This window comes from Cenococcum geophilum, assembly GCF_001692895.1.
Source record: "Cenococcum geophilum 1.58 unplaced genomic scaffold K441scaffold_53, whole genome shotgun sequence".
NCBI lineage: Eukaryota > Fungi > Ascomycota > Dothideomycetes > Gloniales > Gloniaceae > Cenococcum > Cenococcum geophilum.
The window spans coordinates 365,372-508,732 of NW_027137611.1; the positions used below are offsets into that span (position 1 = coordinate 365,372).

General features: G+C 40.1%; 15 protein-coding genes across 15 annotated transcripts; 8 read left to right on the forward strand and 7 right to left on the reverse strand.

Annotated features, from left to right (window-relative positions):
* Positions 1-14,278: 14,278 nt before the first annotated feature.
* On the reverse strand, positions 14,279-15,975 carry K441DRAFT_618905 (uncharacterized protein). The gene is made up of 2 exons (XM_067645851.1): positions 15,419-15,975; positions 14,279-15,362 (listed from the first exon to the last, which is right to left on the reverse strand). Exons 1-2 carry the CDS (start codon positions 15,883-15,885, stop codon positions 14,522-14,524), a joined length of 1,308 nt encoding a protein of 435 aa, XP_067499272.1. The 5' UTR covers positions 15,886-15,975; the 3' UTR covers positions 14,279-14,521.
* A 3,557-nt stretch (positions 15,976-19,532) lies between these two features.
* On the forward strand, positions 19,533-21,498 carry K441DRAFT_689810 (uncharacterized protein; the record flags this gene model as incomplete). Its single annotated transcript, XM_067652335.1, has 8 exons — positions 19,533-19,571; positions 19,604-19,882; positions 19,953-20,078; positions 20,361-20,561; positions 20,638-20,955; positions 20,990-21,244; positions 21,292-21,390; positions 21,448-21,498. The coding sequence occupies 8 exons, from the start codon at positions 19,533-19,535 to the stop codon at positions 21,496-21,498; spliced, it is 1,368 nt and encodes a 455-aa protein (XP_067499273.1).
* A 187-nt stretch (positions 21,499-21,685) lies between these two features.
* K441DRAFT_269155 (uncharacterized protein) lies at positions 21,686-22,753 on the reverse strand. Its single transcript, XM_067640867.1, has one exon. It carries the CDS (start codon positions 22,574-22,576, stop codon positions 21,929-21,931), a length of 648 nt encoding a protein of 215 aa, XP_067499274.1. The 5' UTR covers positions 22,577-22,753; the 3' UTR covers positions 21,686-21,928.
* Positions 22,754-24,530: 1,777 nt separating this feature from the next.
* On the forward strand, positions 24,531-25,071 carry K441DRAFT_734452 (uncharacterized protein; the record flags this gene model as incomplete). The annotated part of the gene is made up of 1 exon (XM_067654281.1): positions 24,531-25,071. Exon 1 carries the CDS (start codon positions 24,721-24,723, stop codon positions 25,069-25,071), a length of 351 nt encoding a protein of 116 aa, XP_067499275.1. The 5' UTR covers positions 24,531-24,720.
* A 3,966-nt stretch (positions 25,072-29,037) lies between these two features.
* K441DRAFT_667114 (uncharacterized protein) lies at positions 29,038-29,816 on the forward strand. The gene has a single exon (XM_067649767.1). It carries the CDS (start codon positions 29,392-29,394, stop codon positions 29,593-29,595), a length of 204 nt encoding a protein of 67 aa, XP_067499276.1. The 5' UTR covers positions 29,038-29,391; the 3' UTR covers positions 29,596-29,816.
* Positions 29,817-35,462: 5,646 nt separating this feature from the next.
* Positions 35,463-35,907, forward strand: K441DRAFT_680826 (uncharacterized protein; the record flags this gene model as incomplete). The annotated part of the gene is made up of 2 exons (XM_067651405.1): positions 35,463-35,515; positions 35,601-35,907. 2 exons carry the CDS (start codon positions 35,463-35,465, stop codon positions 35,905-35,907), a joined length of 360 nt encoding a protein of 119 aa, XP_067499277.1.
* Positions 35,908-36,003: 96 nt separating this feature from the next.
* On the reverse strand, positions 36,004-38,693 carry K441DRAFT_269232 (uncharacterized protein). Its single transcript, XM_067640868.1, has 3 exons — positions 38,419-38,693; positions 38,136-38,267; positions 36,004-37,998 (listed from the first exon to the last, which is right to left on the reverse strand). Exons 1-3 carry the CDS (start codon positions 38,532-38,534, stop codon positions 36,255-36,257), a joined length of 1,992 nt encoding a protein of 663 aa, XP_067499278.1. The 5' UTR covers positions 38,535-38,693; the 3' UTR covers positions 36,004-36,254.
* Positions 38,694-40,259: 1,566 nt separating this feature from the next.
* On the reverse strand, positions 40,260-41,612 carry K441DRAFT_582379 (alpha/beta-hydrolase; the record flags this gene model as incomplete). Its single annotated transcript, XM_067644457.1, has 4 exons — positions 40,260-40,978; positions 41,035-41,107; positions 41,167-41,426; positions 41,486-41,612. 4 exons carry the CDS (start codon positions 41,610-41,612, stop codon positions 40,260-40,262), a joined length of 1,179 nt encoding a protein of 392 aa, XP_067499279.1.
* A 5,085-nt stretch (positions 41,613-46,697) lies between these two features.
* On the forward strand, positions 46,698-51,237 carry K441DRAFT_667118 (uncharacterized protein). Its single transcript, XM_067649768.1, has 6 exons — positions 46,698-46,770; positions 46,827-46,936; positions 46,999-47,375; positions 47,424-47,778; positions 47,839-49,135; positions 49,189-51,237. Exons 1-6 carry the CDS (start codon positions 46,727-46,729, stop codon positions 50,828-50,830), a joined length of 3,825 nt encoding a protein of 1,274 aa, XP_067499280.1. The 5' UTR covers positions 46,698-46,726; the 3' UTR covers positions 50,831-51,237.
* Positions 51,238-51,383: 146 nt separating this feature from the next.
* K441DRAFT_618917 (pyrroline-5-carboxylate reductase) lies at positions 51,384-52,750 on the reverse strand. The gene is made up of 2 exons (XM_067645852.1): positions 52,622-52,750; positions 51,384-52,574 (listed from the first exon to the last, which is right to left on the reverse strand). The coding sequence occupies exons 1-2, from the start codon at positions 52,671-52,673 to the stop codon at positions 51,661-51,663; spliced, it is 966 nt and encodes a 321-aa protein (XP_067499281.1). The 5' UTR covers positions 52,674-52,750; the 3' UTR covers positions 51,384-51,660.
* A 95-nt stretch (positions 52,751-52,845) lies between these two features.
* On the forward strand, positions 52,846-54,185 carry K441DRAFT_667121 (uncharacterized protein). Its single transcript, XM_067649769.1, has 3 exons — positions 52,846-53,015; positions 53,070-53,246; positions 53,303-54,185. Exons 1-3 carry the CDS (start codon positions 52,860-52,862, stop codon positions 53,684-53,686), a joined length of 717 nt encoding a protein of 238 aa, XP_067499282.1. The 5' UTR covers positions 52,846-52,859; the 3' UTR covers positions 53,687-54,185.
* On the reverse strand, positions 53,942-54,548 carry K441DRAFT_689815 (ClpS-like protein; the record flags this gene model as incomplete). Its single annotated transcript, XM_067652336.1, has 2 exons — positions 53,942-54,268; positions 54,324-54,548. 2 exons carry the CDS (start codon positions 54,546-54,548, stop codon positions 53,942-53,944), a joined length of 552 nt encoding a protein of 183 aa, XP_067499283.1.
* A 169-nt stretch (positions 54,549-54,717) lies between these two features.
* Positions 54,718-62,529, forward strand: K441DRAFT_269332 (P-loop containing nucleoside triphosphate hydrolase protein). Its single transcript, XM_067640870.1, has 2 exons — positions 54,718-62,060; positions 62,118-62,529. Exons 1-2 carry the CDS (start codon positions 54,801-54,803, stop codon positions 62,394-62,396), a joined length of 7,539 nt encoding a protein of 2,512 aa, XP_067499284.1. The 5' UTR covers positions 54,718-54,800; the 3' UTR covers positions 62,397-62,529.
* An 8,293-nt stretch (positions 62,530-70,822) lies between these two features.
* Positions 70,823-73,531, forward strand: K441DRAFT_667122 (uncharacterized protein). Its single transcript, XM_067649770.1, has 4 exons — positions 70,823-71,506; positions 71,687-71,780; positions 71,827-72,761; positions 72,812-73,531. Exons 1-4 carry the CDS (start codon positions 71,223-71,225, stop codon positions 73,248-73,250), a joined length of 1,752 nt encoding a protein of 583 aa, XP_067499285.1. The 5' UTR covers positions 70,823-71,222; the 3' UTR covers positions 73,251-73,531.
* A 34,748-nt stretch (positions 73,532-108,279) lies between these two features.
* On the reverse strand, positions 108,280-109,163 carry K441DRAFT_667123 (uncharacterized protein; the record flags this gene model as incomplete). Its single annotated transcript, XM_067649771.1, has 4 exons — positions 109,095-109,163; positions 108,660-109,049; positions 108,609-108,613; positions 108,280-108,564 (listed from the first exon to the last, which is right to left on the reverse strand). Coding segments are annotated over exons 2-4 (194 nt in total), but the record flags the coding sequence as incomplete, so codon positions are not given.
* Positions 109,164-143,361: the final 34,198 nt, after the last annotated feature.

Consider the following 143,361-nt stretch of genomic DNA (forward strand, 5'->3'; position numbering starts at 1 on the left):
AGCGTTTAACTAAGTCTATTATTTTAGGCCAGAAGTAGTATCGGCTAAAAAGCTTATAGGTTCCTCCTCTACCTAGGTAGCCGCTTAATCAGAGGTCGTGGGCCATTTAGATTAGTTGCCGTTGTAGATTTTCTAAGTTAGGGATAAATAAATAGCCTCTATAATAGAGCCTATTCTCTTTTACTTCTAAGGCTGCTATATTAATCTAGCCTAAGCTTTAGAGTTTAGTCAGCAGCGTACAGGCGCTAGCGGTCTTTGCGGTAATAAGTTAATACAGTAATAGGTTAATAGAGGTGTTATATGCCGTGGTAATAAGCTTATTAATTTTAGGAGGTAATTTTAGTTCTATAGTATGGAGCTAAGGTATAGTTAGCTCTATTATAGGTAGTATACCTAGGGCCAAATTCTATGCTTTTAGGATTGTTTGTTGTTGGAACTAGTTATAGGGGTCATCTTTAGACTAAGGAAGGTCTTATAAGCGGCGTGTTAGGCTATTAGGCTTAGTACCTTATACTTTTGGCCTATATACAATTTTAAAGTTAAAACTAAAGAGGAACTCGTTCTAGCGTACTTAGCGTTAGTTTAGCTGTTTTATAGTTATAAAGTACTTAAGGTTATAATAATCCGTAAGAACTTTAGTTAGCTAGTTAGGTTCTACTAAGGAAAGTTCCGATTAGAATTCCTTAAACGCTTATATAATCGCAAGAAGTTCCTTATTATAGATCTTATAGTTATATTCTTATAGTATAAGCTTAGACGAATAGAATGTAACTAGGTAGAGAAGACCGTCATCACCTATCTAAAAAAGGATGTCTGCGTTGACGTAGTCTAAGGAGTCAGTCTTAAGATAGAGTTATCGTCCTAGTATAAAGTAAGCTAGGATAGGTGCTTTAGTAAAAGTATCTTTAAGGTCTTAGAACGCCTTCTCGCATTTAGGCGTCTAGATAAAACGTAGATATATTTTTCTTCCTTTTGCGAAAAGGCCCTTCATTCGCATTATTGCTGTAAGTAGTGCTATAACACCTAAGAAGTTATATATGAATTTTTAATAGAAGTTGGCGAAACTAAGAAAAGCTTATACGTCTTTAATGCAATTAGGGGTTTACTATTCAGTAATTATACGTACCTTCTCAGAGTCTATACGGACACCCTTAGTAGTGACAATTAGTCTAAGGTATTTTACTTCTATAACTAAGAATTCGCACTTCTTTAAATCAATATAAAGTCCTGCGTCCCTAAGGCGCTGTAGGACCTTTTAAACGTGCTCGGTATGCTTAAAAGGGTTATCGCTATAAATAAGTATATTGTCCAGGTACGCAGAGCAGAAGTCGTTAAGGTAGTCCTATAAGGCGTTATTAATATAGCTTTAAAAGCTGCTTGGGCCGTTATATACGCTAAAGGGCATAATAGTATATTTAAATTGGCTAAAGCGCGATATAAATGCGGTTTTCTATTCGTCACCTTTTTATATTTAAAGGCGGTTAAAGGCGGCAATAATATTGAGCTTGGTATAGATTTTAGCTTAACTAAGCCGCTTAAGAGTCTTACGTATAAGCGGTACAGGGTATCAATTCTTGATTATAATAGCGTTAAGTCCTCTATAGTTAACGCAGAATCAAATACCTCCTTTTAGCTTCTTAGTAAGGAGGATAGGGGCAGCTACTAGGGACATGCTAGGGCGAATAAACCCTTTATTAAGGTGTTTGTTGATATACTTTTTAATAACTAAAAGTTTATCTTTTAATATTAGGTAAGGTCTCTTATAGGGTGGCGTTTTTCCTTATTTAATATTAATGGTATAGTTATTAGGTTAATATAGGGGGAGTATATCTACGCTCTTTTATAAGCACACGTTAATAAAGTTATAGTACCTCTCAGGGAGGAGCTTACGGAGTTCCTCGTTGGTAAGTCCTTTTTTAAACTTTATAAACTTTTTAAAGTCTAAAGGTAAAAGTCCATAGAGTTTTACGGGGGCATTGTTTTCTAGGAGGTTAACTATATCTATTCTATTACTATAGAGGACGTAGTCCTATTCTTTATTAAGCTTATATAGTCGTAATTAGGAGGCTACAGTAACGGTTTAGCCTTTCCTACGTGCTATACGGTAGAAGGCCGCGGCACTTACGTAGTAGCAGTTAGTTATAGGTAGGGTAATAAGGGGTTCCTTAAGTTGGTATCCTGGGGAGTAGATAGAGGNAGCTAGGCCATATCCTANGCANGTCTCTCTANAGTATTTAGAGTTAAAGGTTACTTCTCTCTTTTTCCAGTTAATGGCGGGGTTGTATTATTTAAGCTAGTTTATTCTAAGGATAATAAGGTAGTTAGCAAGTAGTATAATATAGGCCCAAAGTTCTTCCTAGTGCCTATTTATATCTAGGTAGAGTTATGCCATATAGGTAATCTTCTGTGCGGTATAACTACTATTGGTAAGTTATAGGGCGCGGGCTTTAATAAGGGGTAAGGTAGGTAGGTTATAAGTATACACAAATTAGGTATCTATAAATTTATTAGTAGCTCCGCAATTAATTATAGAACGGCTTTTATATTATTTTTTGGCAGTAGTTCCTATTACGGGTAAAACTATCTATTTCCGTCTATTTATCTTTACTAAGTTATCTATTAAGCAGGCCGATATATAGATCCTCTTATTATTAAAGCGTCCCAACCTGCGACTTAGGGCTGGGACTTGGCGTTTTCCGTTTCCGTATCCAACTCTACCACTATTGCTGCGTCTTTGTCTTGTACGGTAGTGGTATATAGCGACATATTTAGTGTTTGAGGTACTAGGTTAGGTATTAGGCGGCGGCTACTAAACCTAGCCATTAGGCAGTTTGGGCTATAGCTATAACAGCCTTCTTAACAACATCTATAGCAACGCTTTAGCTTTTAGAGTAGCTCGCGTTCTCTATCTAGTAGCTTTTACGGGAAGGTTAGTATAGAAAGGTTAATATTAGGACTAGTAGTGTTACTTAGGGTAGTAGGCGTCAGTGGTTTAGTAGGTCCGAAGGGCTTCTATAAGGAGGTCTTTAGGTAAAGGTTTACAGTAGCAATCTAATTTAGTCGTCGTTTAATCTTCTATATGGCTGCTACTATATTATAAACATTATTGTAGTTATAGCTAGCGGCTGCGTAACTAAGGCAATAAGTGACTTTTTTAAGGAGATCTTTCTGGTCTTTAGTATCGTCTTAGGTAAGGGCTCCGGTATATTCTTGGAATTTAATATAAAACTCGTTAAATAATTCAGTAGGGCTTATCTTTAAAGCACATAGTTTAGCTCGGTTGGTGGCCAGTAGGTTATAGTCGCGGTATATTAGATTAAGATCGTTAAGGACTTCTTAGTGGGACTGCTACTTCTAGGGGCTATTGGTCTCCTATTAGGCAAAGAGTCTGTTAAACAGTATACCCTTTATTCACCCGATGATGTAGCTAATCTTAGTGTCTTCCGTAGGAAAAAGGCAGGCGCTCTAAGTTAGTTTCTTGCGGATTTACATCTTCCAGTGGCTATATTCTTTACGGTCTCCCTAGAAAACTAGGGGATTAGGGTAACGTGTATTAAACCCTACGGTAGCAGCTTAGGTTCGGTCGTTATAGCTTTTATTATCGCTTTAGTAGGGGTTTCTATTAGGTGAAGCTGCTTAGCGCTAACCCTCTATCGAGCGTTAAGTAGGTGAAGTTGCTGGGGGTATAGAGACTTAAGTGGCGTTATATGCAGTAGAGAGGTATCTAGCGTTATTATAAATGTACTCGTTAAGCTAAGATTATAGGTATTTAATTATACCTTCTCTTTTAGTGACTATAGCAATAAGTGCAATCTCAGCCTTCTTTAACTATTAGATGTCGCGTTTAGACACGCGGAGGTCGTCTTTAGTTTCTTAACGCATATTATCAGCGAGCGCCTCACGAGCTTATAGGTCTTAGATGATATCGCGATCTTAGGCAGCACGCATCTCAGCTCGTATAAGCTTTAGGTAGTAGTTCTGTAGAAGGCAATAGTATTTATTGGGTTCTCGTGCTACCATTTTTATAAACATCTCGGCGTCTTATATTTCGATTTTAATAGGTAGTAGCCCTTCCGCTTACTTGTCTGTAGTTATATAGTCAATAAAAGATAAGATATTATTAGTGTCCCTCTCCTTAGGGGTTAAGGCTAGGGCTAATAAATCGAATTCTCCTAGGATTAATTAGCGTCGTAGGTTAAGTATAGGTATTAGATTGTTCTTTAGGTTTAATATAGTAGCTAGTAAGGAATATCGTCTTACTGTTATAGGTTCCTTGGAAGTATAAAGTGAGGTAACTTGTAGGCACGCTACTTCTGGCAGCGCCTGTAGTATTACAAAGACGTAGAATTGGTTATAGGCTGGGTGTCGGTGGTAAAAAGGCGCAACGTAATGTCACGGGACGGGGCAGTGGCTACAAGACGTATATATTCGAGGAGTCTACAAGACATTACGCGATCGATCGTAAGGGTCGAGGGCGTAAGGAGGTAATATACCTACGCGTAGCTGACATAAGCTGTACGCGAGGTATACGCGAGAGCACGGGGCTCTCCTATGGAGGCCCCTGCGGTGGGGTTCCGTGACAGCTATCTAGTCTATTATTATAGCTAACTTGGCCCCTTCTTACATAACTTTAAAATGCATTTACGTTAGAAATCCTTTAAGCTTTAATCTCTCTCCTAAAAATCGTTTAATTAATAATAACTTAACCTTTACTACTCCGATTCTATTAAGTCTATTCTTAAATACTATATTGTTTTCTATTAATCAATCCACTATTTCTTATAATTGTCCTACCGTCATAAGTTATTGCGAGTTAGTATCCGCCATACTAGTGTCACCCCCTGACCTTAAAGTAGTTGCCGCCGTTAATAGCGTCGTAGTAGCTGCTTTTGGTAGCATATTATTTAACTTTCTATATTTAATACTATAACTAGGTAGTAATTGTGTAACGGAACCTTATAGTAGGAACTACGATGGGTTCTATTAATGGGCTAGGTGTATAGAAAATATAAAGACAGTAGTTAACAACGTAATAATAACTAGTGGAGTGGTTGCCTAATAGATTAANNCTAATTATATTCTAAGAATTACTACAAAGAAGGAACTATCTAGGTAGGGACTAAGGGTCCTTAAATACACAACCGTACTCCTATAAAATCCTTCTTATACGTAATATACGTCTTATATATAAGGTACGTAAGTTCTTCTCGTTCCTCTCGTTTAATACATAGCATATTATATAACCTCGGTTACTATTCCTTATTATATAGTTCTACTGGTTCCATCCTAAACCGTGCTTATATTAACCAACTAGCTTCTTTTAACTCTTCTCTAAGTAGTCGTAATATCGTACTTAAAGCGTCCATAATAATACGACTGGTACTATACTGCGAGATATAACTAGTAAGTTCTTTAAGTTATTAAAATATACTTATAGGTAGTCTATATCTACTAAATAAAGCAAAAATAGGGTATTAACCTTAATAATATAAAACTCGATTATACTAATAAGGGTAGCCACTTTAGCTAATCCGATTAATAAGGTTAATCTAATACCGAATTATACGTTAACTATACCTTATATAGTTATATTAAGTTATATATTAGTATTAAGTCTTTAAAATACTAAGAACTAACTATATCCTACCATAAAGCGTTTAGAGGCTTTTGTATTAATTATAATACCTAAAAAGCGGTCTATAGTATAGCGGGACATAGTTATATTATAAGTAAATAGGTCTTTATTAGTTACGAAAGGTATTTATATAAAAGGAGTTATGCTATTTATAGTTATGACTAAATAACTAAATGCCTTATTTGCTAGGTTAGTAGCTATAAGAGTTACTTCCTATTGCTTAACTTAACTAAAGAATATATAGAAGTAATTAATGTATAACTAATTGTTCTAGTTAACTGTCTTAGTACTTATATTAATAGTTAGTGTATAAAAGACTTTTTTAAGCTCTTCTTTTAAGTTAATACTATTATTGTCCTTATAGTCGGCGATGTATTAATTAAGGCGTTAAGTAAAGCGATTATTAAACTTATTAAACTTATCCTTATTAATACTTCTAAACTAAGCCTTCGCCTCTTCTTATTCTTCCTTACTATACTTCTATAAGTAATAGTCTTCCTTATTATATATAAAGTAATATAGTTTGTGTTAAGAAGGGAATTAAGGTCAATTATAATTGCGATTTCGGTTATAGTTGTCTCTCCTTTTAAGGTATTGGCGGTCTGTATAATAGGCTTAAACTTATTCTAAGTTCTGCTTTTTATAAGCCGTAATTAAGGATTATAGTTTATTAATAAAGGGGCCTAGTTTATCTAGTAGATCTAATATAGTAATTTAATATATAGGAATCCCTTAATAAGATATAACAAGCTTATTATAGAGGAATGGGACTCCTTATAGTTCTAAATTCAGTCCATGCTATAGTTAAGAGAGTTTAGTAACTAGTATCTGAAGATATTAACTAGTTAATTTATCCGCATTCTTTTATATAACTGTCTATAGTAATATTAAATTCTATTTATTAAGGCTTTTGCATTTAGAATTAGGTCCTTTAAAGAAGCTATAAAGTGACTTATAAGCGTCCTTTATTACGGCACTAGCAGAACCTAGCAGAACTTGGCAGAACTTCGCGGTCACGTGACTAGAAGACCGCATAAAAAGAACCCTACTTCGACTAGCGCTGCTTTTCTTCTCCTTTCCTTTCTCTAGCTTTAGATCCTCGTTTATAGACTACTAATTATACAGGCTTACGCGTCCCTCTTGCCGTGCTTGTGCCTTAATTAACTAAGTTGCTAATATTATCTAAAGCTTAACTACCCTTTTTTCTTAAGAAGGAACTTAAATATATTTACGGACCACAAACTAGAATAGAATATAGAATTAGACCTAAAGAATATTACCAGAACTAGAAGAATAGAAAAGAATAATAAGACCTATAGAATATATACAGACCAGAACCCCTATAGAATCCTACTAAAGGTTACCCTAATAACTGTACTATGATGCTAAAAAATATAATAGCCGGTAAAGCAGCCGTAGGACCCTTAAATACCTCTAATAGTGAAATAGTAACTAACTCGAACTCCTAAGTAGAGCTCATAGCAGCTAATGCCAAAATTAAACAACTTTAAGAGCTGCTTAAAGCTAGAGAACCCCCTATACTTAGTAAGGAATTATTAGACACCTAAAGACTTACTATAGTCCTTAAGGCTCTAGCCTAACGTACAGTATTAGCATTATTACGGTCCATAAAGGTTGCGGATCCCCTATTGCTTATAGACGGAACCAACCCTACATTTAACAATTGGAAGCTTTAATTACAGGATAAGCTTAAAGTTAATGCGGACCACTTCCCTACTACTTAGGCTAAAATGGCCTATGTCTTTGGCCGTACCGGCGGGGATGTATAGACGCACCTACGTCTATAGTACGCATAGGACTTGGCAGAGCCCTTCCTCTCTAAAGAAGAGATAATTATTTACCTATCTTTTATTTATAAGGACCTCTTTAAAGTATAAAACGCCTGACTTAATTATAAAAGCCTAAATATAAAAACGACAGAGACCTTCTTAGCCTTTTAGACCCGCTTTCTGCACCTAGCCGGCTAGGCTTAAATTCCCTAGGAAGATCTAATACCAGACCTATTTGATAAGCTTACCCTAGACCTGCAGCGAGCCGTACTGCTAGTTTTTACTACTATATAGACGCTAAAGGAACTTACGGACTAGTGCTTGGCTATTAACTAAGGCCTCTACTAAATTAAGGTACGCGCCGAACGGTATAAAGCTAGAAACCCTTTAAATCAGACCACAAGCAATATAAGAACGGCCCGTAATGCCCCGGCACGATTAGTAACCCCCGTAGCACTACCCGTACAGCCTACCGCCAATTTAGTAGCTAGCCGTGCGGCCAGCCCTACTATGGGTTTAGTAAATGCTCGGCCTATATATAGCAACCCCCGTATATAGGCCCTTAGTAATTAAGGAGCTTACTTCTCTTATGGATAGAAAGGTTACCGTATAAGGGATTACCTAATAAACGCGAAAGTGGATAAGGTTTTATTAATCCAGGAGGATAGCGCGGAGTTAGAAAAAGAGGAACTTTAGAGGAAGACTCCTCTCTAGGGTTAAAAGGGATTAATATATTAGATGTTAATCTAGGTTAGCTAGTTAGTAGAAAAAGCTACACTATCCCTTGTACTTTATTCTATAATAAATACCAAGTTTTAACCTCTGCTTTAGCTAACTTTAGAGTAAATACCTTCGCCTTAATAGATACCTAGTATGCCGTAAAGCTAGCTAACTTTCTAAATGTACCTATTAAAGAACTGCCTAAACTAATTCCTATTCGCGGGTATAATAGGCGGATAGGACCACCTATTACGACTATCTTGCAGATTTACCTCTATATTAACAGATAAAGGTAATATAACGCCCCCTTCCTTATTATAGACCTAGGTAGCTATAATATAATCTTAGGGCGAAAATAGCTAGCCTATTTAGGCTTATAGCTTAATATATAGAGTAGACGGCTTACCTAGCCCAAAACCCTACCCCTAACCCCTTCCTTTATAAAAGAAATTAGCATTATAATAGAAAACCTTATACAGCCCTAAATTAATACTATTTACTAGGCTAATTCTATGCGTAGGGACTAGGCCTTTAAGAAAGATATATAGCTTAATTTGTAATAAATCTATATACTATGTTGCCCCCAGACTACCTATATCACGCCACCCGCATTAAAGACCTAAGAAGTTAATAGTAACCTAGAAAAGCCCCCTATAGAGAGCTTAGGCCCTATACAGCTATAAAGAACAGCAAGGGATATTAAACGTTATACTAAACTAATAGATTGGAGGGATAACCTATGGAAGATGGAATAGGAGCTAAGAAAGATTATAAACCCTAGACCGCAAAATACGGTCCGGAAAACGGCTATAAGGAAACTAGCGGACCTCCTACCAGTTAATGTCTGCTATATTAATGCCGTAGGATTCTACCAGAACTTGGTTTAGCCTAATACTATCGCCTTTATAACGAGCTTATACAAAATTAATTAAATAATTAAGGAAAAGGGAAATAAGCTTAGCGGACAAGAAAGCGAGCTTATAGATAAGGAACTAGTAGAATAAAAGCTGCCCTATTAACACCAGAAATTTAAGGATATATTCTCTAAAGCAGCGTCTAATATACTTCTACCTTACCGACTATATAACTATAAGATTGAGATTAAGCAGGGTAAAGAAAATACCCTTAGCTTTAGCCCCCTTTACAAGCAGTCTATTACCGAATTGCAGGCTATAAAGTAGTATTTTATTAATAACCTAAATAAGGGCTTTATTAAGCCTAGCTAAGCCCCTTTTACCTTACCTATTCTCTTTATTAAAAAGCTAAATAGAGGACTCCGCTTCTATATTAACTACTATAAGCTAAACAATATAACCCATAAGGATCACTATCCGCTGCCCCTACTTAATAAAACTCTGGCCCGAATGAGTAGAGCTAAGGTCTTTATAAAGCTTAATATCCGCTAGGCCTTTTATTAAATTAGGATAAACCCTAGGTTTAAAAATCTTACTATATTTTAGACCTGTTACGGAACGTATAAATATAAAGTGCTCCCTTTTAAACTAACTAACGGACTAGCTACGTACCAGCGGTATATAAATAATGTACTCTTTAACTACCTTAACAATTTCTATACGGCCTATTTGGATGATATTATAATCTACTTTAAGAACGAGCTAGAATACGAGAAGTATGTTTATAAAGTCCTACAACGGCTCTATAAGACTGGCCTCTAGGTCAATATTAAGAAGTTAGAGTTTAGTGTTAAGCGTATAAAGTACCTAGGTTTTATTATTAGTATAGACGGAATTAAAACCGACCTAAAGAAAACGGCCGTAATTAACTAGTGGGCACCCCTACGGACCGTAAAGGGGGTATAATCCTTTTTAGGGTTTTGTAACTTCTATTAACGCTTTATTAAGAACTATAGCAGGATTATCTAGCCTCTTAACCGTCTTACTAGAAAAGACCAGCCCTTTTACTTTAACGCTATATATAGGCAGGCCTTTAATAAGCTTAAGAAACAGCTGGTATTGGCTCCCCTACTTGCCTATTTTAACCCAGAACGGCCCTTAATACTAAAAACTAATACCTTAAACGGCGTAATAGCTAGTGTTTTTTCCTAAAAGTAACCGGATAGAGAGTGGCACCCTATTATATACTATTTAAAGACTATAATAGATGCTAAGCTGAATTACTATATCCATAATAAAGAAATGCTAGCTATTATCTTTAGCTTTTAGCACTGGCGTATATAGCTAGAGGGGACCCCTAAGCCAATTAAGGTAGTTTTAGATTATAAGGCCCTAGAATACTTTATAACAACTAAGGCCCTTATAGCCTAGCAGGCACGCTAGGCGGATACCCTATCTTAGTTTAACTTTTTAATTATATATAGACTAGGCGCTATAAACCGTGCGGATGCTTTTATAAGGTATAAGTAAGACCTAAATAACTAGACGGCTATAAAGATCTTACTACGGACCTAAACACTACTATAACTAGAATACCTTAACCCCCGGATACGGGCAGAACTAAGTACAGACTCCTTAAGCGCCAAGATATATCCTATTAACTCCTTTAAACTTAACCTTATTAATAAACTACTACAGGCCAACTAAACGACCCCCTCTCTATAGGAATACCGTAAAAAGGTAAAGAATATTGCCAGCCTATAGTCCCTTAAAAACGGACTACTTAAGTACTAGGAACGGCTAGTAGTAGCTAAGGAATAGAACTTATGGACCTAGCTTATTGCCGAAGCTTATACCTAGGTCTTTACGGCCTACCCTAGAAAAAATAAGACCCGTAAGATTATTAGTAACCGCTACTACTGGCCCGGAATAATTATAGATATTAACCGTTATGTACGGAACTGCGACAGCTACTATAGATCTATAATTCCACGAGATAAGATCCTAGGACTATTAAAACCTCTCCCGATACCCAACCGCCCCTAGTAGCATATCTCTATAGACTTCTATAAGCTACTAATAGACCGCGACGGATATAATATAGTTATAATTCTAGTTAACCGCTTTAGCAAGCGCCCGTTCTTAATTCCCTATTATAAGAATATTAATGCCAAGGAGGCGGCCTAACTATATATCCACTATATCTACCGTATTTACGGACCACTAGATACTATTATATCCGATTACGGCCTATAATTTATATTAGCCTTCTAGAACGAGTTTACCTAGATCCTAGGTATTAGGCTAAAGCTCTCTATAGCATACTACCCCTAAACAGACAGCTAGACGGAGATTGTGAATTAATATTTAGATTAGAGACTCCGGCCTTTTATTAACTACTTCTAGGATAACTAGGGCGAACTACTACCCCTAATAGACTACGCCTAGGCGACCCTACCCTATAACTCTACGGGATTTGCACCTATTTAACTAGAAATGGGGTATTTACCCTAAATAAGCTTTAACTAGAATAGACCAGAAGGACTATAGACTGTACGCGAGAAACTGTTTTATAAGGAAGCCTAGCAGTACGCTAAGCGCTTAGAGGAAGCCTAGACGGTAGCCCATATAAATCTAAAAAAGGCCCAGAAATTAATGGAATAGTAGGTAAATAAGTATAGGCGCGAACCCGACTTTACCGTAGGCGATATGGTCTAGGTTATAATAAAGAACTAGAAGACGAAACGGCCTAGCCGTAAGCTAGACTATTAGATAGCGGGACCGTATAAGGTCCTTAAGAAGATAGGTAACTCGTATAAAGTAAAGCTCCCGGATTTAATTAAGGTTTACCCCGTTTTCTTGCCGGATAAGCTATAGAAAGCTATAAATAACCTATTACCTAAATAAAAGAACGAACCTCCCCTACCGATTTAAGTTAATAGCGACAACAAATGGGAAATTAAAAAAGTACTAGCCTATAAACTAGTAAGGAAAACGCTAAAGTACCACGTTAGTTAGAAAGGCTATAACCCAGATCCTACCTAATACCCTATATAGAACTTTATTAGCAGTCCCTATAAGCTTTAAGAATTCTATAACTGCTACCCTAATAAACTAAGACCCCTAAAGTACCTAAACAAGTGGATGGAGTATTAGTATAGTAAAGACGATAAGCTACCGAAAGAATATAAAGATAAGAACGCCCTATAAGCATAATACGGACTATAAAGCCTAAGGGCAGGCTTTTATAGAGGGGGGGGTAATGTTACGGCACTAGTAGAACCTAGCAGAACTTGGTAGAACTTTGCGGTCACGTGACTAGAAGACCGTATAAAAAGAACCCTACTTTAACCAGCGCTGCTCTTCTTCTCCTTTCCTTTCTCTAGCTTTAGATCCTCGTTTATAGACTACTAATTATATAGGCTTGCGCGTCCCTCTTGCCGTACTCATGCCTCGATTAACTAAGTCGCTAACATCCTTAAACGTAAATATAGTAAGTCTAGTATTATAGTAGTAATCTAGAGCTAGGCCTTATAGTATAAGTAAAAGAGCCTTAAGGTAGGTATTGGGTAGAACGTCTGCTCTATTATAGATATTATAGAAGATTATTAACTTAAAGTTAAAGTTTCCGCTAGTACTACTGTATTTCTAGTCGTCCGTATATAACTTAGCTATATTCACTAGTTCCTTTCTATACCCTAGTATAAAAGTAGGTACTATAGTAACGGGTATAATAGTAGTAGGTATTGTAGCCTATAGAGGTAGAAGTAGTGGACTTAAAGGCGGAGTTATTTAAAATATTAGTAGAGTCGTTATAGGTATACTTTTAGGTATTAATTAAGGTATAAGGGTTTATACAGTTTTGTATTTTAAGCTACGTATAAATACATTAGTAAGTATATTAGACTTAAAGGTGCTATTAGATTGCTCCTTATAGGCTTTATTAAATTCTTCTTAGCTCTATTTATATTAAGTTTCTTTAAGTAGTATATTAGCCAAAACTTATATAAGCTTAGTACGTTTATCGTTCTTATATACGTATACTCCTCCTTTATAAAGAAGGAAGAAAAGATTCTTAAGGGTTTTAGTACTAGCTTAAGAGAATATATCTATAATAAACTCTTTAAAGTCTTCTTAAAAGTAGTCCTATAAAGCGCTGTTAACAGAGTTATCGTTATTGTATTCCTATGTCTTAAACTAAATATAGTTTATAATATCATTATTAGTCGCAGTTTATATATTAATTCTATTCTTTTATTGCTCTACCTCTGCCTTCTAGTTTATAGGTATAGCCATCTTATCTAGTTATAAAGAGGTTATTAATAGAGGGTGTCGGTGTTTATAGAGAGAGAGTATTTATAGTATTCGTAAGGAGGGAGAAAGGGTAGTTAATATAAGTTATTAAAAACTTAACTTTTAATAAGGTAGGAAGCAATATCCTTCCAAATCTAGAGTATATTGTTTAATTCTTAGCAGTAATAAGGGTCTATAGGTAATAGTAAGCTATTAAGCTTCTAGATTATTCTTAGTACTCTCTTTAACTAAAATAAGGCCGTTATAAGGTAGAGCATTAGACGTTTTCTAAACTAATATATATTTCCTAATTTATGCGCGCTTACTAATTAGTGTTAATATACTTTAATAACGTATAGAATATATATATTACAATAATATATACTATGCGGTATTATTAGTAGATTATTATTTTTTTATTTATAACGCGCGTCATATATATATATATTAGGCGCGTCCTACCATATTCTGCCATATTCTGCCACCTCGCCATTAGCTCGCTTACCACTAGCGTATTGGCCGTGTCCTGCCATATTCTGCCATATTCTGCCATTACACTATTGGTTCGCTTACCACTAGCGCGTTGGCCGTCCTCGCGATATGTCCAACGCTTCTAGCTACAATTATATATTTAAAGTTTTATTATTATAGCTTTAATATTAAATTTATTATAAACTATTTAGTAAATTTTTTTAATATTTTTAAAATATCTTAAATTTAAAGCTATATAATTAGCTAAAAATAGTTAATTTATATAATATAAAGCTAAAAATATATTTATATAGTTATAAATATTCTAATTATAAAATTTTATAATAATAGCTTTAATAGTGGTTATATTATAAGGGTATAAAGTTAGGGATTTTGTATGGAAAATGCCGTGCATTGAGTGGGAACGTGCACGGAGTGGGGAGGTACTCTAAAGGGGGGGGTGAAGCTGGCCGTACACAACCCTGTATCATAGACCTCGGTCGGCAACAATTTGACTGTGAACGACAAGTTTGCATCATCTGCTATTCTCTATGAACTCCCCGTGCTAGTGGTGAATAAATAGCAATCGAAAGAATGGATCCGTATTTGCTATTAGTGCTCGCGCTTCGCAGAGCCACATTGCCACTTCCGGAACACCTCCTTCAAACATTAATCGCGTGGATATAATACATGATCGCATAACCATTCTGTTCGTCCAAAAATGGAAAATTTCGCCAAATCCGGATCGATGTGCAATATCAGATGTAGGAAACCTTAACGCCCATGCCAACAGTACGGCGAATCTTATCCCATGCGTTCCTTAGGATCCGCTGGACTCGTTCGCGGAGATCTCGCCGCCCAAACGCCAATGCAAATGCAAGAATAAAAAGGAGGGTACGAAGCAAAGCCATAGGGTTGTTGGTCATCGATTGAGCAGTGTTGAGTATCAGAGTCTGCATCGCTGCGAATAGAGACGATGCACGATTGTATAGGCCTGGAGGTGGACTCACGGCCTTCTTTGCTGGTTGTGAGGCCCGAGAGGAGGTGGAAGTCGGTTGTTGGTGGTTTGATGGTAGAGCTTTCCTGAGTGACTCGTCTGCGCTTCGAGGTTGACGTCTGTTCTCCTCTTCTCGTTTCCGCCTCTCATCTTCTGCTCTCGATTGCTCCATACGTCGAGCCTCTGTCTCCTTCCGCCGTTGCTCTTGCTGCTCTTGCTGCTGCTGCCGCAGCTGCGCCTCACGCACCTCTGTCTCTTCTTTCTCCTCCTTTAAGCTATGTAATGCAAGAAGAAAAGCTTCTTTCCTCTCATCATCGAGCACTTCGCTCATGCTGATAAACTCGTGAGCGTAATCCCATTCTTCGTTCCGTGGCAGGACATGAAGTGTGTATAACTCGAGTAACTTTAACCTGGTGTTCAGGTCTCGCGGAGTGCTAGTGCCATTGTTATGCTGACTGGGCCGCCGCTGATTCTGTTGATATATGGAAGATTCCACGTGTGATGAGATGTCGAAGGTAGGATGAGCAGAAGCGGAGAGGTAAGTTTCAAGACGTTGTTGAGTGAGTTTCTGGGAGGGAGAGTGTGTGAGAAGGAGTGTTGCTCTAGGAATATCTAGTTAGCTCATGATATTGCTGAGATGCACAGCGCGTATCCTCACAAGTTGATAACCACGTCTGCATCGACATTACCCTCGACTCCGCCATATCCATCGCGAACAACCTCTTCCCAAATACTGCCGTCACGGCATTTTGCAACTAATGCCTTCCACCTAGTACTCCCAAAAGCATGTTTGCCTTCCTCTGCACCCAGCTCTATCACCGAATTAAGGAAGGTCAGATAGAAACTCCATACTTTGACTCTCGTTCCCCGCGACACGGCTGCTACCGGAGCTAGGGCATGATAGTCTCCATTCTGTGAGCCATTGGTATGCTCCGTCTCTGGAGGAGTAATGACAGGTTCAATCGTGGAGAGCGCTTCAGGTAGACGTCGCGTTAGGAAAAGCTGTGCGGCTTGTCGATATGCTTTTGCAATCTGAGATGACTGTTGCCGGCTGGACGAGAGTGATGTGACGGATGGCGAGAGCATGTGCGAGGCCGATAGCGAGCCCTCGTAGGAGACAGCCATGTTGTAAGTTCTTATTCAGCGTGCGAGGGGAGTGTCGTGAGGAGCCTCATGGTTCGAGAGCAGGATGTTGACGGTTGTCGTGGCTGGAATGCACAACCTTTCGTACCTCGGCATTGGACAGCGAATTTCACGAGTATCAACACTACGCGGAGAACGCCTGTTTCCGCTTTGACGTTTTCGGCGTCTTAGCCGTTAGACGTTTTGACTACAACTGCAAGCGATTCAAGCGAGTCAGGCTATTAGTCTTTGATATTAAGGAGAAAGTCGTCCCATCTTCTACATAAAACCACTCCTGCCGGCGCTGGTATCTGCAGTGACTCAGAGCCCGTTTGTAGCTGCCAAACGTTTGTCTAGGCTACTCGTCTCATGCAAAATCGAGACAAACGATCTCCGCTGTCAAAAGCAGCCTTCCTTCTCCAACACTAACAACTTTCATCTCTCACAGAATTCACCAGTCTTTCGGTTTTGCATGTTCCTGCAGCAACGCACTCCAAACTGTGTAGGAAAAACGGCTGATCCACGTGCCGAGTGCAGCGCAACAAGACTTTTATACCTTTCCTCACCCCCTCTATATCTTCCTGCAGATTCATGAATGACTGTCAATCATGGAAGTTGACCGCAACTCTTTCCAGTCCCGTCTTTTGGGCATTCTTACAGCTCTCTCGGATGCCCATTTTGTTTCATTAGACCTTGAACTATCTGGAGTGCCAAGCAAAAATCCAAACTCAAGCAGACACAAACAAACCCTAGAGGAGCGCTACAAAGAAGTGAAAGAAGCTGCAGAACGATACCAAGTTCTCCAGGTTGGCCTCACTTGTGTCGAGCAGGACCTCGAAAAAGATGTCTATACCGTTCGACCGTACAATTTCAACCTCAATCCTCTGGTTGGAGAGAGGCTCGATATTGAGAGAATATTTGCATACCAAAGTGGTGCTGTAGAATTTCTCTTGAACCATGGTTTCCGAATGGAGCTCCCATTCACAATGGGTGTCCCGTATCTATCTCGTGATGAGGCGAAACTGGCCGAAAAGTTGGCCTATGATCGTTTGGATAAGACAAATATTGAGGACTTATATTTGAAGGATGATGATATTCAGTCCTTGGAGTTCGTTAAGAGGGTTCGAGAAAAAATCATTGCATGGAAAACACTTGGAAAAGTATGAAGCCTATCCATTCATTCATGTACTGGCAGAGAACACACTGTGGAACTCCTCTCGTCTATCTCCCTTTGTATGCTCCGATATGGTGATATAAAGGAAACCTTGAGACTAATGGCTTCTAGGACGAATATTTGAATATTACATCAAGTATCGCCGTTGGCGTGCAGCAAACTCTCCCCGAGCTTTCCAGATTCGAAAAGCGCCTTGTTCACCAGTTCGTTAGAGCCGAGTTCCCTGAATTAGTAACAATCAGCCAGCCAACGTTCATAAAAATCATCCCCCTTGATGAGGTTCGGGAAGCAAATATCAAGCATGGCAGGAAACTAAAAGTGAAGGAGCAGATTATGAAGCAAACAGGCTTTCGTTGGGTTGTGGAGGCTATGGCGGGTGGCGATTTCAACAAACTGGATGTGAAGTCTCTTGCTCGGAGCCATTCCGGAGATGCTCAATTCGTTGATCTCGACGACCTTAGGGCTCGATTTGGTCGGGCTCGGGAGAACCTGAAAGCGCGACGGCCGGTACTTGTTGGGCACAATATGTTCACTGATCTTGTGTACTTCTACCAGTGCTTCATTGGTGAGCTACCACGGACAGTGCATGGATTCCAGAGAGCCATACATGAGCTGTTTCCCGTGGTCGTTGACACCAAATACATGGCAACTCATAATTGCGGAGACATTAACCCAGCTTCCTCTCTTGAACAAATAGAAGAAAGGCTACGCCGACAGAAATCACCAGTTATAGGTTCGTTAACTTCCCATTTACTAATTAGGGTTCTTTTGCTGATGATTCATAGAGACACACCGAGATCACCTTAAATACCGTGGCACTGAGGCATTCCATGAAGCAGGCTATGATAGCCTCTTGACAGCCAATATTATGATTCGTTTATCCGCAAAACTCAAAGCTGAAGGGACTTATATCAAAGATATCTCAACTTCTGACGACGACAGACCCTACACTACAGCCCCCGAGGATGCTGGAGGTATCTCTCTACTCCCAGAGGATCAACTGCCTCGTATCGATGGCTTCCCTGCGAACGATGGCCTCCTCACCACAGCTCCTGAGCAAACGACAACCCTTACCGCGCCCTCAATGTCCGCATCATCCGGCATATTCGTAGATCCTGCAATACCGTCCAATCCTCCACAAGCATTTGCGGAAGTCAAAGTTGGCAAGAAGAAGAGGAAGAAGAAATCTGGGGCCACAAAGGCCGCAAAAGGCGGACGCTACGCCCATATGACGATGTTTGATCAGCTGCGCAACATGGAGCTTAGTGCGGACGAGGATCCAATACCCGAAGGACCACCTAAGGTGCTTGGGATAGACCGGATAAAAGCTGCACACACTGGATTGGCTACAGCCAGCTTCAGCGCACCTCAAGTGGAAAAGAAAGCTTCGATGACCCTGATGCCACCCTTTGACTCAGGCTTTTGGCGTGTTTATGGGAACAAGTTAAGGATTTTCGGAACCGCAGAGGCGATTCTGGAGCTAACTGGTTAAACATCCCTCTCAACCCCAAGCTATTGTGGGATCTTGCAAAGACTGGGAAACTGCCATTCTTCATATTAATGCGCGGGGGAGCTTCCTCTGCTTTTTGGTGCATGCTATAGAATGCCAACGCGGGATGTGATTTTGACTTGGGATGTTAAGGGGGTGGTGACGGTATGTCAGGTAATCATCGTCGCTATATCTACGTATGGTTCGTGTATTATTTGTATTATTACAGGAATCTGACAGGAATCCGTCTAGCTCGTGCAGGATGGCATGGAGGCGCGCTCGAATAATATTCACATTTAGGTAGATAGTTCACATAGATAACAATTCTACTTGGTATACTTAATCGAGCGAAGCGAGGATGGGGTTTCTATGGCCGGATACCGTTAATTTGAATGACGCTTTATTCTACCAGGCGCGTGCGTGGGGGGACCGGGCCGTGCAGATGGCGTTCGTGAACTTAAGTTTAACTCGGAGCATGACTGCAGGAGCCTCTTGCAATTCGATCCACCCTCGCCGCAATAAGGATGCGATGAGCAGTGCATTTCTATCCAGCTGCAAGGTTACAAGTACACCGTCTCTTAGTATCTCATTGTAAGTGTGTGTTAGCCGTGCTGGTCAAACGGTGCGGGTTGATACCCTTTCATTGTGGGACTGTACCATATACCTAATTGACAGTGCTTGTTACTCGAATAGGTGTGAATTTACATCGTAAGATCAACAAGATCAACAAGTACTTACAACGAGACGTAAAGATACAGCGTGCAGAACACCCTGCGAAAGCAGAAACAAAAGACTGATCACAGAGTGAGTACTAACTTAATGCAGCCTCCGGGGACTAATGTAACTCTCGGGCTTAGCGGTCTCAAAATCCACCTAAATCCACCTAAATCCGATTCCTTCATACAACAGCAAGCTTCGCTATTGCAGTTGTTTGAGCTTATCGCAGCTGTCTTCATCAAACACTCGCTGCGGCCATTGTAATTCAACATGCAGGACCATGTCCGCGGCACTGTCTTCGGGCACTTTGTGCGCTTAATATCTAGAAACAGACTCTGAAGTTTCCGGATGAGGTGGATCCCTCGCTGTGGAAACGGCGCGTTCAGAAAGACTCAATTGCGACTTCGTCAGCGTCTGGAGAGCAGAATAGCAATGCTGGGTCTGATGAGCAGCCAACCACCGACGCGAATAGTGGGGCAGAAAAGGCGCAAAACCCAAGCTCTTCTAGTAATGCAGCTGTGGATGGTTCAGAAAAGCAGAATCTGAACCAAGTGAATCCCTGCGGTAAGAAGGGGAAAGATGTCTATGTAGTGGACTGGTATGGACCAGATGATTCAGAGGTGCGATCCTTGATCTATTCAAGATGGAGACTTTTGATGCCAAGGTGCGCTTCGGAATCCCCGGAACTAGTTGAGCAATCGCAAGCTGTTGGTCACCACTCAAATATGCATATTCAATTTTGCAGTCTACGTGGGTAGCGCCATCTACACACCCGGCGAGGAAAGTATCGTGGAAGAATTCGGCGCCAGCGAGATCGTAGCAACTCTAGGTCTCTAGATCTTTGTCCTGTAAGCAAATCCCCCAACCCACCTTCTAAAATACCAACCACACAACTCGCAAATTTCTAAAAGAAAAAAGAACCGATACCATTCTCGTCCAATCATCACCATCACCATCACCATCACAAAGCATCCCTCGCTAAAACATTACTCGCTAACACCATCCGGCGCTCCTCACAGCGGCTACGGCCTCGGCCCCATGCTCTTCTTCCCCATGTCCGAAATGCCGCAAGTCGGGCGCAGCGGGATCTACCTCTAGACGCTCTTCGCCTTCGTGGTGCTGCAACTCCCGACCGGCTACGCCGTGAACATGGCCATGCTCCTAGTCTTCCGGTTCTTCACTAGATTCTTCGGCAGGCCCGTTCTCGCAACCGGCGGCGCCACCATTGCAGACATGTACCCGCTGTCGAAGATCGCGTACGGGATCTGCATCTGGGCGCGTTCGCGGCCCAGGCAAAAGGTTAGCGGTGGACCATTTGGGAGTTCACGTGGCTGTGTGCGTTTGTGCTCGTAATGCTATTTTCTTGATGCCGGAGACCAATCCAGCAAATATCTTGTACTGGAGGACGAGGAGGTTAAGGAAGGCGACGGGGGAGAGGAGGCTGAAGAATCAGTCGGAGATCGATGCGGCGGAGCATACGGCGAGGGATCACTTGATTGTGCTGGGGAGGGCGTTTACGCTGACGCTCTTCGAGTCCATTGTTTTCCTGCTGGATCTGTGCATCGCGCTCTTGTACGGGTTGCTGTATATGTGGTTCGAGTCGTTCCCGCTGGTATTTGGCGGAATTTATGGATTCAATATTGGCCAGCAGGGGTCGGTTTTTTTGGGTATCTTTGTCGCTAGCCTCACCACGGTGCCGTGCTACTTGCTCAGGTTCCGCGGTTCAGCAAGCCGAGGAGATAGTTCTTCCGTCGACATTTTTCGGAGCGTTTGCCCTTCCGATTTGGTATGGTTGGGCGTCCCGTCCAAATATTCACTGGATTGTTCCTATTGCGGGTTCCAGTTTCTTTACCGTTGGTGTGATCACCCTGTTCAACGCGGTGCTTATTTATCTGGGCATGGCATATCCAGCGCACGCGGCGTCAGTATGTGCAGGCAACGGTCTCTTTCGTTCTTTGTTTGGTATGGTATTTCCACTATTTGTAAGTCTATTTCGTCTTTACCTATATCTGGACGGAGATTTCAATAGGCACGAGCTTTGTTCCGCAGACTCGACATTGGTCCTGGCAATTCCCTTCTTGGAGGACTGTCGATACTCTTCATAACTATCCCCTTCACCCTGTACTACGTCAGTTTATGCCAACCTCCCACTCACGGCCTAAGCACTCTGCTAAGCCTCTAATAGTATGGTGAGCGCATTCGTCATGCGAGCAAGAACGCGCGACATGACATGTAAAGAGCTTTACAACTTATGGTCTGGGATAAAATGTGCTATATAATAAAAAAAAGCTCAAGCGGATCTTTTGAGATTGAGGGTTTTTGCATGCGGCATAGGCATCGGATAAACTCATAATTCGAAGCAAATGGCATAACGTAGCGGGATGACTGCTCAAATAGCACCGAACCACTGGACATAACAAAATTCTTTCAAATCCGATAATCTATCATTCACTACGAAAAACCCCTATATCTTCCCCTAATGCCCCTTCCCCTTCCTCCTACTTATTAAAATTACCCAACGGCGCCACCCCCCCAATCCCCTCCCAAAGCTCATCCACCAACTACACACCCTCTCCCCCAACCCCCCCTCGTCCACCCACTCCTTCGTCCTCTTCAGCTGCTCAGGCCTACTTGCCCCGACCGTAACCCTATCCCCTCTCTCCCACTCAACCCCGCATGTTAGCAAACCCAGCGATACGCCAGCTCGACGGGACAACTGCAGCCCGCCTCACGCGCAATCTCCGCCCAACGCCACAGCGCCGCGACCAGGGCCGGCCGCTCGCTGTACATCTGGCGGTACAAGCCGAGGCCGCCCTTCCTGCCCTCTGGGTCGGCCAGATTGACAGCGGAGCGACCGCCAGTTTCAGGGGCCGCGAGCTCGGCAGCAGACGCGCGCGCCAGAAAGCCGCCCGCGAGGAGGCGAGTAGGCGGAGGAGGACATGCCGAGCCTGCGGAGAGTCGGGAAGAGGGTCTTCTGCGAGTGGCGCGCGAAGGCGGAGAGGTTGCCCTGGTAGGTTGTCGGGGGCACCCGGCCGCTTTGCACGCGCAAGGTGTGGATGGCTTCGACGTCTGCGGGGCTGAAGTTCGACAGGCCAAGGGAGGCTAAGGGGCCTTCCTTGTGCAGCGAGTCGATGGTGGGCAGCCAGGTCTCTGGGGGACAAGGCGGGGTCGGGGCCGTGGATGTAGAAGGTCGAGGGCTTGCTGATGCTCAGCGTGCGCAGCGTGGTGTAGGCGCCTTCATGCAACTTCGTGGGCTCCAAGGAGCCCGGCACCCAGTCGCCGGGGGATTTGCTGTCAATGGCGAAGCCCCGCATGGAGACTTAGCCGCAGCCGAGGAGCGTCTCGCAGTCACTGTAGAGTTAGGCGGCGTTGATGGTGGTGATTCCAGTTTCTTCCAGCGCGTCGAAAAGGGTGTTGATGGAGGTGGGGGTAGAGTAGGCGTCGCCCGTCATAACAGAGGCGGTGCTGAAGACGAGGGGAAGTGGTTGGGACATAGTTCTTGGGGGTCAGCAGGAGGGTGGTTGGAGGTGAAGTGGAAGTCAAAGTAGAGTAATCGGTTGATGTCTGGCAAATTGGAGAGTAAAAGCGTGGTTAGGGATGAAAGATTGAAGATTGAAAGTGGCTATGAGTCGATAGTCCTGCGTCATTTTACACCAATTCGCCGCGTTTTAGGCACATGAATCCACAAGAGCCAACTCATGCATGTCAAGCATGCATATCAAGGGGCACAGTTGACGAGGAGGGCAAAGAATTGCGTGCGACCGCAGGTCCGTAGTGCAGTAGTGCACTCTTGCGTCAATGTGATTATGATTGTGACGGCGCAAGAGACATACTGCAAGAGACATACTGAACCCAATTGCGGAAGTTGCTAGCGGACCCTCACGACTGTTAAAATAATAATCAAACCCGACTCGCTTAAGCCAGACACAGTAACTTTCTATCAAAACACAACCTGCACGCATCGCAACATTCACGCATCTCAACATTCGAGCATAGCGAAGCGTGAGGGTTGAGGGTATCACCCCCAAAAAGGGCCTGCGGATAACCCTCAGTTAGGAAGAGGTTCGGGGACCTCCCCGTTTACAGATTCTGTATCAAGCTATCTACATCTATCAGTGAAAGCCATGCTTCACGTGGCTTGAGTCACCGCCACCTTCCTGTCTTGTTTAGATGAGTATCCGGTCCTAGTGCATTCAATCCTCACATAGCGGCGCTCGGCTTACAGACCACCGGGTAAGTCTAGCATTCACGAACCTTAGCCAAAACCAATGCCTTGATTCAGCTTGGGAAAGAGATGTATTCCCTTCCACAAGCTATCTAGCTATGGCCTTAGAGGCTGCTACTGATGGTCATAGAGCAAGCGACATTGAGTGCTACGAGGTCCGAGATATCAGTCTTTCAAAGGCGTTGATCGTGCCTGAGGATGACTATGGCATTGAGACGCTCTTCACTCTGCGGCCAGCTTCTTTGAATAGCATCTCTTGCCGCTAGTGGTCTTCTAATTTCTCCTGACCTCCTTATCAACCGAAAAAGGGCAAGATATTTTTACAGAGCATTGTCGTGGTCTGATAGAAGAGCAACATGACCGAAGCGCAGGTTGGTCTAGAGTTCACTGCAAAGGCCATGAAAGGAGAGTCGAAATATATCTTGCATCCTGCACACTTTATGCCAGCATGCAACTGTCGATTCTTGCAGCGCACAAGAGCACGGCCACGAAGTCCAAGCGAGCTTTCATGCCACAGCATTCGAAAATATCAAGATATAGCCAAATGTTGCCAAACAGAGCCGCGAATCTACCCAAACTTATGCAAGCACCACTTCAAAGGTTGTTAGAGGATTACCGTCAAATATCGTTCTTCTAGGTTCGGAAGGCCAACGGATGTTGGAGGCCATGAACATATTCCTCACTGCTACGGATCAGTCCGCACCCAAGCTCAGTGACAACCTGAGTCCATATACTCAAATGGTCTGAAAGCTGAATTACGACTTTCTCGCAAAAGACATCATAGAGCGGATGTATCTGCTTTTAGTCATGAGTGGTGATGCTGTCATTCCTTCGTTGAATTATATAACCTCGCATCAGCTAATTCACTCCAAAGCCACGCTTGTAGAATAACTCCTAAAAGGGCTCAGAATTCCCATATCTTCAAAGCTCCTTGACTGGACGACGAAGAGGCTCGATCTCATGAAGACAGACCTCAATTCACCCGCAAGCAAAATCATGCAATATAGCAAAGAATTCCGTGCCCACGAAATTGAGAGACCATCTGCGATCCTAAATCCTCAGTCTTCTGAGTCGCGGCCCATGCGTCACCTGTACAAAATCTTCCTGCAATTTACAAGGGAGAGAAGACAGGCATTCAGGTTGCTCTACAGGATAATCTCCTGTTCAACAACTATGAGACAGGTCGGGTCTGCCGTGAAGACAACAGGCGCCTAGCTTCAACCGTGGCCCTCTATGCCCATCGAGATCAGGGGCTCAAGATTTTGGAGGTTGGAACTGGCACTGCTAGCGCTAAAGGATGACAGTCCTTGGAGACAATACTTGGAATACCGCTTCACCGATACCACTACCTCCTTCCTGGCAGGCGAAGAAGAAAGGCTTTCGAAGCTCGAGGGCATGACATTCGGTAGGTTTGAAATGGAAAGGAGTGGTGAAAGCCAGGGCTATGAGCTGGATTGGGACCTCGTTGTGGCAATAACTGATTACATCAAACAGTCTACGCGTCTGGCAATAGACATCATTCCATTGAGGAACGTTGACAGTGCCCGCTACCACAGATACATCTTCCTCTTAGAAACTAAGTAGTCTTTCTTCATCGGCACAACACCTCATGAATGGAAGTGTTTTCAATGCCCTGGGCAGAGCTGCCTCTTTCCTGTAGCTGACCAAAGGAGACCTGATAGTTGGCGGTGAGCCGTTGCACGCAATGATCTCAGGATTGGCCAGAGGCATGAAGACAGCTCGCCTCGCTTCAGTATTCTCGATCCTGACAGGGTTCCAGAACACCCAAATAAAATTGTACTAGCTTGTGACGCAACTTAAGCGCAGAGTCTCGTACATTAGCAAAGTCATCGATGATTCGGAGTTCAGATACAAAGATGACATTGTGTACATCAATCCCCTGGCTACAAACGATTCACTGAATGAGCAATCGAAAACCAAAGTAGACAAACAATTCACAGCAGAACAAGTTGTCGACCTGAATCAGGCTGTGTTGTCACCGACTCAGCTACCTACCCATTGACTCAGTCATTGACTCAGTCACTTACCCCGTCTTGACTCGCTCACCTACCCCTTGTTTCCATTGCCACCCCCCTCCCCCCTTCTCATTCTTATTTCCTACACCTTCCTCATGTATATATAGAGGCTCTTAGAGCCACAATCAATAGACAGAGTCATCATTATTTTCTTACAATCGGTGCACGGACTACCAATCGACAAATCCACTCCATCCACCAAAAAGACAGTTTGACTCCAGGAGCGCAATGGAGCTCCAGTGTAGATATATACTATTTACAGTAAGCCTTAGCACGACCTTAGTGTCGTATTTAGGGGTAGGAGGCGTTTAGGCTTACTAAAAAAGATTATTAGATTTACTTATTAGTTTCCTCACTACCTTCCACTATAATCTTATCCTCCTTAATAACTACTACCCTATTATATAGGCTCTTCCTTGGAGCCAATCTCTTCTTCTTTAATTATATTAAACTCCTCCTTAAAGCAAAAGCCCTAAACGTCCTCGGTGACGTTCGTTGCTTAGTATACTTTAGCCGCTTTATAAGAGATTTATACCGAATATACTATTTACCGTAGAGCTGAAACTTGCTAATTTCCTTAGAGTTATCGACCTTTAGATTAATTAATCTTAGTGTAAGGATAACGTTGTTAGTAGGCGCGGCTGCGCGTATAGGAAAGAATCACTCTATAGCAATTAAGGGAGGTAAAATTAAGCCACCAAGTAATTAACTAGGAAGAAAAGGAAATAAGCAGGCTTTATAGATCGTATAGGGGACGCTTATATTCTGGAAAACCGAGTTGTTATACGGCTCTACCGATCGGCTTAACACTACGCGCTAATACCTTATTGATCCTTCCTCTATAGCCACCTTCTTCTAATTGGATATACGACTGGCGCTCTAAGAGCTCCAAAGCCTCAAAATCCACTCCACGCCACCAATCAAATCACCGGATCCACAGCCAATGCAAATCGGCTCCAGCCAAACGCGCCAAATCGGCTCCAGTCCAAATAGATCACTGAACTTACCACGAGTCCTACTCTTTTCCGCGAAGCCCCTTGTTGAAATGGATGTGTGTCGGCTTCTTTGAACCCTGCCCGTTGTGAGGACCTTCGCAAAAGCAATAGGGCTAGGCGCGATGTCGCACAGATCTCCACGACCATTCGGGAGTTACCCCGTGCGGTCCGGGTTCAATGCCAAGAGCAAACCCAAGTTTATTTTAACCACCACCGCAATATCACCATTTTCAGCCTTATTGCCCCAACAACAGATAGATTCCAGGATTGAAAATAGTATGAAAGAGGGAATTGCCGTGGAGCCAGTTTTTCATCAAAATAGCTTTATTTGTGCTGTGTGTACAAGCTAAGTGATTTCCGCTTACGCCACTTATCGGAAGCGATGCGAGCCGAAGTAATTAGGATATCCAGACTAATAAGGTAAGAATCTGGGTAAGAGGGTCTAGCTGTGAATGGATGTTAACATATTAAAAGCAGTCCCTGCGGACCACCACGAGCTCAACGCGAGAAGTCGGCTGCCAGGTGTTGTCTCTGGGTCAGTGATCTTTTTGGACTAGAGTGGAGTGGATGGAGTGTGGAGCTCCAATATGGGGTCAGTTTACATTTATCAGTTTCAAGCTTAGTGCTTTCCTAAAACTGATAAACATAAACCGGCGTTCCACTGGAGCTCCACTCCAGTCCAAAAGACCACTGCCCTGGGTCGTCGAGGTAAACGGTGGGTGGGGGTTGGGCACAAGGCCTAACAATTCTGGGACGGTGAGGTGCCTCCGATACTCTTTCCCGTTGTGGCATTGGCTGTCTTGTGTTTATACTCTGACGGCTCTGTTGAGACCAAAGAGCCGGATCCAATAGGGCGTGCGGATTCCTTCCCCCACGGAGTGGCTTCGCACTTGGAAATTGAGCTTTGCCTTTGAGATTAGCGCTTGTGGCATGCAAATACATGTAAGAAAAAGCTGGACCTTTGGGCATCGCAGCCGTGGCCGCGCTTCAAAAAATTGCCTCACCCCACGCAATGCAAGGACCCAAAATGATCGACAGTAACCGTGCTGCTTCAAGCTGCAGGGTGGCCAAGCATCATAGTCATCGGGGCGCTTGCATGAATGAGCCGAGGCGACGACCGGCCCTGGCATGCGGTCCGCACGATTGCGAACCGCTGAAGGCAAATGCGATTTTTCGATCCTGCCATTTTAGGTGTTTACCGCAAAAGTCATGCCACCATCACTGTATCTCCACATTTCTGTCCGTGCTGGCCGCTCGGTGGGTTAGGATAAACTTTAGAGAAGAATTTGGCTTGGACTAGTACGATTAAAATCCCAGCGTAGTATATCAGTGGATCCACGAATGTTAAGAAGAGCTTGGGGTGGAAGTCCTGCGGCACGAGATCTAGATTCTCCACTCGGCCATAGATCTCTACGCCGGTGATGATCATGATGACGCTATTAGGTGTCTATGTTGCCAAAGGACACCTGAGTGAATGGCAACCAAATAGTCAAGAATGATGGCCGGGATCCATATTCTCACTCCTGTCGCTTTTACGCTACCTACTCTACAGAATGGACCTCCGAGCGAAGCGACAGAGTAATGCCGTGACGGCGCTACAGCGTTGACGAGTTGGAGCCAGGGTCTGGAGTGAAGAAGGTTGAGAACGGGTAAGCAATGCAGCAGATCGATCAAGCAGCCGTGGTGTATTGATCCTTAGCGTCGCGGAGTTGGGAACTCGCCAAAAACGCCGTTACCAACTAGAATGCCTGGGTGGTGCACTAAAGTAAGGTTCGCGGACTATGACCAGGGGCGCTGCACTCCGGTAACAGCAAGGACCAGCCAACAAGCAAGCTACCAATTGTTTGTAAGTGAGTGATATTTTTGTCTCCCACAGCAAGCACGCGGAAGCCCCGCGACAGGGCGTACACGTCAGACAGCGGTCGAGAATTATAAGCTATCAGATCTCCTCCATTGGATTGGTCGGTTTTGTGCAGAGAAACGCTAGTTAATCCACAGCTGGCGAAATATTTGAGAAGATGCCAGTTGACTGGCACTTTTCAAGGCAGTACGAGCGTGGGCCGCGTGGGTAGAGTGCAAATCCGGGAGATGCTTGGTGAGTCGAACTAGAAACTTCACTAGGCGAATGTCTTCCACTTCGGATCCTTTCTGCGCATCCGACAACACGATGGCAGCGTCCATGTCTGAGCTTTGGACTGGTCTAAATAGTGGCCGAACATGAAGGGGCGCGAGGCGCGATCGTATCTCTCATGCAAGATGCTGATATAGTTGTCTCGCACGCTTGCGCTTGGTGTTTAAACTTCAAAATATAAGAAAGCTCCAATGCAGCTCCTTGCAAGCCGCTCCAGACACAGTTTCGCTCAGTGCATCGAGTCTTGTATTCAGTATTTGTCCCTTCGGTTCTGTCATCCCTTCCGATAGATTTTCCGACCATTGCATGAGACTCACCTGCCGAGTTACTGACCTAAATCCCTGTCCAATTAAACAATGGTTCTAGAAGGCACATCAACGCGTAAAGGAGATGATTCAGCAACGTCAGCCTTTCCTCTCCTTGTCTCCTTTGATCGGCTTATGACTGCACTATGCAGCCTTTCTACATCATTGTCTAACCCTAGCTTCTAACGCTTTATACATCTCATCATACTCATTCAGACGCCCTCTACCACGCTTCCTATATTACTACGTCTTCCCTAAACCGCCTCGCTTATGATGAAGTTTCTCTTAGTCTAATCATACATGTTTATAGCGATCAAGCAACCTACGCAAGCTCCTTACCCCCTACGGACCATCACCATCGCAATTTCAAACCTCCCAATGACCACGCAGTCAGCCTGCCTTACTACTCCTGTCTTGAAGGATCTGTATGCGATCCTATGACTAGCAAGAACCTTGCCACTCACAACGCCGCTATGGCATCTGCAGAAACTACAGTTGGAGGTCTAGAAAATGCGGCTGAGAGTGAGAGGGCCAAAAGGCTTGGTGTCGCCGCTCAGAGCTTGGGTTTTGAGCTATCGGATTGTTGTTTACCAGCGCGGCATAGGGGACACACCCCCTTGGAGATGTGGCTATACTCTTAAGGAGGAGTTAACTAGAGCAAAGAGATATGATATGCTCTCTATCCATTGGTGATTTCGTTGCATGCGAGGAGGCATTTTCAGCGACGGCATAAGGTTGACCTTATGTAGTATATTGGTGGAAAAGAGGAAATATTTGTGCGGCGCACTGCTCATTGACTCAATGGTGGGTTAAAAACTACGGCGTAGTGGAATACAAAAGCAATGATAAACCACCATGATGATAAACTTTACAAAATCTAAACATATTTCTAAATTACAATGATAGCAAGTGAGCTATGTTGAGGAATTCGAACAGTTTCCCCTCAACACATCATGTTCCTCTTCGTTCCCCCCTATGTTATGAAATGTTGTCCGCTTTTATTATCACGTACATCTATGTTTGTTAATTGACCAGTTCAGCTCATGTTTGCTTAAACTTTGCCATGTGGAAGGTGTGTTATAGTAAAAAGTAAGGAGTTATATAAGAGTAGGGTCTGATTTTATCAAGCCTACACGTTCTTTTCGCGCGGTTGAAGCTCTGCATTGCTCTCTGCGTAGGAGACTGTACGCGCAATGCGGCCAAGGGTGAGTCAATAGCAGAGCTTCCGGTACCATGGCGACTACTCATTAGCAGCTGGCTGTCACCTAGCTACCAAAAGAGCTGCTTGCTGGTCGCATTGTCCACGAGAAGCTCTGCGTGAAAATTTACTGAAGTCTATGTAAATTCCTCCATGAACCGAATTATCACGGTGATTAGGGTTTCATCTATGTGTAGTGCACGACATTATCCGCCTGCATTCTGCAACATTTGGATCAACTTGAAACAGCCAATATGCACAGCATACTCTTAATTCTATTAAATCAAGCTCTTATTTTATGGAGTGGAGCAAATTTTGTTTGGAGAGGAACGAACATGAAGTTTTCACTCTTTGATTCTCACCCAAACAAACAATCAGCGGGAAAACAGTGAAAAATGAAACCCCGATCGCTAGAGTGCAGGTGGTATCCGTACGCTGTCAGTCTAAGAATGTCCATGTCATAACACTCCACTTAGCACCGAAAAGCAACGCACAAGAACTAGGCTTAGAAATAAGATACGCGTACGGCGGATTGAAGCTGAAACGGCAGCGTGACATTGGTTGGTAAAGCAGTCACACGCCACTGGCCTGTTTTTGAGGCCTGCAAAACTAATTGGTGGATGCGATTGTATGAAACGACCTGACAGAACGCCTTGCGGAATGTCTTCTCCTGCTGAAGTACCTCCTTCCTGGACTGTTTTATTTACGAATGGGTCGCGGTCGTTGAATTTACGCATCCTATTCTTAACGCCACAGACCTGGCATATATCGAGGGAATCTATTCACGGATAGGCGCCCAGGGCAGTAACACGAAGTGGTGTTGGAAGAGGTGTAGCTGGCGGCAAACAAAGCTAATTAGTGGACTAATCGCACCCTAGGTCTGAGCAGCTAAGACACTTCTATCCAGGTCAATTGCAGCGTGCTCCGAGACATGAAGCTTCCGGCTCGAGTGATCCGCAGTATTGTGACGTCTTGAAAGGCCACGAGGTAAGATCGTATAGCCCATCCCCAACGGCTGGATCAGCCGCCTGCCAACCTCCTGCCCAGGAACCAACCCCAGTTGCAGCTCCCTAGTGTGCAGCATCGGCGCTTTTGTTGGGAAGCCTCGAGTTGCCCAGAGCGGTTCTCACCATATTGCAAAGGTACGATTGATCTCTCAAAGTTTGCACGGGAAGTGACTCACCTGACCATGCAAGCTGCATCTAGGAGGCAGTGTAAGAAATAATTGCGCGGTATTCGGTTGTCCCTTTCTCCTTCTTTCCCCTCGTTTGCGTTGCTAGCCAGAAATGGGCACAGCTCCTAATCTGCAGCAAGAATAGACAATTATGAAAACATATTGATTTCAAAAAAGCCTATCTGCTTTTCTCAGGTCATATGCCCCTGCAGACATGACAACAGCATCCAAACCATAAAATAATAGCCGCAGCTCGACTCCTATTCGCACTATGTTATCGACATTTTCAGCTTAGATAGCTTGTGATGAACGTTATATTATTAACAATATGAGGGGTTTTAGACTCGGCACGGCATGAATTTGAAAAAATAACAATTAGATTTGCGGTTTGTTCAAAAGAGTAACTACATTTTGAGGAGTGTGTAGCATTATAGTATTACTAACATTCGTGATGATCACGCGCCTATCATGCAGATATTGAAGTGTTTGGGTTTGTGCACTGCGAACAAAGGCCAAGATGCGCCTGACAGTTGCGCTGTACTTTATGCATGTTGGTGAAACATGATCTTGCATCTTGGACAAGCCATTGTAAGTTGTCGAGTGAAAAATACTCGAACTTGTCAGGGATGCCATGTCATCCAGCGCCACTATCCAGATGATCGGAATTAGTAGATGAGTCATGCTCGGAAGTGTGCGACCTGGAAACGGTGGGGAACCTCTCAAGCAAGACTGAAGTATTCGGAGCAAGTGAATCACCCTCTTGCAGCTGCTTCTAGATTTACCAGTTAATCCTCTAAACAAACATTCTAGGCTAAAGTCCAAATACGGGCGCTAACTAAATCAGCAATATGTTCACGAGGTTAATTTTCCTTTTTAATGCCTTGCTTATGGATTGGCTGGCCATACATGAAATTAGCCAACCATTTCCGGCTCGGCCGGTTGAGCAGCTCGATCGTCGTAAAGTAAAATTCCAACATGTATGTTACCTTAGCAGAGAAGACACCTCAGAGGATTAGGGCTATCCTACATTAAGTGCAGATTTTTTCCTTTCTCCGTTGTATGGCTTATTCGGTGTGTGCTGATGTTGGCATGCCACCTCATGCCTGCAGGATAAAAGCGGTAAATCATTATAAAAAAGCTTGAAATGAACTTGAGAACTTGCTTTCGTTTAACTGAAGCTCCGAATTTCGTCTTTGCGCATGGATAACGCTCTCTGACAGAGTAATATTGGGTACTTTTTCCCAAGGACCTGAGCGCCTCTACCAACGTACGTTCCTACCTAGCAGTTAATAGTATGGTTTCTCTACAAGCAGAGGTGCCTGAAATTGGAGGTAGAGCAACAGTTGTTGTTCTCTTACTTCCGTTCATCAATTTTTACCTAGTTATGGTTTGCTTTCTTGGAGTTTACTCCTCTACTGCTATATGGAAGGAAACTCACGTAGCAAGATCTAACCTGCTTCTCCACCAGAGACCCGACAATTTGCATAATTTCTATGTATTCCGCGCGCCCGAGACGCCATAGTGGTGGTCCTCTCCAGGTTCCGTGTATTCCTCGACAGAATTCTTCGGAAAAGAGATCCTACCTTCCCTTGACCAACACCAACCTTGCGGCCCAAAATGCGGCCCTGGCATATGCAAGGTCGATATCTGCCACCGTTAAAGACCATAGAGAGAGAGTTAGAGATGTAGCCTAGAGCTTAGGATTTGAGCTTTCGGAATAGTTCCTACCTGGTCAGCATGAAGGGAAGGGGCCGATGGAGAGGTGGTTAGACTCCTAAGATAGGATGGCTATGATTCGGTCGGAGCACATTCCTATAAAAAATGGTGCCTAGCTTGAAGAATTGGTCCTGATAAATTTGTCCCGGCGTGCAGCCCTTAAGTTCCGGGGACACTCGAGAAGTCATGTTAAGAACGGGCCGGTGAGGATAACCATCGTAGGTAGATAGGCGAGAGGATGCAGATATAGGAGCAAGATAGCAGAGGACCGAAGGATATATATATGCCTTTTTGATTCCTCAGAAGGAAATTCCTGAAATACAAATTATGCCTATTTTCCCCTCAGTTACACCATTGAGAATACTATATTTACGTACCGTATAATCGATGACCCTTTGCAACCGGATGCAAGACAATTTTTCAGCCTCTAAGTACATATTTGGGTGCCTATGTGCCTCACATATCGGACACTCTTTCATAGTAAACATTGAACCGGACACTCGTCCGGAACACGCTGGCCGTGCCTGAGTCTAGGTAGCTACGACAAGAAGCATCTAGGGTTTCAGTACAGCTAGTGCGGGGAAATATCGGGGCGCCAGATTTAAGCTTCTTTCAACCATCGGCCAAAGTTGCCGCTTCTCTATCACCATTTTCAGCCTCGTGTTTCTCAGTGTGAAAGAGAATGCCACTCATTATAATAGGAGCATATTGAGAACGTTTGAGTCGTTATTTAATCGAGCAGATTTTGAACACGAGCTCATTGGATAGACTAAGTCTTGAATGGATTGCCCACCAAGAGTAACCGGCTGTGCAGCCACCGCATGCACTTGGGTTGCCCGGGCCATGTGGCAGGCGCCGTACCCAAGAAACCTCGCTCCCTTGCCCCCTCAACTGCCCTGCACTGACCCTAAGGAACCGTAACTTAGCTCCCGGGCAGAGTGGGGCACGTGACATCCGGAGAGATTCACAAGGAGATGTCCAAAGTTGGCTCTGACCACTGATAATACCTTTATCATGGATTCTGCCGCCTCATATCGTCGTTCGATTTCCATGTGATCGGAATGTGGATGGGTATGTATTCTCTCTTCCGCATAGGAAGTCTCGCCGTTGTGAGTGGCTTCGTTCTCGTAAGCCCTGCAGTTGGAAATTTCGGTCGCTTGACACCTCCCGAAAATAGTGTTTAAGTGTTGAATGCAGCGGGTTTGTGGTGGCAAAAGGGCTGCCTGTCGCTTGGTCGACCCGTGCGTGAACACCAAAATATTAACAAATGACAAATGTATCCACTATAGAATCTATATAGCTTCCTATCTTAATTGTATACCACAATGGGTCGTAAACATACTTCCAGCAGTAAACACCAAAATATATCATTTTTGAATCTTTTTATCACGATTTAAGATGGCAATTGTGACTCTAAATCCTCAGCTTCATACTGCCAAGACTCTAGGCCTTCTAATTGAGTGATAGACGGGAATCACCCGTATCATTTTAAGACGACACGTGGGATTCGACGTTTCCAGATGCGGCGCTAGAAGAAAAGCCTCCCCATGGATACCTTCTCAGCCGGACTCCTATTCGCCAACTAAAGAGCTTTGTTTGGGGGCTGAAATACTACGATCGATGGTTTTGGCTGTCAGCTAGCTAAATGGGTGGGACCCCTGGCTAGTATATTTTTATAATATGCGAGTCACCTACAAAATACACGGGCTGTGTTATTTTGCAAGCGTACTAGCAGGATTAGAATGTGGAGACGCGGCTCACACGCGGACCTGACTGCTGGTGAGGGCTTGCCGTTTCCGTGGGGCGAAAGCATAGGACGGATGCCTTGTCGCTCGTTCGCAATCGTGCGAAACGTCAGTTGTGCCTCTCCTGCAACAAACTTCCCTAGTTAACTCCATCATTTCGTGAATTTTATAATCCTTGTTACTTCAAATGGTAATATTACTGATTGAGTAAGCTAATACAGTAACTGAGAAACTGTTGTATGGTTATTGGCATATTCTTCACACCGAGATCTGATGACTGAGATCTGTTTCCGAAAGTAAAGCACTAGGAGTGTACAAGACACTTCCATTGACTTTGATACATTCAAGATGAGTGCTTTAATCGTGAAGTCTATAGGATGATTTTAGGTGATAGTAGAGGTATGGTATAGTTTGAAATATACACACGTAAGAAAGTGTAATTGCTACCATATATTATTACAGAGTATCATCCAGACCTTGCTTGAGCAATAGTTGATCCTGCATCGGGCCCACTTAGCTAATGTACGCCGCATCGCAAGTAGAGTATAAAGGTCCCAGTCTCAGCGCGCACTATGCTTTACAAAGTGTGGACTTTTCTTCATTTACCAGTTATTGTCCATATAGTACACTGCACCAGCACCAGACCAACCATCAAACTATTTCTCCCATCATACCATGTCTCCTCAAGAGCAACAACATTCTGTCATGGGTGGAGGTGGTCCTTCCTCGTGAGTCCTCCTTAATCACTTCCATTTCTTGACATTCCTCTCCCACCCAACCCACCTGATGAAGTCTGACATGCTCGTCAATTAGCAACGAAGCAACCTGCCCCAGCTCTCTTCAAACCACACACCCTCACCACCGGACCAGCAAGCCTCAAGACCCTCCTGCTCATCGTCATGAGCCCCCTTCACATCCAACCTTGACCGACTCCAACCTCGCCGCCCATAACGCCATATTGGCATCGGCCCGTCACATGACTGGCACCATTGAAGAAAACAAGAAGAAGGCTCGTGAAGCTGCTCTAAGCATGGGCTTTGGCCTTCCGGAGCGTTGTGAAGTGCTTCTGCCGGGACAACATGAGGGGAAAACACCGTTGGAGCGGTGGTTGAGCTCTTGAAGGGCCGAGGTTGACGGATAACGGCGTTCTTCAAGTTCAAGAAGGGTGGCTACATTCGAAGTTGGGGTCTTCTATAGCAGGTTTAAGGTTGGGTTGACGGTAGTGGTGCTATGCTTGGCGCTGGGAAATTCTTAGATGTTGCCTTTGGGTGCTTCGATACATTCGGGGGATAACGAGTGGTTTCATTTGATGTTGTTATGCAGAGATTTTGGAGTAGGAGAGATGAAAAGATGTAGTGATGTAGAATCCAGTGGAGGTATCTCGACTTGCAGCCCCCTCGGTGATGTCTTAATGCTTTCCCTTTGGTATAGCATGGGCCGCAAGTGGCTATCGAAAAGTTTCCTACTCTATGAGGTGCTGTAATCGAACAATGTTGGCGAATCTCTGAACCGATGGATGGAGCTCCAAACATTAGCGGAAGATGTAGGTGTCTGAACATTTGATTGGCGTGGGGGCCAGGGCATTGGCTCTCTTTGCTCTACGCGAGGTGTAGAATATCTATCTGGTAGAACCCGTGGCAGAAAAGTTTCGGTCGTCGGAGTGAGCAACTTCTCGATGTATTCCTGAGGAAATTGGAAAGCTGGTAAATCAAACTCCTTTCTCACTTTCAAGGCGTCCAAAATTAGTGAAGGTTGTGACTCTCCTGTAGCAGTCGTATATAATTTTAGAGCCTTTGTCGTTGAGACGTTGATGATGGCTTTCAGAAAATGAGCTTGAACATCGGTTGGTAAATATCGAAATAATGATTTCTTGAAATCCTCGCTGGTGTAAAGTGTCCAACTTTCTGATATGGGCCACAAACTTGAAGGCCAAAAGTACGATTTGGGGATGAACATTTCTGCCAGAGCCAATCGTAAAGGATCCTCGAAATTTCTAATAGCCTCAAATACCGGCACATGGCCATGTTGATCGCGAATCGGATCAGCTCGGACAAAGAGCGCACACAAGCACGCACGTACGTCTAGGTCGGTCTTTTTCGTTAATAGCCTCGTAATTGGCGTGAAACCGTCCCGAGTAAGGTTCGGATCTACGCCTCTTTCGAGAAGTATCTTTATCATCTCAGCGGCAGGAATGTCCGATTGATCAATGGTCTTGCGTGAGCAAGACTCCAGGACTGTATGAAGGATAAAGGGACCACTTTCGCCAACGCCCAGAGACGTCTTTTCTATTAGCATACCGGCTAGACCTGACCCAGGAGTGTGAAAGAGGAGGGTATGAGCCAAAGATTTGCCCCCAGACTGTCTACAAGATGTGAGTTTTGTTGCAGTTTGGACGCAAACTCCTGCAGATAAAAAGAATGAGAAACACCATTTTTCATCTTCGTTGATATCGTCGTACCAAAAATGAGATGGGATCCACGGTTCGAGGAATTTTTCAAATGCCGTTTGAACTTTCCCGGGGTCTGATAATAATGCTCCTTTCTCAAGTAGCATTTTGACTATCTTCGTAGTAGCGGTCCGAGTTTGCGGCCAGTCACGGCTACGGGTAGACAACACACTGCTCAATAGAGTTTCATTGACCTCAGCACCGTGATCTAGGAGTATGCGAACAATGGATGGATGAGTTGCATTTACGACTGCAATATGCAGTGGAGAGCAGCAACACTTGTTTGTCAAGTTTACGTCGGCTCCAGAGCGAATCAAGGCTTCAACGTTTAAGGGCTTTCCATACTGGACGGCGAAATGTAGTGGTCGGTATTCGGTCGGAGAACTTGTGGCGTGGATATCTGCGCCATACTTCAGTAGAAGTTGCATCATATCGACGGACGATTTCGCAGCAGCAATATGGAGTACATGACCAGACGGCCATTGATGAGACCGCTCCTGAGACCTGTAACATTCTCGGGGAACCTCTCTGGATAAAAAAGATTGATCGGGGATGGAGCCGAGTATATGTTGCACTTCAGCTAAAGAACCATTACAAATTGCATGGCTAAGATCATCAAGCTGCTGGTAGATCTGATGTTCTGGGTTCTTTCCATTGTGCTCAGCTGCGGGATCCGATGGACCGTGTTCGTGATTGCTTTCGGCCAATGTTTGCATTGTAGGTGAGCCTCCCGTTGCATCTGACTCAATAGGCGAAAAAGCTCGACTATGATTGAATTAGAAGCCGGTTATTATTCAATAGTAGGAGCATGAGTAATGACGCCTGGGATTGCCGGCGACGGAGATTGGACGGTAGAGGGCGGATAAACGCGCAGCCTATCAAGATTGTGAACTAAAACTTACGGCGCAGTAGATAACGAGATCCTCGTCTTTTTGGTGCTGCTAAATTTAGCCCGTTCGGCTTGCGGCTTTTTGTTTGAGAGCTTCCGCTTCTTCAAACCCCATTCCTTAAGTTTAAGGCGATAAGCACGCTCACTAGTGAATAAGTTAGTATTGTGCAATTATTGGATGGAAAAGTCAATTGGCAGCGCAGGCAGCATGACTTTTAGAGGATTTGATTGCTCTTTCATAGCTACGGGAGAAAGCGTAGTCTTAAAAAGTCGGGAGATGAAGCATATACACTTACGACGCATTGAAATCGTGATTTTGGTTCATCAAATCCATCACCTTCTTGAGTGGCTGGCCTTTTACAGAATATTGCTCGCGGATGTCTTCCCAGACATCCTCCCAATTCAGCGTCATAGTTGATCATTTGCGAAAGGAGACAATTATAGAGTAAGCGTGTGGAGAAAGCGTGCGAAGCCGAAAGATGGTTGTGCAATCTTTGAATGACGACGAGGCTGAAAGAAATTTCGTGACGGTAGGTTTCTAGATTCAGACAGGAATGAAGGTGCAGAGCTTGTTTCCCCTGAAGACGATACCTCCCAGGTAGAGCGCTCAAGCATGACGCTGTAGGTAAAAAGTATTATGAATGTTCCTGAAGACATGACTGCTTACCGGCGAAGCAGGTTATAGAAGGTTGGAAATAGCTTAGCCGACACTTGCGCTAGTGCTACTTGGATGGCAGGCTGCAGGCTCACCCACGCCTTAACGGTGAAAAGAATCAAGGGGCCCGGAAGTGACCAGTTAAGCTCGACCAGCATAGCTTGAGGCGCACTTGATGGTGTAAAACGGTGGATGCGGCTCTCGGTTTTGCACATTATTAGCGCAGCCAAGCCCGGACTACACAACTCTGATTCCGAAACTCCGTCGCGAGCCAATCTCAGCCTGCTGTGTAATGCTTGGTGGCCCGGGATGACTTTGCGCTGCAGATCGATTTTACGCAAAACAACCCTTCTCACCAACTTTTTGCATAATACACGTGGTGCAGTTTGCAACTTTTCCCATCGACTTTGCACCTTTAGTAGCTACTGCTCGTACCTGCTAGTTTAATCATGGCAAGCGCAATCAATTTTATTAGATTTCTGAAAAGTGGCCGGGCTGTGCAATCAGTATGCCTGAAACCCGCAGCATATGTGCACCGAACCGACTCCCAAGCGCAACTCTTTGAATGTGCTCAAATGTACTGCTCTTCGTTCAACAACGACACGTTATCCTATTTATACCGTACTAGCTCCATAGCGGTCTAAACCCCGTATTTGCCTCTGGATTCAACTCATATGCTGGAGTTGTGCAATACTCATGACATTGTTGAGTAGGCCTTTTCCCTAGGCCTGGGGGGCCTCCAGGCTGGACTATAAGAAGACGAACTCTCTCATTCTCTTGTTCGAAAGAAATATATACATCCTGCCATTTCTGTCCCTTTCCTCCAATATTTCTAGAAATAAAAGAAACCAATCCACACCTTCCGTTGCGTGTTGAGCCTCATCGTGTCCTTCTTTTGAACGGAAAGCTCGCATCTACTATGGAATCTCCCAACCAGAATAGACAAGGCATAAAGCTGTCAGTTGAATTTCCCTTCTAATTTGCGTATTGCTGTTGCTTGCTTCCGGAATCATACAAGTAACTGATAAGTGTGTATCTAGTGACCATGCCCCTGATTCCACATCATCTCAAAACGAGTATTTGCATGATACAGAGAGAGATCGCTCTGGAGCGTCCATGAAGCAAGACATTATCGCCCACGCAAGCCCTCATCTTCGGATGACTGCGGCTAATCTCGCCGCCCATGAACTCCGCATGGCACGTGCTCCTGCAGACAATTCCAGGCAAGATAGGGGGAGGCTGCTGGCGGCGGCAAAGGATCTTGGTTTTGGGGATATAACTGGCTGGGTCGTACATGAGGAAAGAAAGGTCAAACTATCTATGGGAAAGCGTCCTATGGAGAAGTGGTTGGACAGCCGAGATGAACGACTAATGCCATGTCATCAGCGCAGCAGTGGCTCGTGATGTGACACTCTGACGTTGAGGATTATCTGCTGAATTTTGGTGTTTGAGCGTTGGTCTGGCGGTCGGAGTAAGGCGCGATTATCCAAGTCGTTGATGTATGACTTTTACAATGTCTCTTAGGCCTTTCAATCTTTCATCTTTAGTTTCACCCAAATACAATGCGGCTACGGGCCAAGCATGAATGCCGCCTTGCTCTTCATGAAAATCAACATCTGCACCAGTTTTCTTGAGCAGTCCAATGAGACTACGGGTTTCTGGCCCAAGAACTTCTTCTGACCCGAAGAGGAAAAACCATCCTTTCCTAGGACTAGCTTTTGCCCAACGACTCAAATCTTTGCAATTTCCTGGGGAAACCATAGGATCATCGACCGGCACCTTCCATCCGCAGTACTGACGGCCATATAAATGAAGACTATTGGCATTGAGATAATCGCTACGTGTGTTCCGATTTTTCTCCGACACTATCGTAACCCAGGGTGAAATCATGCAAGCCATCCCAGGGAGACGATTCCGGTAGTCGGGATGATCGGCGATATAGAGTAAGAAGCTTAAGATGAGGGTCGCACCGGCTGAGTCTCCACCGACGCAGATTCGAGAGGAATTTCTAGCAATAGACAAAACATACTCATATCCGGCGAATACCTGTTGCACCTGGGTTGGGTACACAGCATCTGGGACCAGCGTGTACTCTAACGCAAACAATGCAGGGTTTTCGTAGCCCCCATCTTTTAGGAGAGTCACCCATGCAAGTAAGAACTCCATATAAAAATAGCTTGAACCCATGAAAAAGCCACCTCCTTGGGGGAAAGGTCAACTTGCATATTCTACGATGGAATAATGATAAAGCGCTTACCATGACAGTAATAAATGACAACATCGGGCCGTTTGGACTGATCAGGCGTTATCCATAGTCCTCGAAAACCAGCCTAAAAATGTAAATAGATGACCATAATTAAAGCAAGAATATCAGGAGATAGACACTTACACGATTGACTTCCTGCCAAGTAATGGGCGATCTAATGAATCCATGGCGGAGCATGCGGAATCGCAGGAATGGCAATGCCACAGCTTTGGAAAAGAAGACTCTACCCATAGATGCTGGCATAAAAGCAAAAGTATAACGAACACACCTAATCACGAAGTCCTGGAAAGCTGTCGCCCGCTGAACGAATGGACTGCGATATCGGAAAGGAGTTAAAAATCTTTCCTTGACGAACTGAAACGGCAGTTGAAGCGCTTCAAATACTGTGAGTAAATAAATCATCAAACCTATGGCAACTTATGGTCGGACTACTTTAGCATACCCAGAAATGGTAGGGCTCCTAGTACCCATCTAACCGTTTGCCAGGGTCCGACATGAATGAGTAACTGGGGAGCCAAGAAAATGACAAACACGATGCAATCAAGATATGATATTTGGTTTAGTATCATTCTGAACCAACTTCGCCGCATGCGCAAGAAAACGATGATTGTAAGTACTCTTCAGGATTCCTGAAATTCTTAACAGTTGTCACCTATCGAAAATGGACATGTCTATGTGGCTAAGCGAGCACTGCAGCAGCACCCCTGCATCTCAGCAACACCAACATCATTAACATTCACAAAATTAAGCCTTGCTTGCTTACTTTCCATATTAGTCTTATTTAAGAGCTAATACCTTATTTACTTAATTTCTAATAATTAATTATTGCTATTAATAACTTAACAACCTATATGCTTATCTAAACCTTTATAAATTGTCTATAAAAACCTTAAAAACTTAACTAATAATAACACACTTAACGAGCTAAACTCCTTAGAGGTTACCTACTAGTCTCCCTTACCTTTCCCTACACCTTTAGGCGATATACTAGCGTTATAGTCTCTATCCTCTATAATAGCGCCTCTCTCCGCAGCTTAACGCGAGACTTTAGCCGCTAAAAAAGCTAAAGAATAGCTTTAGTAACTATATAAGAAGGACCTAAGGGTTAGAAGAGCTTAGGTAAAGGAGATTAAGGACTAAGCAACTAACTAAAAAATAAAACTCCTTTAGGAACAGGAGAACTATACTAAAATGCTACGCGTCTAAAAAGAATAGAAAGATTAGGCGACTAAACTCTATACATTAAGCCTCGCTACGGTAACAGCGAGATTAGCTACGGCAGTGTTATCCTTAACCCTAATTAATAAACTAGCTTTAGTCTAAGCCTTAAAATAATATCCTTATTATTAATAGCGTCCTTTCTATAAGACCGAAAGAAGGGATAATAAAGAACTACCTATCCGTTAAAGTGTAGGTAGAGGGCTTCCTTAACTATATAATAATTTTAATCGTTATATATAAGAATCTTTTAGTAGATTTTATTCCCTAAATACTTGCCTTCTATAATTAAGTTATCTAGCTATCTACTATTTACTAAATTACTCCCTTAATAACTATGGCCTTAGAGCACCACTCTATAGTTATTTAAAAGAACTAGTTAGAGCTAGCCAACTAAAAGATCTCTAGTAACTTCCTAAATATCTATTATAATCCTAGTACTTATAAATCCGCATTTATCTTAAAACGCGCGTAAGTAAGTACTAATATCTTAAGGACCTGTTATAGCTTTAATAGAGGGAAGTATAACCTAGGTAAGAATTACAAGTTCCTATATACCTATAGTAAGTACGGTGGCCTATATACTATAAGGAATTATAAATAGTAATTACTAGAGGAAAGTGTTAATAAGGAAAAAGAAGAGGAGGAAGAGAATTTTATTAAGCTATACCTATACTCCGCCGAAACCGTACTTTACCCTTATAGTATAGGTAGGCCGAATACTATACTATTATTTTTAGTCTTTTTACCCTTCTTTCCTCTATAGAACTCTCCCTTCCCCTTAATTATTTAAGTATAGGGGTATTATCTATCCCTATACCCCGGCAACCTCTAATATAATATTATTAGTATTTTAAAGTTCGGATACCAGATTAGGGTAGACCTAGAAATTAAGCTCCTTTCCTAAAAAAACTAAGCCTTAATAGCCGTAAATACGGTCCTAATCTTAGAGAAGATTAGCGCCAATCTAGATATAGGTAGGATTATAATAGCAACGTCTCCCGTTATATCCTTACCGCTAGGTTTAGTACTTAAAGTAGATAGGGGATGGCGCCGTATTTATAACTTATCCTTACTATCTAGCCGATCTGTTAATAACTTAATCCCTATAGCATTCACCATACTATAATATTTAATAGTTAATTAGGTTCTCTAACACGTTATATATATAGGCTATAGTTATATAATTATTAAGAGGGATATTAAGGACGCCTTTTAGAATATCCCATTTTTTATTAAAGCTTAACGCCTTATAGGGTTCTCCTAGAAGGGTATAGTGTATTTTAAACGTTACCTCTTATTTAGCCTTTAAACTGCACCCTTTTTATTTAATCTTTTTATAAAGGGATTTTACTAGATACTTATCTAATATATCCTAAATACCGCCTTAAAGCACTATCTAGATAACTTTATCTTTATACTCTTTAACGCTTCTATCCTCCCTTAATTACTTAGTATATATAACTAATTAAGTAATAAATTAGGCATCCCATAAAACAAATTAAAGAATATTAAAGGCACTATAGCTAAAGTCCTAGGTTATATTATAGATACTCTAAAGTCTAAGCTGCGTCTTTCTCCTTTAAAATAGGCCACTATAATTAAAGAAATTAATAAAGCGTTAAGTGGTAGATCCCTAACGCTAGTTTAAAGTCAAAAACTGGCTAATAAACTCGCTTAGAGCGCCCGGGTAATTAGGCTTAGGTATTTATATAACCGCTCTATCTAGAAGTTTATCTCTACTTTTATAAAGGTAGGTAGTTATCCTCACTAATAGCTAACAGCTAAACTTTACTAAGACTTATTATAGTAGAGGGATGCTCTTACCCTTTTAAATAGTATCCTCTTCTTTAACAATACGGATTAAAAATAATTCTATCTCTTCTTAGACGTATTTAGGATTCTTAGTTATAGGGCCTTCTTTTTTTTTAAGGATTCTTAAGGGACAATATAGCCGCCCTATTTAGTATCTCTACCCTAAAATAATTCTTTAAGCTACTACCCTAATATAGAACACCGCCTTGCCCTAATTAATAAACGGAAAATCTAAGTAATTATAACCTTATTTTAGCTCTAGGTAATATAGTAGGAGTATAGCTTAGTCTATATCTATATAGATAACACAGTAATACTTTTAGGATTCCAAAATACGGTAGTAAAAGGACTAGGTAATTACCCGCTCTATAAGATCCTCTAACTAGCCGCAGCCTATAATATTACACTCTATATAAAGTAGGTTTTCTTTATAGAAAACGGGCTAGCTAATACTCTATCTCGTTTTAATCGCAATAGGGTATTATTACTATACCCGCATTAGGATACTTCTAATTTACTATTATTATACGCTTTTTTATTATATTTAATCTAACGCTAAAATAGAAGACCTAGTCTCTTTTAAAAACCCCCTACCTAATTTCTAGATTAAGGTAAAAGCCCCCTTAGAATACTTTGGCCAACTATTATAGCATAGCCTCTTTAATAGAATAAGAGATTTATACTATCCCATAATTAAGAGTTAGGAAGGCTACTATAACCTTTATGGAGCGGTAAAGTACCTAGCGCCTTTCTACTACCTAGGAGAATAAATTACCTAATAGATCTTTAGTAATGCTAGTCTAGAAATAAGCCGTATTAAGCCTACTATAGTTAGAGCCTATATCTCCGCAATTTAATCCTACTATATTAATACTAATTATAATACCTCCGTCTTTAATAATCCTATTATTAAGAGGATCCTAGATAGTGTAACATCTATAAATCCCTTTACTACGGCTAAAAGATTGCCAATTACTAAAGACATCCTCGCCTAATTAGTTACCCTAAATACCTAATCCGTTAAGGATCTTAACTTTAATACTACCGTTACCACGGCCTTTATAGGATTCCTTTATCTAGGCAAGATTACCTATACTAAGGCTTAGAAAGATAGCTACGCCTTTTTTACTATAAAATATACTAGAAACGATATAACGCTAGTAGAGGACTATATAATATTATATCTAAAGCGTAATAAAACGGACGTTAATTACTAAGGAGTCTTAATTATAATTACCGCTTTAAGGCAACCTAAATACGCAGTTTAAGCTATAAAACACCTATTTAAAAATAACCCCTAACCTAGAAACGCCCCTCTTTTTTACTTTAAGAGATTAGCCTTTATAAGCTACGTGGTTAGAAATAAGCTAAAATATAAAGTTACTGCTTTTAGCCTTTACTCTAAGCTCTATAACGGATACTTATTTTAGAAAGGTGCTACTTAATATACTTAAGATAACGGTTTTACGGACGGCTAAATATAGCAACTAGGCCGGTAGTCCTTATAAGCATTCCAGCTTTACTATTTATTATCCCTAAAAGACCTATTTTAGCTAAGTATAAACTTCTAACGTGAAACGCTAATACCGTTCTTATTATTACTCGCCCTAGATATAATAGGCGAAGGTATTTAGGTATAATGGCGTATAAGAGTGCCTATTTTGGCACTCTAATACATTAACTTAAATCTCTCCTTTCCCCCCCTTTTTTATTTTTTATTTTTTCTTCCCCCTACTCTACCTTATATAGTACAGGCGCTGCACTTCTAAGTCTATAGGCATTATATTTAGTTAAGGCAGGGCAATCCCCTATAAATGGCCTTGCGAATATACCCATTCTTAATTAATACCTTTAAGCCCATACCTACTAATTAAATTAATTAATCCTCTTCTCCATAAGCGTATAAATAATAGATGAATATATTTATATGGCTAAGCGAGCACTACAGCAGCACCCCTATATCTTAGCAACACTAATATTATTAACATTCACAAAATTAAGCCTTACTTGCTTGCTTTCCCTCCTACCTATACCTTTTTCTTTAGTTGCATATTTTAGGCTTTATAAATAGATACTGCAGCGATATGCTTACGCACGGGTCTATGGGCATCACGTTTAGTTAAGGTAGGGCAATCCCCTATAAATGGCCTTGCGAATATACCTATTCTTAATTAATGCCTTTGAGCCCGTACCCACCAATTAGATTAATTAATCCTCTTCTCCGCAAGCGTGTGAATAATAGATGAGCCTCCATGATGACGATGATAAGCACCAGTCTAAACCTAAAACAGACTTGCAACAGGTTTTGAAATACAATAGATATCAAGAAAACGCGTGGTTAAGCATCTTCCGAGAGCCTATCACAAGCCGACGCAATACGTAGGAACGCCCGGTGATAAGTGAATTTCCTGAACACCTGGTCACGTGCTTAACGACATTTGCAAGCACAGACCTTCATATCCTGCCTCCTCATCAAACAAAATCTTATGCCGACATCAACAAAATTCTCTCCGTTACGTCCACCAACACTTCTCATCTCCCCGATCTGCTCACATCTACCTTGCTATGGCGTGAGTGCACGCCTCTACATTCTTCTCCCTTGTCTCCTTGTGGTAGGCCGTCCGTCGATTTTCACTGACTAGCCGACATTATGGCTGCGGTTCTTTCAACCCGAGCGGCAATGGATCTTGCACAGTAAGGTTCTTTACTATTTTATGCTGCATATAAACATCTCTGACTTTGCGTTTAAGCTCTCTTGCACAGGACGATATCCCGGTCAAGCTTCGTTGCGCTATTTGCAATAAATTGGTTGTGAATGCGTTCCGCCTTCCTTGCTGTGATCAAAATATATGTGAATCATGTGAGCCTTACTCCACCAATTCGAGTAACCTTGTAGTTGAGCCTAAGCGCTGACCTCTACAGGCCAGACATCTTTACCAGAGTCATGTCCTGTTTGCGCGCACAGCCCTCTCACTGCCGAAGATTGCAGGCCGAATAAAGCGCTGCGCTTGACGGTAAAAGCCTTCCTTAAATCCGAAGAAAAAAAGAGAGACAAGGAGCGTGGAGGCAGCAATGTAGCAAAGCTCGAAACTCCAGTCACGCCAGTACCCTCTGTTACCCCAGTTACAATATCAGCCGAACAACATGTGGACACACCGGATCAGCCAATTCAGAGCATTGAAATGGCTGCCAGCCAGTCAGAAACCTATACACCTGGAAAAGTGACGGCTGAGGATAAAGCTATCAACTCCGAAGTGCAAGATGTTGGCTCACAGGCTCCGGAGCAACAATCCGCTGAGGTACGTGGGCTGGTTGAGAAAGTTACGATCGTTTATTAAATTAAATAGGGTTCAAACCAGACAAAAAATGACGCCGTTAGACGAGGCAGCACCACACAAGTCCCGGCGACGAGTGAAATTGCTGAGCCAACTTCAGCTAATACTGTAAAGGACGGCCAAGACACTCGGGACGGAGCCCAGATGGGCCAGTACAGCGAAGGTCATGGGCTAGCTGCTATGTGGAATATGAATGGAGGTCAAGGTCAACAAATGTATCCAGGGGGTTTCGGGTTCGATCCAAGCCAGGCCGGCTTCAATGGCGTGGACTGGAGTGGTGCGGCTGGATTCAATCCGATGGCTATTCAGAACGGTATGCAAAATGGTATGCAGGGCGGTGACTGGAACAATTATTCTGCCATGATGGGTAAGTAGCCACTGACAGCGAAGATCTTACTAAGTCCGCAAGCTTACAATATTCTCATAGGTATGACAGGTATGAATATGGGCCCTGTGTCGCAAGGAATGTTCGGGGGGTACGGAGGACAAGGAGGGGGCATGAACGGAATGGCTGGTATGAACGGCATGAACGGCATGAACGGCATGAACATGGGAATGGGCTACGGTGGGGGCTACGGGACTGGGTGGAATGGACAGCAGATGAGTAGCAGTGACTTTGGTGGCGCAAATGCTGGCTATTATCCTGGTGGTGGATATAATCAATCATCCCAGGGGCATTTTCCCCATCAGATGCATCACCAGCAACAACAGTTCCCAAAGAATAATTACCAGAACCAGAATCGTTTCCATGGTCAAGGAGCGCATCAGCAGAAAGGTTTTGGTCGAGGCCAACAAGGCAATTTTGGCGGTCAGAATCAGACACAAGGTCCTAGTCAGAACCATATGTCTGGTCAAAACCATATTTCCCCAGGTCAAAACCAGCCGGACCAACAAGAGGACGATGCGTTCCACCACCAACTCCCCATGGAACTTCAAGGTCGCCGCGCCTCACAACAAAAATCTGTCGAACCTTCACAGCCTAATCCAAACACTGATGCAGGCGAGGCGCAAGAATTGGTGTCAAACCCTACAGAAAACCATGCCGAAGTTACTGTGCCTGGCCAAACTACAGAATATGCAGAAAATAAGGAGAAAGGTGAGGATCTTACTAACATTGCCAATACGTCAAGTACACAGGGTAATATCACCACTGAACCAGAGGAATTGACAGCAGTAGCAGGTGGAGCTACACAGGAAGGTCCTGTAAATCCGAACTCGAATGAACAGATCCAGGGATTGCAGCCCATTGCTACCGTGGACACCTCTGAACCATCCGCTCCAGCTTTTGACAATTCCAACATGAACGTGGCTGTGCATCAGGAACCAACGGTTCCATTAAATCATGGACAATACCTTCAGTCAGGCGTGATGAACGATTTTCCTCATCGAGGCCGAGGAGGAATGCGTGGCGGGTACGGTCGTGGGGCGGGCTTTGATTTTCGAGGTGGCTTCGGAGGTCGTGGGGTTCAGGGAGGAGGTTTCATGCCTACCGGCGCCTTTGGTCCTAACAATGCCATTTTGCCTCAAGGCGGAGACGTCACTGTCCTCACACCGGGAGAGCCTAGAGGCCTAGGTGTTGAAGGTGCTCCGACAGGGCCCAAGGCAATGCGTGAAGGCAGACCCAATACTGGATTTGCAAGTCGTGGAAGATATCCTGGACCACCACCAGCCGCAGTTGCTGCCCCAGATCCGTCAGTGACCAGCTCTCACTCGAGACCACGAAGGCAAGTCCAATCCTTACCGTCTTTCACACTGAGTGAACTAATCGTTGCAACAGTAAAACTCCCGAACGAGACGAAGCATTGCGCACTAGATCAAAGTCACCATCCAGATCAAAGTCCCCCGGACGATCAAAATCAAGATCAAGGTCTCGTTCACACTCACGACGACACCGTCGTAAACATCGCCAACGATCTACAAGCCCCTCAACCGAGTCAGAGTCGTACGAGCGACGCAAGGATCGACACCGCCATCGCTCGTCTCGGAAAAATGGGGACGACGAGGGCGAGAATCTCCCCGAGGAGAACCAAACTAGCCAAGAGAAAGAAAAGTTTCGAGAAGATAGATCACGAACTTCATCCGTTGATTCGTTAAGGTACCGAAGCAGCAAACGCGACAAAGAGAAGCATCGGTCATCTCGCTTTCATCATGATCGCGGCCGTGATCGTAGTCGTGACCGTAGTCGTGACAAGAGTCATGACAGGAGTTATGATCGTAGCCGCGACCGTAGTCGTGACCATAGGAGACATCGGCACAAAACTCGATCACGATCTCCGGTCGCTGATGAAGCAGCCGAAGTTGATGATTCTGGTATTGCTAATGGGACTGAGATACCAAGTGAACTCAGCAGCCGTCGCAAGAGTAGAAGCGAAAAGTATCGTGATCGGGACCGCGAGAGGGATCGGGACCGTGACCGCGACCGGGACCGAGACCGAGACCGAGACCGAGACCGAGACCGAGAGAGGGATAGGGATCGCGATCGTGAACGTGAACGTGAACGTGAACGAGATAGGGACCGAGAAAAAGACAGGGACCGAGATCGAGACCGGAAACGTTCTCGCCGCGACCGATCGACATCTCCTCAGGAAGAACTTGACGATGAACGACATCACCGCTCCTCTAGACGAAGCCGTAAGGAGAAGGAAAAGGAGCGCGATAGGGAACACACAATATCACAATCACAATCGAGAGACCGATCTCCACCACCATCTACAGCACCTACAGGACCATCCGGCCCCTCTACAGCAGCTGAGACTGAATTTAAGATCCAGGGCCGCTCCAAAGCTCGCCCCTCTGGTCCCACACCAGCTCCCACACCAACAATGAATATGCCACCTCCACCTACACAACCTAAAGCAGCTCAACCTCTTTTTCAGCCTCCAAAAGGACCTGCCGCAGAGCGCTCGCATGACCGTGAGCGTGAGCGTGAGGCCCAGAACCCGCGCCGACGACCCTCACAATCGCACTCCGGACCCTCTGTCCCAACAACTCCCCTTACACCTACCACACCCACAACGCCCTCGCTTGACCCCCACACCCTTGAGCGTGAAGCCCGCAATCGCGAACNCATGCTCAAAGAGCAACAGCGCCGCGCATCTCTCCAGGGCGGGAAACCCTCATCTGCAGCCTCCTCGCCTGTGCTTTCTTCAAGCGCGACGGAGAAGAAGCGAATAAGAGACGACCCGGAACCTGCTGAAGAGAAACCCTTCCTGCCACCCACAGGTCCCAGCGCGCAGCGTCGGAAGCGGAGACGCGGGAGCGAGGCAGGGGGGCCCGAAACAGGGAGACTGGAGGCCGAGAGTGTGGGGGCTGGTAGGAAGAGTGGTAGGAGAGTGAGGTATAAGTACGAAGATGAAGAAAATGACGAAGCGAGGGCAAGGCGGGTGGAGAGGGAGAGGGAGGAGAGCCGGTGGGACTAATGCGTCGGACGAAGAAAAAGAATATAATTAAAAAGCAAACGTACGAGACTGACTGATGCTTGATGTCACAGCCCCAATATTACTGCTGGTACAGTCTAATACGCTACATCAAGTGTTGGTATACTATCCGATTAGCACCAGTGAGTTTCCGTGCCTTGTATATACCTAGGTAGTTTCTACCATTGGCAAGAGTTCTGTTCTTTGATTGTTGACACAGCGGGCCAACCACCTACATGGCATTCTACCCTCTTTAGGTATTCCTGGCATTTTTCTCAGACTATATTTTGCGTTTTTGGAGGCAGCGGACTAAGAACTTGCATTTGTTGTCCCGGTTGAGGTTTGCGGCAAACCGGAAAAATCCGTAGACTAGATTAGAGCAATAAAACTTGTTAAGAATTCTAGCCGGGCTAAGAAGGTATTGACAGAAAGTGAAAATGCTGGCGGTTATGTTTGCTGTTATATTACTCCTCCATCCGGAAAAATTACCTATATGTGTATAGTCCGGAAGCCGTGCCGTACTTTTCTGGTTGAGTAAATAGTGGTAGGAAAAAACCTTGAGATATCTTTTGCGCTGAAATTTACTAATGTGTTACCCTAGGTTTGGTACTTGGGCAGGTTGGCTTAGAGTTACAAATATTTACAGAAGATCTCGTTCAGGTTGCTTGGAGCTGCCCCAAAACATCAGAGTAATCATTCGAAGTTAACATAGGCCTCAAGCGTAGCAAAACAAACATAAAAACATCAATCATCTAGAATCCCGTTTTGTCTAACCGTAACGCCGAGCCAATGCAAATTAAAATCCAGTCCTATGGCGCCGTCATCACCCAGCGTCAACGTCTAGTTCCATTCACACCCTGAATTCCCTGTCCTAACTTGCTTGCTACGACGGTGGCCTCTCTCACAGCCTTCGCAATCGTTCCCCTCACTGTACCCTCCTCGAGCACCAACAAACCCCCAATAGTGCATCCACCGGGTGTACTAACCTTGTCTCTTAAAATAGCAGGGTGTTCACCATTGAGCACTAGGCCCGTGGTTCCACGCATGGTCTGCGCAGCCATCATTTGAGCCTCTGCACGTGGCAGGCCCATAGCAACGGCTCCATCCGCTATCGCTTCCAGCACAAGGGCTACAAAAGCAGGACCAGAGCCGCAGAGCGCAGTCGAGGCGTCCATAGCAGAAGGTGGGAGTCGTACTGTGCGGCCAATACTGTTGAAAATCCAAGTCACGAGGGCAGATTGTTGGGGCTCGAGAGGTGGTGTGGAGGTGGCGATAACAGTCATGCTTTCCCGGACAAAGGACGCTGTGTTGGGCATGACGCGCACGACACGGCATGCGTTAGCAGGCTTTTCCTCTCCATACAGGAATTCCTCGATCTGCTGGCCCGTTACGCCGGCAAGAATGCTGATGAGTAGTTTGCCTGCAAGCGCCTCTTTCATGCCTTCCTCTCCAAGGATTTCACGGAAACTCTGTGGTTTACATGCGAGCAGGATGATATCCGCTTCTATTGTGCCTTTCAAATTCTGATTCGTGAGAGTTGTGAGAGAGGCGTTGTAGTGTCCAAGCGCAGTCCTAACCGTCTTTGCGGCTTCAGGCCGGCTATCGCAGGCGATGAAGCGTGAGGGAAAGTGTTCCGGGAGTTCTTCGGCGGGAGTAGAGGCTCCAGACGGCGAACGAGAGGCGCTCATTGCGCGAGGATCAACGAGTGAGGACATTATACCGGAAAGGATTGCTATACCCATTGTTCCTTGTGGGGAGTCAGAAAAGTAGTGGTGGGGTAGTTGGAACACAAACCGCAACCTAGCACAGTCAATGTCAGACCGGGTGCTCCTGGTGCTAAAGACATCCTGGCTTAATTCTTTTAGGCTATCGTACAAGAGGCGGAGCTGTTGTATGGTTTATGTGGTTTATGCCAACTTGTGAAGAAAAAGGCATGGTGGGAGAAAATTGAAGCTTTGACCGAGACCGCCTTCATTATTCTGCCGGCCGCCGTTCAGAGCCTTGATACACTTGCTCTTCAGTCCTCTCAGACATGGCTGACCCTTTTGAAGTGCGTATGCGCTTTACAAATCAACTGCAGCATCTCAATGCATCAGTCACATCGGCGCAGAAAGCGGCCAACTATGCACTCAAAAACAGAGAGATGGACGAAGATCTGCATTCGTGCATTCTGGAACAGTTAGAAAGAGTCAGTGGTCTGGAGAAGCTACGGATAAAACAGATTGAGGGCTAACAAATCTAGAACAATATGAACAACCGCGCAAATATCATGTACTTTATCGAGCACCTTTGCGACATGGCGCAAAGAGAAAATCACCTCGAGTTCGTCCGAATGATGCAAAGGGATATCCTGAGAGTCATTGATGCAGTTGCGCCGAGCGATGGGTCTGGAGCTGCTAACGTGAAAGTAGTGAGAAGAGTATGCTTTGTATCCCCCGAGGCCTGGAGGCGGTGGATGATATTAACATGATCTAGGTTCTCCAAGGGCTTCAGCAAAAGCAAGTCCTTCTCCCTCAAACTGTCCTCGAGCTTGAAGAGTGCTTAAAAGAGCGAGACATCACCACTGCTCATCCGGCTCTCTCAGAAGGACCTCTGAATGGTGCGTCCGCCAAAACCTCGACGCCTCATGGTGGCAAACCGAATGGAGCTTCGCGGCTAGATAAGCGACAGATTGAGCAAAGAATCGAAGAGGATAGAGAAAGGCATAAGCGATTAAGAGAAAGTATCTGGGCAGTGAGCGGAGAGGATGACCATGAATTTGAGAAGTTGTGGGAAGAGGGGAGTGATATAGGGGATGATGACTTCATCGCCGCGGAAGAGGATGCTGCTGAGAGGCGGCATGCTGTGGAGTATGGCTGAATTTCCGAACTTCATACGAAAAGCATTGGGAAGGCGTCACGGTTATAACGATATTAACATCGGTTTTGGGGCCCGGATGCATTTTAAGGGCATTTTCATGGAATGTTGTACGCGACGAAGCGATATAATGTAGAGTATCTAGATGTTCCATTTGATTTTTGAATACGCCCAAGAATCAAGCCATATCTGTACATGTGCTCATCTATACAAATACAGTGTGACGCCTCCACAATGCCAGCAAAATCAGACCCATATTTACTCCATTACTACAACAGCCCCTAGACCCTTCAGCGTCTCCACAATCTTCTCTCCCTCCTCTTTCGGCACCCCCTCCTTCATCATCTTTGGTGCGCTTTCCACAAATTTCTTGCTGTCCACTAAGCTCAATCCTAGCATAGACTTGATCTCCTTAATGATTTTTGGCTTCGCCGCGGCGTCGAACGACTGCAGCTTCAGGTTGAAAAGTGTTTTTTCTTGCGCAGCGGGCGCAGCTTCCTCCTCTTCGGCAGGCGCTGCTGCGGGAGCTGCAGCAGGACCTACTGAGAACCCTCCAATTGGCATGTCGGGGATGTTGAGGCGTGACTATGAGATGTATCAGCTGAGAGCTCAATATCAATACGAAGTATTCCAGTGATACTTTTAGGCTAGAGACTAAATCCGCAGTCTCCAATAATGTTAATTGACTAATTTGATCAACGATAGTTGCAATTTTGGGATTGCTCGGTGATGCGGCATCTGTCGTCTGCCATCGCCGCGAGGTCCTGCGTTGAGATAGGGCGGCTACGGAGGGCCGAAGGTATGGAGATGATACTTTTGCAGCGCAGGCACAGCGTCGGAGAGTACTCTGATAGGAGAGAGACATGGTGTTGTGGAAAGAGTGATAGTTTTCGGGTTGATGCTCACAAATGTCCTCCGCAGTCAAAATCTCAATTGACCGGGGGTGCAACCCTAGCGCCTCGTGTGTGCTAGCGTCTTGGCACAAAAGTTATCTCAAGAATTTTTGATATCGACGCCTTCATGCCCGTAACATTGCCTTCAGCGTACCAGAGCCTATTGCGTGCCAAAATAACGGGAGCACGCCCCAGGGGATTATCCACTCTGTTCTATTCACACAATGGAAATCTCTCAGGACACATTTACCCACTACAACACTGCATCACCCGCTTCCCTCGCTATAGAAGCTCTCAACCTGAACCTCACGGATACCCTTTTCACACAATATGAGCATCTTTTTGTTGATGTGTGTGCGCGCTGGCTTGTTTCGGACACAAATTCGTTAAAGAAAATTGCTGCCTTCGGGCGTATCGTTCCTTTCGCGCCTCATCTTGCTGNACATGTAGAGACATTCCTCTCGAAGCAATCACTGGGAGGCCTCTTAGATCCTGTCTCAATAAGCATTAGTAATGTAGAAGCTGTCCCTGAGCGTGAAATCTGCGAGCTCCTACTGGGTATTTTTCGATTACTTAGCTTCGACAACACCAATTTCGCGAAATATGTTCGACCGTCCACCCTTGAGATTCTTTTCTTGCATATGAGTGGAGTAGTACGATACCTGGCTATCCGAGTATTTTGTTTGTACCTTCATGCAGCGGATGCCGTCGCGGAAGAAATGCTCAAAAGATTCGCCGGCCATGATGCACTCCACGGCGAATGGGAAGGAAAGATCATCGACTACCGGTTCCTTAGCTTGTGGGAAGAGAAGCGCTATGAAGATCTGAGTGTGCAGCTGGGTGGAAAGTGGTCGGAAAGAGCGCTCCCAGCTGACATGCCTGCGGATTATCTCTCTCAGTTGACTGTCGATGTACATGGAGTACTCCTCCCACGACTAGGAGGGCCTCCCACAGATACGCCGTCAAATCTAGTTCCGACCTGTACCACAACTAAGAACCTGAAAAATGTCGCAGTAGGACTACTGAATCCGAACCCGCTTCTCCTTACTGGGTTAGCAGGTTCTGGGAAGACACTCTTGATTCGACATCTCGCATGGCGACTGAACAAGAGTCGCTCGATGGTCACTCTTCACCTCAATGAGCAGAGTGATGCAAAATTACTTATTGGAATGTACGCTACAGGTGCAACTCCTGGGACATTTAGCTGGCGGCCGGGTGTCCTTACCACTGCGGTTAGAGAAGGGCGGTGGATTTTTATTGAAGACCTAGATCGTGCACCAAATGAGGTCATTGGCACCCTATTACCTCTGATCGAGCGAGGAGAGCTTCTCATACCCAGCAGAGGTGAAACCATTAGAGCAGCTCGGGGATTCAAGATCATTGCGACTATGCGTACTACGTTAAATTCAAAGGATGAGGAAATGGTTGCGCGACCAAATATAATTGGCAGTCGGTTCTGGAGATTCATTCACATTCAAATGCCCAGTCAGGACGAGTTTCAAGAGGTCATCGTAGTCCGATTTCCCAACCTCCAAGGGCACATACCCTCAATCATAAGGGTCTACTCTAGGCTTCAAGCAATATACCGAGGAACTGGACTTGCATCAGATAACGGGGCGTCATTACGAGCCCTTACTCCACGCGATCTGTTGAAGTGGTGTGACAGAACTTCCGCCCTACTTACTAGTCCCACATCATTTAGCACCAACCAGTTGGACGATATTTTTCTGGAAGCATTGGATTGCTTTGCGGGGAGCTTACAGAGTGAAAGTGCGCGCCAGAGAGTCATGGCTTGCGTGGCGGAGGAGCTCCACATTGACCCTCAACGACGAGATCATCTCCTTTCTAGACGTGAAATTAAATACGAAATTCCTGGCAAGAGTTTGAGGACAAGTACATTCCGTGTTGGGCGAGCCGCGCTGCCACGACATCGACCCCCAGGTGCAAACAGGCCAGCGCCTTCTAGGCCATTCTCTACCAACGATTACACATTACGATTACTTGAGAAAATTGCCGTTGCTGTAGATCGTAAAGAACCCCTTCTTCTCGTGGGTGAAACCGGCACGGGCAAAACTACTTGCATTCAATATCTCGCTGAACAGATCGGACATAAGCTGGTAGCATTCAACTTGTCCCAGCAGAGTGAGAGCGGGGACCTTCTTGGAGGCTACAAGCCAGTCAACATCCGCAGCCTCATTATCCCTATGAAGGATGAGTTTGACGAACTCTTTGACTCGACATTCTCGCGAAAGAAAAACCACCGTTTTATCGAGATTCTTGGCAAACGAGTTGCAAAAGGAGAGTGGAAACGCGTTTGTGCCTTATGGCGGGAAGCTCTTCATATGGTTGAAGTAACACGCGCTCCTGTTGAATCTAGAGCATCCTCAGAGGATCTGGAGGGGGGACCGCCAAAAAAGAAGCGCAGAGTAGACTCTCTTCCAGCGGATTTCCCAAAGGCGAGATGGGATAAGTTTGCCGCCGACTTGAACGACATCGAGGCTCAGCTTTCGAGCGGATCTGAAGCGTTTGCGTTTTCTTTCCTTGAGGGAAATATTGTAAAAGCCGTCAGAAACGGAGAATGGGTCCTGCTCGATGAGATAAATCTTGCCTCCTCAGATACTCTGGAGGCCATAGCTGACCTACTTGGTGGTGGTCCAGATGGAACTCCTTCTATCTTGCTCACTGAGACTGGGAATGTTGAGCGTATTGTAGCGCATCCGAACTTCCGCGTTTTCGCCGCAATGAATCCTGCAACTGACGTGGGGAAGAAGGACCTTCCTCCAAGCATAAGATCAAGATTCACTGAGCTATATGTCGAAAGTCCAGATAGCGACCCAAAGAGTTTGCGTAGCATCGTGGGGAAGTATCTTGGCGGAGACCCTGGTGATTTCAATGTGGCAAAACTTGCATTAGACGTCACCAATCTGTACCTGGAGATCCAGAGGTTAGCAAAGATGAATATGCTTGTGGATGGCGCAGATCAAAAAGCACACTTCAGTCTCCGTACCCTAACTCGCACATTGTCATACGCCAAGGAAATGGCGCCACTATGCAGTCTGAGGCGAGCATTATACGAAGGTTTTCATATGAGCTTTCTTACCTTTCTTGGGAAAGCTTCAGAGGATCTTGTAGCTCCATTTATCAAACAGCATCTTTTCACTAAGCAATCCAACATGAAAGCCGAACTTGGAAAACCACTTAGAAAGCCAGATGATTCAAGAAGTTACGCTGCAGAAGGCCATTACTGGTTACGCAAAGGGCAATACCAGATTGAAGAACAATCGCACTATATAATCACACCTTTTATCCAGCGCAACTTGAACAATCTCATCAGAGCAGCTTCAACCAGGCGTTATCCTATTCTGATTCAAGGACCAACATCTTCCGGAAAGACCAGCATGATCGAGTATCTGGCAAAACGATCTGGCAACAAGTTTGTTCGCATTAATAACCACGAACACACAGATCTTCAGGAGTATCTCGGCACGTATGTTTCCGGTGTTGACGGGAAGCTGCAGTTCCAGGAGGGAATACTTGTTCGTGCACTTCGCGAAGGCCATTGGATTGTCTTAGATGAGTTGAACTTGGCTCCTACTGATGTGCTTGAAGCATTGAATCGGCTTTTGGATGATAATCGCGAACTCCTAATTCCAGAAACACAGGAAGTTGTAAGACCGCATGAAGACTTCATGCTGTTCGCGACACAAAATCCTGCTGGGATTTATGGCGGCCGGAAGGTGCTATCACGTGCTTTCCGAAACAGATTTCTTGAGCTTCACTTCGATGACATACCTGTCGAAGAGCTGACTGAGATTCTGCACAAGAGAACAAGCATTCCAGAGTCCTGGTGCAAGAGGATTGTAAAAGTCTATGAAGAACTTTCTATCCTCCGACAAGAAAATCGACTATTTGAACAGAAAAGTTTTGCGACGTTGCGTGATCTTTTTCGCTGGGCGCTACGAAAGGCAGAGACTGTCAACGATCTAGCTATCAATGGATACATGCTTCTCGCAGAACGTGTGAGAAAACTGGAAGAAAGACAGGCCGTTAAGAAAGTCATCGAAACGGTAATGAGCAAAGGGGGTCCTCGCGTATCTATTGACGAAAACCTTCTATACAACGAAAATTCCTCTCCAGAGATCAAATTATATCAGAGCAAGCTTAGTAATACTAGGAACATTGTTTGGACTGGAGCAATGCGCCGGTTATTTGTCCTTGTCGCTCACGCAATCCGCAACGATGAGCCTGTCTTGCTTGTCGGAGAAACTGGCTGTGGAAAGACTACGGTCTGTCAAATGCTTGCAGATGCATTTGACAAGCAACTGCATATCGTCAATGCGCATCAAAATACGGAAACTGGGGACTTGATTGGTGCTCAGAGGCCAATCCGAAACCGAGCTGCTATCGAAAACCACTTACGACAACAGCTTATCCACGTTCTCGGGCCCTTCCAAATTCGTCCGAATCTTACAGACTTGGAACTTGACGTTCTGCTCAGAATATATGATGGGCTCGAACAAGAGACTAAAAGTACTATACCCATCGAGAATCGAGATGCAATTCGGCTCAATCGAACTAGAGTAGCTGCTTTATTCGAGTGGGCTGACGGTAGCCTTGTCCATGCAATGAAGGCCGGCCATTACTTCCTTCTAGATGAGATTTCCATGGCTGAGGATTCTGTTCTTGAACGTCTTAATAGTGTCCTCGAACCCCAGCGCATGCTTCTTCTTGCGGAGAAATTGCCGAGTAGTTCATTGGTCATTGGCTCAAAAGAGTTTCAATTTCTAGCAACCATGAATCCTGGTGGTGACTATGGGAAGAGGGAACTGTCTCCGGCTCTGCGTAATCGCTTTACCGAGATCTGGGTCCCGGCGTTATCGGACAATGAGGACATACTCCAAATCGTTAAAGCCAAATTGAAGCCGACTGCTATTCAATATGCCGGATCTATTGTATCCTTCGCTCAGTGGTTCAATGATAAATACAACACCTCTGCAAACCCTTCAATATCTATTCGAGACACTCTTTCCTGGGTCTCTTTTATTAACGACTGCAAAACCTCAGACCCCGTATTTAGAATCGTTCATGGCGCTGCAATGGTTTTCATTGACACCCTCGGAGCTAATCCAGCTGCTCTGCTTGCAATATCCCCCGCTAGTGTGGATGAGGAGAGGAAGCAGTGCTTGAATCGGCTCAACAAACTCCTCGGTACAAATACGTTACCTTTATACTTTAAATCGATTAGTGTGAACGTGTCGGAAACCCTTTTGAGCTTAGGTCCCTTTTCGATCCCTAGGTCTGGCTTTGCTGTAAGAGAGCCAAGTTTCTCATTTGACGCTCCCACAACAAGATCAAATGCTATGAGGGTAGTGCGTGCTCTTCAACTTCCAAAGCCAATACTCCTGGAAGGAAACCCCGGTGTAGGCAAGACGACGCTTGTTACCGCTATAGCTAAAGCTGTAGGAAAACCTCTTGCTCGTCTCAATTTGTCTGAGCAGACTGATCTTATGGATTTATTTGGCTCCGATGTACCAGTTGAAGGTGGAATGGCAGGTACCTTTGCTTGGAGAGACGCACCATTTCTCAAGGCCATGAAAGGGGGAGATTGGGTGCTTCTGGATGAAATGAACTTAGCCTCGCAATCAGTCCTTGAAGGCCTGAATGCCGTTCTGGACCATCGTGGAGAAGTCTATATCTCAGAGCTAGATCAAACCTTCCATAAACATCCCGACTTCCGCATTTTTGCAGCACAGAACCCCCACCACCAAGGTGGAGGCCGGAAAGGACTACCTGCATCTTTTGTTAATCGATTCACAGTTGTATATGCTGACATTTTCAGACCAGATGATTTAACGATCATTTGCAAGCAGATATTTCCTCAGATCAATACCACAGAACTCAGCAAGCTAATTACCTTTGTTGCCGAGCTTGATAACCATGTAGTGCGCGACCGCAGCTTTGGCGTCCTAGGTAGCCCTTGGGAATTCAACTTACGAGACACTCTTCGCTGGCTTCAACTACTCACGGCCTCTCAAAGACTTCTTCCTGCTGGGAATGCTAGAGACTTCCTGGACACAATCTTCACCCAACGATTTCGGAGCGAGGCTGACAGAAACAGGGTCCTTGAATTATTCACAAGCACATATGGAAATAGAGTAGATCGAAGAACCTACTACCACAATCTCAGCCCAGCCGGCCTTCAAGTCGGGTTAGGACTGCTGGAGAGAAATCAAAGACTTGCATTTTCGGAAAACTCATCCTTTCTTCGCAACTCACAACTGTGCTCCATAGAATCTCTGATGATTTGCATTCAGCAAAATTGGCCGGTTATTCTTGTTGGTCCTTCAGGATCGGGAAAATCGAATTTGATAAGGCAATTGGCTGCCGTCACAGGTTCCAGTCTTGTCACATTTTCTATGAATGCAGACATAGACGCCATGGACCTTGTCGGGGGTTATGAACAGATTGACCCCTCACGGCAGGTTCATCAATTTCTGACCAAATTGGACCATTTCGTCCGAACCCGTATCATTGAAAACCATGCATCTGATCTATTGCCATGCTATCTCAAAGTACTAGAGATACTTAATAGCTCTGCTTCTACTATCGATTCCGAGATTTATTCTGTACTCGAGAAAATATCTCAACAAGAATCATCCCCAGAATCGCACCAAATCTTTGCAGAAATGGCTCGGCTATCAAACACCCCGCAGACAATTGATGGGGCTCGATTCCAATGGGTCGATGGTCTGTTAGTGCGGGCCTTGGAACAGGGCAAATGGCTCGTTCTTGATAATGCAAATCTTTGCAGCTCCTCTGTACTTGACAGACTCAATTCATTGCTTGAACCAAATGGATATTTAAGCATCAATGAACATTCAACCGCAGATGGTGACGCCAAGGTTGTTAGACCACATCCCAATTCCCGGATTTTCATGACGATGGATCCTCGTTATGGCGAACTATCACGAGCAATGCGAAACAGGGCTGTCGAAATTTGCCTTCTCCCTGACACAGATACGCAGCACGAGCGTCAATGTCTCTCACTTCCAGCATACCCTCTTGAATCAGCTGTGTATAGATTCCGGTATTTCAAGCATCTCACTAAAAATGAACAACACCTGTCACTAGATAATATTGATGTCTGTTTTGATCACCTTTCTATTCAAGATTCTAGTATGCTTGAAAGTTTTCACTCGGAAATCTGTAAAGGTTTAATCGACAGTTCGGAAGCTCAATTGGCCACTCGACGCGGTTTTCTTGGATATAATTCAACTCCTAATGATGATCCGTTCACTAATCATGTCCTGTCAATCTACAACGGAACCTCTAAAGATAACCAGAATGATGAACGGTCATCGATGCTCAAGCATAGGTTGGGCTGCCTTTTGCAATTTCAAAATCGTTGGGCGCCAAAAGCATCAGAATTTTACACAAAGCTGGGAAAATCGTTTAGCCTTGGAACAGACTTTGAGGAATCGCAGGTAAGTCATCTCATGCAATTGATGTATCATCTTCTAACCAAATGGCTTCTGCTATAGTCGTACCATCCATTGAATAATGACATGATTCTCTATTACAGCACTTCAAACATGGATGCTACAGCATGGGCGGTTACCGTATACGAGATCATACTTGACCACTTTAACATGAAGCAAGCTCTCGACAACATCAAAATACAGAGACTTGAGCGGAGAGTGGAAAAAAACAAAATCCCAGCATTTCTGGCAGCATTCTGGCGCGCCACGGCGCTCTGGATAGAGGAGGTGTGGCGGACAGGAACAGTTGATATGGTAGCTACGTTTTTAATCCAATCCTGAGACTCTTTACTTTTTAAATATGTTACTAATTCGTGTAGCATGCCATTAGACCTCTGGAAGTTTTGCGAACCCTCTTCTGGGCCTTCCTACAACTAGCAAGCTCCACTGGTTTCGACAGAGCAACGTTCCAAACCTACCTGGTGATTACTCAGGAGGTAGCGTCTTCGCTGCCAGTTGCTACTCAGTCAACAAGCGTGTTTAGTGACACAGTCTCTCAAGAGTTGGCTGTCTTTAGCTCTGGCACTCAACTTACGACGGGACTTAGTATGGAGCGCATCTGGAGACGTTTTAAGCCGAGGACGCCTAGCTCGGCAGAAGGACTAAAAAGCCTTCTGAACCTAGAGAGCCTTGCAGATCGATTCGACAACTCCTTATGGCAATCTCAAGAGTCCATTGCTGAAAGGTGTAAAATCCGCCAAGCACTATCAAATGCTTTATCCCTTCTCACGGTAGATAACGCTGATGCAAACGAACTTATTAGTGTAAGTTTAATTCGATCTTCTGAATTTATCTGGGACAGCTTATTAAAGCCTTATCAGAGCCTTGAGGGCGGAGTGTATAGTCTAGGGCGGGGAACATCCGAGGATGATCTGCATACGGCACCTTATTTTGAGGACGAGTTCGAGGGGATATGTCAATTCATTGATGTACTATCTAAATATGACGACTCGGTATTACAGAAGAACATTATCCTACTTAGAGCAAAATCTTCCTTGCTTGCAAAGAGACCGACAAAATCCGTGATGTCTAGGGCCGGTGCTATTGCAACGAAAACTTTCTTTCACTTGTTCAATTACCTTGGGCTAGAGAAAGTTAATGGGAAGGCGATAGCATTGGGAAAGACCTTTCACACGTCGATGCTGCGGAAAATGTAAGTTGGCAATAATTCCTTAGGGCGGCTTTCCTAAGCTAACAAACTATTTATAGGAACGACGTTGATTCTGTAACTCTCCAACAGATGGAATCTTTCGAGTCGGAACTAAAGACAATCGGCCAACACTTGGCAATTGAAACTTCTTGCTTCACAGTGCCTCAGCCCCTAGCTCTGCAAGGCCACCTTGGTAGATTGTTAGACGAACTTCTCGAGGCTCATCAAGATTACTTTTCGGTTACCAAGAATATGAGCTTCAACCTAATGGTTCCAACTACAGATCGCTTTCGAGTTGTTGCTCAAAGCCTCCTACCTTCTTGCCTAGAGTACCTCGGTACCAATCCAGCTTCTTCTTCCACAGACCCTCAAGCCGCTTCAACCGCATGGGTTAACTTCGCCTTAGCGGGACTTTCCTTATACGTGCCGAACCGTCCTTTTGACCCCGCTTTGAGACCAATGATCGAGAGGCGTTTCTTCCATGAGAAAAAGCGTTCACTAATATCCAAGTTAAATGCGCTCCAGCAATACGAGCGAGCGTTTACTGGTCAAGAGTCGAATCAGCGTATTCATCGTGTAAATCAAGAGCTGCAGGACATGAGTTCGGAGCCCTCCGTCCCGGCTGTTGCACGGCCAGTACCCTCTGAGTTGGAAGCGCTTCAGGGTGAATTCAACAATTTGCTGCACGTCTTACAACCCATTCTCGATGGCACGATCAGCACAGAAAATATTTCTCACGATCAAACCTTCCTGCAGAATGTTTCTCACGTCATTAAGCGGCTTTCTGAAAGCTACCGCTACTATGATGATATCACTGGTCCTACTGTTGGATTTTTAACGTGCCTCAAAATTGGCTTAGTGCTCGCTACTCAAGACAATTCAGAGAGAGGTCGATTGTCAAATTACGTTTCATACATTTCCCAGCATACGCCATTCTTCGGCCTCTCAGCGTTTCATCCCGATGTCTCGAGATCCCTCATTACAAACGCTGAGAATACCTTTAATGAACGACAACCCAGAGCCGATCTTCGATGGCATGCTCTTCAATCGCTCTCTGTCGTTGCTACTATAAATAGAAATGGACAGTTCCATTCCGAAGACCAGGAACTCGTCCACAACATCTTTTCTAGTTTCTACAGAGACTGGAAGGATAAGCTGCGCTCAGACCAAGAGAAGGAAGCTGCAAATTCAAGCCTTTATACATACCGGGGCGGCAAGGAAGAGGAGATTGAGGACGAAGATGATGAACTCGAGCTCTTCCCGGACTACGAGAGAGATTCACAATTAGAATGCCATACACAATCATCGTCCTCCGAAGAGCTTGCCGTTTGCTTGTCAGATCTGCATCAAGAAATTCTACTTGGGGGGAAGCCTGCCAAAGACGGCATCAAAGGTCTACTAGATTGGTCTGCTAGACAATTGGGGGCTATTCCTGAAGATGAGACTCATGATGCGTCTGTTACGAACCTTGATGCTAGTCTTCCCGCGATTTTTATTGCCATTCAACGTAAAACTGAAGCTCTTTCATCGACTGGAGCCAGGCGTAATTATAATTTCTACTTCGACGCAAACATATCGGAAGCTAAGCAATTTGTTAAACTGATTCACAAAGTCCAGCATCGCTATAAGCAGATCCGACAAATCTGGCCTGAACATGCTACTCTTGGAGACGTACTCCGCACCTGTGATGAAGCTCTTGCATTTAGACACATGGATCCTGTTGCAAAATTCTTGACAAAGGCTGAAAAGTTACATGGCTTCATTCACGAATGGGAGCGAGTCGCGAGCAGAGAATTCAAAGCCTCCTGTCTATACGAAGAACTCACAAAACTCCTTGTGAGCTGGAGACAACTAGAGCTGACGACATGGGCTCGGTTGTTCGACATTGAAATGGAAAAATGCGCTAGGGATGCGAAGAACTGGTGGTTCGTTGCCTTTGAAAACATTATTGCTGCACCAGAATCTCTTGAATCTTCTGAAAGCGCTCTGAAATCGCATGCCAAAGATCTTCTCAAGACCTTGGAGAGCTTCTTCTCCTCAACTATCATCGGCCAATTCCAGCAACGAATTAGATTACTACAGCAATTCTGTGAACATATTGCTCTGCGTGCTAGAAAAGTTCGGGCCTTGAAGCTAGTTCACATGGCTTTGGAGAACTTCATTGCGTACTTTTCAAGATTTGAGAAGCCCATTCAAGAGGCGTTGTCGAAAGGACGTCAAGCCTTGGAGAAAGAAGTGAACAACGTCATTCGACTTGCTAGCTGGAAAGACACCAATATCGAGGCATTGAAGCAAAGTGCAAAGACTTCACATCGGAAACTATCTAAACTTGTGCGCAAGTTCCGGGCACTGCTCAATCAGCCTGCGGCTAGCATAGTGAGGCAAGGATTTGCGGAAGAGCAAGTCTCACTGACAACGAAGGGGCAATTAGTGTTGGCGAAACCTAATAGTGATGCGTCTGCACTTGATGTTTGTGAGACACGGATCCCTGAGTGGCCATCGCGACCTTCCCGTTTCAAAAACCTCGCATCGACAGTCTCAATAATGCAAAACAGGTCTCGAGTTACCCCTGACAGCTTCGACAGCTCAGTTTACATCGAAAGCTTCATCACCGATCTCGAGTCATCCATGGCACAATTGCAGAAAGCAACGCCATCTTCTCTAACCGGGGAGAATAAAGAGACTGTGAAGCATCTGAAATCGAGAAAGAGGAAGCTGTTTGCTGATACATTAAGAGATGTTCGTCAGATGGGCTTCAAGTCAAATTTAGGTGGCGACATTCTCGAGAGGCAAGACTCGCTATCAACTGTGTTAGCCGGGCTATCCACAATCTCCACACTTCACAAAGATGCAGGACTTGAATCAGAGTTTTACTTACATAAAACGTTAAGCATCATGGCTCAGGTCAGAGAAATTTCCAAAGAGCACTCTGGCGACCTCACTACAGCGGAAGTGGCTCGAAGCGTAGGGTATTTGGAGAGCCTACTCCATTCGATGGTTCGTCAGAGAGGGACATTGGCAAAGACTCTGGAGAGTCTAGAAATGCTTGAAAAGTCATTACACCAAGCTGCAGCTCTTTGGGAGCCAGGCAAGTACAGAGCGATTCGAACCTCAGCCGAACAGCGTGACGATTCGAAAAAGCTCCACAGCAACCTTTCTTGGCTCTCGGAGATACTCAAGGTTACTGCAGAAATCGTTAATGCGCAATCGCAACTGGCTGAATTAGACTTCTCTATCGTTAGCAGTGGTCTGACAAAATGGGGTGACAACTTACAAGAGTTGTACAGTCATGCTCAAGGTTTGCCAAATTTACCGGAGAATATCTGGACCAACAGTCATGTTGAAATCGACCGGACAGCCCGCGAAAAACTGTTATTAGTCGAAACGGAAATTACTAAATGGATAGCCGAATTCCCAAATATCGAGTGTACGCTGAAGCAGGTGCTGCCATGGATAAGAAACGACCAGCCAGTTCCTGTTACCAAAACGGAAAGCCATCGCACAATAAGCGTTACTGACCTAAGCCACAAGATCTTTGAGGCCCTTGATATTATCCTCGGGTCAATTCAAGATGTCGAAAAGGCACTTGCAAATTTGCCAAAGTCTGCAGAGGATACTGCTTGGCTAATAAGGGAAGAACAAAGTCTTTCCGCAGTTATTAACGCTATGCATGTGCCTCAGGTAGCGACTGCGTTCCAGATGATTGCTTATTCGATGCAATATTTAGAGAATCTCGTTGAGGAGAACAGCGGTATCCAAGCTATAGCTGCAATGTTTGCTTCCTTGCATCCAATTATTCAGCAATATCACTTGTCATTCCGAGCCATACTCGACAGGCTTCTGGTATTTCACTCTTCAACGTGCAAGCTCTCATATCGCCTTGCCAAATCTTTTGTGTCAATCGGCACGCAAGGATTCTGCACTCCATCTGAGAGGTCCGACGAAAAAGGTGGTCAGTCGGAAAAGCTCGAGGCCGGAACTGGACTTGGTGAAGGCGAAGGCGCTGAAGACATTAGTAAAGACATCCAAGACGATGAGGACTTGACAGAACTAGCCCAGCAACCAGACGAAAAGGGAGACAAGGAAGATGTTGAAGATGAGAAGGACGCTGTCGACATGGGTGGAGAGGAGATGGAAGGCGAGATGGGTGATGTAGCTGACGACGGGGAAGATGAGGAATCCGGCAGTCAGAAGGATGGAGATGACGATATAGATTCAGAGGCAGGAGAGGTTGATGATTTAGGACCCTCAACTGTAGATGAGAAGATGTGGGATGGAGGTGAGGAGACAGAAAAAGATAGGAAGGGTGATGAAGGGAAGGGCACTTCAAACAAGGACGAGCAGGTTGCTGCTCAGGAGGAGGAAGGCAAGCCAGAGCAAGGAAAAGATGAGCCAGAGGATGAAATGGAAATGGATGCTGGTGTTGATGAGTCTGAAAATGTGGGTGGCGAGGAAATGGAGAAGATGGACCCTCATACCAAAGATGGCGAAACTCTAGAGTTACCGGACGAGCTAAACATGGACGATAACAAGTCTGACGCCAGGACAGACGACGCGAACATGATGGATGATGGGGAGGATGAACCTCTCGATGAGGAGATGGATACGGAACAGGGGCCGGCGGAGCCGGATGCTGCCCCGGAAACTGCAGAGAGTCCTAGTAGCACCACAGGACATGTTGAGGATGAAGAAGAACAAAATATAGATGAGGGGGAGGAGCAAGCAGATGCAGACGATTCGGTAGTTCCGTTACCCAATCAGCAGCGTCTTGGCGATGATTTAAAGCCAAGTGAAGATCAAGAGGATGCAGCTAATGGTGCCGAAGTTGGAGTGGGTACTGATTCCCTGGAAAATATCCAACACGACCAAGAGGCATCTGCAAGCGCAGCGAACCAGGACGATAGCGCCAAAGGAGAAGCATCTGAGAGGGATGAGCAGTCTACAGCTGAGGAAGGTAAATTCGGACAGACTTCTAAACCAGACGCAGCCGGCAGGGATGGGGATAGCCAGGAAATGTCAGAAGCCCAACCTTTCAAGCAAATTGGCGATGCCCTTGAGCGGTGGTATAATCAGCAACGCCAAATCCGCGATGCCACTAATAAGGATGATAAGCAAGTTCAGCAGATTGAGAGAGAAGTCAATATGGCTGATGCTGACTTTGAACATCTCCCGGACAAAGAGACTCAGGCAGATACGCAAGCGCTTGGGGCGGCTTCGGAAGAGCAGGCAAAAGCGTTAGATGAAAGCATGGCTTTACCGACAACTGAGAAAGAAGAGCACGTAACGGCTGTGCTAGAAGACAGGGACGCAGAGCAGACAATTGATGATAATGAAGACATCGATATGAAGGATGCCGAACCCGATCATCAAGAGAGACACCATACTGAAAGTGATGGAAGGCCAAAAGCATTCGTCGGCGAGCAGAAGCCTTTGACCTTCCCAGACGAAGAGATGCAGGACGCCGAAGAATGCTTAGACGATCACTCAGACACTGCTTCTGTCCATGAAGTCGAAAATCAGTTTTCTCTTACCCACCTCGACACGACAAACGTTCTACCCACCCCTGAGACTGCTCGCTCCCTTTGGCTTCATCATGAAAGCACGACCCACTCACTTGCGCAAACGTTAACCGAGCATCTCCGTCTAATTCTTGCTCCTACCCTCGCCACCAAACTCCGTGGCGACTTCCGCACCGGTAAGCGTCTTAACCTTAAACGAATAATACCGTACATTGCCTCGGGCTACAAGCGTGACAAGATCTGGCTCCGCCGGTCCCAGCCTAGCAAACGGGCGTACCAGATCATGATCGCACTTGATGATAGTCGCAGTATGGCCGAGTCCGGTGCCGCTAACCTAGCACTCAAAACGCTTGCCCTAATTACACGCTCCCTGGCTATGCTTGAAGTAGGGGAAGTAGCCGTCGTGGGATTCGGAGACGAGGTGAAGGTAGCGCACGAATTTGACAAACCGTTCACTAGCGAGGCTGGGGTAGAGATTTTTAGCCAGTTTGGATTTCAACAGCAGCGAACGGATGTGAAGAAGCTAGTGGAGAAGAGCTTGGGGTTGTTCCAGGATGCGAGAATGGGTGGGGTGGGGAGGATGGAGGAATTGTGGCAGTTACAGCTTATTATCTCCGATGGCATCTGCGATAACCATGGAGAAATATTGAGGCTAATTAGACGAGCCCAAGAGCAAAGGATCATGGTTGTCTTCATCGTTGTAGATGCCACAACTGGCCAAACACAGGGGCAGGCAGGGACCGATACGGCCGGAAAATCAAGAGCGCAGGAGGGAAAAGATAAGCAGAGTATACTCGATCTGCAGTCTGTGGATATTACGGCCGAAGGAAAAGTGGTTAGATGGCGGTATATGGACCGTTTCCCGTTCCGGTGGTATTTGGTAGTGAGGGATGTAGTAGAGTTACCCGGCATTTTGGCAACGGCGTTGAGGCAATGGTTTGCGGAGGTTGTAGATGCGGCTGGATGAGTATTTCTTTTACTTCTGTATTCCTTATGTACACTTTAAGGTCGTACATTCATGTNTTCGATGTCCTGGTTGTACCCTCATCAATAGCTTTAGAAATTAAGAGGAACATGTGAAAGCTATTTTGCATATTTGGTCATGAATTACTTAACAGCTCGTACTAAATGTATATCTAGTAGTGTCGGTCAAAGGGGCCACGCCTTGAATGTTTACGAAGAGTTCTGAGATAATCTCGGTGCGAAGCCGGGGTGCAGCTGAGCAGGGTCACGGAAAAGTTGAACAGGGTCACCGATGGGGGTCGGCGAAAGCTGAACGGGGTCACCGATGGAGCGCCGGGAAAAGGTCGGCAGGGCCACACTTTTAGCCATACAGAACGTGCATCAGCAGCCACAATTTACCGTAGTGACTGATACATTGAATATGCAATGCATATGCTCAGCATATATATGCACCCTATGAAAATATTTAAATGGCTTATTAGTGATATATTGGCGGCATCTATTTAGCATATACTGAGCGTATACTAAGCATATGTTAAGCATATACTTAGTATAAGCTTAGCATATGCTAAATAGATGCTATTAAACAGCCTACCTTGTATAGAATACAAAGGCAATACTTTAAAAGGTAGTATATAAGGGAGTAAAATCTTAAAAATGAAGATAAATTTAATATAGTGTGTAGACTTAGCATATACTACGCATATGCTAAGTCTATACACTGCATATACAGGGATATTTTAATAACTTAAATTATTAATTTTATTATGGCATATGCCCTACATATGCCACGCATAACTTATAATTTTTATTTATTAAATACTTTAAATTCTATAAAATAAATAAAAATGTTTTGTATATGCACTGCATATGCATAAAGCTCAGCGGGGTCAGAAGTTGAGCGTGGTCTGAAAGGTTCTGACCCTGTTCAACTTTGTGACCTTGCCGAGGTTTTCCGTGACCTTGCCGAGCTGTAAGCCCGTGCGAAGCCGACAAGTGAAGCCAAGAGCCTAGCGACGTCATGGCTGAAAAAAAAGGGTGCCACCTTCTAAAACCCTTGATTTGACAACGTGCAACGCGCGTCCTCCGTCTAGCAATTGGACCTGCAGAAGAATCTGCTAGGCGCCACCATTTATTACTCTGTGCGTGCCATATATCGACCAGGATGGCAACAGATCTCCCAGTCTTCTCTACTTCTGCTATCAGCAGTATCTCGATAAGAGTCATCAACACTTGCTTCAAGTAGTCGTTGTGAACATAACCCCTAGTTATTCTTTGCTTACTCGAGGGAAATCTAGAAGACTTGGAAGAACCTAAATACCGGTGTCGTGGTGGGGTGGTTCCTGAAATTTACAACACGTCAAGATTCAAGAGCCGAACCCGATTGGAACCACAGGATTTTGCATCACGCCTTAGGGCCTTATCAAGCAGCCCAAAGTTCGAAATCTTTACAGCTTGTAGCGAAGGTCTCCGCAAATGCCTCCAGGATGGGTGGCCAAAATTACCCCAGCGTTTCAGGTGGATGGAGCCTTACAACCCTTCCGTCTTCTTCGCCAAGACTGGAGGAATATACCTAAACGATACTTATCCGACTGGAAAGTCTTCAATCAATTGGTTGTCGCGAGTGCCGTCTATGTGTTTTTCACGAATCTCCTACCTGGAATTACTTTTGCTAGCGATTTATACGTTCTCACGGGGAAAAATTGGGGAACTATTGAAGTGGTGTTTAGCACAGGACTCTGCGGCATCATCTTCTCCTTGTATGTATTCTTTTCGACCCTATATTTCTACGCGTCATGTCTTCATCTTCACTAAATTAAATGGGCTTCCAAGCACATTTGAACCCTATTTTCTCCCACTTGGACGTCATTTGTGTTATGCCAAAGATTTTGGCGTATAATAGAATTTATGTAACTACATACTAAATCCTATTTCTCTAGATTCTCAGTCCAACCATTGGCTATCCTGGGAGTTACTGGCCCTTTTTCAATCCTAGCAGAGAATATATTTTCTCTATGTGAAACCTCTTTCAATGTAAGTATTCCCTCATTCTCGTATCTGTTTCTGCTAACCATAACAGATACCTTTCCTCCCATTCATGGCATGGTCTTTAATACACGCAGCATGGATGCACTACCTTCTTGCCATATTTAATGCGCACGACTGGACTATGCGATACGTCACTACGTTCTCGACCGAGATATTTTCTCTCCTAAACAGCATCATCTACTTCCACAAAGCAGTTCAAGAACTCCAAAGAGCTCGGAATGCTCTACCGTTTGCCGCGTTTCTCTATTCTATCATCGGTGCCATCGGCACCTGCATCGTTGCCATTTTCCTGTCCTCTGCAGAAAGCTGGAAGCCTTTTTTTCACCGGTATATCCGAATGGGACTTGCGGAATATGCTGCTGCAATCAGCATCATTATCTTCATTGGGCTTCCGCATGTCGGCGAACTGGCGTCTTTAGATAAGGAGACGCTTCAAGTCAGCAAATCCTTTACTCCAACCAGTCCCGACAGAACCGTCTTTTTCGTCCAGTTCTGGCATCTGCCGGTCAGTTGGATCTTTGCCGCACTCATACCGGGCCTCATCATTACTGTTCTCTTCTTTTTCGACCATGAAGTTAGCAGTATTATTTGCACGATTAACCGCTACGGCACACGGAAGCCAGGTGGGTTCGCCTGGGACATTGTCTTACTGGGTACAACCACCGCATTGTGTGGCATCCTAGGAATTCCGCCCGCAAATGGACTACTTCCGCAAGCACCACTGCACTCGGAGAGCTTGATGCATGACGAGAAAGAGAACATGAACCGAGTCGGATCTGATGGAGAACAAAAGACAGAAGTTCGAGTTTCCCGCCGCGTCTACGAGCAACGCTGGAGTCATTTCCTCCATGCAATCGGCATCTTGGCCTTTGTTAGCCCACCGTTGATGCATGTGCTAGGCTTGACGCCCACAAGCGTGCTAGCAGGCTTGTTCCTTTTCATGGGCGAGCAAAGCCTTTCAGTCAAGTAAGTCGAGACCCAATTGGGTCTATTCGTCTCTGCTAACAAATTTGCAGCCCGATATTATATCGCACTTTCTACCTCCTCACGCCTCCGCCGGAGCTCCCGAAACTACCAACGAGCATTTCCAGCTACGTGCCTATTCATATCTACACAATAACACAGATCATTGTCACCACGGGAATTTTCATCATCACCTTGACCAAAGCGGGTCCGGCTTTCCCAATTATAATCATTGCGCTGGTCCCAGTCCGGCTGCAGCTCATGAATAAGCTCTGGAGTAGAGACGTGCTCCGATATGTGGATGCGTGGGCCTGTCGCGATGGTACTCCTGAAAATGACGAAGATAGGCGGAAGGCTGGAGTCGAGGTGGAGTTACAGGTACGCAGTGGGAGTACGAGTGAGCTAGATGATGTGGAGAGGGGAAGAGTTGGGGATATGCCGGAGCCGATGATGACGAGGCGGCTGTCTCAGGATGACAAAAAGGAGGAGTAAAATTGATAGAACTAAGGAGGGATTTTGGGAAGCTAGTATAGATAGAGTCTACATACACTCAACGGCCTCGTTTTCAAGGATAGAACTATTACTAAAACCATCCACTTCTCTTCTTTACAACCCAGTTCGCAACTTCCCTGACTCTTCTATCTATCACACAACTGCCTTTCCCCTCTACCCACCTAAACAGCTCACTAAGCCCCGTGACAATCTTCTTACCCTGGAAGAACTTCTGCTCGTCCGGCACGAATCACCTCAACATAATAGGGGTCCTGGACCGCCTGCGCCCACACCTCCAGCGACGCCACCTCCAACATCACAGCGCCATCATATCACCAGCGAAGCCTAACTGGCTGATTAGCTCTTGTTTATTTAGTTACTGAGTAAGTAGATTACAAGGATTTGGCCCGGACTTGCTGACAAGCAAGCCAAGCTGGCTTGTGGGACGTTACCTCAGAAGCTCAGACCAAGAAATCGATTGTGCGGATATAGGAATATCCGCACCGTCCACTAAGCTGATTTAGGACGGCAATCGTTTTCTTGGTCTGAGGCCCTTTGGCGAGATTTATAGAAAACCTAAACACTATTTATATGAGAAGACTTTGTTAACTTTAACGAAATTGATCTACCCTCCTATAATACTTATTAACATTAAAAGTATACCAAATTATAGAGAAAAGCCTACTCTATAAAGCTATGAGATTTTTAGCTCCTTATACCCGCGCGACGTTAAGAGGAAGTTGTTGCGGTAGAGGCTATAATTCCACCTCTGTATTACTGAGCCGCGTAATAACCACCAACGCTAAACGCTTACGCCCACGCCGCCCGCCCTCTCTATAACCAGCGGATATTCTATCTGCGGATATTCTATCTACGGATATTCTATTTACGGATGTAACGGAACCTTGTAGCAAGAACTACGATAGGCTCGTCAATGGGCTAGGTATGTAGGAAATGCAAGTATAAAAGTCAACAACGTAATAACAACTAGTGGAGTGGTTGCCTAATAGATTAACTCTAATTATATTCTGAAAATCACTATAAGGAAGGAACTATCTAGGTAGGGACTAAGGGCCCTTAAATATATAACTATACTCCTATAAAATCCTTCTTATATATAATATACATATACTCTATTTACTCTATTACAGATTATATAGATCTTATAGATTATATAGATTACGTTATATAGCCTTAGTTACTATTCCTTATTATATAGTTCTATCGGCTCTATTCTAGATTATACCTATATTAACTAACTAGCTTCTTCTATCTCTTCTCTAAGTAGTTATAATATTATACTTAAAGCGTCCGTAATACCATCCCCCTTCTTTCTATCTTCGTCTTTAAAGATCCCTAATATCTCTAAGTTGTTTACTAGAGGTATAATATCCGTTTAATTAATTTAGTTAATATTATTGCTTATTATACCTAAAGCAATTTCTTCTTCTTTAACTGTTCGTCGTACTCGCACTATTACTGCGATATTGTTTCTTAGTAAGATTATACCGTCTCTATATTCTTATTATTTAAGAAAGGGGTTAGTTTATATTATGTTAGCGAACCTATCTTCGCAACAACCGTCCTTTTATTTAAAGTGTACTAAAGCAAATATTTATTCGTCCTATAACGTTCGCTCTATCTCTAATACTAAATATACGCGACCTATTACTCTTAATAGTTGTCTGGTTCCCTAATTAATTTATTTTAGGGTCTTATATTTAATTCACTGCTACGTAGCTAGATAATAAACTATCTGTTACTCTAGCGGAATTACGCCGTTCTTATAATGCTAAATAGGAGGCTGCCAATACTTAACAACGGGCTCTTAAGTCTTACCTTGCGGCGTCCACTTGGTTAATCCGTCTTAAGAAGGTCTATAAGAAGGTCTGTTTTAAGGAGTAGAAACTTATAGAATAAGGTTTATAGGAACTTAGTAATAAAAGAACAGATTCTCTTTTAATAGAGAAGGAAACAGATCTAAGTAGTTCAGCAACTACTCTTCTTAGGTCCCCCTTAAGTAACTTATTCTTTAGCGATCCTTCTTTATTAATACTGCCTAACTTAATCTCTTCTAATACCCCTATACCTTTTCTATAGCATTCTTGTAACGGAACCTTGTAGTAAGAACTACGGTGGGTTTTGTTAATGGGCTAGGTATATAGGTATTGCAGGAAGTCAATAACGTAATAACAACTAGTGGAGTGGTTGCCCAACAGATTAACTCTAATTGTATTCTAAGAATTACTATAAGAAAGGAACTATCTAGGTAGGGATTAAAGGTCCTTAAATATATAACCGTACTCCTATAAAATCCTCCTTATATATAATATACGTGTTATATATAAGATACGTAAGTTCCTCTTATTCCTCGCGTTTAATACGTAGCACGTTATATAACCTTAGCTACTATTCCTTATTATATAGTTCTACGGGTTCCATCCTAAACCGTGCTTATATTAACTAACTAGCTTCTTCTAACTCCTCTCTAAGTAGTTGTAATATTATACTTAAAGCGTCTATAACACTATCTCCCTCCTCTTTATCTTTATCCTTAAAGATACCTAGTATCTCTAAGTCGTTTACTAGAGGTGTAATATCCGTTTAATTAATTAGGTTAATATTATTACTTATAATACCTAAAGCCTCTTCTTCTTTATACGCGCAATATTATGCCCATACTATTACTATAATATTATTGCTTAGTAAAATAATGCTGTCTCCATGTTCTCGTTGTTTGAAAGAGGGGTTAGTTTATATTACGTTAGCGAATCCTTTATCTTAATAACCCTCTTTCTATTTAGAGTGCACTAAAGCAAATATTTAATTGTCTTGCGATGTTCGTTTTACTTCTAACGCTAAGTATACGCGTCCTATAACTCTTAATAGTCTCTAAGTTTCCTAAGTAATTTGTTATAGGGTCTTATGTTTAATTTACTGCTATAAAGCTTAATGGTAACTTAGCGTAGGCCCTTACGGAGCTTAAGTGTTCTTAGGATGCAGAATAGAAGGCCCTAGATACTTATATTGCGGCGTCTACCCATCTACTTTATCTTAAGAAAGTTCGCAAGAAGGTCTATTTTAAGAAGTAAAAACTTATAGAATAAGGTCTATAGGAACTTAATAATAAAAAAACGGATTCTCTTCTAACAGAGAAGGAAATAACTTTAAGTAGTTTGGCAGTTGCTCTTCCTAGGTCCCCCTTAGGTAACTTATTCTTTAGCGATTTCCCTTTATTAATATTGCCTAACCTTTTCTCTTCTAATACTCTTATACCTTTCCTATAGCGTTCTTTAGGTTCTCTAGTAGCTCCTAGGTAGTCTTATTATAGCCTATCTACTTTACTTCGTACTATATTTTATTATCTATATCCTTATAACTAATAATCTTTAAAACTTACTATTTATCTTCCTTTTATCCTCTATACGTGTCTGCCTTATAAACTAGTAGCTTAATATTCCTATATGCTGGCTCTAGCATTATAATATGCTGTATAGGGTAGATTTTTATCTTAGCTAGTAGATTTAACTTAAATATAACCAATGAAATTTTCTATATAATTTTAAAAGGTCCTAGTCTAACGTGGTTTAACTTCTTACTTAGTTGTCAACTCTTAAAATTTTTATATAGTAGCTATACTTTATCTCCATCCTTAAGATCTAGTCCCTTAGATCTCTTAGTATCGTAGTACCTTTTTATTCTTTACTATACCACCTTAGCTATTTCCGTAAGGTCTATATAAAGATTTATTAACGTTTTTATTCTTTCTTTAGCTATGCTACTTGCTTTCTTTACTTGCTATAGTAACAACAATATTCTTAGCTTATATCTATAATTCGCCTTAAATAGTAATATGCCTATTCCTTCTTAAGGTATTACATTATATATAAACTGTATAACTAGTAATAGCAATACCTAATTATTCTATGCATAATTAATATAATACCTTAGATACTGCTCTAGTGTCTAATTTAATCTTTCTATTTAACCGTCTGTCTATAGATGATGTGCGGTAGAAGTTGCTGCTTAAACTCCTTGCTCTACTAAGAATACTTCCTAAAATGCTGCTATAAATCTTAGATCCCTATCCGATATAATTTTATTTAGTGCTCTATGTTTTATAAATACTTCTTTAATATAGATTCTAGCAACATCTTCTACTAAGATTTCTTCTGTATATGCTATAAAGTATCCCTACTTTATAAGCTTGTTTACTATTACTAAGATTACGTTATAATCTTATCCGGTAATAGGATCTCTTAACTTTAGTAACTTAATAATAAAGTCCTATAATATAACCTTCTATAGTTTCTCTAGTATTTTAATAGGTTATAGCCCTCTATATAGCTTATGCCTTATTAGTTTATTCCTTTAGCAATTTAGATATTCTCTTATAACTTACCTAGCTAGTCCCTAGATTCTATTAATAATGTACTCCTCTTAAAGTCTTAATACTAAGCCTATAGCTCCATTATATCCTTAAGTTAGTCCTTTATAAAATAACTTAATAAACTCTTTTATAATAACTCTTAGTACGTATATCGCTTCCTAATTTTCGTACTACTCTAAGTCTAGATCCTCTGTTTATATATCTAGGATCTTTTATATCTAATTACTCTCTAGTAATTCGTAGATCTTCTCTTCTTATGTTATTATAATCTTTAGATAATTATACCTAATTAATTCGTCTATGTCTTTCCGCAGTAAAGCCCCTAATGGCTTTCCGTTATCTTATAGTTTAGCTTTTTAACTTAGAGCATCTACTCGCGTGTTATTTGTACCCTTAGTATGCTAAATCTTAAAATAGTATTCTATAAGTATCTCTACCCATCTAACCTATCTTTAGTTAAGTTCCTTTGTTATTAGGAACCCTATTAGGTTTTTATAATCCGTCTTAACTATAAATAGTTTCTCTCTATTCCTTTAGTGCTATAACTATACCTAATAACTCCTTATTATAGATGTCGTAGTTTAACTCTAGTGGTGTTATCTTCCGACTATAATATACCACTAGGTGCCATCTATTTTAATATTTCTGCATAAAGTACGCCCCTAGTGTATAGTCTAATGCATCCGTTTTTATAACCGTTTTTAATCCTAGTTAATAGATCTTAAGAACTAGCTCCTAGGTAAACAATTATTTAACCTTCTTAAATAGCTCCTATTATTCCTTTCCCCATACCTATAGTTCTTCTTTCTTTATTAATCGCGTAAGTGGCTTAATGTCCTTTAACCATTAAGCTATAAACCTTTTATAGTAATTACAAAACCCTAAAAATGACCTTAACTGTATTACATTTTCTAGTTCTTGCTAATTTACTATGGCCTTAATCTTCTTTAGATCTATGCTAAGTTAGCTTAGTTTAATAATAAATCTAACAAAATCGGTCTTCCTGGTAAAGAACTTGCATTTCTTAATTACTACTAGCATCTGTTTTTCTTATAGTCTCTTTAAGACCTATTTAACGTATTCTTTGTATTCTTCCTTAGTTATTAAGTAGATAATAATGTCGTTAAGGTATACTATAATAAATTTATCTAAGTGTTCTCCTAATATATTGTTAATACGCTTCTAGAACGTTACTAGTGCGTTTATAAGCCCGAATTGTATAACTAATAGTTTATATAGTCCTTCTTTTAACCTAAAGGCTGCCTTCCATTCATTGCCTTCCTTAATTCTAATCTAATAGTACGCCCATCTTAGATCTATCTTTATAAAGATTTGCGCATTACCTATCCTATCTTAGATTTTGCTAATTAAGGGTAAAGGATATCTATCCTTTTAAGTGATGCTGTTTAACTGTCTGTAGTCGATATACAGCCTTAGTTTGCTATTTTTCTTTAGTATAAACAGTACTGGATAGCCTACTAATAACTATAATAGTCTAATATATCCCTTTCGTAGGTTTTCCTAGATAAACTCTTTTAATACTCTACCTTCTTCTTTAGTAAGCTTATAGATTGGAAAGAACTTTAGACTTATTCCTAGTTCTAATTCTATTTTGTAGTTCTATGCTATATATTCTAACAGCTTTTTACTTTCCGGTAACCATAGTTTCTTACCATACTTATGGTATCTCTTTAGTATATAACTTAAGCCTTACTTAGTCTCTTTATATATCGCTCTGACCTAATACTATACTAACTTAGCTTATTATTGTATTTTGCGGCGTTAAGTATCTTTAATATTAACTTAACCTATAATCCAATTAATCCTTAGATTATATTCCTATAACTAAGGCATCCCTAATATTGCCTTATCTCTTCCTAATAGTAGGATATTAAAAGACATCTTAATTCGTCTTCCCTTAATGGTTATTTAAATAGGTCCTATTTTAAGGTTAATAATGCCTCCTCTATAGGCTATTAGATCTCCTAAAATTATTACTAATAGGTAAAAACGTTCCTTCTGTCTGTGTGGTAACCCTATTCTTTTAACTGCTACTAGCGAGATATAGTTCCTTATTGCTCCACTATCTATTAATGCCTTAAACTATTGATCCTGCCATCTAACTCGTAAATTTAGGTGTTGTTTTTAAATTCCTTTAAGGGTCTAAGGCTCTACTACTAGCTCCCTTTAGTTCTATAGGCCTCTACTTTTCCCAACTATTAGCTGCTTAATCCTATTATACTTAGCTCGTTCTTTAGCTAATGCCTTATTCGTTTCTTGTCTTTAATATATTATAGACACGTGTTTTCTAGGTATTCCTACTACTATTGTCTATCTAATCATTCTTCTATAAGGAATCTTCCTGGTTAAAGTATTAAGTCCCCTTCCTCTTAAACCTCTACTGGATGCTATTTATATATATATTTGGCATTCCTGTACTGTTATTTATCTATTATCTAGTATATCCTTATAGGGTATTTCCGATTCTTTTCCTTTAGATTCTTATATATTTCGTATATATTATCTACGCATGCAATCCATAATAGCGTATAGTGTGCTAGGTGCTTTAGGTTAACTCTTAGCTCGTCTTTATCCTTAAGTTTAAACCTTTGTTGTGCTAATCTAAACGTTATAACTTTGTTTGCAGGTACTAAGATACATCTTTTACTTCTCTAATCCTCTAATTATTTCTTTAGATCCTTTAATGTTATAATTAAGGCTCCCTTAATATAAGTCATAGCCTTTTCCGTAATTAGGTGGTCCTAGATAACTTTTTTATCCAACTATATATAAAAATCTTCCTACTTATCATTATGTTGCTGTCTATACTATTTTTAATATAGCTGTTAGAGTGTATACGGCTTATCCGTAAGGAAGTATCTTCTTATTACTATATTATAACAGCCTTTTATATATCGTTCTTTAAACCTAGTTAAAATCCCTAGATCCTCTTCTTATTCTAATTTAGTAAGCTACTTAGCTCTTAGTGTACCTGCTTTTAGCCTATTAGTAATTCTCCGTACTAGTGCTCTGTTCTTTATATATCCTAATATACTAGATCTCTTATCTAGTTTCTATTCTTGCTATACGATAATTCTTTGCCTAAATTCTTCTATGGTTTCTTTTGGTTTGCGTCTTATAGATTAATCCTTAAAGTCTTCTTACTTTTTAATTTTAATATTAACTTTTTAATCTTTAGGCCGAATACTGCGTTCCCCTAGTAATTCTTCTAGGTTTATATACCTGTCTCCTAGTCTAATTACTATTTACGCTATAGATTCTCTAATCTATAAAGAAGCCCCTTACCTCTTACTTATAGGTATTCTAATTTATACTCTAAATTCTTAGTCCCTTAGATCCTTTAATCCCGAGCTTGCTTTTAACTTAAGCTTAGCTTCTGCCTTAGTCCAACTAGGCTTACTTAGTGTTTTTATCTCGTCTTAAGAGTCTTAAATCTTACTCACCTCGTCTTAAGAGTCTTGTGCTATTAGGAAACTTCGTCCTAAGCTTATTCGTATATTACTAAACTAAGCCGTTGCTCTACTCTATCGGTTATCGTCCGTTATAGGTCCTTAAGCTTACCTTATCTCGTCTTAAAAGTCTTAGTCGTCTCTTATCTTATCTTAAGAATCTTAAGCCTTTAGCCTTTTACCTTTATTAAGTAGTAAGCTAGCACTAGCAGTCGTTTGCTTACTTAATTATCTCTAGATATTACTCCTTCTATTTTATAAAGCGATAAATGCCGTATCTAACGGTGTTATAATACCCGTTACTAAACCTTACTCTATAGCGGTCTTAGTCTCTACCTCTATTGCGTCATTAAGGGTTAGATACCCCTAGTTAGTTCCTTTACTATCCTTATTACTATTAATTAATAAGTACTTTAACTCTATTATTATTATTACTAATCTTTATCTGTATATTACTATAATATCTTAATCNAGCTTATAGAGTTAATCTTATTCTTTATCTAACTCTTTAGTTCCTTTAAGTCCTCTTAACTCTAGCTCTTATAGCCAATAGCTTGCGCTATACTTAGCGTCTTTATAAATTTGGCATGCGTTATTATAACAAAACGCAAAACTTCTAATTAAATATTCTTTTGTTCCTTATAGTATACTATTATCCCTCTATACGTGTGTATTATATACTACTAGTCTAGTTCCCTTTACTACGTAGTAACTCTAACCACTTCTATAGTTTCTAGCAAAATAACCCTATTTTCCGCAATTTATATAAGCTCTATCTTTAAACCATTACTTTTGTTATGGAGTCCGCTTAAACATCTTCTACTACTAAAATCCTTAGTTTGGCCTATACTCCCTAGTCCCGTAATTACTTAATCCTTAACCTCTAGGTTTTTATAGTTTCTTACTTTATCTCTTATAGGCTTCTTTTATACCGCTTAGGTCTATTAGCTCTACGCCATACTATAGTTTTTAACTTAGCTTTAGTTATTGCGTGCTCTACGCCTTATATAACTATAGAACTCTATCCTAACCTCTCTTAGTCTGTTCCCTTTAGTAGATCCTATTATTAATCTTTATTACTTAATCTATTAGTTCCCTTAGGGTATCCGCATCTTCTATTAGAATAATTATGTCCTAGACTTTAGCCTTAAGTCCTTGCTTATACTATACTATAAGCGCCCTATTATTCCACTTAACTTATATTGCTAGTATTTAAAACTATATTATATACTTAATTACTAAGGCTTGCTGTATAATATCTTAAAGTTTTCTTTCCACCGTGGTTGTTGCCTTTAGGTCTCTAAATATTTATATAAGTCGTTCTATAAATCCGTCTTAGCTTAAAAACATAAACCGTACTTTCTAGTTCGTAGTTATTATTCCATTTGCCTGTATTTCTATAAGGTAAGGCTTAAACCATTTAAGTACCCTTTCTGTTAAAAACAGTCCTGCATACGCTATTTAATCCATAGGTATTACTAGCTTTGCTCCCTCCTATGCTACCTTAAAGTGCATTTACGTAAGGAATCCTTTAAGCTTTAATCTCTCTCCTAAGAATCTTTTAATTAATAGTAACTTAACCTTTACTACGCCTATCCTCTTAATCTTATTTTTAAGTGCTATATTATTTTCTATTAACTAGTTAACTATTTCCTATAATTATTCTACCGTTATAGGTTATTGCGAGTCAGCGTCCGCTATACTGGTGTTACCCCCTAACCTTAAAGTAGTTGCCGCCGTCGATGGCGTTATAATAGCTACTTTTAGTGGCATATTATTTAACTTCTTAAAACCGTAACTGTGGTAGTAATTATATAATGGAACCTTATAATAAGAACTACGGTAGGTTCTATTAATGGGCTAGGTGTGTAGGTATTACAGGAAGTTAATAACGTAATAACAACTAGTGGAGTGGTTGCCTAATAGATTAACTCTAATTATATTCTAAGAATTACTATAAGGAAGAAACTATCTAGGTAGGAACTAAGGGTTCTTAAATACACAACCGTACTCCTATAAAATCCTCCTTATACGTAATATATGTATTATACATAAGGTACGTAAGTTCCTCTCATTCCTCGCGTTTAATACGTAGCACGTTATGTGACCTTAGCTACCATTCCTCGTTATATAGTTCCATGGGTTCCATCCTAGACCGTGCTTATATTAACCAACTAGCTTCTTCTAACTCCTCTCTAAGTAGTCGTAACATCGTACTTAAAGCGTCTATAACAATTCTTTAAATTTTCTAGTAGTTCCTAGGTAGTCTCAGTATAGCCTATCCACTTAACCTTATATTATATTTTATTATTAATATCCTTATAACTAACGACCCTTAAAACTTGCTATTTATCTTCTTCCTATCCTCTATACGTGTTTACTTTGTAAACTAATAGCTTAATATTTCCGTATACTAGTTCTAGCATTGCGATATACTATATAGGGTAAATCTTTATTTTAGCTAGTAGGTTTAACTTAAATGTAACCAGTAAAATCCTTTATATAATTTTAAAAGGTCCTAGTCTAACATAGTCCAACTTCTTACTTAGTTATTAACTCTTAAAATTTTTANATAGTAGCTATACTTTATCTCCCTCCTTAAGATCTGGTCCCTTAGATCTCTTAATATTATAGTACCTTTTTATTCTCTTTTATACTTTCTTTACTAATTCTATAAGGTCTATATAAAGATTTATTAAACATCTTTATTCTTTCTTTAGCTATACTACTCGTTTTCTTTACTTATTATAGTAACAACAATATTTTTGGCTTATATCCATAATTTGCCTTAAATAGTAATATGCCTATCCCTTCCTATGGTGTTGCATTATATATAAACTATATAACTAGTAATAGCGATACCTAATTATTCTATACATAATTAATATAATGCCTTAGGTACTATTCTAGCGTCTAATTTAATCTTTCCATTTAACTATCTGTCTGCGGATAATATACAGTAAAAGTTACTACTTAAACTCCTTATTCCGCTAAGAATACCTCCTAAAATACTACTATAAATCTTAGATCTCTATCTAATATAATCTTACTTAGTGCTCTATATCTTGCGAATACTTCTTTAATATAGATTCTAGCGACATCTTCCGCTAAGATTTCTTCTATATATGCTATAAAGTATCCCTACTTTATAAGCTTGTCTACTATTACTAAGATCGCGTTATAATTTTATCTAGTAATAGGATCTCTTAATTTTGGTAACTTAATAATAAAGTTCTATAATATAACCTCCTATAATCTCTCTAGTATTTTAATAGGTTATAGCCCTCTATACGGCTTATGCCTTATTAGTTTATTTCTTTAGCAATCTAGATATTCTTTTATAACTTTCCGCGCTAAGCCCTAGATTCCGTTAATAATATACTCTTCCTAGAGTCTTAATACTAAGCCTATAGCTCTATTATGTCCTTAAGTTATTCCCTTATAGAATTCTTCTATAAATTGCTTTACTATACTTTTTAGGATATACTTTACTTCTTAATTTTTGTATATATCCATCTATAGATCTTCTAGCTATGCTTTTAGAATTCTTTATACCTAAAAGCTTTCTAGTGCCTCGTAAACCCTATCTAGTTCTTCTTAAGTTGCTATAATTTTTAGATGGTTAAACCTAATTAGTCTATCTATATCTTTTCGCAGTAAAGCCCCTAATGGCTTCTTATCATTTTATAGTTTAGCCTTTTAACTTAGAGCGTCTACTCGCGTGTTGTTTATACCTTTAGTATACTAAATTTTAAAATAGTATTCTATAAGCATCTCTACCTATCTAACCTATCTTTAATTAAGTTCCTTTGTTATTAGAAATCCTATTAGGTTTTTATAATCCGTTTTAACTATAAATAGTTTCTCTATACCTTATAAAAATACTCTTTATTTCTTAAGTACTATAACTATACCTAGCAACTCCTTATTATAGATATTATAGTTTAACTCTAGTAGTATTATCTTCTAACTGTAGTATACTACTAGGTGCTATCTATCTTAATATTTTTATATAAAGTATACCCCTAGTATAAAGTCTAATATATCCGTTTCTACAACCGTTTCTAGTTCTGGTTAGTAGATTTTAAGAACTAGCTCCTAGGTAAATAACCTTTTAACTTCTTTAAATAATTCTTATTATTCCTCTCCCCACGCCTATAGTTCTTCTTTCTTTATTAATTGTATAAATGGTTTAATATCCTTTAACTATTACGCTATAAACCTTCTACAGTAATTACAAAACCCTAGAAACGATCTTAACTACGTAACGTTTTTTAGTTCTTACTAATTTACTATAGCCTTAATCTTCTTTAGATCTATACTAAGTTAGCCTAGTTTAATAATAAATCTAATAAAATTGGTCTTCCTAGTGAAGAACTCGTATTTCTTAATTGCTACTAGCATCTGTTCTTCTTATAGTCTCTTTAAGACCTATTTAACGTATTCCCCGTATTCTTCCTTAGTTATTAAGTAGATAGTAATATCGTCGAGATATACCATAATAAATTTATCTAAGTATTCTCCTAATATATTATTAATACGCTTCTAAAACGTTGCTAGCGCGTTTATAAGCCTAAATTGCATAACTAATAGTTTATATAGTCCTTCCTTTAACCTAAAGGCTGCCTTTTATTTGTTGCCTTCTTTAATCCTAATCTAATAGTACGCCTATTTTAGATCTATCTTTATTAAGATTTATACATTACCTATTCTATCTTAGATCTTGCTAATTAAGGGTAAAGGATATCTATCCTTTTTAGTAATGCTATTTAACTGTCTATAGTTAATGTATAGCCTTAGTTTGCCATTCTTCTTTAGTACGAATAGTACTAGATATCCTACCGATGACTATAATAGTCTAATATATCTTTTTTATAAGTTTTCTTAGATAAACTCTTTTAATGCTCTACCTTCTTCTTTAGTAAGTTTATAGATTAGAAAGAACCTTAGACTTATTCCTGGTTCTAATTCTATCTTATAATTCTATACTATATACTCTAACAGCCTTTTACTTTCCAGTAACTATAGTTTCTTACCGTACTTATAGTATCTCTTTAGTATATAACTTAGCCCTTTTTCTATTTCTTTATAGGTTGCTCCTACTTAGTACTATACTAACTTAGCTTATTATTATATTTTGCGGCGTTAAGTATCTCTAATATTAACCTAACCTATAATCTAATCAATCTTTAAATTATATTCCTATAACTAAGGTATCCCTAATACTGCCTTATCCCGTCCTAATAGTAGGATATTAAAAGACATTTTAATTCGTTTTCCTTTAATAGTTATCTAAATAGGTCCTATTTTAAGGTTAATGATCCCTCCTCTATAGGCTATTAGATCTCCTAAAATTATAACTAATAGGTAAGGTTACTCCTTCTACCTATAAGGTAGCCCTATTTTCTTAACTGCTACTAATAAGATATAGTTTCGCGTTGCTCTACTATCTATTAGCGCCTTAAATTGTTAATCTTACCAATTAACTTATAAATTTAGGTGTTGTCCTTAAATTCCTTTAAGGGTCTAAGGCTCTACCATTAGCTCCCTCTAGTCCCGTAGGCCTTTACTTTTCCTAACTATTAGCTACTTAATCCTATTATACTTAGCTCGCTCTTTAGCCAATGCCTAGTTCGCTTCTTATTTTCTATATACTATAAATACATATTCTCTAGGCATTCCCACTACTATTATCCATTTAAGTATTCTTCTATAAGAAATCTTCCTGGCTAAAGTATTAAATTCCCTTCTCTTAAACTTCTACTAGATGCCATCTATATATATATTTAGCATTCCTATACTATTACTTATCTATTATCTAGTATATCCTTATAGGGTATTTCTAATTCTTTTCCTTTGGATTCTTATGCATCTTGTATATATCGTCTATGCATATAATCCACAATAACGTATAGTGCGCTAGGTGCTTTAGGTTAATTCTTAACTTATCTTCGTCCTTAAGTTTAAACCCTTACTGTTAGCGACTTAGTCAATCGAGGCACGAGTACGGTAAGAGGGACGCGCAAGCCTGTACAATTGGTAGTCTATAAACGAGGATCTAAAGCTAGAGAAAGGAAAGGAGAAGAAGAGCAGCACTAGTTGAAGTAGGGTTCTTTTTATATGGTCTTCTAGTCACGTGACCGCGAAGTTCTGCTAAGTTTTGCCAACTAAGTTCTACCAAGTTCTGCCAGGTTCTGCCAGTGCCGTAACATTACCCCCCCCCTCCGTAAAAGCCTGCCCTTAGGCTTTATAGTCCGTATTATGCTTATAGGGCATTCTTATCTTTATATTCTTCCGGTAACTTATTATCTTTGCTATACTAGCACTCCATCTACTCGTCTAGGTACTTTAGGGGTCCTAGTTTATTAGGGTAGCGGTTATAGAATTCTTAAAGCTTATAGGGACTGCCAATAAAGTTCTATGTAGGGTACTAGGTAGGATCTAGGTCATAGCCTTTCCAACTAACGCGGTACTTTAGCGTTTTCCTTACTAGTTTACAGGCTAGTACTTCTTTAATTTCCCATTTATTGTCGCCATTAACTTAAATCGGTAGGGGAGGTTCGTTTTTTTGTCTAGGTAATAGGTCGTTTATAGCTTTCTATAGCTTATCCGGCAAGAAAATAGGGTAAACCTTAATTAAATCCGGGAGCTTTACTTTATATAAGTTACCTATCTTCTTAAGGACCTTATACGGTCCCGCTATCTAATAGTCTAGCTTACGGCTAGGCCGTTCCGTCTTCTAGTTCTTTGTTATAACCTAGACTATATCGCCTACGGTAAAGTTAGGTTCGCGCCTATACTTATTTGCCTACTATTCCATTAATTTCTAGGCCTTTCCTAGATTTATATAGGCTACCGTCTAGGCTTCCTCTAAGCGCTTGGCGTACTGCTGGGCTTCCTTATAAGATAGTTTCTTATATACGGTCCATGGTCCTTCTAGTCTATCCCAGTCAAAGCTTATTTAGGGTAAATACCCTATTTCTAGTTGGATAGGTGCAAATCCCGTAAAGTTATAGGGTAGGGTCGCCTGGGCGTAGTCTATTAGGGGTAGCAGTTTGCCCCAGTTATTCTAGAAGTAGTTAATAAAAGGCCGGAGTCTCTAATCTAAATATTAATTTACAATCTCCGTCTAGCCGTCTGTTTAGGGGTAGTATACTATAGAGAGCTTTAGCCTAATACCTAGGATCCAGGTAAACTCGTTCTAGAAGGCCAATATAAATTATAGGCCGTAATTGGATATAATAGTATCTAGTAGTCCGTAAATGCGGTAGACGTAGTAGATATACAGTTAGGCCGCCTCCTTGGCATTAATATTCTTATAATAAGGAATTAAGAATAGGCGCTTGCTAAAGCGGTTAACTAGAATTATAACCATATTATATCCGTCGCGGTCTATTAGTAGCTTATAGAAGTTTATAGAGATATACTATTAGGGGCGGTCGGGTATCGGAAGAGGTTTCAATAGTCCTAGGGTCTTATCTCGTGGAATTATAGATCTACGGCAGCTGTCGCAGTTCCGTACATAACGGTTAATATCTATAATTATTCCGGGCCAGTAGTAGCGGTCACCAATAATCTTATAGGTCTTATTTTTTTTAGGGTAGGCCGTAGAGACCTAGGCATAAGCTTCGGTAATAAGCCGGGTCCGTAAGTTCTATTCCTTAGCTACTACTAGCCGTTCCTAGTGCTTAAGTAGTCCGTTTTCAAGGGACTATAGGCTAGTAACGTTCTTTACCTTTTCACGGTATTCCTATAGAGAGGGGGTCGTTCGGTTGGCCTATAGTAGTTTATTAATAAGGTTAAGTTTAGAGGAGTTAATAGGACATATCTCGGCGCCTAAGGAGTTTATACTTAGTTCTGCCTATATCCGGGGGTTAAGGTGTTCTAGTTATAGTAGCGTCTAAGTCTATAGTAAGATCTTCGCAGCCGTCTAGTTATCTAGGTCTTGCTCACGCCTTATAAGAGCATCCGCACAGTTTATAGCGCCTGGTCTATATATAATTAAGAAGTTAAACTAAGATAGGGTATCCGCCTAGCGTGCCTACCGGGCCGTAAGGGTCTTAGTTGTTATAAAGTATTCTAGGGCCTTATAATCTAAAACTACCTTAATCGGCTTAGGGGTCCCCTCTAGCTGTGCACGCTAGTGCTAAAAGCTAGAAATATGTCACAGTGCTGCAATGAAGTAGACTAAATAACTACGTTGTAGTATGAAGAGGGGAAGAAGGTGGAAAGGGGGTATTATATATAAATAGTAGGGCCGGCCGCCAAGTCGCTAGTGGTGGGCCAGCTAATAGTAGGGAATAGTACGAGACAGTATAAAACAGTATGCGTCAGGTCAGTGCCGTAATAGTACTCCTCTCCCCTAAATAGTTTAGTCCCTAAATTAAATAGATAACTTAAAAATAGGCAGTATATGGGGTTGCCTATTTTCTACCGCAAAGATATTAGTTCCGCTTACCGCCCTTAACTAAGCTAATGGCAATTTTCTATACCGGGCATAGAGAATCCTAATTAGTTAGTTTAGTGAGTAAGGTCGGCAGAACTTTACACCGCCACCTAAATCGGTCCGTGTGGCGTTTCTTAGCGAGAATTTAGCTAATTAGACAACTTCGACCGCCGGTTAAAGTTCTATAACATCTTAACCACCACAAATTTTAATGCGGTGGTCGGCCGCGACCTTAGCGTGACTTTTCCTTATCTCGTGCCCAGTCTGGGGGTCCTAGCTTCTTAGGGTGTTACTTATAGAAGCGCTATACAGCTTATTTACAACCCTTTAGGTCTTCCTCTAGCTGCTAGGTTATATCCTTATAATATTTCTATTTAATCTTATAAGTTAGGCCCTAGGGGTCTTCGTCGTGTATATTAAGGATTTTCTTAAACTCCCATTTGTCTTCTATGTTGCCATTATTATCTCTCTCTGCCACTCGTCCTTATATATTACGACGCTCTACGGTATTAATATTTGCTTAGCTAGGGATCTCTTTAGCAGCCTAGAGGCGGACCTTAGATGTATAAAAGGATTTGTTTACTCGGATGTAGTCTAGGAGGTCTACTATAACTGCCCCTTAGTATACTGCGAGTATGGGGTACAGGCCGTCCCATTTATCGTCCCATTTCTTCTTAGGTCTGTTTATCTTTATATTTTCTAAGCTAACTATAACTATATTACCTTTGTAGAATAACGCGCTCTTATCCCTATAGGTATTAGCATTATCTTTATAGCGTTGCTATAAAATCTGGGCTAGGGCCTTAAGCTATATTAATATCCGCTTAAAGCGGTTAGCCACAGAGTCTACGCGGAAGAACTCCTTCTTTGCTTATACTAATAGTGTTAGTAGGTGGGGGCTAGCAGGCTTAATTCCAAGGTAAGGGTTAAAGCCATAATTTGTAAAAAACAGGGAGATGCCTATGCTCTCGTTAACTTAGTTATTTATAGCAAACTTAGTAAACGGTAGGTAGTTAACCTAGTTGTCCTATATAAAGCTAATAAAAGCATAAAGGTATTTATTTACGGCGGCGTTAATAATTTTAGTTTAGCCGTCCGTTTCTAGGTGCTAGGCTAAGCTTAGTCGCAAGGTTGTCTTAAGGCGTTTACTTAGTTATTGCTAGAAGTCGCTAATAAATTATGTGCCGCGATTGGAGATAATCGTGCTTAGTGCACCGTGGAGCTTATATATGTTATTAACAAAGCTATTAACTAACTCCTTTATTAAGAGTCCTGTTACTAGAATAAGGTATTATATTTTAGTTAGGCGGTCTATAATAATAAGAATATATTTATATGCCTTGCCATAGCGTTAGTATACTAGCAGCGTTATAATATAGTTAATTAAGATATTAGTCTATAGGCGGGCGGGTAATTCTAGTAGCTTTAGGAAACTAAGCGGGGCAGAACGGGGGGTCTTAATATAAAAGCATAGGGTACAGTCTTTAACAAAGGTAGCCGTAAACTGGAAGATTCCTAGCCACTAGTATATTTGGTTTAAGAGGTTAAAAGTCTTAACCCGGCCGGGGTAATTAATGGGGCCGCTGCTATAAAAGTAATAGGTAACTTCTAGGCGGAGGTCTAGGGCGTTAGGGACGAAGAGATGTTAGCGGAAGTAAATCTGTTCGTCAATAATACTGCATTCTAACTTATCGCAACGGAGTAATTTCCTAATTTTCTTTAGCTAACGGCGAGCTTTCTAATTACGTAGGGCTGCTACTATATCTCTTGCGAGTTTGTTCTCCTAGTATCCTAGCTAGATTAACTTGTCTAGTGACTTTTCGGCTATTTTGGGGTCTAGAGCGGCTATAAACTCCGCGTTATTAGAGTTATGGGACTTATATAGTAATTCTTCTAAGATTATAGGGTCAACTTTCTAGGGCAGTATAACGACTTAGGCTTAGTAGCGAAGGCGTTTATTATTAGCGTCCTTAGGCCTTATTCCTAATAGCCGGCTTAGGGTATTAGGGAGCGTGGCTTTGCTACCGGGTCTGTATATAATTATAAAGTTAAACTATAAAAGGAACTCTGCCTACTAGACTTAGCGCTAGTTTAGCTGCTTAGTAGTTATAAACGTCTATAGATTCTTATAGTCGGTAATAATTTTAAACAGCTCCTTAGTCCCTTATAGCTTAGGACGCTATTCCTCTAAAGCCTTAATAATAGCTAGGAGTTCTTTATCGTAGATCTTATAGTTATATTCTGGCGCGAAGTGCTTTGCGGAGAAGAATGCAACTAGTCTTAATTTTCTATCGTTGTTATACTAGGAAAGGACTCCGCCGAAAGCCTAATTTAATGCGTTTGTCTCTACTACTATTTTCTTTATATAGTTATAGTATACTAGTACTAATACTAAAGTAAAGGCTCCCTTAAGGGCCTTAAACAATTTAGCTTATTTTAGTCCCTATAGCTATCCGATATCCTTTTTTAGAAGTTTTATTATAGGTATAGCGATAGCAGAGTAGTCTTAAATAAATTGTTAGTAGAAGTTCGCAAAGCTAAAAAATTATTATAGTTCTTTAATTAATATTAGGTCCTTCCATTTCTATAAGGCCTATATCTTCTTAAGGTCCATAGTTATACCATTAGTTAAAATAATTAAGCCAAGGTATTTTATTTTAGTAGAGTAGAACTCAGACTTATTAATATTAATCTAAAGTCTAGCATTACTGAGTCTTTAGATAACTTCATTTATATACTTAGTATACTCGGCGCGTGTTTTAGAAAAGACAAAAACGTTATTAAGGTAGGCAGTGTAGTAGTCATTAAGGGCGTTATATAGAATATAGTTAATATAGTTCTAAAATATAGCGGGTGCGTTATAAAGGCCGAATAGTATAACTAGTATTTTATAGAGTCCAAACTAGGTAATAAATGCTATAAGCCACTTATAGCCCTCCGCAATCTAGATCCGGTTAAACGCAGTAATCATATTAAGTTTAGTAAAGTACTTAGCGCTATAAAGTGCGTCAAGTATCTCACAGATTAGTAGCAGTGGGTATTAATTCTTAATAGTAACTGTGTTTAGGCCTTAGTAGTTATAGTAGATTTATACACCGCCGCCAGGCTTAGTAGCGAGGAGGAGTAGTACAGTAGCTAGTAAGGTCGATTCGCAGATAAAACCCTTATCCAGTATCTTATTAATTTACTTCTTTACACACCTAAGTTTAGCAGGTAAGAGTGGTCTATTTTTATAGTACAGGGCCTAGTTTCTGGGGGTAATCTTAATTTTATGGTCCTATGGTTGGTAAGGGGGTAGCTTATCTATATTTTTAGGGAGGAAGTGCTTAATATGTTTACTAAACTCCTTTAGTAGGCGTTATAGAATATTTTCGCAGGTTAATCCTAGTTTACCTTTTAGGAATTTTTTAACATCGGTGTTAACTATCTTCCGACGTAAAAGCTTGGGTTTAGTTTTTAGATTTGTTTTAAGGAAGTTATAGAAATAGGGGGGAAGCGCTTTACGGGCTTCCTTTATTATATAGTCGCCTTCCACTAGCTAGCGGAAAGACCTTTCTAATAGGTTTGGTACTTCTATTAGGCCTATAGGCAGCTCTTTAAGCAGCTATTAGTACTTATCTTATTTAACTAGTTCTACCAGCTCCGCCATATAGATCCTCATTACCTTTACGTCTTTTTATTTATAGAACTGGGTAAAATTAATAGCATAGGTGCATTTAATATTGTCTAGGTTAGGGCGTATCTGGCTCTCCGGTGCTATGGCTGGGCTAGTACAGCTCGGTCGGCCCAGGGGGGTAGAAACGAGGCGGCGGCCCTATACGGTACGCGCGGGAGATAGGTATAAGGTTAGGCGTTATAGTGGCGCAGTTTCTATTATCTGGGTCTTAGTAGTTCTATAGCTAGTCCTTACTATAACGCGAGCTATTATATACGCATATGGTATATGGCTTAGTTCTAAGTATTAGGCTAGGCGGCCGGGGTTTAAATAATACCTAGGTTGGGGTTAGTTTCTTAATAGTGGCGGCGCGAAGCAAACCTTCTTCCTTAGTCTCGGCAGGGCTAGCTAGCCTATTATTTTAGTCTTAAGTGCTAGGTTAGTCCAGTCTTCCACTATTTTATTTCTTTATAGCTATACGGGCTCCCCTTTATTAGGAACGTCTTTTACTATTAAGGCTTTATATATAGTCCTAGGCACTAGGCTTAATAGTACTAAGTGTCCATATAGGGCGTCCCTACTAACATCGGCTATCCCCTACGGGAGGTAGTGCCTAGAGTAGTAGTCTAAGTTAAAGCAGATTTTAAGTTTCCTAAAACTAGGACGGGGCTCGTGCTTCTAAAGCTAGGGTATACCTAGAATAATTAGGGTAGTGGGCGAGAGTTTAGTAACGAAAAAGAGCATAGCTTTAGTATAGAGGCCAATTAATATTTAGGCGGTAAAGTAGTCCGTAATAAGCGAAGTTGGGATACTGTTTATAAGGCGCAGTGGCCTAGGTGCTAGCAGCTTCTTAGTTATAACATTATACTTTTTTATAATAGACTCTGCGTTGGTAAATGCCATTATAATACTATTAAAGTCCACTAGGCTTACTATATTAATATAAACTTAGGGGTATAGGTTACGTAATAAGGAGAGTTAGGTTTAAATAAGGATTAATTTCTTATTACTGTTTACTAATCTAAAATTAAGTAGCAGTTTACTAATAAAAAGGACTAATTAATCTAGTAACAGGGACCTAATCTTCTCGTCTTCCTCCTTATATGGTTTAGACCCTTAGGCGCAACTTAGTTTAAGGGTTTACCTTTTAACAACTAAGGTATGGGGCTGTCTTGGCGGGGCGGTCTAGTATTTATCTAGCTGGCGGTATCTGTCTCTGTTTTAGTTGGGGTATAGGAAAACAATACCTCGCTAATAACGTGGCTGTGTTCGTATTCACTAGCGCGAAGTCACTAATACTAGGCATTGTTAACGGGTTGGGCTCCTATATAGGGCATAGTTTAGAGTAACTAAGCCGTAGGGTTAAAGGGGGGAGGTCGTCCGCCGCGGCTATAATAGGCTCTGTGGTCGCCGCGTTTATAATAGACTCTACGGTTACCGCGTCCGTGGTTATTTATTCACGTCGTTTAACAGGGTGGCATTAGGACTAGGTTTACTATCTTAGTAGGGTTATAAGCATCCTTCTAGTGGCCGGGCAGGCTATAGGCAAGGCACAGTCTATTATTAACGCGGCGCTTACGCTCCGTATCTAAGATTCTATTAAGGTCTATAGGTTTTCTAGTTACTACTAGGGTTGGGGTTAATATAGGGGCAGGGGCTTAGGCAGGTAGGCGGTGGTTAGCGTTCTTCTTAAGGTTGGCTTGGTGTATATAGTTCGCGAGGTTCTTAGCAAATACATCTATCTACTTACTCCAACCTATATAGTCGCTATTATTAATTTCGTAGGCCAGTCTAAGTACCAGCTCTTCCATCTTTAGAGAGATAAACTTTTAAAGTAGGTCTACCTTCTATTCGTCTATTTTCTTAGCGCGGACTATTAGCTTATTAAGCTCTTCCTTCTAAGACTAGTAATTATGCTCGCCTTAGGGGAAATAGTTAAGCTTATTCTTTATAACCTAGGTTATATTAAGGACCTTATAGTAGGCAGTAAGGTCTTTAAGCATATCTTCCTTAGTAGGCCATTTCTACGTAGATGTGTTGTTTGGGTTCTTATATATAAGCTCTAGGCCCTACTTAATAAACTTATAGGCCTTATCCTCTAGCATATCCGAGATATAAAGGATCTAGGACTAAACTGTATTAAAGTAGTCCCAGTCCCGGTTAAAGACTCCCTTAATCTTAATATACTAGGTCTTAAAATTAGCTTATTATTCTAGCGGGGTACCTTTTCCGCTAAATATTAGCAGGTCTTTAAATCTCCGTTTTTTCTGCTAGGTTACTACCATTATTATAGGGGTTAATTGTTTTAGAACGGTAATAGTCTCTACTTAGGAGTTAATAGTTCCTATCTAGGAAGCGATAAGGGCACTAAGGTTTTCGTTAGCTTTCTTATTGGCGGTATTTATATTATACATACACTATAGTCCTACTTCGATGTTATTAAGAAACTCATTAGTATAGTTAACAAGGGTAAGGTAAGCTTTGCTAGACTTAAAGGTCTTAGGGTATAATAGGGAGCGGCGGATTATCTACGCGATATTAGGGTATGTCTTTATAAATAGGTCTGCAAAAACATTACGGGGGTTCTAGGTTTTGGCTATTTCGGCGTCGTTAGTGTCGCCTATCTAGGCACTAGGTAAAAACTAAGGATTGTTCTAGAACTATACTAGGGACGTATTAGTTTTAGCAGAGGCGCGCGCAGGTCGCGATTACTCTAGGGCGGAGGTTAATTAGCTAGGGTATAGGGAATCAGTGATCGCGATAGGGCGCAAATTAAAGATACCACAAACTGTCACAGTGCTGCAATAAAGTAGACTAAATAACTACGTTATAGTATAAAGAGGGGAAGAAGGTGGAAAGGGGGTATTATATACAAATAGTAGGGCCGGCCGCTAAGTCGCTAGTGGTGGGCTAGCTAACAGTAGGGAACAGTACGAGACAGTATGAAACAGTATGCGTTAGGTCAGTGCCGTGACAAAATAATAGCCAGCATTTCTTTATTATGGATGTGGTAATTTAGCTTAGCATCTATTATAGTCTTTAAATAGTATATAATAGGGTGCCACTCTCCGTCCGGTTACTTCTGGGAAAAAACATTAGCTATCGCGCTGTCTAAGGCATCAGTTTCTAGTATTAAGGGCCGTTCTAGGTTAAAATAGGTAAATAGGGGAGCCAATACCAGCCGTTTCTTAAGCTTATTAAAGGCCTGCCTATATATAGCATTAAAGTAAAAGGGCTAGTCTTTTCTAGTAAGACGGTTAAAAGGCTGGGCGATCCTGCTGTAGTTCTTAATAAAGCGTTAGTAGAAGTTATAAAACCCTAAAAAGGATTATACCCCCTTTACGGTCCGTAGGGGTGCCTACTAGTTAATTACGGCCGTTTCTCTAGGTTAGTTTTAATTCCGTCTATACTAATAATAAAACCTAAGTACTTTATACGCTTAACACTAAACTCTAACTTCTTAATATTAACTTAAAGGCCAGCCTTATAGAGCCGTTATAGGACTTTATAGACGTGCTCCTTATATTCTAGCTTATTCTTAGAGTAGATTATAATATTATCTAAATAGGCCGTACGGAAATCGTTAAGGTAGTTAAAGAGTATATCATTTATATACCGCTGGTACGTAGCTAGTCCGTTAGTTAGTCTAAAAGGGAGCACTTTATACTTATATATTCCGTAATAGGTCTAAAACATAGTAAGATCTTTAAACCTAGGGTCTATCCTAATTTAGTAGAAGGCTTAGCGGATATTAAGCTTTATAAAGACCTTAGCTCTACTTATTTAGGCTAGAGTCTTATTAAGTAGGGGTAGCGAATAGCGATCCTTACGGGTTATATTATTTAGCTTATAGTAGTTAATATAGAAGCGGAGTCTTCTATTTAGCTTTTTAATAAAGAGAATAGGCAAGGCAAAAGGGGCTTAGCTAGGCTTAATAAAGCCCTTATTTAGGTTATTAATAAGATACTACTTTATAGCCTATAATTTGGTAATAAACTGCTCGTAGAGGGGGCTAAAGCTAAAGGTGTTTTCTTTACCCTGCTTAATCTTAATCTTATAGTTATATGGTTAGTAAGGTAGAAGTATATTAGACGTTACTTTGGAGAATATATCCTTAAATTTCTAGTGTTAATAGGGCAGCTTTTATTCTACTAGTTCCTTATCTATAAGCTCGCTTTCTTATCCACTAAGCTTATTTCCCTTTTCCTTAATTATTTAATTAATTTCGTATAAGCTTATTATAAAGGCAACGGTATTAGGCTAAACTAAGTTCTGGTAGAATCCTACGGCACTAATACAGCAGATATTAACTAGTAGGAGGTCCGCTGGTTTCCTTATAGCCGTTTTCCGGACCGTATTTTATAGTCTAGGGTTTATAATCTTTCTTAGCTCCTATTCTATCTTCCATAGGTTATCCCTCCAATCTATCAGTTTAGTATAACGTCCGATATCCCTTACTATTCTTTATAGCTATATAGGGCCTAAGCTCTCTATAGGGGGCTTTTTTAGGTCACTACTAACTTCCTAGGTCTTTAATACGGGTAGCGTAATATAGATAGTCTGGGGGCGACGTAGTATATAGATCCGTTGCGAATTAAGCTATATATCTTTCTTAAAGGCCTAGTCCCTACGTATAGTATCGGCCTAGTAAATAGTATTAATTTAGGGCTGTATAAGGTTTTCTATTATAATGCTAATTTCTTTTATAAAGGAAGGGGTTAGGGGTAGAGTTTCGGGCTAGGTAAGCCATTTACTCCATACGTTAAGCTATAAGCTTAAATAGGCTAGCTATTTTCGCCTTAAGATTATATTATAGCTACCTAGGTCCATAATAAGGAAGGGGGCGTTATACTGCCTTCGTCTGTTAATATGGAGGTAAATCCGCAAGATAGTTATAATAGGTGGTCCTATCCGCCCATTATACCCGCGGATAGGAATTAGTTTGGGTAGTTCTTTAATAGGTATATTTAGAAAGTTAGCTAGCTTTACGGCACACTAGGTATCTATTAAGGCGAAGGTATTTACTTTAGAGTTAGCTAAAGCAGAGGTTAAAACTTAGTATTTATTGTGGAATAAAGTATAAGAGATAGTATAGCTTCTTTTACTAACTAGCTAACCTAGATTAACATCTAATATATCGATCCCTTTTAACCCTAAAAAGAAGTCTTCCTTTAGGGTTCCTTTTTTTCCGACTCCATGCTATCCTCCTAGATTAATAGAACCTCGTCTACTTTCGCGTTTATTAGGCAATCCTTTATATAGTAACCTTTCTATCCGTAAGAAAAGTAAGCTCCTTAATCACTAAGGGCCTATATATAGGGGTTACTATATATAGGCCGAGCATTCGCTAAACCTATAGCAGGGCTAGCCGCACGGCTAGCTGCTAAATTGGCGGTAGGCTGTACGGGTAGTGCTGCGGGGGTTACTAATCGTGCCAGGGCATTGCGGGCCGTTCCTATATTGCTTATAGTCTGATTTAAAGGGTTTCTAGCTTTATACCGTTTGGCGCGTACCTTAATTCAGCAAGGGCCTTAGTTAATAGCTAAGCACTAGTCCATAAGTTCCTTTAGCGTCTATATAATAGTAAAAACTAGCAGTACGGCTTACTGTAGGTCTAGGGTAAGCTTATTAAATAGGTCTAGCATTAGATCTTCCTAGGGAATTCGAGCCTGGCCGGCTAGGTATAGAAAGCGGGTCTAAAAGGCCAAAAAGGTCTCTATTGTTTTTATATTTAGGCTTTTATAATTAAGTTAGGCGTTCTATACTTTAAAGGGGTCCTTATAAATAGAAGATAGGTAAACAATTATCTCTTTTTTAGAGAGGAAGGGCTTTATTAAGTCCTATATATACCGCGGACGTAGGTACGTCTATATATCCCTACTAGTACAGCTAAAGACGTAGGCCATTTTAGCCTAAGTGGTAGGGAAGTAGTCCGCATTAACTTTGAGCTTATCCTATAATTAAAGCTTCCAATTATTGAATATAGGGTTAGTTCCGTTTATAAGCAATAGGGGGTCCACAACCTTTACGGACCGCGACAATGCTAATACTATACGTTAGGCTAGAGCCTTAAGGACCGTAGCAAGTCTCTAGGTGTCTAATAATTCCTTACTAGGTGTAGGGGGTTCTCTAGCTTTAAGTAGCTCTTAAAGTCATTTAATTTTAGCATTAGCTGCTGCGAGCTCTACTTAGGAGTTTAAGTTAGTTGCTATTTTACTATCGGAGGTATTTAAGGGTCCTGCGGCTGCTTTATTAGCTGCTATATTTCTTGGCATCGTGGTATAGTTGTTAGGGTAACCTCTAGTAGGATTCTATAGGGGTTCTAGTCTGTGCGTATTCTATAGGTCTTATTATTCTTTTCTATTCTTCTAGTTCTGGTAATATTCTTTAGGTCTAATTCTGTATTTTATTCTAGTTTGTGGTCCGTAAATATATTTAAGTTCCTTCTTAGGAAGAAAGGGTAGTTAAGCTTTAGATAATATTAGCGACTTAGTTAATTAAGGCACGAGCACAGCAAGAGGGACGCGCAAGCTTATATGATTGGTAGTCTATAAATAAGGATCTAAAGCTAGAGAAAGGAAAGGAGAAGAAGAGCAGCGCTGGTTAAAGTAGAGTTCTTTTTATACGGTCTTCTAGTCACGTGACCGCGAAGTTTTACCAAGTTCTGTTAACCAAGTTCTGCCAAGTTCTGCCAGGTTCTGCCAGTGCCGTAACACTTGCTATACTAATCTAAACGTTATAACTTTATTCGCGGGTACTAAGATGCGTTACTTACTTCTCTAGTCCTTTAACTATTCCTTTAGATCCTTTAACATTATAATTAAGGCTCCTTTAATATGCGTTATAGCCTTTTTTATAATTAGGTGGTCCTAAATAGCTTTTTTATTTAACTACATATAGAAATCTTCCTACTTATTATTGTGCCTTTGCCTATACCACTTCTAGTATAGCTACTAGAGTATATACGGCTTATCCGTAAGGAAGTATTTTCTTATTACTATATTATAACAGCCTTTTATATGTCGTTTTTTAAACCTAGTAGGAATTCCTAGATCCTCTTTATCTTCCAGTTTAGTAAGCTACTTAGCTCTTAGTATACCTACCCTAGGCCTATTAGTAATTCTTTATACTAGCGCTCTATCCCTTATACGTCCTAATGTACTAAATCTCTTATTTAGTTTCTATTCTTACTATACAATAATTCTTTATCTAAATTCTTCTATAGTTTTTTTTAGTTTACGTCTCGCGCTTAGATCCTTAAAGTTTTCTTACTTCTTAATCTTAGTATTAACATTTTAATCTTTAGGCCAAATACTATATTCTTCTAGTAAGTCTTCTAAATCTATATATTTATCTCCTAATCTAATTACTGTTTATATTATAGATTCTCTAATCTATAATAAAGCCTCTTGCTTTTTATATATGGGTGTCCTTATTCGTACTCTAAATTCTTAACCCCTTTAGATTCTTAATCCTAGGCTTACTTCTATCTTAAGTCTTACCCCTACCTTAGTTTAACTAGGCTTACTTAGTATTCTTATCTTATCTTAAAAGTCTTACATCTTACTTACCTTATCTTAAGAGTCTTATGCCTTTAGGAAACTTTGTCCTAAGCTTATTCGTATATTACTAAACTAAGCCATTGCTCTACTCTATCGGTTATTATCCGTTATAGGTCCTTAAGCTTACCTTATCTCGTCTTAAGAGTTTTAGTCGTCTTATATCTCGTCTTAAAAGTCTTAAGCTTATGGCCTTTTGCCTTTATTAAGTGCCGAAGTGGTTTACTATCCTACTTCTTTTACGTCTTGTAAAGCGATAGACATCGTATCTAGTAGGGTTTTAATCCCTACTAATGTTCCCTATTCTATAGTGGAATTATTCTCTACCTCTAGTATAATATTTCTAAGGTCTACTTACTCCTAGTAAGCGGCCCTTATCGCTTTATCGTTATAAAATGTTTCGTCTACGTTAAATTTATTATTCTTAATATCCGGTTTGCGAACTAGTTCGTTAGTTCCTCTATATCCTATAGGTGCTAGCTCTTATAGCTAATAGCTTACGCTATACTTAGCGTCTTTATAAATTTAGCATGCGTTATTATAATAAAACGTAAAACTTTTAATTAAATATTCCTTTGTTCCTTATAGCATATTATCGTCCCTCTATATATATATATTGTCTACTAATCTTATACCCTTTACTACGTAGTAACTTTAGCTACTCCTATAGTCTTTAACGTAATAACCCTATTTTCCGCAATTTATGTAAGCTCCTTCTTTAAACCATTTTTCTTGCTATAGAGTTCGCCTAAATATCTTCTGCTGTTAAGATCCCTAATTTGGCCTCTACTCCTTAGACCTCTAATTACTTAATCCTTATCCTTTAGGTTTCTACGGTTTCTTACTCTATCTCTTATAGGCTTCTCTAGTACTACTTAGGTCTATTAGCTCTGCGCCATACCATAGTTTTTAACTTAGCTTTAGTTATTACATACTCTGCACCTTATATAACTATAAAACTCTATCCTAGCCTTTCTTAGCCTATTCCCTTTAGTAGATCTAATTATTAATCTTAATCGCCTAATCTATTAGTTCCCTTAGGGTGTCCGTATCTTCTATTAGGATAATTATATCCTAGACTTTAGCCTTAAGTCCTTGTTTATACTGTGCCATAAGCGCCCTATTATTCCACTTTACTTATATTACTAATGTCGGGAATAAGGCAATTTGCCCTTACGTGCGGCAAATTGCCGTTATGTGAGGCAACTTGCCGCCACGTGCTGTCGTGGTACTAGCGCGGTGAGGAACCTTAAGTTCCTTACCCGCCCCTATCTAATAGAACAAGCTTTTCCATTACTATATCTACTTAAGTAGTATTGGTAATTTACCCTATGTTACTAATACTAATTAGTGGTTAAATACACAGTCAACTATAGAATAGTAAGGTTTTTAATAGAAGAGATAGTCTCGTATAGGGGTGCTATATGCGCTTATATGGAATGGATCCCGGCGATACTATGCTACCTTAGACTTACGGAAAACTAGTAATAGAAGTGTTACTAAGTACTAGGAGATACTAAGTTGCGTCTATTACGCAGAACAATTGCGTTTATAAAGATTTGGTTGAGTACTTTAGGTTAGAAGTGTTACTAAACCTAGGGTCCTAAATTAACGTCTAAAACGCGTTAAACAACATCTTAAATTGCCTACCTTTTAATAGTAAACCTATGAGATTCTATAAAACTGAAAACCCTACCTACCTTTGACGTACGACACCCCGTTAATTCTATACCAATTATAGCGTTAACCTATCTAAAGAAGTACGAGAAGGACATTAACCCGGAGATATAGCATAAAGATATTAACCCTATAAATGCCGAACAATAGGACCTAAACGGATTCTTATTATACTATATAGCATACTATAAAGACAGCGAATATAATAATACTGTGCTTTGGTATTATATAAAGGAGGACTTTGTTAAATAGATAAAGGAAATATAGGCTCTTATAATAAAGGTTATTGTACAAGACTTCCGTAACTTCCTTTGGGAGAATAGAGTATTTATCCCTATAGATGGGGGCGCTATTAAAGATAATATTTAGGAGCATATTATTAACGCAAAAGAAGAGTATAAATAGACTCTATAAGAAATTAAGCACTAACTACGCACTATAAGGAAGCTTAACTTATAATGGAATCTAAACAATATATTAATAGAGATACGTTCTAATTTTATTGCTACAGAATAAGCATAAGACCCCCTTACTTTGCGATTTAATAACCTTTAAACTCTACTAGAGTAAGACTAGGTACTATGCCGTGTTCTATTGGGCTTTATATCTCTACTATAGCCTATAAAGTAATCCCTACCTTAATCTTTAATGCAATTTTAACGTGGCCTAATACTACTTAAAGGTACTTTAAAGATGCTTATAGAGCTTATAAAGCTCTATTTGGACTAGGAGAAGAGGTTTAGCGGGGAACTATATAATATCCTTAATTTAAAGCTGCGTATCTTCTATAACTATTACTAAAAGGTTAAACTGGAACCTAACCAATATTATAACGCCTATTCTGTTATGCTTAAGGGCCGCGCTAGTACCTTTTATTATAATTGTCTAGTAGGAAAAGGATATAATTTTAACCGAATAATATATAAGATAAGATGCTACTTTAAAACAGAAGAGAATAAGCAGTAGTATATATTGGAGTAGAGAGAGACTACCTTTCTAAGAATTATTGCTATAAACCCAGGTGTCTCTCAGCTCGATTATCTTTAAAAGCTCTTTAATTAACTTTAGACGATTTAGTATGGTATATCTAAATTATATTAAAAGGACTTTAGCCTATATAATTAAATTATTAGCGTATACTAAGGTGTTAAAGAATATAACCTTACTCTCTTTAATCCTGTAAACACTTATAAAGGAGTATATACCCAATTAAGATCCTCTATTAGTATAGCTCTACGCTCTTAAAAAGTATAGCAATTTAATACTTAACCCTAACCTACTTTAATTAACCCAACTAACTAATATAATTATAACTGGACTAATTAAATATATAGTGGCCGCGGTAGGGGATATAGTAGAGGGTATAATTAATATTAACTACGAGGTAATTTTAGAGGTTCATTTCGGAGCAATTGTTAGAAGAAGTGCTATATTTATAAAAAGCTAAATTGCTAGTTAACTAGGCACCCCCTTAATAGACAAAAGGAGGTATATAATAAGTTCCGCCAGAGCGCATAAAACGTTAGAAACTAAGAGGTTACTATAGCCTATTTTTAAAGCTTCCTAGTTTAATATAAAGGCGAAGAAGATCTTAAGGATAAGGCTAACGAGGCCGAATAGCTCCTTATAGATATGGAAATTGAGGACTACTCTTCCAACTAATACTTTACCGAGTATAGTAAGGTAAATGGCATATAAACCGTCGCTGTCCTTAATAACTAATCTATGCTCTATTCTATTATAAAGTTAAATATCTTTAATAAGCTAAAGGAAAGTTTCGCGTTCTCCTTTAATAATAGATACTCGGCGAACGTCTTCTATAGTATTATGCTAGATACTAGAGCCGCAGGAGTATCTATAGTAGGAGAACCCTAAGTTTAAGCTCTTTAGCAGCTTAATAGCTCTGTTTAAATTAACTAATTAACGGCAGGCTAATATATAATTCGCTTTAGTAAGGGTACTATAATTTCTTTTAGTATAATTAAGGTCTAAACCCCATTAGGATATATTACTTTCTATATTATTTTTATAAATACCCTATTTCTATTTTATATCCAAGATATAGATAAATTAGGTATTAAGCTTAATAACCTTAAGAATATACTTATCTAGGGAGATAATCGGGTGCCCGTTGTACGCAAGTAGGGTTACCCTTAGTTGCTCCTTTAATAGCTAAAAAGGAGCATTACTTAGAGCTACTTAACTAAGTTAGAGCTACGTTAACTACACCATTGTTTTGGCCACCTATCTATTTACTAACTGTTTAGGGTTTTTTAGTAAGTAGGTTATAAGGTTAAAGTTAAGACGATTAAGCATCTTATAAAGTACTATTATTACTACTAAATAAACTAGAAGTCCCCTGGCCGATTTAAGTTTACCTTTAAAGATAACTATAACTTTAACTTCTGTATTATTATTAACATTATATATCTTAGCGGCAAGCTAGTACTTTAGGTTATTAACCTCTTAACCTCCTTCTAAGCTATATGTTTCCTAAAGGATATATTAGCTAGGAACGTATAGGATACTCTTTAATTATACTAGATTAATATCTACTTAGGACTACCTAATTGAGTTATTTATAATATAGGGAGGAACTTTTTATCTATAGAGTTTTGGTAATAGGTAAAGGCAATGGAAATTAAGGTTAAGGAAGTCCCTATTAAGGCATATAATAGTATTAAAAAAGTAGAACGATATTATACGCCATTACGCTAAGTATATAAGATTATTTCTTTAGAACTAGAGGGTGCTAGCGAAGAGCTTATTCTATAGATAGCTGTTAAGGCTATTAATAATTCTGCTAGCCTAGATAGGCTCGTACCTACGTTACTAGTCTTTAGCGCCTACCCTTAAATAACTAACAATTCTCCACTATCTCTATCTGTTATATAATGAGCTAAGGCTATCTATAAGGTAATAAAGGAAGTGCGCCGTATCTACGCTACGCGTTAGGTTAATAATATACTAAAAATAAGAAATGGTTTAAATACCTTAATTATAATAGATCTGCTACTCTAATCTAAAGTATAGGTATGGCGTAAGAAAGGGGGCTAGTTAGGCCTATATACGCTTATCGCTATTAATAGTTAAACTTACACTCTCTAAATGCCCTATAGACCCACTTAATTTCGCTTAACTGTTGTTAAGCCCTATTATAGGGATAATAGTTTTAAGCCTTTATAGGATACCCTAGAGGATACCTTGGAGGAGAACTACAATTAATATACCCTAGAAGGCGACTATAGTTCTAATATAATTATAGTAGACGTACTATAACTATGACGCGGTAAAGGTTGCCCAAAGGGATTATAAAATCGCTAATATTTTATTGATTTTAAAGAATAACTTATTACTGCTATTAAGAGTAGGGACGAGTTATTAATGGCCTTTATAATAGCTAAAGAGAAGGCTGACTTTAAGCTTATAAAATAGCTTTAAAAGGAAGGCCGTATTATAACTCTAGGAGCTCCCTTTTAAGCATTTAATAAATAGGAGATTAACGGTCTTATTACGAGAGGAGTCTTTAAATTTAAGAAATATAACCCTACTAAGTTTAATGGAGTTCGTATCTTTAAGTTAAAAATAGTTAACGAGATTAAGGGTAAAGCTACTAACGCCCTATTTAAGAAATTAAGGCTTATTATTTAAGGCTATAATAATAATAGCAAAAAGACGATTTTTATGTAATCTTTAATAATATAACGAGCTAGTTAACGAGTTATTGTTATACTAGCTCCCTCCTTAATAAAGAACGGAATAGTAGTTTATTTGTAAGATATTACTTAAGCCTATACCTAATTAAAGACGCACCTTTAGCGCTTAATATTGGTATATCTTCTAGAGTAAATTTGCTACTAATATTCCGAGGATATAATTATAGTCGTGCTTAAGCTATTATATAAAATTGCGGAGGTAGGAACTTATTGGTAGGCTACTTACAGCAAACACTATAAAGAGAAGCTTTTAATAACTACTTCTATATTTAATCCCTACTTCCTTATTATAACTACGGGAACCCTATTTAGAATTATTGGTATATAAACTAATAATATAATTATCTTAGGAGACGACTAATTTTTAGCTCTTAAAGAAGATAAGCTAGTAAAGGTAAATCTTATGGCAAAGCTAAAGGAAAGACTTAATTTAAAAATACTATTACTCTTTAATAGATGTATCCTCTCCCTAAATAAGGATTCTATTTTCTTACGCCAGAAGGGTTAAGGCAAAAAGATTAACGCCGTTAATATTAAGTCTCTAAAGCAAGGATACGTAGAGCAACGCGCTTATAAAGCTTATATTGCTTCTATCTGCCAACCCAAGGCTTCCTTTAATCTCTCTATTGCCGTTTAACACTAAGAACTAAGGAGGACGTCCTTACTCTAAATAAGCGCCTCTCTTAGTAAATAAACCATCTTAACTAAGGACTGCTCTACGTGCCTATTAACCTTTCTACCGCTAAGCTCTTTGTATTTGTTAATAGATCGTTTATAAATAATAAAGATTTTAGCTCCTAGTTAGGATATAAGATTATTATCGCGAACGAATTTACTGGAGAGAGTAACTTTATAATCTATAGTAACCTTATCTATTAGAGCTTAACTAAAAGTAAGCGTGTTATTTAAAGCGTTCTAGCGTTAGAGATATATAGAATAGTTAGCGGAGTTAATATAGTAATTGCAATTGGAACTACCTTAAAGATAATTATAGATTAACTCAAACTCCCTATTATCCCTATAATTATATACACCGACTTATATTCCCTCTATAAGTATTTAGTTAAGCTTAGTACTATAAAGGAGAAGCGCCTTATAATTAATATTATAGTACTATAGCAATCTTATAAGCGTTAAGAACTCTTTAAGATTTAATAGATTAATAGCTAAGATAACCCGGTAGATGTAATAATAAAGGCAAACCTAAATAAGGCACTAGAGACGTTTGTTAATATAAATACTCTATATATACGAGTTAAAGGTTAGGTTAAGAGGGAGTAGAAGATACGGCGAGGGCCGCTAAGGCGCTAGTAGTAAGTGAGCTAATAGCGATTTTTTATCCCGGGGATGGAAAATTATAATTAGCTAGTAGAAGTCCGGGTTAGTAAAATAAGACATATTACCTACTAAAGTCTACTATATTCTACCTACTGTTATATTGTCGTATATGGTTTGTTTATATATAGATAGTAACTATAAAAAGAAGAGTTGCCAGTGTTAGGAATAAGGTAATTTACCCTTATATACGGCAAATTGCCGTTATATAAGGCAACTTGCCGCCATGTACTGTTGTGGCACTAGCGCGGTAAGGAATCTTAAGTTCCTTACCCGCCCCTATCTAATAGAATAAGCTTTTCCATTACTGTATCTACTCGAGTAGTATTGGTGATTTACCCTATGTTACTAACAACTAATGTTTAGAACTACGTTATATACTTAATTACTAAGGTTTATTATATAATATCTTAGAGTTTTCTTTCCGCTATAGTTACTGCCTTTAGGTCTCTAAATATTTATATAAGTTATTCTATAAATCCATTCCAGCTTAAGAATATAAACTATAGCTCTTAGTTTATAGTTGTTATTCTATTTACCTAGATTTCTATAAGATAAGGCTTAAACTATTTAAGTGTTACAGTACGTGCGGACTGTTAAGGTATAATATACGAGGTGACTGTATATAATTGATAAACGATGTCGTATAAGGATTTATGTAGGAGGTAAGGTGGTATATATATACGTCGCTTAGGGGTTAGGTCTGTGCTTGTATTATAATAACACTAAATTATAACAACGTGTTAGGTTAGTGCCGTGATAGTATATCCCTTCTAATAAGGCGAGCTCCTGTAAGCTAAGTGACGGCAGTAAAAATATAGAAGTAAAAAAAATAGACTATATATATCCTTATCCTTCTAGTCCTTAAAGGTTCTTGTCCTTTTAGTCCTTAAAGGTCCTTGTCCTTACAGTCCTCGGACCCTCCTACCTATATCCCTACTACATCGCTCTCCGCTAGTGCTCGTCTCGAGCACTAAATAAAGCCGAAGGCGAAGGGGTAAAACAGAGGAGATGAAAAAAAAATTATCTACGGGGTGTATGGCGGATATTAACACTCGAAAGGCTCAAAGTTGCGGAGATCGAGGTTAAGGCGTAGACTTAAAAGGCTCGGGGGTTACGGAGATCGAGGTTATTGCGTAGACTTGAAAGGCTCGGAGGTTACGGAGATTGAGGTTAAAGTATAGGCTCGAAAGGCTTGGGGTGCGGAGATCGAGGTTAAAACGTAGATTCTTGTCGCGGTAAACTTGAAGTACTATCTGTGCGGATTCGAAGACGGAGAGACGGAGAGATTGAGATTGGTAACCCATAGTCTTACACTATAATTAAGACACGAGGAATATAGCCCGTAGGGTGTCTCCCTGCAGCCGGCTTTAGAAACTTGGGACGTAAAGTAGAAGCATGGCTAGATACGGAGACTCGGAGACTGAGAAGAGGAACCATAGCCCGTAGGGTGTCTCCCTGCTACCGGCCTAGGAAACTTAGAGACTGAGAAAAGAAACTATAGCCCGTAGGGTGTCTCCCTGCTGCCAGCTTAGAAACTCGAAGAGGAGACGGAGAGATTGGTTCTCGAATAGATACAGAGACTTTACTGGGTCGGCGTTAACGTGGAACGGGGGTAAGAATCCCGCCCGGGGTAGGGTCGAAGCTTTAGACGTAGCTTTGGAATGGTGGAAACAAAGCCCTACCGGGGGCGTATAAGATGACACGACATACTGTCACAGTACGTGCGGACTGTTAAGGTACGATGTATGAGGTGACTGTATATGATTGACAAACGATGTCGTGTGAGGATCTATGTAGGAGATGAGGTGGTATATATACACGTCGCTCAGGGGTTAGGTCTGTGCTCGTGTCATGACAACACTGAATCATAACAACGTGTCAGGTCAGTGCCGTGACATTAAGTGCCCTTCCTGTTAAGAACAATCCCGCGTACGCTATTTGATCCATAGGTATTACCAGCTTAGCTCCCTCTTACGCTACCTTAAAGTGCATCTGCGTAAGGAATCCTTTAAGCTTTAATCTTTCTCCCAAGTATCTCTTAATTAATAGTAACTTAACCTTTACTGCACCTATCCCGTTAATCCTATTTTCCAACATTGCATTATTTTCTGTTAGTTAGTCAACTATCTCTTATAGTTGTCCGACCGTTATAGGTTGCTATAAGTTAGTGTCTGCTATACTAGTGTCGTTACCTAACCTTAAAGTAGTTGCCGCCGTCAATAGCGTCGTGGCTGGTGCTTTTAGTGGCATGTTATTTAACTTTCTATATTAATACTATAACTAGGTAGTGATTATATAACGGAACTTTGTAGTAAGAACTACAATAAGCTCATTAATAAGCTAGGTGTGTAGGAAATGTAAGTATAAAAGTTAACAACGTAATAATTACTAGTGGAGTGGTTGCCTAATAGATTAACTCTAATTATATTCTAAGAATTACTATAAGGAAGGAACTATCTAGGTAGGGACTAAGGGTCCTTAAATACACAACTATACTCCTATGAAATCCTTCTTATATGTAATGTATGTGTGCTCTATTTGCTCTGTTATAGATTATATAAATCCTACAGATTATATAGATTACGTTATGTGGCCTTAGTTACTATTCCTCGTTATATAGTTCTATTAGCTCCATTCTAAACCGTACCTATATTAACCAACTAGCTTCTTCCGTCTCTTCTCCAAGTAGTTATAACATTGTACTTAAAGCGTCCGTAATAACGGATATTCTATTTATAGATATTCCGTTTACTAATATTCTATCTACTAGTTAGATAAAGACGTTAAAGGATAAGAAGGTTAATATTGTTAAGGACCTTCTATAAAAATGGGGTTGGTCTTTTTAAAAGCTAGTCTTTAAGTACTTAGAAAGTAGAAACGGATATAAAGGTAATAAAAAGAAGAAAAAAGTAAGGGACCTGCTTATTACTTTGCTAGAGGATAAGGAAATATAAGAAGAACTTATTAATACGCCTAATACTTATATAACGCTAGTAACCTATACTATCTGCTATATCTAAAAAGAGCTTCGCCAACTATAGTTATAATATAGCCCCTTTAATATATAGACTCTAGATATAGAGTTTAAGGATATTAACCTTAAGAATGCAGCTAAGTTTGTTTAGTAGTACAGTCCGCTACTATTCTAGCTTATTAAGGGGATATCCGTACTAAATAGAAAGGAACGTAGTTGGGATCCGTACGGCGGACGTATAGTTATAGTTGTCTTTATATTCCTATTAGGGTTTACCTAAAACTTCGCAAACGGTTTTACCCGTCTACTTAGTCTATATCTTTAGGTATTTAGTATAAAGCGCTATATGCTGTCTTTTCTATATAGCCTTAGTCTAATTAATAGTTATAAAACTCTTAATGCTAAAAAGCTTGGGCTAGCTAAATGTTTTAAAGAAGGTCTTATTAATTCTAATAGCCCTTCTAGCGCTAATAACCCTTAAAAAACTAATTAAGTTTCTGTCTATTTATAATAATGTCTACGGAGCTCTTGCTGCACCCGGCCCAAAAAGACCAAAACCAACCAAAAGAACCCTAAAAAACACCTAGAGAATCCCCCTGAGATGTATACATCGCAGGGGAGGCACACGTCGAACGACCGTAGCTTGTACTCGCGCGCGACCACTAGAACTACGCCTAGCAATGGCCCTCTATAATAAAGATAGGCGAATACCACACTATAAAGCGGAAATACCTCTATTAAGAAGGCATCTAATAAAATATAAAGCCTATTAGACGCGTTTAGTATCTAAAATTGCGGGGGAGTAACCGTTAGCTATAACGAACTAATATAGCTAGTAGAATGGCTTTGCTAGTCTAGCGAACCTTAGGCGCCCCTCTAGTAAACCCTTAATTAAATCCTCTAACGGCTAAGCAAAATTAAAAATAAGTATAACTCCCCCTTACCAGCAAACCGCACCTAGGCCGCTATAGCTGCGCTTTTACAGTATAGGGAACCTACCCCCCTTAAGTTAATAACTGGGTATATAATTATAATATAACTAAACATAGAATAAGTAGAGGGGTTTAGGGGATAATTAGAAATAGAAGTCCTTATAGAGATATATAAAGAGGTTTATAACGCTATTATAGTCTAATACCTTAAGAGCGGAGATATTAGAGTTACCTTAAAGGACTAATAGGTAAAGGAACGAGCTATAAAGGCAGGGAATAGGCTAGGAGAATATATTGGTATAAAAGTACTCTATAAGGATTACCTAGTTAAAGTCCTAGCGGTTTCTATAAGCCTTAGGGTAGAAAAGGGACGCTAGGCGGATAATATAGCAATTATATAGGAGATAGTAAGATAAACGGAACGCCTTATACTAAGACTCGAAATCACCTAAATCTAATAGCTTTAATAGGAAAATGTAAACTAAGTATATAACGAGAATAATAAGAGAATATAAGAGTTGCTAGAGACTCGCTAGGGAGACACCGGACGAACGTATAGCTTCCTCATTATTAGCATATATATACTAGGAATGCAAAAACTCCTTATTTAAAAAGGAATAATTATAAATAGCCTTATATATAATATAAGGCTCTATAACTATAGACTACGCTTAAAATAATGCTATTGCTATATATAATGGGGATATACCTAATCTATATACGCAGTATAGGTGTGCTATAGCTACTGTGCAGGCCTCTATAATACAAGATATTACTTAAATTAAAACTAAACAAAATGCGTAAACTGCCACTAAAGTATATATAAGGCGTAGGAGAGAGAAGACTATATTAAATATAGGAGATAGAAGGTAAGGGCTTAACAGCTATAGGAATAACTACACGCTAGGTTATATAAATAGAAATAATAGGTAATAAGTGTTAGCGACTTAGTTAATTAAGATATAAGTATGGCAAAATGGTCGCGCAAGCCTGTACAATTAGATTGTCTATAAACGAGAATCTAAAGCTAAAGAAAGAAAAGGAGAAGAAGGGGAGCGCCGCTCGAAGCTATATACGATCTTCGTGTCACGTGACCGCAATATACGGCAATCTGTAGCAACTTGCCGGTGTGTAGTTCTGCTAAGTTCTGCCAGTGCTATAATATTACCCCCCCCTCCAAAAAAGCCTGCCCTTAGGCTTTTGCCGCTAAAAGTCTTAGTAAGAGAATCTGACTAATTAGACAACTTTAATTACCGGTCGAAGTTCCTAGATATCTTAACACCTTACATAACTAAGAAATTTCTAGGGTGTTTTTATCCTTATGTTCTTCTAGTAGCTTATTATCTTTGTTATACTAGTATTCTATCCACTTATCTAGGTACTTTAGCGGTCTAGGTTTATTAGGGTAATAGCTATAGAACTCTTAAAGCTTATAGGGGCTACCTATAAAGTTCTATATAGGGTACTAAGTGGGGTCTAGGTTATATCCTTTTTAACTAATATAATACTTTAATGTTCCCTTTATAAGTTTATAGGCCAGTATTTCTTTAATTTCCTATTTATTATCGTCGTTAACTTAAATTGGCAGGGGAGGTTTATTCTTTTATCTAGGCAGTAAGTTATTTATAGCTTTCTATAGCTTGTCCAGTAAGAAAATAGGATAGACTTTAATTAAGTCTAGGAGCTTAACCTTATACGAGTTGCCTACTTTATTAAGAATCTTATACGGTCCTACTATCTTATAGTTTAGCTTACGGCTAGGCTGTTCTGTCTTTTAGTTCTTTGTCGTGACCTAAACTATATCGCCTATAGTAAAGTTAGGCTCGCGCCTATGCTTATTTGCCTACTATTCTATTAATTTCTAGGCCTTTTTTAGGTTTATATAGGCTACTTTCCAGGCTTCTTCTAAGCGCTTAGCGTACTGCTGGGCTTCCTTATAAGATAGTTTTTTGCGTACGGTTTAGGGCCCTTTTAGTCTTTCCCAGTTAAAGCTTGTGCGGGGTAGGTAACCTATTTCTAGTTAAATAGGGGCAAATCCGGTAGAGTTATGGGGTAGGGTTGCTTGGGCGTAGTTTATTAAGGGTAATAGTTCGGCTTAGTTATTCTAGAAGTAGTTAATAAAAGGCCGGAGTCTCTAGTCTAAGTATTAATTTATAATTTTTGTTTAACCGTCTGTCTAGGGGTAATATGCTATAAAAAGCTTTAGCTTAATACCTAGAATCCAGGTAAACTTATTCTAAAAGGCTAATATAAACTACGGCCTGTAGTTAGATATAATAGTGTCTAGTAATCCGTAAATTTGGTAGACGTAGTAGATATATAGTTGGGCTGCCTCTTTAGCATTAATATTCTTATAATAGGGAATTAAGAATAGGCGCTTGCTAAAGCGGTTAACTAGGATTATAACTATATTATATCCGTCATGGTCTAGAGNTAGCTTATAAAAGTCTATAGAGATATATTGCTAGGGGCAGTTAGGTATTAGGAGGGGTTTTAATAGTCCTAGGGTCTTATCTTGTGGGATTATAGACCTATAGCAGTTGTTGCAGTTCTATATATAGCGGTTAATATCTATAACTATTCTAGGCTAGTAGTAGCGGTTGCTAATAATCTTACGGGTTTTATTCTTTCTGGGGTGGGCTATAAAGACCTAGGTATATGCTTTAGTAATAAGCCGAGTCTATAAGTTCTGTTTCTTTACCACTACTAGCCGTTCCTAATACTTAAGTAATCTATTTTTAAGGGACTATAGGCTGGTAACGTTCTTTGCCTTTTTACGGTACTTCTGTAGAGAAGGGGCCGTATGGTTTATCTACAGTAATTTGTTAATTAAGTTAAGTCCTAAAGGGTTAATAGGATACATCTCGGCGCTTAAGGGGTCTATATTTAGTTCTGCCTATATCTAGGGGTTAAGATACTCTAGTTATAGTAGCGTCTAGGTTTATAATAAGATCTTCGCAGCTATATAGTTACCTAGGTCTTATTCGCGCCTAGTAAGAGCATCCGCACGGTTTGCAGCGCCTGGTTTATATATAATTAAGAAGTTAAACTAAGATAGGATGTCCGCCTAGCGTACCTACCGGGCCGTAAGGGCCTTAGTTATTATAAAGTATTCTAGGGCCTTATAATTTAATACTACTTTAATAGGTTTAGGGGTCCCCTCTAGCTATATACGCTAGTGCTAAAAGCTAGAGATAATAGCCAGTATTTCTTTATTATAGATATGGTAGTTTAGTTTAGCATCTATTATAGTCTTTAAATAGTATATAATAGGGTGCTATTTTTTGTCCAGTTGCTTCTGGGAAAAAATACTGGCTATTGCGCTATCTAAGGTATTAGTTTCTAGCATTAAGGGCCGTTCTGGGTTAAAGTAGGTAAGTAAGGGGGCCGATACTAGCCGTTTTTTAAGCTTATTAAAGGCCTATATACACATAGCGTTAAAGTAAAAGGGCTAGTTTTTTCTAGTAAGGCGGTTAAGAGGCTAGGTAATTCTGCTATAGTTCTTAATAAAGTGTTAATAGAAGTTATAGAAACCTAAAAATAATTATACCCCCTTTATAGTCCGAGAGGGCGTCCACTAGTTAATTGTGGTTGTTTTCTCTAGGTCGGCCTTAATTCCGTTTATGCTAATAATAAAACCTAGATACTTTATACGCTTAATACTAAATTCTAACTTCTTAATATTGGCTTAGAGGCTAGCTTTGTGGAGCTGTTATAGGACTTTATAAACGTGCTCCTCGTATTCTAGTTTATTCTCTAAATAGATTATAATATTATCTAGATAGGCTATATAGAAGTTATTAAGGTAGTTAAAGAGTACATTATTTATATACCGCTAGTATATAGCTAGTCCGTTAGTTAGTTTAAAAGGAAGTACCTTATATTTATACGTCCCGTAATAGGTTCGGAATATAATAAGATCCTTAGACCTAGGGTTTATCCTAATTTAGTAAAAGGCCTAGCGGATATTAAGCTTTATAAAAACCTTAGCTCTACTTATTTAGGTAAGAGTCTTATTAAGTAAGGGCAGCGGGTAGCGGTCCTTACGGGTTATATTATTTAGCTTATAGTAGTTAATATAGAAGCGCAGTCCTCTATTTAGCTTTTTAATAAAGAAAATAGATAAGTTAAAAGGGGCTTAGCTAGGCTTAATAAAGCCCTTATTTAGGTTATTAATAAGGTACTACTTTATGGCCTATAATTCGGTAATAGACTATAGGTAGAGAGGGCTAAAGCTAAGGGTACTTCCCTTATCTTGCTTAATCTTAATCTTATAGTTATATAGTTAGTGGGGTAGAAGTATATTAGACGCTACCTTAGAGAATACGTCCTTAAATTTCCGGTGTTAATTAGGTAGTTTTTACTCCACTAGTTCTTTATTTATAAGCCCGCTTTCCTATCCGCTAAGCTTACTTTCCTTTTCCTTAATTATTTGGTTAATTTTGTATAGGCTAGTTGTAAAGGTAATAGTATTAGGCTAAACTAGGTTTTAGTAGAATCCTACAGCGCCAATATAGTAGATATTAACTGGTGGGAGGTTTATAGGTTTCTTTAGCGTCTATTAGGCCGTGGTTTGCGGTATAGGGTTTATAGTCTTCCTTAGCTTATATTCCATTTTCTATAAGTTGTCCTTTCTATTTATTAGTTTAGTGTAGCGTCTAATATCCCTAGCTTTCCTTTATGGCTTTATAGGGTTCTCTATAGGGAACTTAGCTAGGTTACTACTAACTTCTTAGGTCTTTAGTGCGGGTGGCGTAATATAGGTAGTTTAGGGGCAGTATAGTATACGGATCCGTTACGGGTTAAGCTATACGTCCTTCTTAAAGGCCTAGTCTTTGCGTATAGCATCGGCCTAGTAAATAGTATTAATCTAGGGCCGTATAAGGTTTTCTATTATAATACTAATTTCTTTTATAAAGGAAGGGGTTAGGGGTAGAGTTTCGGGCTAGATAAGCCGTTTACTCTATACTTTAAGCTATAAGCCTAAATAGGCTAGCTATTTTCTTCCTAAGATTATATTATGGCTTCCTAAGTCCGTAATAAGAAAGGGGATATTATACTACCTTTATCTATTAACGCGGAGGTAGATCTGTAAGATAGTTATAATAGGTAGCCCTATCCGTCCGTTATAACCGCAAATAAGGATTAGTTTAGGCAGTTCTTTAAGGGGTACATTTAAAAAGTTAGCCAGTTTTGCAGCGCACTTTGTGTTAATTAAGGTAAAGGTATTTACTCCTAAGTTAGCTAAAGCAGAGGTTAAAACTTAATATCTATTACGAAATAAAGTATAAGGGATAGTGTAGCTTTTTTTACTAACTAGCTGACCCAGATTAATATGTGATATATTAATCCCTTTTAACCCTAGAAAGAAGTCTTCCTCTAAGGTTCCTCTTTTTCTAGCTCTGTACTATCCTTCTGAATTAATAGGACCTTATTTGTCCTTACCTTTATTAGGTAGTTTCTTATAGGGTAGCCTATTTAACTGTATAAGAAGCAAGCTCCTTAATCGCTAAGGGCCTATATATAGGGGTCGCTATATATAGGCTGGGTATATACCGGGCCCGTAGTAGGGGTAGCTACGCAGCTAGCTGCCGGGTTAGCTATAGAAGTTGCTAATTATACCAGGGCACTATAGGCCGTACTTACAGTACTTATAGCCTAGTTTATAAGGTTTTTAGTTTTTAGCTAGTTAGCGTATGCTTTAATTTAACAGAGGCCTTAGTTAATAGCTAGGCAATAGTCCGTAAGTTCCTTTAATGTCTATACTATAGTATAAGCTAGCAATACGGCCCGCTATAGGTTTAGGGTAAGCTTGTCGAAGAGGTTTAGCAGTAGGTCTTCCTAGAGGATCTAGGCCTATCTAGCTAGGTATAGAAAGCGGGTTTAAAAGGCCAAAAAGGTCTCCGTTATTTTTATATTTAGGCTTTTATAGCTAAGGTAGGCGTTCTATACTTTAAAAGGGTCCTTATAAATAAAAGATAAGTATTTAATTATTTCTTCTTTAGAGATAAAGGGGTCTGCTAAGTCTTTAGTGTATTACGGGCGTAAATACGTCTAGGCGTCTCCGCTAGTACGGCCGAAGATATAGGCTATTCTGGCTTAGGCGTTAGGGAAGTAGTCTGCATTAACTTTAAGCTTATCCCGTAATTAGAGCTTCTAATTATTAAATATAGGGTCGGTTCCGTCTATAAGTAGTAGGGGGTCCGCGACCTTTACTAACCGCTTTAGTGCTGTATAGGCCTTAGTAGATCTACTAAGGCGCTAGGATAGGGCCTAAAGGACTATAGCAAGTCTTTGGTTATCTAATAATGACTTATTATTAGATATAGGGGTATCTCTAGCTTTAAGCAGCTCTTGCAATCGTTTAATTTTAGTATTAATAGCCGCAAGCTCCGCCTAGGGGGTTAAAACGTTAATTATTTCTTTATCTAAAGTATTTAAGGGTCCTACAGCTGCTTTACCTACTACTGTAGTTCATGGCATAGTGGTAGGGGTATTAGGTAATTCTGGGTAATTTCTTTAGGGGTTTTAGTCTGTGCGTGTCTTATAGGTCCTTTCCTTAGGGTTTTATTTTTTTCTTTTAGGTCCTATCCTTATGGTTCTAGTAATATCCTTAGGGTCCTATTCTGTATTCTTATAGATATATTTAAGTTCCTTCTTAGGAAAAAAGAGTAGAGTGAGCTTTAGATAATATTAGCGACTTAGTTAATTAAGATATAAGTACGGCAAAATAGTCACGCAAGCCTGTATAATTGGATTGTCTATAAACGAGAATCTAAAGCTAAAAAAAGGAAAGGAGAAGAAGGGGAGCGCCGCTCGAAGCTATATACAATCTTCGCGTCACGTGACCGCAATATGCGGCAATCTATAGCAACTTGCTGGTGTGTAGTTCTGCCAAGTTTTGCTAGTGCTGTAACAATAAGCTAGGGGGATATAGGCGCCTTCTTAGCGTTTCCTACCTTTAATACTAGAGGGCTAGGCTAGCTATCCTAAGCCTTAACGGGCTAGAAGTGACGCCGCGTAATATTACTAGACTAATTAGGGATATAAGGGTTATAGGGGACATAAGGGAGAGGACGCCCTGTAAAAAGACCCCTATAGACAGCAATAGTAGGCTTAAGACTAGGATAATTAAGAATTAGACTTAATGTAGCAAATATAATATTTATAGCCAACCTATAAAGGGCATATAGCTAACTAGTAAGAATAGGGGAAGAACCGGTAATAATAATAGATTTAGATATAGAAGCGCTAACAGGAACACAAGATATGGGAATAAAAAGCTCTATATAAAATAAGTAGTAATTAAGGTATAGATATAAGAGATAGAAGCTCTAAATATCCTAGAGAAAGTAGAAATAGAAGAAGTAAGGAATAAAGAAGAGTTAAAGGACCCTTGCTAGGGGTCCACCACCTATCTATTATATAGTATAACTGCGGCAATATAAACTACCACCTCGTAAGGCCCCTACTAGATAGTCTAGACCTAGAGAAATACTATATCCTTACTATATAAGAACCGTATTATAATACCTTTATATAATTAATATACTGCCCCTAAGGATTCNAGCTCCTATATAAACCAAAAGCAGNNATANNCGTATNCTTTATAATTAGTAAGGCTATNAGCCNATCCTTATAGTTATAGTAGGCAGTTAACNNANATATTATAGTTATAATAATCCAAATATATAGGGGACCGGTATAAATTATTAATGTATATAACCCTAGGGTTAAAGGGGTCCTATAAATAGAGAATATTATATTAGTAATAAGCTTACTAGAAACCAAAGGTATAGAGTTTATCCTACTAGGAGATATAAACCTTTACTACCTATAATGGGGGGGTATCTATATTGCTGCAGATTAATAGTTAGAGTGCCTACTAAGAGCTATAGATATCTGGGGCCTTAAGCTAGCTACCCCCCTAGGAGCAATTATATGGCAACGAGGTACCACTAAAAGTATAATTAACCTCACATTTATAGACAAAGGCCTATACTAGAGACTTAAAAGGTGCAACCCTAAAGAAGAATGGGCACTTACCCTAGACTATATCCCTATTTAGATATAGCTAGACCTAAATACTAAAGCGTAACTAAATAGAAAAAGATACGCAATAAGGAAGCTTAAGATAAATAGTTTCCTTAATATAGTTAAATAACAACTCTAAGACCTAGAAGAAATCTACCTAATACTAAATAAGTAAGGCTTATTGGCCACCCCTAAGGAAATCAATTAAAGACTAGAAAGGATCTAGGTAGTAATTAAAAATAGGCTGAAAGAGTACTGCCCAATCTTAAAACCGGGCCCCTACGCGCGATATATATAGTCTATATAATACGCAGTTCTAGTTACCAGCTAATGACGAGTAAGAAGGAAATATATAAGTAGCTATAACCTTAAAGATAAGAGACAATACAAAGATATAAGAAACCAGCTAAAGAATACCCTAAAAAAAAGCAAGGAATAACTAGAGACGGTTTATAAACGAGTATACTTTTAACCTAAGCCTCCCCTATAATAAGGGCCTTTAGGCTATAGCGAAATAGGTAAAGAAAAAGATAGGGCGCCTAGTAGAAGACCTATATCTACTACCCTTATAGAGAGCAGGAGAATTATAGGCTATAAACGATAATAATAAGAAGGTAAAGATCCTTATAGAAAGGTTCTTCCCCTAACTATCTCTAGTAGACCTTAGTAATATTATAGGCGAAATACCGGTAACTCGCCTATAGGTTAATAGCGATATAATAATAAAGGAAATAGCTAGAACTATTAGCCGCCTTTTAAATAATATAGCACTAGGACTAGATAGGATTTTAAATAAGGCCATAGGCTACTTATAGCACCTTAGCTTATAGATATAGCCAGAGCATGCTTTACTATAAGCTACTACCTACAACTTAGAAGATCTATAATAACGGTTGTTCTATAAAAAGAAGGTAAAGCAGATTACTTAATACTAGGAAGCTACTGCTCTATTACCTTAAAAAACACCCTTAGTAAGATCTTAAAAAGGGTAATAGCGGAACGTATAGCAGATATAGTAGAGGAATATACCCTACTACTATAAAGCTAAATAGGGGCAAGAAAGAACCGCTTAACACTATCAGCACTTACGCTACTCGCTGCCACTATTAAATCTATATAGGCGATGCGAAAGGACTTTAGAGTATTAATGCTTAGCCTAGATATTAGTAGTGCCTATAANAATATACCCCATAAGCGTCTTCTATATATCCTTAGGGTAAAGGGCTTCCTAGAATAGATTATATAATTTGTTTAAGGGTTTATAGGCCAGAAAGAAATATCACTAGTCTTTAGCGGATACTAGAGCCCCCCTATTGCAGTTATAACAGGAATACTATAAAAATTACCCCTCTTGCCTATACTCTTCCTTTTCTTTATAAGCAACCTGCTTAACTCCTTTAAGAAAGGGGCGACCTAGGGAATAGGCTTCGTTAACGATATAAACCTAATTGTATATAGGCTAATAGCCATAGAGAATTATAGAACACTAGAGAAAGCCTATAATACTTATATAGAATAGGTAAAACGTTATAGAGTTTAATTCTCACCAGAGAAATACTAGCTAATTTATTTTATAAGAAAACGTAACTAATCTATAGATCTTTAGTATATAATTCGCATCTAAGGCTTTAGGGGTTAACTAGTTTAGGGCCTAAGGGTATTAGGAGTATAGGTAGATAGTAAGCTCCGGGTAGAGCGCATATATAGCATAAGCGGCCCGTAAAGGCTAGTAAGTATAGTTTATTACTTTATCTAGGATTGTTAATTCTATATAAAGGTCTATACTTTTTAGAGGTTACGCCTACTATATATAGTAGTTGTTTAGCCAACTATAAACATATAGATTTAGGTATTTGGGCCATTAGAGAAACTAAAAAGGGCCCCCCTAAATCACTCCTTAAACCACTTTAAAAGGTCCTAGAACAGCCTGCCTTTAGAGTATTAACAGCATCAGCATTTTGGTTGGGGTGCCAAGATCCTAGAGGCCTCCTAACAGGATTTTTGACTTCCTGGAGGTCCTGATCGTCCTAGTAGGCTCCTAGCAGGTCCCTGGCAGGATTTTGATTTTCCTAATTGTCCTAGTCGTCCTGACAGGCTCCTGGCAGGATCTTTAATTTCCTAATCGTCCCTCTTACGGTCCTGTCAGGGTCCCTGACAGAAAAACTAATATTTCCTAATCGTTCCTGACAGGCTCCTGGCAGGATCTTAATTTTCCTGATCGTCCTGTCAGGTTCCTAACAGGATACCCCTAAGCGACACCCCTCCTAAAACCCCCCCCCCCCAAAGCGACACCTATGCACACCCCTTAAGACACCCCCCCAATGCGACACCCTCCCCACTATGATACCCCCCCCAATGGGATGCCTCCCCCCTAATGCGACACGACCCTATATGCGCGTGCGCGCCAACACACAGTACTATCGGGTCCCCGCTAATTCCCAATAGCCTACACGTGCCTCTACCAAGTTACCCCCTTTGCAGTCACCCCATTCTTTACCCTTCCTTAACATCCTCCCTTAGGAGGCACTAGAACGGCAGCCAGCAGAGGACCGTCGCCAAAACCAGACGACCGTTCGCCAGAACCACAGACGACCGTCGCCAAGAACCAGACGACCTTACCAGAACTAGACGAGCGACCTTTCAAACAACGACGCTAGGCAGAAGACCACGAACGATTCAAATTGATCGATTAATCGAATTTAATATTAGCCCATTACCGGAATCGAAGCAAGGCCTCCTAGGGAGGCACCCCTAGAACGACTAACCGGTTCGAATGTACAGCTAGCGAACGGCCAATAGAGAACGACCTTGGATTAATTAAGAGCCTTCGATCGGGCCGACCTCTCCCCCGAATTAAATCAGATACTGTGACAGGCAGGCAGGCAGGTAGGTAGGTAGGTAGGTAGGTAGGTAGGTAGGGCAGGCAGGTAGGCAGGCAAGTACGAGAGGACCGTCGTCTCAGAACAGACGATAATCGTTCGAAGCGACCAGCCAGCGAACCACCACGGATCGATTCGACCGATCGATCGAATCAAACCAGAGCCCCGATATTAAGCCTATTACCGAATCAAATCGAATCAAGGCCTCCCCTAGGGAGTCACACCCAGACGACCACCGTTCAAACGTACAGCTAACGAACGCCCATAGAGAACCGATTCGAATTAATACAATTAATCGGCAATCGAATCAAAACAGAGCCTTCGATCGGGCCGACCTCTCCCCCCCGAATTACAGATACAGACAGGTAGGCATAGACAGGCAGGCACAGACAGGTAGGACAGGCAGACAGGCAGGCAGGCAGGCAGGCACTAGGCCTAGTTAGGAAACAGCACACGGCGGCAGATCATCGGGAACACCGCCGATCGACGATTTGGAGCCTCCGCGAGAGGCTCCTCAGTCGATCGCCCGACGCCCGAGCGATCGTAGAGCTCCATGACAGACACAGGCGGTAGACAGGAAAGATTGATTTGGATTATTTAGATTATATATAATTAAATTAATTTTATATTTTTTGACTAGCTGCAAATACTAGAGTGTTAATATATCTTATTTTTAAATCTAGAATTTTTATTATTGTCCTAATGGTCCTGATGGTCCTGATAGTCCTAGAGGTCCTGGAGGTCCTAGAGGTCCTAGAGGTCCTAGAGGTCCTAGTAGTCCTAGTGGTCCGGGCGACCTCCTAATAGGTTCCTAACAGGATGCCAAGTGTGAGTGTCTTCTAGAGCTCCTGATAGCCCTAACAGGAGCTGTTAGAAGCTGTCAGTACTGTTAGGAGGCATAAACATTTTGCTAATAAGGTAGGTATAAGCAAATAGCTACAGCACTGCTTAAGAAGGAATCTAATATTCCCCCTCTATAGTTATATATTAAGCCGCTATAATACAAAGGATATAAAATAAATATAACTCTAATATTATAAAGTATATTAAGATACGCCTAAGTAAACTATAAAGGAACCCTAGGGTGCCCTATAGGAGAACAAACTAACAACCCTAAAGTAGAGAAGAAATATTAGAGAAATAGGTAAAAAAAAGCAAAAAAAAATAGTGCCGCTTTAGGGCCCAGGCCTATATAGAGGAGGAAGGGAGACGCGTAAGAGGTTAGTAAAAACAATAGTAAGACAGAGAAAGGAGCTAAAGTAGAATACATAAGAATACTAGGAAACTATCTACTGTAATACAATACTAGTTGGACTAACGCTAGAGAGGTAAATAGATGTTAAAGGTATAGAGGCTAACTTAGGTAAGACGAACCTAAGCTATAGTATAGTTAACGCTATAGGGGGTAAATACCTAAGGGCTCTAAGAAGGCCTAATAAAGGCAAAAAATATAATAGCAATACTTTTAAGAATAGGAATAATAGGACTAAAAGATTGGCTTTACTAGGTAGGTATCCTAGTAGGTAGCTTAAGATGTAAATATAGCTAGCTAAAACAGACACTAAAATATATAATACTGCTATGCCCCTTATACACTAATTAAGAAATAATGCTCTTAGTAGCTAGTATAAAAAACTATAATACACTGCTCTTAATATAAAAAGGCCTTAAGGCGGTTACCTAGTGGCTTATTAGTTAAAATATACTAAATCAGTTCTGGGTTATAAGGGAAATGGTAATAAAAGGTAAGGAGGTAAGTAGCAGGTGCCCCCTAGTAACTCTATAGTAGTAGAGTAATAGTTTATAATACTAGCGCGTCTATAGGCTTGTTATAGCAGTAGTAGTTCCTAAGGAGGTTAAATATATCGGCAAAATATTGTGGGCTGCTAATGGTCTCAGTTACTGGTAATCGGCGCAGTTAGCGCGCAGTTTAGGTTATTTGGCAACTTAACCAACCTACCTATGTCGTGTTTTTTTTAATAGGTAAACTGCGTAAACTGCGCGTAAACTACGCGCAAACTGCGCATTTAGCAACTGTAATTATATTTAGAGCTATTTACTTCTTTTATATTAATAGTATATTTTAGATAATAAAAACTATTTTAAAGCCGTTTATAAGGCTAGTAAAATAAATTATATATACTTCTTTATATAATCTATTATATCTATATCTACCTACCTATCTACATCGTCTACCTATCTGCATCGTCTACCTATCTACATCGTCTACCTATCTATATCGTCTACCTATCTGCATCGTCTACCTATCTACATCGCCTACCTATCTACATTACCTACCCGTCTATATCGCCTACCTGTCTGCATTATCTACCTATCTGCATTACCTACCTATCTATATTGCCTACCTATCTACATCTACTTACCTGTCTGCATCTACCTACCTATCTCTATCTACCTACCTGTTAGTATCTACCTACCTATCTGCATTTGCTTACCTATCTATATTTACCTCCTATTATATCTACCTACCCGTTAGCGTCTGCCTATCTATGCCTACCTGTCTGTGTTACCTTAATTCAATTAATTAATCGAATCGTTTATAGTATTTACTGGCTAGTTGTTATCATCTAGCTCTAGCAACGGTTGTCTAGTTCTAGTAACGGTGGTCTAGCTCTGGCGACGGTGGTCTAGTTTTGGTAACGGTGGTCTAGTTCTAGCAACGGTAGTCTAGTTCTAGCAACGGTCGTCTAGTTCTAGCGATAGTTGTCTAGTTCTGGCGACGGTCGTCTAGTTCTAGCAACAGTCGTCTAGTTCTAGCAACGGTTGTTTGGTTCTAGCGACGGTTGTCTAGCTCTAGCGACGGTTGTCTAGCTCTAGCGACGGTTGTCTAGTTCTAGTAATGGTCGTCTAGTTCTAGGGCGGTTATCTGGCTCTAATGACGGTCGTCTGGCGACGGCAACGGTCGTCTAGTTCTGGCGACGGTCGTCTAGTTCTGGCAACGGTTATCTGGTTCTGGCGACGGTCATCTAGTTCTAGCAACGGTCGTCTAGTTCTGGCGACGGTCGTCTGGTTTTAGCGACGGTCGTCTAGTTCTAGTAACGGTCGTCTGGTTCTAGCGACGGTCGTCTAGTTCTGGCAACGGTCGTCTAGTTCTGGCGACGGTCCTCTGCTAGCTGCCGTTCCAGTACCTCCTAAGTTAGGGAGGATGTAAGGAAGGGTAAAAATTAAGGTGGCTGCAAATTGATGAAATGGGTTGATTAATTGTCTAGGCCCCTAAGGGCTTTGAGCTACGAAGAAATTTTACAGTGCACGTGACCTGTGCACGTGACCTGTGCACGTGACCTGTGCCTTAGAGAGAATATAGATTATCTGACAGATGCAGAGCTTCGTGTAGAGCCTCCGTACGCAGAGCTTCGCGCAGAGCCTCGTGCAGAGCCNCTGTACGCAGAGCTTCGTGCGGAGCTTCGTGCGGAGCCTCGTGCGGAGCCTCTGTCGCGGAGCTTCGTGCAGAGCTTCGTGCAGAGCTTCGTGNAGAGCTTCGTGCAGAGCCTCTTGTAATTAGCATATAACTTAAATAATATATTATATTACCTCAATTGCATATTAAGGAATATATAAGTTAGTTAACTGCGTATTATTTAACTTTTAAATATATTAAGTTGGTTAACTGCGTGTCATTTAACTTTTAAATATGTTAAGTTAGTTAATTGCGTGTTAAGTTGGTTAATTGCGTGTCGAGTTAGTTAAATTGCATGTCAATTACGCGAAACGCGCTTAGCAAAGTTAACTTGAAACCCAGCCTGCGAATATTTTCCCGATGTAGTAAGGTAGTAGAGCACTATAGGCGACTTGTAGGCGCTAAGTAGGCGAGTCCTAAAAGACGGGGAAATAGATTACGGGGTTTTCTTATTTTTCTTAAATAGAGTTTTCTCCCCATATATAAATAAGGAGTAGTCCGCGTAGGCCTAATAGGGATCCAAATTGGACGTTAAGCAATAAATTATTATTATTATTATTATTATAATAATAATGTCTGCATTATCTATAATAACTTTAACTATTGCTAAAAGACTTAATATTAGGTTATCGGCAAAATTAATAAGTTTAATTTATATACTACGGGAAAGATTTTACGCGGAGTTTATATACCTAAAGGGGGCCTTAAGCAGTTAATGCTAAATAATACCTATTAACTTAAGCTAGATAAGGTTGTTAATACAGCTAGGAATAAGTTTAATAACCTTTAAAAGTAGATATCTATAAGTTTTATTACGGACGCCATCCGATACGCGTATTCTACTATAGTTGTTAGAAATGAGGCAATTTGCCCTTACGTACAGCAAATTGCCGTCACGTAAGGCAACTTGCCGTTACGTACCGTCGTGGCACTGGCGCGGGAAGGAACCTTAAGTTCCTTACCTGCCCCTATCTAATATAACAAGCTTTTCTATTACTGTATCTACTCGAGTAGTATTAGTAATTTACCCTATATTACTAATACTAATTAGTGGTTGAATATACAGTTAACTATAGAATAGTAAGGTTTTTAATAGAAGAGACAGTCTCGTGTAGGGGTGCTATATGCGCTTATATGGAATGGATCCTAGCGATACTATACTACCTTAAACTTACGGAAAATTAGTAATAGAAGTGTTACTAAGTACTAGGAGATACTAAGTTGCGTCTATTATATAGAACAATTGCGTTTACGAAGATTTAGTTAAGTATTTTAGGTCAGAAGTGTTACTAAACCTAGGGTCCTAAATCAACGTCCGAAACGTGTTAAATAATATCTCAAATTGCCTACCTTTTGATAGCAAACCTATGAGATTCTATACCAATTATAGCGTTAACCTACCTAAAGAAGTATGAGAAGGACATTAACCTAGAGATATAGCATAAAGATATCAACCCTATAAATGCCGAACAATAGGACCTAAACGGATTCTTACTATACTGTATAGCACACTATAAAGACAGCGAATATAATGATCCTATGCTTTAGTATTGCATAAAGGAGGACTTTATTAGATGGATAAAGGAAATATAGGCTCTTGCGACAAAGGTTATTATATAAGATTTTCGTAACTTCCTTTAGGAGAACGGAGTATTTATCTCTATAGATGGGGGCGCTATTAGAGATAATATTTAGGAGCATGTTATTAACGTAAAAGAAGAGTATAAATAGACTCTATAAGAAATTAAGCACTAACTATACACTATAAGAAAGCTTAACTTATAATGGAATCTAAATAATATACTAATAGAGATACGTTCTAATTCTATTACTCTAGAGCAAGCGTAAGACCCCCTTGCTTCGCGATTTAATAACCTTTAAACTCTACTAGAGTAAGACTAGGTACTACGCCGTGTTCTATTAGGCTCTATATCTTCACTATAGCCTATAAAGTAATTCCCACCTTAATCTTTAATGCAATTTTAACGTGGCCTAATACTACTTAAAGGTATCTTAAAGATGCTTATAGAGCTTATAAAGCTCTATTTAAACTAGGAGAAGAGGTTTAGTAGGGAACTATATAATATCCTTAATTTAAAGCTGCGTATCTTCTATAACTATTGCTAAAAGGTTAAACTAAAACCTAACTAATATTATAACGCCTATTCTATTATGCTTAAGGGCTGCGCTAGTACCTTCTATTATAATTGTCTAGTAGGAAAAGGATATAATTTTAACCGAATAATATATAAGATAAGATGCCACTTTAAAACAAAAGAGAATAAATAGCAGTATATATTGGAGTGGAGAGAGACTACCTTTTTAAGAATTATTGCTATAAACCTAGGTGTCTCTCGGCTTAATTATCTTTAAAAGCTTTTTAATTAACTTTAGATAATTTAGCGTGGTTTATCCAAACTATATTAAGAGGACTTTAGCCTACGTAATTAAATTATTAGCGCATGTTAAGGTATTAAAGAATACAATCTTATTTTCTTTAATCCTATAAACACTTATAAAGGAGTATATACCTAATTAAGATCCTCTATTAGTATAGCTCTGTGCTCTTAAGAAATATAGTAATTTAATACCTAACCCTAACCTACTTTAATTAACCTAACCAACTAATATAATTATAACTAAACCGATTAAATATATAATGGCCGCGGTAGGGGATATAGTAAAGGGTATAATTAACGTTAACTATAAGGTAATTATAAAGGTTCATTTTAGAGCAATTATTAGAAGAAGTATTATATTTATAAGAAGCTAAATTACTAGTTAACTAGGCACCCCTTTAATAGACAAAAGGAGGTATATAATAAGTTCCGCTAGAGCGTATAAAATATTAGAAACTAAGAGGTTATTATAGCCTACTTCTAAAGCTTCCTAGTTTAATATAAAGGCGAAGAAGATCTTAAGGATAAGGCCAATAAGGCCAAATAGCTTCTTATGGATATAGAAATTAAGGACTACTCTTCCGACTAATACTTTACTAAGTATAGTAAGGTAAATAGTATATAAACCGTTGCTATCCTTAATAACTAATTTACGCTCTATTTTATTATAAAGTTAGATATCTTTAATAAGCTAAAGGAAAGTTCCACGTTCTTCTTTAACAATAGATACTTAGCGAATGTCTTCTATAGTATTATGCTAGATACTAGAGCCGCAAGAGTATCTATAGTAGGAGAACCCTAAGTTTAAGCTCTTTAGCAGCTTAATAGCTCTGTTTAAATTAACTAATTAACGGCAGGCTAATATACAATTCGCTTTAGTAAGGGTACTATAATCTCTCTTAGTATAATTAAGGTCTAAACCCTATTAGGATATATTACTTTCTATATTATTCCTATAAACACCCTATTTCTATTTTATATCTAAGATATAGATAAATTAGGTATTAAGCTTAATAACCTTAAGAATATACTTATCTAGGGAGATAATTAGGTGCCCGTTATACGTAAGTAGGGTTACCCTTAGTTGCTCCTTTAATAGCTAAAAAGGAGCGTTACTTAGAGCTACTTAACCGAGTTAGAGCTATATTAACTATACTATTATTTTAGCTACCTATCTATTTACTAACTACTTAGGGTCTTTTAGCGAGTAGGTTATAAAGTTAAGGTTAAGATAATTAAGCATTTTATAAAGTACTGTTATTACTACTAAATAAACCAGAAGTCCCCTAGCCAATTTAAGTTTACCCTTAAAGATAACTATAACTTTAACTTCTGTATTATTATTAATATTATATATCTTAGCGGCAAGCCAGTACTTTAGGTTATTAACCTCTTAACCTTCTTCTAAGCTATACGTTTCCTAAAGGATATATTAGCTAGGAACGTATAGGATACTCTTTAATTATACTAGATTAATATCTACCTAGGACTACCTAATTAAGTTATTTATAATATAGAAAGGAACTTCTTATCTATAGAGTTTCGGTAATAGGTAAAGGTAATAGAAATTAAGGTTAAGGAAGTCCCTATTAAGGTATATAATAGTATTAAAAAAGTAGAACGATATTATACGCCATTACGCCAAGTATATAAGATTATTTCTTTAGAACTAAAGGGCGCTAGCAAAGAGCTTATCCTATAGATGGCTATTAAGGCTATTAACAATTCTACTAGCCTAGATAGGCTCGTACCTATATTACTAGTCTTTAGCGCCTACCCTTAAATAACTAATAATTCTCTACTATCTCTATCCGTTACGTAATAAGCTAAGGCTATCCATAAGGCAATAAAGGAAGTACGCTATATCTACGCCACGCGTTAGGTTAACGACGCACTAAAAATAAGAAACGGTCTAAATACCTTAATTATAATAGATCTGCCACTTTAATCTAAAGTATAGGTATGGCGTAAAAAAGGGGGCTGGTTAGGCCTATATACGCTTATCGCTATTAATAGTTAAACTTATACTCTCTAGATGCCCCATAGACCCACTTAATTTCACTTAACTATTATTAAGCCCTACTATAGGGATAATAGTCTTAAGCCTTTATAGGATACCCTAGAGGATACCCTAAAAAAGAACTACGATTAATATACCCTAGAAGGCGACTATGGTCCTAATATAATTATAGTAGATATACCGCAACTATAACGCGGTAGAAGTTACCCAAAGGGATTATAAAATTGCTAATATTTTATTAATTTTAAAGAACAACTTATTACCGCTATTAAGAGTAGGGATAAGTTATTAATAGCCTTTATAACAGCTAAAGAGAAGGCTAACTTTAAGCTCGCAAAACAGCTCTAAAAGGAAGGCCGTATTATAACTTTAGGAGCTCCCTTTTAAGCATCTAATAAACAGGAGATCGACGGTCTTATTACAAGAGGAGTTTTTAAATTTAAGAAATATAACCCTACTAAGTTCGATGGAGTTTGCATCTTTAAGTTAAGAATAGTTAACAAGATTAAGGGTAAAGCTACTAACGCCCTATTTAAGAAATTAAGGCTTATTATTTAAGGCTATAACAATAATAGTAAGGAAATGATTTTTATATAATCTTTAATAATATAACGAGCTAGTTAACGAGTTATTATTATACTAGCTCCCTCCTTAATAAAGAACGGAATAGTAGTTTATTTATAAGATATTACTTAAGCCTATACCTAATTAGAGACGTACCTTTAGCGCTTAATATTGGTATATCTTTTAGAGCAAATTCGCTACTAATATCCCGAGGATATAATTATAGTCGTGCTTAAGCCATTATATGAAATCGCGGAGGCAGGAACCTATTAGTAGGCTACTTACAGCAAACACTATAAAGAGAAGCTTTTAATAACTACTTCTATATTCGATCCCTACTTCCTTATTATAACTATAGGAACCCTATTTAGAATTATTGGCATATAAACTAATAATATAATTATCTTAGGAGACGACCAATTCTTAGCTCTTAAAGAAGATAAGCTAGTAAAGGCAAATCTTATAGTAAAGCCAAAGGAAAGACTTAATTTAAAAACACTATTACTCTTTAATAGATGCATCCTCTCCCTAAATAAGGATTCTATTTCCTTACGCTAGAAGGGTTAAGGTAAGAAAATCAACGCTATTAACATTAAGTCTTTAAAGCAAGGATATATAGAGCAACGCGCTCGCGGAGCTTATATTACTTCTATTTACTAACCCAAGGCTTCCTTTAATCTCTCTATTACCGCTTAATACTAAGAACTAACTAAGGAGGACGTTCTTGCCCTAAATAAGCGCCTCTTTTAGTAAATAAACTATCTCAACCAAGGACTGCTCTACGTGCCTATTAACCTTCCTACCACTAAGCTCTTTGTATTTATTGATAGATTATTTAGTAGTAGTAGTAGTTCTTTAATTAACGTCTAATATGGATCCTATCTTAGCCCACACAGACTACTCTATCATAGGGGGGAAAACTTATAATTTACATGAAGAAAACCCTGCAGTTAGGGGAGGAAAAACCCTATAAGCAGCTTTAGTAGGATAAAAAACCCTGACTTGCCATGTTTGCATATAGCAGCGGCCCTACGGGCCTACTGCACGTCCTCCTCCTTAGATGTTTTAAACTCCTTGGGAACTACTGCTTCCTTCTTTAGCTTATTAAAGCTAGGGTTCACTATATCCCAGCTAGGCCTTACTAATCAATTGCTGTGTCTTAATATCTCTTTATGTCCCATATCTTGCCTATCCCCTATATGCTATCTCTTATATAGACCACTGCCATATACGTCTTACCTCCCCCCCCTAGAGCCATTGAAGGCGTAAAGGGGATTCATCTATTCTAACCACCGTAATACTAATAAGCGAGCGGGATATTATGTGTATTTAGGTATCTTTTATACCTAAGCCCCAGCTAGGCCCTCTCTAAGGGTCACTACTCCGTTAAAAGGAGATAGGGAAAACCGTAGGTCGCAATCCAAGCTGCTAGGTAGTATTTGGTAGTTAAAAACGGCGAGTAACCGTATACTCCGTGGGCGACTGCCTTAGGGGTTAGAAGGGGCCGTATATTTGCTCGTTCGTTCGTTTACTTATACGCTTATTTGTTTATTAATATAAGGTCGTTAATACTTTCTATTGGGGGCTAGGGGATGCTTTTAAAAGCTATTTATCCACGTTAGATTATATAGGTGCTTGGTAGGAGAACTAGTGGCTGTATTATAAAGGGGTACCGTTAGTAGTGGTTTTCGAGATCTCACCATCCCATGTGAAAACTTTTCACTACGCCCCACGACGTATACAACTACCAGGTCCTACTTGCACGCGCTGTGCAACGTCTCTACGTTGGCTTTAGGTCTGAACTTCGAAGACCTAGGTTTGTAGCTGTCACCACGTATAAGTGCAGAATCCGTTTTTAACGGCCTGATAGATTATTTATAAATAATAAAGATTTTAGCTCCTAGCTAGGATATAAGATTATTATTATAAACAAATCTACTAGAGAGAGTAATTTTACGATCTACGGTAACCTTATCTATTAGAGCTTAACTAAAAGTAAGCGCGTTACTTAAAGCGTTTTAGTGTTAGAGATATATAGAATAGTCAGCGGAGTTAATATAGCAATTGTAATTAAAACTACCTTAAAGATGATTATAGATTGACTTAAACTCCCTATTATCTCTATAATTATATACACCAACTTATATTCCCTCTATAAGTATTTAGTTAAGCTTAATACTATAAAGGAGAAGCGCCTTATAATTAATATTATGGTACTATAGCAATCTTATAAGCGTTAAGAACTCTTTAAGATTTAATAAATTACTAGCTAAAATAACCTAGTAGATGCGATAATAAAGGTAAACCTAAATAAGGCACTAGAGATGTTTATTAATATAAATACTCTATATATGCGAGTTAAAGGTTAGGTTAAGAGGGAGTAAAAGATACGGCGAGGGCCGCTAAGGCGCTAGTGGTAAGTAAGCTAATAGCAATTTTCTATCCTAGGGATAGAAAATTATAATTGGCTAGTAGAAGTCCGGGTTAGTAAAATAAGACGTATTACCTACTAAAGTCTGCTATATTCTACCTACTATTATATTATTATATACGGTCTGTTTATATATAGATAGTAACTATAAAAAGAAAAGTTGCTAGTGTTAGGAATAAGGCAACTTGCCGTCATATACCGTTGTGGTACTAGCGTAGTAAGGAACCTTAAGTTTCTTACCCGCCCCTATCTAATATAACAAGCTTTTCTATCACTATATCTACTTAAGTAGTATTGGTAATTCACCCTGTGTTACTAACAATAGTTAATAGTATATTTAACTCTAACGCGGATATTAAATATCCGCGTATACTAGTAGTTGATATTCTCCTTTATAGAAGGACAGAGTATATAACTCTAGGACCTATTTTAGATAGTGAGGCTTCTATTAACGGCAACTATTGTATAATAGAGAATATCTTCCTAAAATAACTACAGTATAATTACGAAACCGCTTTTAATAACTGGCTTTTCCTAGTATATAGAGATTAGAAAACCGTAAAGCTTATTTAATTATATAAAGAGGAGCGGGTTAAGGCGGAAGATGCGTATAATAGCTATAAGTGGGTGTTGCCTATTCTAGGGCTATAGTATATGCGATTAAACTTCCTATATATAGTTATGCGTACGTTCTATAGGGGTAAGGAAGCCGCGTAGTAGTTTTTAGCGCTTTACGCCTATATAAACTACTTAGGACGGCGTAGTATTCCTAGGGAAAAAGCCCTATTTTATTATATGGAAGAGCTAATCCTCTAAAGCTTTAACGCTTATATTATTGCGTTATTCCTACTCTATATCCGCAATAAGTGCAATATTAAGGTAGATAGTAAGGCTAAGCGATATATACGAAACCTATCTCTATAGCAATTTCTAGAGCATATTAAGGATATCCGCACAGCGGCTTTTTTAAGAGATATATGCCGCAATCCAAATTAGCGTATGTTTAATTATTTAGAGCTACCTGCTAACGTATATTAGCTAGCAGCAACGTTATCCTTTACGGGTACATTAAACTTTGCCGCTAATAACTACAATATAGAGTTCTTTAATTATATCCGGTTTTTATAGGTTATTAATACTTATAAGCTTTTAAAATACGCTATTAAGCATACGGATATCGGACTACTAAAGCGTATAATCCCTTACCTTTGCTTATACTTTACTAAAAGCTTATTAAAGAACTATATATATAATATACTGATCCTATAGTAACTAGTTAGAATAAGTGCTTTAACGGGCTATTCTTACTAATAGTTTAGTTAACCTTTAAGGGCGGCTAGATAGCTTCTTTAAGACGGATTGCCTTAATAAACTGCTAAATCTTTAACTTAAGGAGTTGCTCTAAATATATGGGAATTTAACGTTTAGTATAGACGAGCTGTTTAAATAGAGTGTTCTTATAATAAGTTATACTAGCGCGCTCCGCGATATTTTTAAGCGTATAAACAGCGAACGTATAAACAGCGAATATATAACTAAGTCTCTAGCGCTAGATATCCGCTATCTTATAGATTAGATTAGGAAGGATTTAATTATACAATATAGGCGGCGCTTAGCAGATTTTAAGGCTCCTTTACTTCTATAGCGCGGATATAAGAAACTTATAAAGGATAGCGTAAATATATTTAACGCCTTTCTATTAACTGCAGCTGGTTTGCTATTTAATCCCCTTATATATAGCTTTGGTAATTGTTAGTCACATAAGGTGACTTACTAATAACGACTACTCGAGTAGGGTTACAGTGATGTTGGTTAATAAAGCTTATTAATTAAAATGAGGAAGGGCGAGGAACGTAAGGCTCCTCGCCACGCTAGTGCCGCGGCGACACGTGATAGCAACTTGCCATCACGTAACGGCAGTTTGCCGTACGTGACGGCAACTTGCCTTATTCCCGACACTAGCAACTCTTCTTTTATAGTTGCTATCTATAGATAAATACTGCTTAACTATTATAACAAATATAAATTCTCCTTACTTACTATTGCTATTATAATATAAGTCTCGCTGTCCTAAAATTTGCCTTTTAGCACGTAGCTCTCTTACTTAGGAGTCGTAGGTAGGCATCTTATTTAGAGGGCCGTTAAGGCGCTAGTAATAAGCAAGCTAATAGCGATTTTCTATCCCGGGGATGGAAAATCCTAATTAGCTAGGTTAAGTCAGGGTCTATAAAATCCCCCCTCTTAAAAAGTCTTAGTAAGAGAATCTAACTAATTAAATAACTTTAACCGCTGGTTAAAGTTCCTAGATATCTTAAGACCTTATATAACTAAGAAATTTTTAGGGACTCCCTTTTAACCTAACCTTTAACTTATATATATAGAGTATTTATATTAATAAACGTCTTTAGTGCCTTATTTAGGTTCGCCTTTATTATTATATCTACTAGGTTATCTTAGCTATTAATTTATTAAATCTTAAAGAGTTTTTAACGCTTATAGGATTGCTAAAGTGCTATAATATTAATTATAAGGCGCTTCTTCTTTATAGTACTAAGCTTAACTAAACACTCGTAGAGGGAATATAAGTTGGTATATATAATTATAGGAATAACGGGAAGTTTAAGTTAATCTATAATTATCTTTAGGGTAGTTCTAATTATAATTGCTATATTAACTCCGCTAACTATTCTATATATCTCTAATACTAAAATACTTTAGGTAACGCGCTTGCTCTTAGTTAAGCTCTAATAGATAAGATTACTATAGATTATAAAGTTATTCTCTCCTATAAATTCGTTTATAATAATAATCTTATATCCTAACTAGAAGCTAAAATCTTTATTATTTATAAACGATCTATTAATAAATATAAAGAGCTTAGCGGTAGGAAGATTAATAGGCACATAGAGTAGTCCCTAATTAAGATAGTTTATTTACTAGGAAAGACGTTTATTTAGGGTAAGAACGTTATCTTTAGTTAGTTCCTAGTATTAGGCGGTAACGGAGAGATTAAATAAAGCCTTAAGTTAATAGATAGAAGCAATATAAGCTCCGCAAGCGCGTTGCTCTATATATCCTTACTTTAGGGAATTAACGTTAATAACGTTAATCTTTTTACCTTAACCTTTCTGGCGTAAAGCAATAGAATTCTTATTTAGGGAGAGGATGCATCTATTAAAAAGTAATAGTGTTATTAAATTAAGCTTTTCCTTTAGCTTTGCTATAAGATTTACCTTTACTAGCTTATCCTCTTTAAGAGCTAAAAATTAGTCGTCTCCTAAGATAATTATATTATTAGTTTATATACTAATAATTCTAAATAGGGTTCCTATAGTTATAATAAGGAAGCAGGGATTAAATATAGAAGTAATTATTAAAAGCTTCTCTTTATGGTGCTTACTATAGGTAGCCTACTAGTGAGTTCCTACCTCTATAATTCTATATAATGGCTTAAGTATAACTATAATTATATCATTAGGATACTGGTAGCGAATTTGCTTTAGAAGGTATGCTAATATTAAGCGCTAAAGGTGCGTCTTTAATTGGGTATAGACTTAAGTAATATCTTATAAATAAACCGCTATTCTATTCTTTATTAAGGAGGGAGCTAATATAATAATAACTCGCTAACTAGCTCGTTAAATTATAGGAGATTATATAAGAATTATCTCTTTGCTATTATTGTTATAACCTTAGATAATAAGCCTTAATTTCTTAAATAGGGCATTAGTAGCTTTACCCTTAATCTTATTAACCATCCTTAACTTAAAGATGCGAACTTTATTAAACTTAGTAGGGTTATACTTCTTAAATTTAAAGACTCCTCTTATAATAAGACTATCAATCTCCTACTTATTAGATACTTAGAAAGGAGCTCCTAAAATTATAATACAACCTTCCTTTTAGAGCTGTTTTATAAGTTTAAAGTTAGCCTTCTCCTTAGCTATTATAAAGGCTATTAATAGCTTAACTCTATTCTTAATAGCGGCAATAAATTGCTCTTTAAAATTAACAAAATGTTAGTAATTTTATAATCCCTTTAGGCGATCTCTACCGCGTTATAGTTGCGGCGCATCTACTATAATTATATTAGAATTATAGTCGCCTTCTAGAGTATATTAATTATAGTTCTTCTTTAGGGCCTCTTTTAGGGTATTCTATAAAGGCTCAGAACTATTATCTTTATAGTAAGGCTTAATAATAGTTAAATGGAATTAAGTAGGTTTGTAAAGCATTTAAATAGTATAAGTTTAACTATTAATTATAATAAGTTAATATAGGCCTAACTACCCTCCCTTTTTACGCTATACGCGTACCTTAGACTAAAGTGGCAGATTAAGCATAGTTAAGGTGTTTAAGCCATTTCTTATTCCTAGTACGTTGTTAACCTGGTATATAGCGTAAAGACGTCGCACCTCCTTCGTTGCCTTATAAATAGCCTTAGCTTATTACACGATGGAGGGAGATAGTAGAGAATTGTTAGTTATTTAAGGGTAGGCGCTAAAGACTAGTAATATGGGTATAAGTCTATCTAGGTTAGCGGAATTGTTAATAGCTTTAACAGCCATTTATAAGGTAAGTTCTTCGCTAGCATCCTCTAGTTTTAAAGAGATAATCTTATATACGCGGCATAATAGCGTGTAATATTACTCTACTTTTTTAACGCTATTATATGCCTTAACAGGGACTTCCTTAACCTTAATTACTATTGCCTTTATCTATTATTAAAACTCTATAGATAAGAAGTTCTTTCCTATATTATGGACGATTTAATTAGGGGGTCCTAGGTAGACATTAATTTAGTATAATTAAAGGGTATCCTATATATTCTTAGCTAATATATCCTTTAAGAATTGTGCGGCTTAGAAGGAGGTTAAGAAGTTAATAACTTAGAGTACTAGCTTGCCGCTAAGATATATAACGTTAATAATAATACAGAAGTTAAAGTTGTAGTTATCTTTAAGGGTGAACTTAAATTGGCTAGGGGACTTTTGGTTTATTTAGTAGTAATAGCAGTACTTTATAAAATACTTAACTGCCTTAACCTTAACTTTATAGCCTACTTATTAAAGAACTCTAAGTAATTAATAAATAGATAGGTGGCTAAAACAATAGTGTAGTTAACGTAACTCTAACTTAGTTAGGTAGCTCTAAGCAATACTTTTTTCTAGTTAATAAAGGAGCAACTAAGGGTAACCCTACTTGCGCATAACGGGCACCTAATTATCTCCCTAAATAAGTATATCCTTAAGGTTATTAAGCTTAATGCCTAATTTATCTATATCTTTAATGCAAAATAGAAATAGGATGTTTATAGAAATAATGTAAAAGGTAATGTACCCTAAGGGGGTTTGGACCCTAATTGTGCTAAGAGAGATTATAGTACCCTTGCCAAAACGAATCGTGTGTTGGCCTGCTATTAAATAGTTAATCTAAATAGAGCTATTAAGCTGCTAAAGGGCTTAAACTTAAGGTTCTCCTGCTATAGATACTCCTATAGCTTTAGTATCTAGTATAATACTATAAAAGATGTTTACTAAGTATCTATTATTAAAAAAGAACGCGGAACTCTCCCTTAGCTTATTAAAGATATTTAACTTTATAGTAAAATAGAGCGTAGATTGGTTATTAAGAATAGTAATAGTTTATATACTATCTACCTTACTATATTTAGTGAAGTATTGGTTAGGTAAGTACTCTTTAATTTCTATATCTATAAGGAGCTATTTAGCCTTATTAACCTTACCCTTAAGATCTTCTACGCCTTTATATTAAACTAGGAAGCTTTAAAAGTAGGCCGTAGTAACCTTATAATTTCTAACATTTCTTACACTCTAGCGAAACTTATTATATGCCTTCTTTTACTTATTAAAAGAATACCTAGTTAACTAGTAATTTGGTTTCTTATAAACGTAGCACTTCTTTTAGCAATTACTTTAAAATAAACCTCTATAAGGGCCTCCACCTTTACCTTATAGTCGTTAATTATACCCTCTACCGTATTGCCTACCCCGGCCACTATATGTTTGATTAGTCCAGTTATAATTATATTGGTTAGGCGGGTTAATTAAAGTAGGTTAGAGTTAGGCGTTAAATTACTATACTTCTTAAAAGCGTAGAGCGGTGCTAATAGAAGATCTTAATTAAGTATATATTCCTTTATAAGTATTTATAGGATTAAAGAAAGTAAGTGTATAATTACAGCACCTGCTGTACCAACCGCATACGCGTTTACGCGTTCAGTGCACCAACCACTCGCTTACGCGTCTAGTGCACTTATAAAGCACTAACTAATTAGGGGGGAGGCGCATTAGTATATAGACCACGTAGTCTGCTTTATACAATTAACAGTCACCATCATTTAAAAGAGTATACGATACTACACGTATTTCGTGCCCCTGGATCTAACTCATTTATGCTATTAAGTTAGTACGAACACTAATTAGTAAGCGCGCATAGATCAGCAATTACTTGATACCTCCCCCCAAGCGATATATACGACAGCAACTACCCGTTTAGACTCCTAGTACGACCTACTAGAAGGTCGGAAGTTAGGGATTACGGACTTATCTCTAACTCTATATACTTATTTAAGTCTTAGTATAGTTTATTAGAAGTTATAGACGCGAATATAGACCTATATGGAACCCCTATCCTTAACCCCCTTAAACCTTAAACCTCTTCAGACCTTTTACGGAAAACCCCTACCCTCCTACGAACTATTACAGACCCGTTAATTAATTTTACGGACCGTTATAAGACCTCCCCCACCCGTTATAAGCTGCTACTACCTACTACGCACTATACTATACTATAGTATGGCAGATATCAGTAAGCAAGTTAGTAAAGGTTAAAAGAAGTAGAGACAAGGAGTTAACGTTATATCTATAAATAACGTTAACAACTATATTAGTTTCAAAATCCTTAAATACAAATACTTTAAGCTTATAAATAACGACCTATGGGAGCAATACTAGAAAGACTTTGTGGACTTTACGGAAGCTATTCTTAAGGCCTATGACCCTATTACTATCTGTAAACTATAAACCCTTTTACGTAACTAAGGTATATAGGTTAAAAGGAATAAACGAGTTACTATTGTACAGTCCTTATACAATACAATACATAAAAAGGATTAAACGGAATAGACTAAAGAGGAAATCCTAGACTAGTTCTAAGAAACTAAGGAACTCTTTACTTCTTCCAAACTTAATATAATTGCTAGCCTTATACCTAACCCACTTAACCAAATTCGTCCCATAAACCTAAGTGGCTTTAGACTTAACCTTATTAGCCAAAATACACCCTACTCTTAAGTTATAAATTACAATACCCCTATAAACCAAAATACGGACTAAACTACCCCTGCTATTTAAGTTATAGACCCGTAAGCTATATATCCGCAAGCCACAGATCTATAAGTTATAGATCCGTAACCTATCTAAGTAAAGACTTATAGTAAGGAGCTAGCTAACCTAGCCAAGCTCTATACCAATAAATCTAAGTACAGCAGTAAAAATAATAATTTTAAATTTAAACTAACTATTTTTACGGACCTCTACTAGAAGGCCAATATTCCTAAACAAGAGTTTAGCCAAGCCTACTCTACTATGCTGCGCGGCCTAGCACTTAACCACTACTACACTAACCTCAAGAGCAACCTCCTTAGTGTCCCCTTTAATAAGTTATACGAAGCTACCTGCAACTACTTTAAAGAACCGGAATATAGGCGTAATATCCTTACCTAATAGAATGCAACTAAGCTACGGACCGTAATCGACAAGAATACTAAAAAATCGACTATAAAGTGCCTATAAATTCTCATTAAAGACCTCCAGCACCTATAGCACGGCCTTAACGCTAAGCTTCGAACAGACAACTTCCTGCATAATAAACTTATTACGGCCTACTAGGAAGTAAAGCCCTATAAGTACACCTACTACAAGCCTATAGATACCTTAGCTAGCCTTATTAATAATCTACGCTCCTCTATTATAACCTATAAAGTCTTAAACCCACTAGGTAGCACTTACGCCTTTATTACGGATATTTAATATCCGTAAATAGACTTAGACGTCTACTTTACGGACCGCCGCTATTGCTAGCAGCACCCGTACCGACCAAGTCCTACCTATAACCCCCGCAGCAACCCCTATATAAAAGTATACCCCCATAGACAAATAAGCCAGAAATGCTTTATATATAGCAAGGAAGGATGTTAGTCTATAAGGTATACCTAGGAAGAACATAACAGGTCTAAGAAAAGATTTAATAAACGGATTAGCCAGTTTATCTTAGAATATAAAGGAGAGGAAGAAGAGAAGCCCCCTAATAAGTTAATAGAAGCCCTTATAATTAACTTTAACCTAAACAACTAAAAATAGGAGACCCTAGAGACGTTCCTAACTACTTTTAGACCTTTTACGGACAGCTAAGCCTTTAATATTACAACCGTATTAGCCGACCGTTCCTTTATACACTTAGTTACGCCTAAAAACCATTCCACAAGCACCCCTATTACGGATGTTATAGATTATAAGCAGGACCTATTTACATATATTACTACAAAACGCTATACCCCTAAGGAATTCTACGGTGTTATAATTGACATAGGCGCCTCTAAGAAGTCTACTATAGGCTACGGACAATACCTTGTATATAGGACCACCGCAAATAACAATATGGACATTAATATTACGCAAACTAGGGCCGTAAACGTCCAATTCGGCATTAGCTCAACTGCATTAATTAGATTAGTTATAGTTAAGACCCTAATTAGCCTAGTTAACTTCTATATAGTAAAAGCAGACACCCCTTTCTTACTTTGCCTTACGGACATAAATTGGTTATAGGTTTACTATAATAATATTACGGACACCTTAATCGGCCCTATAACTGCCCTAGGAAGCAAGCATATTACCCTACTAATTATATAACAATTTGGACACCCGTTCCTTATATAAGGAGAGACTTTACAGACCTATATTTAGGAATCTTTTAACTATAACCCGTGCTACCTTACTAGTATGGAGATCCACCGTCTACACTGCCGTTTCGGCCACCTATTAGCCGAAAAGCTATATAGAGTCCTTAAACGCTCTAGACATAACAACGTTAATAGAAAGGCAGTTAATTACCTAACTAAATACTGCTCCTTTTGCTAGAAATACGGACGTTCCCTAGGCCAATTTAAGTTTACCCTTTATAAGAACCTTAACTTTAACCACTTAGTATATATAGATATTATATACATTAACGGCAGCCTAGTATTACATATAATTAACAAGGCAACCCGCTACTAAGCCGCCTATTAGTTGCAAAATATATCCGTAAAGCACACTTGGGATATTTTACGGACCTGCTAGATTAACACGTACGTTAGACCTCCTAAGTATATCACCCACAACACCGGTAGGAACTTCATTAGTAAGAAATTCTAGCAGTATGCTATGGCCATGGCTATATTAACAAAAGCTGTTCTAGTTAAGGCGTATTAGTCTATTAGGCTTATTAAGTAAGCTTACCTAGCTTTATAGAGAGCTTATTAAATCATTACGGACGAATATAAGGACATCTAAAAGGAACTGGCTCTGCAGATAGCCGTAAAAGCCGTTAATAATACCGCTGGCCCGGACGGACTAGTACCTACCCTCTTAGTTTACGGAGCCTACCTAAGGATAAGTAACCTAGATCCTCCTGCCCCGTCTATTACGGAACAAGCAGCTGCAATACAGAAGGTAATAGCCGAGATAGTTAAGCTACGGGCCAAATAAACTGTTAATAACGCCCTATACTACCGTAACGGACCTAACACGACCTTAGTACACGACCTCCCGCTTAACTCTAAAGTCCTTATATAGCGTAAAAGCGGCAAGTAGACCGGACCCTACCGTTTACTAGCCGTAGAAAATAAGACGTGCTACGTACAACTTCCTAACGGGCCAACTAGGTTTAGAAGCACGTCCGTAAAACCCTACTTTCGGCCTAAAGACACCTATAACGTTAAGCTAGACGAACTAAAAACAACTACCAAACTAAACAAACCAGAAGCGACCGCCAAATTAAACAAACTAGAAGCACCCTTGCCTACCCTAGAAGTCCCCTAGAAACCTACTAAACCCGCTATACTAACTATAAAGCGCGGTTAAGGACGCCCCTAAAAGCACCCTATAACTAAGAATACTATAACGGAGATTTACCTAACCTCCG

Excerpts from the sequence above, each read along its gene's own strand:
- K441DRAFT_618905 (XM_067645851.1), bottom strand. The coding sequence starts at position 15,885 with ATGGCTGTCTCCTACGAGGGCTCGCTATCGGCCTCGCACATGCTCTCG. Across the intron at positions 15,363-15,418 it reads GCAGACGTGGTTATCAACTT|AGCAACACTCCTTCTCACAC; the intron begins GTGAGGATACGC and ends AGATATTCCTAG.
- K441DRAFT_269155 (XM_067640867.1), bottom strand. The coding sequence starts at position 22,576 with ATGCGGGGCTTCGCCATTGACAGCAAATCCCCCGGCGACTGGGTGCCG.
- K441DRAFT_667114 (XM_067649767.1), top strand. The coding sequence starts at position 29,392 with ATGACTAGCAAGAACCTTGCCACTCACAACGCCGCTATGGCATCTGCA.
- K441DRAFT_269232 (XM_067640868.1), bottom strand. The coding sequence starts at position 38,534 with ATGACGCTGAATTGGGAGGATGTCTGGGAAGACATCCGCGAGCAATAT. Across the intron at positions 38,268-38,418 it reads AATCACGATTTCAATGCGTC|TGAGCGTGCTTATCGCCTTA; the intron begins GTAAGTGTATAT and ends CTTATTCACTAG. Across the intron at positions 37,999-38,135 it reads ATCTCGTTATCTACTGCGCC|TCGAGCTTTTTCGCCTATTG; the intron begins GTAAGTTTTAGT and ends ATTCAATCATAG.
- K441DRAFT_618917 (XM_067645852.1), bottom strand. The coding sequence starts at position 52,673 with ATGTCTTTAGCACCAGGAGCACCCGGTCTGACATTGACTGTGCTAGGT. Across the intron at positions 52,575-52,621 it reads ATTGACTGTGCTAGGTTGCG|GAACAATGGGTATAGCAATC; the intron begins GTTTGTGTTCCA and ends ACTCCCCACAAG.
- K441DRAFT_667121 (XM_067649769.1), top strand. The coding sequence starts at position 52,860 with ATGGCTGACCCTTTTGAAGTGCGTATGCGCTTTACAAATCAACTGCAG. Across the intron at positions 53,016-53,069 it reads TTCTGGAACAGTTAGAAAGA|AACAATATGAACAACCGCGC; the intron begins GTCAGTGGTCTG and ends TAACAAATCTAG. Across the intron at positions 53,247-53,302 it reads ACGTGAAAGTAGTGAGAAGA|GTTCTCCAAGGGCTTCAGCA; the intron begins GTATGCTTTGTA and ends AACATGATCTAG.
- K441DRAFT_667122 (XM_067649770.1), top strand. The coding sequence starts at position 71,223 with ATGCCTCCAGGATGGGTGGCCAAAATTACCCCAGCGTTTCAGGTGGAT. Across the intron at positions 71,507-71,686 it reads TGCGGCATCATCTTCTCCTT|ATTCTCAGTCCAACCATTGG; the intron begins GTATGTATTCTT and ends CTATTTCTCTAG. Across the intron at positions 71,781-71,826 it reads TATGTGAAACCTCTTTCAAT|ATACCTTTCCTCCCATTCAT; the intron begins GTAAGTATTCCC and ends TAACCATAACAG.